Genomic DNA, 144,179 nt, shown 5'->3' with positions numbered 1-144,179 from the left:
AGTGGGAATTAAGCAGTACACTGATACTGTACATGATTAGCAGCATGGCTGTGGGATGAGAACAGTTATGTACTGGATAAATTTAAGATGACAAATTTGCATGTAAAACCAAAGACCCTTGTCAAAAGAAAGAAATCAATGAAGATCTGTCCATCCAATCACAGGCTGCCTAGGCTATCCGTGACAGCTAACACAACTTTAAATAGTCTGTCTCAATGTATTTGAAAATGTTTTGGGAATGTATTAATAAAAATTACTTAAGGTTTTTTTGTATGAATCATCTTGGTGGTTAGCCTTCTGAGAAACAGCTGGGGAACAGAAAACCTTTAGCAGATTTTGTAAATATTCTCAGTTCCGAACTGTATGTTATTTTATTGATATACCCTCACTCCAGAAGGCAGATTTCACTGCAACAAGATTTTTTTACCCCTAAGAAAAAAAGAAAAAACCTGAAACCAGAAGATGGGTGCATAATACATGGCTCCTCTGAGGCAGACATTCCTACAGTTATTCAGAGTTTCTGCAAAACAGTATTTCGTATTCTCTGTACTGGAGAAGAAAAAAGACAAAATTTGAAACATCTCTCTGCTGCTGTGCACCAGTAACATTCCAGCCTTGATGCATGGCACTCCAAAAGTGAAGAAAACATTAATGAGTAACAAAAAAATATTCGAAGCCACTAAAAGTTGTGCTGATCAAATAAATACTCCAATTAATACAGGGCTCAAAAAAAATGCTAATAGAGGGATGACAGTTGAGGACTGGAGGGGGAAGAAAAGATACGTTAAATTGCATTAGGAGTCAGGTGATTTTTGTGATATTTTTTTCCCCTTTAGGTAAATTTTTAATGAAGGGGTTGTAGTCTTGGAAAACTTTCTTTTCAGAGAAATGCTTTGAACGTCTACATTCATTTTAGCCAATTAATTACTTATTAATTCAGTTTACTGAATGTGTTGGATATTTGTGAGTCAATATTTGCAAAGATTATTTAATCCCCCCCAAGTCATCTGGTATTATATTAGTAGCTTTATGGAAGTCTTCAATGGAACAATATGAATTAGAAGTGGTTTCCTAAATATGTCTGTAAGAAAGAAAAATCACCAGTTGGAGTTTCTGCAAGAAAAAAACAGCCACAGATCATGACTCTTAAAAATTTTTGCAAAGACCTTTTGAAATATATTTTCTCTCTTTAGACACATACATATTGTCATCACAGTAGTTAAAAATAGCAGTTCTTACTGAGTTTATGTTTTGAAAAGAGATTTCTAAGTAATAAAACTATAGGATCCAAAGTGAATTATGTTTCTTCCCACTTAAACTGTAAAATAGTATAACTTCTCAAATGCTAATTGGACACTTGATTTTTGGATGCCCCACGTAAGCCCTTTCCATAGACCGGATTTTTAAAAATCATCATACATTAAGAATCATATCCATTGTAAAAGCACCAAGTTAGGTGTCAAAGTGTAAGGACCTAGAAAAATATTATTCTGTTCTGTAAATATTACCATTCAATGTCTTGTTGATTCATTCACAGCAGCCTGTGTTTTCCATTTGTTTATAAAAGTACATAGATATAGGTGTATGCACATGTATGCATGAGTCTGTACATATGTACTTATTTGTGTGTTGGGAGTACAGAAAAAATTAATTTTGTGGACAATCAATTTTGGTTACCAGAAAAAGGTGCTTAAGTAGTCATACTAAAATTTCTCAAAGTGATGAGACTTTTCCACAAGGCTCTGTCAGTACAGAAGCAACATTAAATATAGATTCAATACACAGGACCAGAAAACCTTCTCAGTGATGCCATCCAGGTATTTGCTATCCTTGACCATTGTCTTAAGAGTTCTTTGCAAATATATTGATCATGATCTTAAGACCAGCTGAAATTCTGATTAGTGTCTGGTCAGAATCTCATTTCTCTGATGACTAGCAATGTGAAAATATCTGGCCTACATTTATTTATGCCTGGATTTATATTCATTTGTTCTTGTCTCAGCAGATTTACATATGTATTTTGATCCTCGTAGCAAACACATTTTTGGGGGCAGTGTGGGGGATGTATCTGTTTTCATAAGACCTCAAAGGTTACAAAAGTGCAACTACAAAAAGCTTACAACTCATCTCCTTTGTCTTTCATTCTGTGCTTTCTAACCAACATTAACATGCAGAAAGTTGCAGGGAAACTCTGAGCACCAAAATGCAACAGTGCCCTGTCGCATTTGGGCATTGCAGAAATATCTAAATGAACAAAAGGGTTTCACTAAAGGACCAACCTGGTGATTGGTCCTCTTGAAAGCAAATAACCCCTTTGCTGTTCCCCAACACTCCCTCTGTATGAGGGTGATGCTAGCAGTCAATAACGTCTGCCCATCTCATTTGTTCTGTAAGGCTGTGAGAACCTCCCTTAGCCAAGTAGGAGAAGTGAAACCTCCCTCCCTGCTCCATCACACCCAGTTATCATTTCTGCCTCACATTAATCCTCTGATGGATTCTCCAAAGCTCTCATTTCATCTCCCTATCTTAGCCCCTTGGTCTGTCCTAATGCTTTTAAGAGCATTCCCTTTCTGTGCCCTGGCAAATATTCTTACAGTTTGCCTGCAGCTGGGCAAAATGCTCACCCCGAGACCAGCCAATCCTCTCTCCATTCTCTATTCTGATCCATCCAGGAGTAAAGTTCGCCATTTCATACCAATTACCCTCTTTCCTTCATAGAAGTCTGTTGAGTGCAAAGCCAGTCTTACTTCCCCATCATTCAAATCCATCCAGACCAAGCCAAAATGCTCTCTGGCTCTCTCACTGCATTTTCTTCACGTGTCCACTTTCTACAGAGCCTGGATTACCAGCAGACTTTGCTGTATTAACAACAAATAATGAATAAACCAAGTACCTAAAAATTATATTACAGTCAAATTTTTGGATGTCAGAATCTCGGACTTCTGACATGTCAGAGTTTGAAGATGTATAAGCTGAGGAGGGAAATGGTAAACAAAGAGTAGTTTGGATGCTTAAGCTCTTGGCACTGGATAGCTTTTAGCGTGATGTTTTGGCGAGACCAGCATCATTCAGAGGTTGGTCTTTACCTCAATTCCTGCTGAAGTTGTTTGGCCATAACTAGGGGGGATTGTTTCCTTTCTTTTCCAGATGTGGACAAGTTACCAGAGAAGTGAATATACCACAGGCCATAAAGTATTCCCCTCCCTTCTTTTGTGTCACCTCTGATATGATCAAGCTAACTAATTCACTCTGAACATCCATTATTACACTGATGAGGTCTGACTGGCTGCCCTTACTGATTGACAAGGAAAAATGAGCCTTCTGAATGTGGTTCTAATCTATATTCCAGACAATGAAGGAGGGAGAAAAAAAATGCAAGAGGAAAAATTAATTTTGTCTCTTTAAATTTTGGAAAATACGACAATTATGCCTCCAGGTTTTTAATTTTCAATTTACAGATGTGGTGAAGTACACTGAGTCATTTGACCTCTCCAAGAAGCAGTCTTGTCCTGGCATCCTCATAGGTATCTGTGTCCATCTGGCAGAGATATTGCAATTCAAATCTCAAACTCCAACTGACTGCTGAGCTGTGAGCTGTGCTTCTTTTGTGCATCCTGTCATTTCCCCCTCCCTAGCTTCAAAAGATTTTGAAAAATGTAAAGGGAACAATATCATATGGTGAATGCTGTTTATGTGGCATGGCTTAGTCATCCTTATTTACATCACCCTGCCACCTAAACAGACCTATTCACAATGCATAGCTGTCACTCAGCCTGAACCTTAGATTATTGTTAATGTTTACAAAGGGATGGTTATGCAACACTACACAACTGTACATCAAATACAGAGCCCAAGGACAACAAAGCTTCATCCAAACTGACCTAAACACTCTGGGACTTCTGCTCTGCATACTGATTTATCTGATTACACAAGATAAAAAATACCACTAACATATTTTTAAAAATCTATTTTTTTAATATGTACAACTTTTTTCATCCAAGATGTCTTTCTTCCCTCAAACACACTGTGTACCCAACCTCTATGAAAAGAGATAAGGACAGGTTTGCTTGCAAATAGAAGCATATACTTTAATTTCTGTGTGAAGGGACTATAGGAATTTTGCAGACAGGAAACTCTGGAGCAGTGGAGTGAAGGACAGAAGATTCAATGCCCAGAAAAGCATTGATAAAAGAGCAGCTTACACCATTGGTAGGAAACATAAAGTTTAAAATCAAATTGATTATCATTAATCTGAAGCCCTGGGCTGATTTTCTATCCTGATGCCATTCAGTCTCCCCTCCTCACCTCCCAAAACAAGCATACCCATCAGCATCAGGCAGATACAGTGGATGGCCTGGAGCAAGCTAAGGCAATTCATGGACCGAGAAACCCAAAGCTCACATGGAGGCAGTGAGGCATGCCAAAAGATGCACCTTTCCAAAGTTAAGCTGACTCTTCATGGTTCCCAGATCTGTCCCTAGAGGCTGCTGGCAGCACCAAGCAGCCAGTAGACAGCTCTGCCACATGGTCAGACCTGGCTGGTACACCTCCAATCTAAAACTGTGTGAGAAAGCCCATAGAGTTTGTATGGCTAGCAGTGGGAGAGGATTAGGGACATGGGTTTTCCTTCTGGCTTTACAAATGCCCAGGAAAATTGTCCCAAGTACTGGCCCATCCAGTCCTGTAATAGTCAACACAACAGACTCAGCTGGTCTGTTGAACCCAGAATTCAAAGGGGAGACTTTCCTTCACACCCATCCTCAGTAACAATAAAGGACAAGTAGTGACATCAGGCATGACTCTGCAGCCTGACTAGGGGCTCTGCCCAAATATCATCCTGGGCTTTAGAAATAAAGTCTTGGTGATGATACTTATGAAGAAAGAATCTACAGAGGGTTTTCCATCGGGTGTGCACCAGCCAATATTCTTAATCTCAATTTTGAATAAAACTGTAACTGGCGTTACAAAACTGATGGTTTTGCTAAGGCAAAAAATTCTCTTAGCCAGTCCTTGTTTAGGTTATCAGCTACTTCTGTTTCAAACAGGTCTAGAAGAACAGAAGTTAAAAGCCTCACAGCTGTGTGTTCTGAACATACACAAGAGCTACACCGGTGAGCTAAAAGGAGACTAATAATAAAAATGCTCACAAACCAGTGTAATTTAAAAAAGGAAGTGTATGTGTCTATAATTCAGCTTATATTCTTGCCCAAATTGGTTTGGCATAGGGGATTGGGGGTACATAAAGGCTCAAATCCTCAGCAGGTATCAACCTGGCAGTTCACCTTAAAAATGTGGAGTTGGCCCTATGCAAACCCACCAGCCAACAAAAGAACAGATTGCCAGAAACACAAGCCCAGGGTAGAAGCATAAGTGGAGAAGGAAGAAGTGCCTGGGTGGAAGAAGAAGAAAGAAGAGAACAGGACTGCAGAGCAGAGTGGGCAGCAGGAAATTCTCAGTGGTTTTGCTACGACCACTGCAAAGAGGTTTCTGGGCAGTTATTTACCAGTCACCCAGAACTGCATTGCTGCTAATGAATTATGACTTATATCTCAATAAACTGAGACAACCAGGTAATTACTTAATTACTGTTCCCTCCCCCTTTTACTGCTTTCTTCAAAGAGATTTTAATGTGAAAGCCATCTTCTATGTTTCTGAGCAATAATGTGAACTTGTTCTTTCAAGCCCATGTATCATAGAATATAAAAAAAAGCACCAAAATAATAGAGAGCTGTAATTCTACTGATGGTTTTTGGTGATAAGAAAAGCTGCAGTGGCATGGCTTGAAAGGGTTTGTCACCATAACTCCAGGATCAAATTTCCTTGTATTACAGAAAAATGGCAGAAAGAGTCTGCAAAGGACACTCAAGGAGACATGTAATAAATGCCATGAAAAGAGCAATTCTTTCTGATAGAAAAGCTTTAACACAGTCACAAAGTGCCTAATCATGGAAGTACTGAGTGAGTTCACCCCACCTTGAACTTCAGCAGGATGCAAGGTGCTCAGCACCCCTTTGCAGATGCTCAGCACTTCAGAGAATCAGGTCCCAAACCAGGAGGAAGAATCATTTTCAGAAATACATGTGGCAAGACATAAATTCCTGCCTAATAAGATAAATCAGGTTTTATTTAAGCATTGGCACACAGAAGAAAGAGATCCCAGACAGGGCGATATATTTAAAACAATCCATTGGTTTCCTCCCCCAGAGTAGAATCCAATGTAAGAGCCATTTTGAGAGTTTGAGAGGTATTTGATTGTCTTTAGCTTGTACTAGCTTTCTGCATAGGGGTGAATCACAACCTTCACAAAATACTCCGTACATATGAAGGGCCACAGCTCAGGCAACTAAAAATAAAATAGCATCAGAGCATGTAATAAGTGATTTTGTGCACTAAACACTATTTTTTTTGCCATGATTTCAGATTCTACCCAATTATTTCATGGTAAGATTTTAATGCAACAAAATCAATTGTTGGTTTGTTGTTTTTGTGGGTTTTTCATTTTATGAAGATCAAAAATAGCCTAAGACAAAGATTACATCCAAAAGAGTGGCCTATGAAGGGAAAGTCCTAAGGATGTCAAATTCCTTGATCCAATGTCAAAGTCCTTTTGGAGATCCCAATGGACAGCATAAAAAAATCTATGCAAACTCCTTTACAATGAAGCAGGATGTTCGAGGTAAGTCTAACCAGAGCAAAGTTATCTCTTTCCCTAATCAGTTTTGACTGTTGGCATAAGCCATCTTCATGCTTCCCTCAGATTTGAAATTTGCTTTTCTATCTGGTCTTTAAACCACTGTGTCAAGCACATCTGTGTATGACTTAGCTGCTTTATCATAAAATTATCCATGAGTGAAAGGTCAAGATAGCAAACATGGAGGTAAAAACATATTTGGTCCTTCCCCTCAAACTACCATGGTATAGACGATGTCTATGAACATTTCACACAGTATTTGTGGTGCTGCACTCCTTCAAGAGACCATAATTGCAAGGCATCCTGATAAACAAATTCAAACCCTAGATGATTTGAAAAGGAAAAAAATCCACCCATTCTTTCACATTGCAGTTCTACTTGCACAGTCAGAGTCAGTATGTGACTTTGTAAATTGTTTCTGAAGAGCAGCTTTAGACGCAGCCATAAACATTGAGATACCCCAGTCTCTGAGCCCCTCCTAAGTCTCCCCTCAGGCAGCTATCACAATTAGAGCAAGCTGACATTCATTACAGCTTCCTGAATATGAACCAAATCATCTGATAGGGCTTTCTCATAAACCTAGAAATGGTCCAGACTCACTCAAAACACAGTCCACTGAAGTTATGCCTAAACTGGGGAATATCTGAGAAATTATCAGTCGTGTTGCAATGCCAAATCAGGATCAAGCTAAGTACAAAATATTCCCAAAAATATAAACTGGAAGTAAGTCTGAAAAATGATCCAAACAGTGAGAGGGGTCTAGGTTCTAAGTCTAGGTTCTAAGGTCACAAAACACTATGTACAAGCCCAATAATAGGAAAGCTTCATAAATGAATCTTGATTGGAAAGAACCAATGAATACAGAACCCTGTTGAATCCTGTAGGAAACTACACCACTCTTTCATCTGGCCTCTGCTCTGGGCAGGCTTTGGGAACTGTCTGAAGCTGTGATCATTGTTCTGGTCCAAACACTTCTGGTTTCAGGACCATTCAAACCACATGAGTGTTTCTGGTCTTTATAACGAGAATTAGCATTGTCTCTTTTTTTTTTTTTTTTTTTTTATTCATCTTTCCAAAAGCTCCTTTGTTTCATTTTTCTCCCCATCATACACTGAGTATTTTTCTGACTCATAGCATCTCTGCATCATAGCCTTGTTATTCATCAGTAGAGGGCTGTACCTCAATCTAAGTAAAATAAGCTGTGTGTCCCCTTCTATCTTGAAATGCTGGTGTGACTAACAGATACTGGAAATCCATCTTCAGAAGTCACACCTCATTTTCTGGTAATGAGCTGTAGGGTCTATGCACTGGACTGTCTCTCACTGATTGCTAAGGTGCTAACCATAAAGAATCCAGTTTGCCCCATAAAATCACGCAGTTGTAAATAGAGAACCTTTCCTACAGAGTTATCTTCATAAATGAAGTTGCTGTAGGAAGCTTTTCCAAGAACTCTCAGTCCCACACACTGTAGTTAAACTGGGATAATGATTTACAGCATAGTGAAGTAACCTCCTAAAGCTGAACTTTTGGGATTGCACAAGGGACTGTTCATCCACATTCCAGGTTTGATTGCTCAGAATTTATCTTAATTATAAGGGGTTCAATTAGAGTGAAGCAAGAAGGACTGAGAGAGTGAGAGTGAGCAATATAAGAGCTCTGCACAGAATGACTGACAGCGACATAATGCCATCATATAACTAAGATGTTGCAGCACAGTGATTAAGTAGGCTCCATTCTTCAGGCAGATATGAAAGGTTTGCTGGGTTCTGCTGTCTCTTGCAGGTAGCACAATGGGTAAAGGGGCAGAGGTACACTCTGCAGACACACAGCTTTGTTGTTGCTTGAGTAACTACAGCTATTTAAGCAACATGACTCCACAAGGTAGAGCAACATCACACAATAAAAACCTGTGGTGCACTGTGAGAGAAGATTAGAAAAATAAAAACTTCCTAAACTATACATCTTTAACAAGGATAAAACACATCATTCCATGTTTTCTCAAACAGGTTCAGAAAGAAAGGTCTAATCCCCCAAAAATTATTTAATGGTGACATGGTCCCATCCAGCCTCTCCATTCATTTACTGTCTCAATAGCTGTTTATTTCAGATTATTGATGTAAAAATAAATTAGTCACCTGATGTTACAGACACAAAACCCAGTTACCAAAGAGCCTACTAGCACCCTGGACATGGAGCAAAGAAATTACAGAGCAGTGGGTAGAGAACAGGAAGAAAAGGCACAGATGCAACTGTGAGATTTTTCAGTTACTCACCACAGACACACATTTGTGATGCCAGAGCATGTTTTATGAAACATAACTGAGTGAAGCAGAAAAGAAGCTGTTCCACATTGCCATGATGATCCTTAAACACATTTTAAACCTTTCCTTAGTGGTTTGAGCACACACCATTTATACCTCACCAACAGCATCACCTGAGCAGTGTGCACCATCTGGCCTTCAACAGTGCCCCCAAAGTGTGTGGGACTGACTGGGAACAGCTGGTGCCATCCTCATTATTTCCATGGCAGCTGAGGATTCTCCTGCACTCCAAGAATCCTCAGCTGCTGCTTTTATCCTCCATCCCTATTTTTTTTTTTTTTTTTTTGCAAGAGGGTGTATATTTCCTTTGAAGAAGCAATGGGGGCTCATAAATTAAACTGATTTCGCCCTGCTACTGTTTCTCCTCCATTTTTCTGCACTCATTTACTCTTGCCATATTTTTCAGTAGCAACTCATGAGAGCAGCACTGCTGACTAGAAATGTGTTTGTTCATCTACATAAGAGGAAACCTTCCCTTCTTGCCACAGCTCTGAAGAGAATATCACAGTGGATTCTCCATGGCATAAATGTGGACCAGAGCCACATTCCCAGACAGGGAACCTTGATGGGACTCTATCCTTTTGTCTAAAAACAAATACGTGCAGAAGAACATGACTACAGTGAAGAAGAGGGGAATATGGGTTAGGACAGAGATTATCTCTTCTTCTCACACTGCAAATAAAGCATTCAAAGCACCAAAACATGATAAACTGTCCACAACTTTGTGGGGGAGGCTATACAATTGATTCAAGTCCCTCCAGCTAACAAAACTCAGAGGCTCACAGAGAAATTTTCTAATAAACATCTGAAATTAAAGCTCCACTGCTGACAGCAAAATTACAATTTACAGTTTAAAGACACATTCAATTATAGTTACCCAGAGACAAAGAAGACAAGAAAAATAAAATAAATCTGGAAAGAAAAGGAAGGACTTCAAATTTACATCAAATCTTAATCCAATAATCTGCCTTTAATTACCCATAGCAGACTCTCTCCTAAAGTGATCAGTTTTGCCTCAGATCTCCAAATCTTTTGGCCCAAAGCCAAATGTATAAGTGCTTTATCACTTGAGACTCGTGGAGCATCCATGTCCGCAGGCTCAGTGAGAACATTTATAGCTGGTATGCTTGGCTGCCATTGTGGATTTGGTTTAATCCACTGAGAGTCTTTTTACATCCTTGACTCTGTTTCATGCTTTGAACCACTGGTAAGATTTTACTGGATTACTCCATCTCTCAGGACAGAAGGAGTATTGTTCTTTAGCCAACTTTTGAAAGTTTGCATTTTAGCCTGTCTGCATTTTTCTGCTATTTGTGTACTCTTTGTCTGATACTGAAAAATTTGCCAGTGCAAGAAAGGTAAAGGAGCAACATGGATGCCTACTTTGGGCTTTTTTACTTAAGTTCCTTGAGTTTTTTATGTCCTAGCTGTCTGATATATTATTAGCAGTTAAAGATGTGGCAGAAGAAAAGAGGTAGTGTCTTCTTCTTCTATTTTGTAGTATTAAATCCACCTGATGATATGAAAGAGCTTTGTAGACTTTCCTTTCAGGGAAGAGAGAGAAGGGGGAGAATCTGGAAGCAGTAGCTTTTCCTGGTGCTGGGAATCCTTGCAAGACAAGCTCAAGCAGCAGTCTGTTGTAAAAGCATCACTCACAAAGGTGCCAGAAACCTACGTTTATTGGATCAAGTCACACACATCTGAATGACAATTCCAACAACTACAGTCCTGTCCTGTCTCTCTGTATTGATACCAGCAGTCAACATTGTAGCCTGCTTTCTCCTCTGATGATGATAAATCAAAGAATTATAAAAACTGCTATCGTCAAAAATGCAACCAGTAAACAAAACACAGAGTTAAGATTCTGCCATAGGGCAGAATGGCACAGAGAGACATCATTTAACAATAACTGTATTAGAATTATCAAACCCAGTTTAAACATGGACACATTTCTGTGGCCTCAGAACCACCACTGGCAACAGGCAATTAATTGTGGTTGGGTAAAAAATTGGTTAGACTGGAAGAAAACAGTTTGTGCTCTCTATTGTACCATCAATGTCTTCTGCATTGCCTTTGTTCAAGAGTTTGCTTTGCAAAAAAGGGATTGATAACTGAAGGCATCACTCTTTCCATGCCTTACCCTGGGAGTTGTGGCAAAGTGGAGCCTAGTCTTGGCACTTGGATTTTTCATCTAGGTTGTGTTACACAAAATAATCTTTGTCTTGTTTTAACACAGGTCAATGGAACAAGTCTGATTTGCATGTGTATACTTTTTTTTAATGCATGTTTTTCCTTTCATACCATGAATAAAGCCTTTGGGGCAGACAGAAATCAGAATCAGTATTTGTGAAATATAAAGATCCCAAGTTCAGAAGATGCTATACAGAAGAATCACAGACTGTATTTACACTGCTATGTGGATATTGTTGACACCAATCAACCATTTAATCTTTCACTTTTCAAAATATTTACAAACCAACTGTACAGTTCCTAAAGTTTTCTATCTAAAAATCACAGGAAAAGCACTCACAAAGCTAGTTTGTTTCAAAAGAATCACCTCAGGTAAGCTAAGAGCAAAAATTATCCCCCCCCTCACTAGGTTCCCTAGTGCTGAAAAATGAAGAAAAGATCTTCATTCTTCAGCAAATATGTATTTCCAAAAAGGAGTTACTGATTACGAACTGCTCTTATTGCTAAATTTCTTCTCACTAACGAAGGAGTTTCTAGCAGTGATCTGTGATGAAGCAGCAAACACTCTATTTAAGTAAAAGCAGCCTGAAGGTTTTTGATTGAACTGGCTTTTGCCTCCTGTTTTTTCTCTCATTTGACCATCATTGTGAATCCAATGTTTTCCATATCCAAAACTGAAGCACATCAAGTACTGCACCTCCTGCCTATGTTGTTTCATAAAGTTTTCCAGGTATCTCCCTTCTTTTCACTTCCCTTTTCCAGTGCATCTGTGCACTACCAAATGTATTTGGCATTCAACTCCAGATATTACTGCATTTTCAAGGTTATTAATATATTTTGGGTAAGGCATATGTTCATATCCAGTGTACTGAACATCATACCAGTACTCAAGAAGCAGCATGAGTTGGTCAGACTGCAGATGAGATGCAGGAAACACTCTAAAGAGATTAATCATCACAGAAGATATTTGAGGCTCAATTCTAGTACAAATCAGTAGTAACATCTTTCTTATTTGCCAGATGCACAAAAATAAGATCAACAGATATGAAATCAGGACTGGATCTTGGTAATAAGCATGCAAGTTATAGCACAGTCTCTTAAACCTGGTGTTATTTGTCTACCAGGGTAAAGCAGATGTACTTTCTCAGTATCCTGACTTGAGGGATGTTTCTAAGAAAGGACAGGGTTATATTGTGGGCACTGTAAAAAGAACTATAGTGTAAAGCACTGTAGCATGCAGAGGATAGTACTAGAACATACTGTTATGGTTGGCTGTACCTGTAAAATTCATGAAATTATTGGCTTCTTTCAGCTGCAGTACAGTACTTTTACAGTAATTTGTCACTCTGTTTTCAGCAGGGATAATGGTCCATGCCTTTTTCTAGGAGCACATTATTTGGCCACTGGCAGCTCTTTATATTTGCCATGAGATCCCCAGTAGCTAGATGTTCGCCCTCACCCCCCTCTGCAGGACATTGGAGGCAATAATAGATCTGTGGGGTTAACGTTTCTTTACCAGAAGCTAATGGCCTCTGTGATGAGTGGTGTTAATTGGCCTGGCTATGTCCAGTGTGTCTGCACTGCTCCTTTCAGCATGCCATTCCTCCACTTCTGCCTGCACAGAACAGCCTGACAGCACTGCAGCCAAAATCATCTAGAAAAATACCACAGTCATTGCTCCTCCCTATCTCACCCGACACTGCTTAATATTGCCATTTTTATATGGCCAGTATCTAGAAGCCCAGTAATAACCTTTTCTATGGCTGGAGATAAATGCTATGTAAAAATGAATGAAAAGGAAGATCAGGGAAAAATCCCCTTCTGACCTGAGGGCTGATATTTTTCAGCTTTAAAGTCCTCTTCTACCTACACCATAACATCAGTGATGAAACTACTCTTTTCCATCTTATTTGAAAACCCTAACATGTTACTGGCATTATTTTCTGTGAAAAATGGCAAGTCATTAGAATTAGGAAGGAAATTGTTTTCCTGTCTAGTGACATGTTGTGAGATTTTCAGATTTTTCTCTTTCTGCAGCGCAGAAAATCCAAAACATTTCTCACTCCTCAGGAGAAAAAGTAGAGTGATTTTTGCTCCAAAATGATGTGGAAGCTTGGCATCCTTCTACCATACAGTAACATGGACAACAGGGACCAAACTTTGTCTCACACACGACCCCTGTTAAAGATATATTTTCCACATGACAAAGTCTTTCACTCTCTTCCATCTGGATTTTTACCACATGTGTGGTCATCCTGATTTTAAAAATTAGACAAGTCCCCCTCCCCACCAAAAGGCATTTTTCACAAAGTGTTTTAGATTTGCTAACCATCACCTTTATAACAATTCTTCTGCAAAGCATGATGCAATGCAGTGTTCCAGAGCCAGAAAGCACACAGTTGTTCTGGAAAGGGTATCTGATTTCAAGGTCAAGTTCTTTTCTCCCAAGGTGAGTATCATTCACACACTCTCCAGGACCAGTGGAGCTAAGCATATGTTTCACAAGGAAAAGGACAAGGTTTTTTTTTTAAAGCAATAATATGCTGAAATGGAAATAACACCTTTATTTTAACTGCTTGATGTCTACTACAAAAATCCCCAAATCAAAGTGAAGCAAAAAACCAGTCATCATGTTTAAGCTTAGAAGACAGAAGAACTTTCCCCATGTATTTTTTTCCAAACACTGAAGTATGCCACTGCCTTTAGATACACGTAGTGTCTTTCAACCTGCCTGGAGATACTCAGATGCTTAAGGAGGAATATGCCAAAAGAAAAAAGTGCCAAAGCAGTTTTCTGAAGTAGAATTTTACCAGTTCAGGAAAGGGAGAGGATTCATACCAGTGGATTCCAATAGTAAAGCTGGCAGGCTTGGCGCCATATATGGCCACAGAAGAGACATGGGCTCTCACAGAGCTCCCAAATTCATCTTCTGTACTTGAGGCATCACTCTTTCCATTACTTACCCTGGGAGTCGTGGGAAAGTGGAGCCTAGTCTTGGCACTTGGATTCCTCATCTAGGTTGTGTTACACATAATAATCTTTGTCTTGTTTTACAAATAGCATTTATCTGTTACTCCTGCTAATTCCAGTAAAACAAAATAAACTCATATTTTGTACTTAATTAGGTAACTCTGCTCACATTTCTGAGACTAATACTTGTTAACTGTTTTTGCAAAACATTAAAGAACAGAAACAAATGAATGAAAACTTTGTCTGTCTGCAAACATTGGGATATCCAGCAGTTTGCATGTTCTAAAAATCATCTTTTAAGCTTAATACAAGCCAAAGTCTTCAACCATCCCCTGCTGAACTTGACAAATATATTCCCATTGCTAGCAACAGGCTTTTGCTGTAAAAGTGGCTGCTCAACACAGCCTAATCATCAGATGCACCCTCTCTCACCCCTTAACACTGCACATGGAAAAGAACTCCACTTGAGTTAGCAAAATGCCAAGAGTAGAAGTAGCCATTCAAGATACCATGCTCACAGATATTTCCTGGTTTTAGATCTGCTCATTTATCTATATCCAAGTTAAAATTTTTAAAACTTGCACTTCAAGCTCTAGACACTGGTAAAGGGGTCATAGCCTGGAGATAAAGCTATGCATTTATGTATATCTGGGCTACAAATTGTTTGAGGCCAGTACTGAGGCAATGTAAAATTGTAAAATTCCTGTAAAATTTTCTGGACCAGCTTTGAAGTCACAAAGTCTGAAGGAGGAGAGTTGTAAAGGAGTAGAAGGATAGTCTGCTTTGTGTGAAGCATGTAAGAGTGCCTTGGTAGGATACAGCCATGATGCTGCCAAATACCATCCTTTGAAGGCTGTGCAGACTGCATGAGCTGTAGATTTCCTCCCTTTCTCTCATTATAAATTCCATTCACAAGCAAAGTTACTCTATTCAGGCATGTGAACTGTATTTGCAACAAAAAGGAACTGAGGCAAAGGGCACCAAATCATATTTGCCCTGCAATGTCTGTAGTGAAGCGATACCCCAAATAATCAGGAATGAGTCTTTCAGGTACCAGCTGCTGTGTAGACACAGCAGGGAACCATGCCTGGGCATATTTTCCTGCAATTGGACTGCACCAAAACCATTGCCAGCAAGCTGCCAGTCAGCACTTCATTTTGCTCCACTTACTCTCTGAATTTCTTGGTGTTCTGGTAACAGAACTACGCCATAAAATCTTGCAGGTTTTGTAGGCGGGCAGAGGAAAACCTTTATGTTTGGGCTTTATTTAAAATCCTTGAGTCATTCTATGACTACTTAAGAACAGGGACAAGTTGTCCTTTTAATGATTAAGTGAAAGGACCATGATGTGGTTTTCAGGGTTTATAGCATTTCCACAGCAGTATTCTGCAACACTGAACACTGCAGTTTGTCTACAGGCAACTTACCTTTGCACAGATAGATACAAAAAGCTGCCTCATTCTTAGAGGCTTCCTGTGACCTTCTCCTTCATGTGGCATGTATCACACCCTCCCCCACCTAAGAGCACTACTGGTGGCCCTGCTATAAGCTGTGCAGATGTTTCTACCCCATTATTGCAGCTTTATATTTGCAAGAGCCTTCCTCGAACAGATGTTCTTTCTGTGTGCATATACCACACTTCCCACTGCAAACACTTTTACAACACAAACAGCAGATTGTCTTGCTTCTGTTGTTCGGATAAGGAGAGAGTAAATGCCTCATTCTAATGATGTGAATTCTCTTCCCACAGTGCTTAATGTCTTCCATTCTTACTGGCCCTGCTCCCTTCAGGTGTTTCATTTCTGTTCCTTGAGCAGAAGGAACTTATCTTAACTCTAAAGGCTCTCCCTAAAAATATCCTCTTCCTGAATTTCCTTTACTGCTTTCACCTTCTTTTAATCCCCTCTGCTGCATCCTCCTTGTTTTGTAGAAGCTACTCTGCCTTCTTCAGCTCTGCTCAATGAGGAGCTAATTCAATGAATTTAAAGGACTGTGTGTTTTCTGGAGTAAGAATTGATATAAATTGGTGAATATAATTCCTACAAGTTGTAGAATAGGAGACAATAATTCAAATATTAAAGAAAGTTGATATTGGCTAGGTATTGCAAAACCAAGAGTTGAGCACACCAATCCCTCTGATGTTTAATCAAAAGCCTAACTTGTAAGCGCCCGCTTTCATGGTGATTATGATTGCTTTCAGAGGACATCTTTGTTCGTGACTATTTCTGATTAAAAATTATCTGTTCCTGTGCTTTTAGCTTCTCCTGTTTTTCATCAGATACTTGTCAGTAATATAGCAGCAATAATAATATACATTTTGTAGCAATTACAAAAAGTAGCATTTGTATTGAATAGTAATACACCATGAAGAAGCAACGGTGTGGAGATTCCTTCTGCCACAGACAGCTTTCTTTGGATGCTTGAGCTGGACTGTTTAGAGGCACCTGAAGTATCCTTATGACAACTTGTACAGCAGAGATATGACAGGATGCTGAGAGCATCTTTTTTGAATCTCTCCCAGCCTCAAAGTCATGGAAAACATCACTCTTGTGCTCTGCAACTTCCTGAAACACAAGCTCTGTCACAGTCAAATTTGGTTTTGTTTCCTTATCATAATTTGCCTTTTAAAAAGTCTTTTTAAATCACCTTACATGCATGCAGCTTTTCAATTGACAATATTGTTCCATTTTTGCTCTCATTGTTTTCCTCTGCATCCTCTCTGCCATAGCTCTCTGTCACATAAGCACCATTCCACTGAAAAATACTCTGTCACCTCCTTGTATTGGTTTCAGTTCTCACATTACTACTTCCCTGTTACTCCTTACCCAGATGGACTAAAAGCTATTTGGCGTGCTCACTTCCAGCTTCATGGATACAGTATTAGATGGCTGGCACCTACTACACAGGCAGTCTTTGAGGGTTTCGCAGCTAAGAGCTGTACTTACCAATGGCAATCATACAGCTTAAAAAGTAGATTAGGTTCCACTGACAGTAAAATCAGACTATGTTCATTTTGAATATAAGAAATAAATTACTGCAGGCTGAAGGCACAGCTCAGAGTTTCATGAAAAGCTCAGTGATACCTTCTTTTGCCTTTCTTAAAGCACTGTAAAATTAATAAATTCCTATTTGTTTGAAAATCACTGATTTCCCTGTCTGGTAGTCTGTGAAACTTTCTACATCTGCTTACAATTACTTTGGAGATGACAATCTTGACACAAATAAATTTTTCTCCTTTTCAGTCTTTTTACTTGTTCACAAATGAAATCTAGCCATTCTTTATAAGTAACTACATACCAGTGAATTAGTAATAACATCTAGCTGTAAAATTCTCTCAATTGGAAATGTTTATAAACCACTTCTACTAACTCTTATTAATACATTACAAATACAATCCACATTACAACCATCTACCTTGAGATTATGGCCCCGAGTTAAGCATTAGCCCTAGTTTAAAAAAAAAGAAATTATTTTGAAAATTGCAGTTGGGAAGAGTGTGTATGAAAACTGAAAAAAAAAAAGATTTCTACTGTCATCCTCTCTGCATCATGCCCATCCATCTCACTGGCATCCACCATGGGCCTGTTCAATTTCCTTTCAAGATGCCCTGTGTGGGCTGCTGCACTGAGGAGCAACACACGAGTGTAGCTCTGAAATTACTGCTCAGCTGGGTCATGGCTTGGGATGGTTCCACTTGTCAATACTACCAAATTACTACTGAGCTAGACCCACAACAGAGACGCTTGAAAGTGAAAATTAATTTTTCAAACAAGAAATACTTGCTATATCCAGGTAAATGCAAAGATATTCCATAAGATAATTATCATTTTACTGTTGGAGTTTAGCTATTATTTTTGAATACTCAGACTTTAGTGCTTGTTATCATGTAAGAGCAAAGGTGTTGAACCTTTTTCTACCCATGAAGAAAAATAAATAATCAGATACTATGAGCCAAATAGTTCACAGTATTTGTATTTAAACAGTAGACATATTTCACTGAAAATAAAGGAAGACTCACCTAACTAAAAGAGAACCTGGAGTTACTGAGATGTCAGTGATGTTGCCAACATTACCAACGTTTCTATCTTCTTCAGGAAATTATGCTGTAATGGAAGTATGAGAGGGAAAGTGCACTCGCACATTTTCTCAAAAATCTCACATTTTCTCAGCCAGTGTTTCTTCTCAGCCGTTCTCATCCACAATGTCAGTTCTGTCAGGCCAGAAGAGAATGAGCCTCATCTTTTCTGTGTAGTGTGCTTCTTCTCCTACCCCAGATTTGCCAGCTCCAGTTTCACTATGAGATGAATGTTCTTCAATTTTTCAGGAGGACAGCAGATAAATCTTCATTTACTGTCTGCAACACCCACATAAAACTGAAGAAAATTATTTATATTATGTGGAATGAGACTTTATTTACCCAATTAAGTAAAAAACAAAACAAACTCCTCCAAAATCCAAGAGCAGGACCTAATAAATATCTAATATAAAGACTCTACTAATATCAAGAACTTCAGTTTGCTGAAATACTGTAATGGGATTAATGAATTGGAAATATTTTTTCGTTGTAGATTGCATAGGGCATTAAGAAATGGAAGTCCTGAATTGACACCATGAGTTGTCAGAAATCACATATACTACCTGAACACAATACAGCTGTTGAACTATTTGTGCAGAGAGAGCATTGTATTTCCAGTGCCTGTGTATTTAATTTGCTTACTAATTTAGTAGAATTTAGACTTCAGGGATGGAACAGGTATGGAACTACCCAGTTTAGGGAATTGTTTTGTCTGGATACAGTGGGAGGGTTGAGATTTTTCTTTTCCTTTTCTTTTTTCTTTTAAGAGAGGAGGATGTGGAGTGCAGAAATTCTATAAAAGCAGAAATTCTACAAAATTCATTAGCCATAGTAAAATTAAATTAGTGCTCTCCACGTCACCAAGTTTTTATCCATGAATCTTTGTACAACAGTGCCTTGTGACTCTTCTCCTCTCATGTGTATTATTTCTGCCTTTGGACTGCTGTTTGGTGCCTTTTAGAATGCCCATGGTTGAGCCATTAAATGAGTATGATCCCTGCAACAAAAAATTGGGGTGATTTTTATTCCATGTCTCCTCACAGCTGCATGAAATGCTTCTTCTATAGCCCTCTGCTAAAACAGGAGACCAAATTCTCCGATGTCTCCTATTCCATTTAGTTGTTTAGATCTGAAAAGTCTCCAGTCCTTGCCTACAGTCAGGGAATTCAGAGCACAGCTGAAGAGTGAAACTGCTGGCATAGCCCTGAAGCACATTTTTTGAGCAATGCAGTTGTTGTGGATGTCAATTACAGGGGTCCAAATGTGCCACAGAGCAGAAATCACAACTATGGCTCAACAGAGCATGGGGACATCTGGTTCCTGCCCTGTTTTTCCCAGCATCAGAGACTGGGTGAAATTTAAGGATATTTTAGGAGGCCAGACCAATCTGGCAGTTCCCCTCATGCCTTCCAGTTCTCTGAGATGTCTGGCATCTCCACTGCTCTCTGTGCTGCAGAACTGAAGCTTCAAGGACTTTCCCCAATAAATTGCAGGAGGATCTTTGTATCCTCCTTGATACATGGGAGAACTGTGAGAAGATTTTGGAGGATTTCAATAATTTCATGGTTTAACTTCATTCTTTCAAGCAACATGGGTGGACTACAACACCACATGAAGACAACATCTGAGCCCCAGCTTATAGCCAACATTGAAGCAGCTTGTCCAGTTAGAAGCTCTGCAAGACTTCGAAGCTAGATATTTTGTAGGTGACTGGGAGACAATTGGGAACCATCTTGAGTCAGACCTTGCAATTAACTCTGCAGGGCAGAGGCACTCCCAAGTTATTTCACTCATATTCACCTGCAAAGGCAGCCAATAGATATTTTCTCAATCAAAGTGGTTTTATTTTAATCTGAAAGGCTTTCCATTAAAAAAAGTCCTTTGGATTCCTTTTCTACTGATTGAATAAAAAACTAAGGGAAAATTAAGTTTTCAAGAAGCTGAGTTAGAAAATCTAATCCTGTTCCAGACTAGCAACAGTTGAGTGCCTAAAGGCAGTCTCACAACACGCCATCTGATTAACTTAGAACCAATCTGGACAGCTTTCAGAGAATACACAACAAATTATTCTCAACCATGGGAACAGACAAGCAGAGAGCATGCTTACAAGGAAGATCAGAACGGAAAAAATTAATTGAAGAATCAGTTACTAAAAAATATTTCTCTTTGTAAAATGACTATTAATCAAAGCAAGAAAGAGTTTGTGAAGGGAGAAAACATTAATTTTGACAAATCTCAGCAATTATCACATTAAAATGTTATAAAATTTTATTTATTAATTTATTTTTATTTTAGCTGGGATCAGGTTGGGAAAAACTTCCAAATCTCTTATTTGTCACAGCCAGATCAGGACTGTATGATGCTGAGAAAAATGCAGCAAGGATAACAACAACATTATTTAAATTTCTCTAAAGCAAACTTTTATATCTCTTTCACTAATCTTCTCTGTGTCATTGTGAGGAGTAAAACAGCATCCTGGTATCAAACATCTACATAAACTGACAGGTAGAGAACACGTGCATCCACAAAAATTGTACTATATGATGTAATCACCACACAAGGTTCTTCTTCTAGGGATCTTCTGCTCAACCACTCGCCACTGTTACCAACCATCCCAGAGGTTAGACAAATGCCTCCAAGAAGCAGAGACACCATTACAAACATTTGAGAATAGTTTTCCCTGGAGGCTTTCTTGAGGTAGTTCTTGCAGAGATGACTTTTGAAGTTTTTCTGCAAAAATGAATGGTGTTGGTCCATCCCTACTTCTTGTTGAGAACCACTACTTTCAACACAGTGAGAAACCATCCATGCTAGGTAGCATCCCTGGAATTTATAATCATAATGCTGAAGAACATATTTTAATCCAGACTGCACCAAACCAAGATGGAAGATTGTCCTTCTGTTTCCCAGTGAAATATCCTCTGGTTTTTTTCCCATTTTCAGGCTGCAAAAGCTGTCATAATATCAATAAAATTGGTACATCACTAGAAAGTCACAGTTCACAATCTTTGTTTCATATGTGCAACATGTTGCCCACAAGACTTTCTGATATTGCCTCTTGATACAGTAAATTAAAAACTTAAAACCAAGGCCAACAGAGAGAGCAAACCTGTCCACAAAATGCAAGTTGCTCCTCTGGGGACCACTGTTCTAGAGTACTGTGCAAATATTCTCAACAAATCACAGCTTAAATATCAGTTGTTTGCCAAGTGATTCTCTCAACTCCCTGCTTACGGCCATGAGAAAACATTTTATTTATTAATTATTATTTGTAATTTGGGAAAACAAATGGCTGTATTCCCAGTCAGTCAACTCTCCTATCCACATATGTGCATTCCAGGAGCACAAGCTTTACCTCTGGCTTAGAGAGGTATTTTTTTCCCTGAGATCCTTCATTAAAACATTAGCAGCACATTACAGCTTAGCAGGTGCACAGACCCCATAGCCAAATGTTACTTGTTAACTGTGGTGCAACATTATATGGCCATAAATGTCTAGGTATTAATCACATGTTTTGATTTGTATCCAAAATGTGATTTATGCACTGGATTTCTAAGACTGTATGCGAAACTAACAAGGAAGAGTGAAGGAATTCAGTTCAGTCAGGCAGCTGAATCACTCTCTGCAATGAAGTGGATGTACCTGAGAGCAGGCAGGCCAGTGCTGGGAGAGAAACTGGAATCAACCACAGCAGCAATGGGGAGGAGAAGGGAAACAGAAGCCATCTTTGACAAATTCAACTTCTTTCCCTTGCTAAGGAAAATAATGTAAGAACAGTTCACTGCAGTGTTCCGAGGGTAAGGAAAAGTACAAGTAAACAACCTCCCAAACCCAATTTCCTTCCAAATAAAAGAACAGAACTGTTTCCACAAGAAGGGGAGGTCTTCCGCTATATTCAAAGCAGGGTTAGGCAACAATATAGTAGTCTGTTGTTAGTTATATGCTACTTTATATATGATTCTGAGAGGAATCACTGACTGGCAGAAGGTCTGTAGTCCAGTTGCACTAAGTCTCTCTGCAGTGCCATTTATTCTACTAAAAACACACTGTGCTGCCATGAGGGTCAGCAGTAGAAATGTTGTTGTCACTGCTTATACCACCTGATGAAGTGCTGACCCCTTGACTCTCCTGAGTTTCTTATCTGTGTCAATGAAAACACAGTACAGGTCATGCTTCAAGAACAGCACCCCCCATGGGACATGGATGCATCAAGAAGCGTGCTAAGCAAAGCTGCAGAAAAGACAAAGAGGAAAGCCCATAGAAAGATGGGTTTCTTTCCAAGCAACTGTGGCTTGATGGTTTCCTCTAATTTTAGGAGAAAGTCCCATATTATCTGGCCTGTAGCAAAGCTTAGGAATAGATAAGGACACTCAGATGGATTTTTGCAAAATCTTCCCTTCATCATTCTTTTGAACTTCCTAAATTCATACTTTGGCCTAAGGACAGTATTGAAAAGGTCATTCATGAAACCAAGTCAAAGCACTACTTGCAACCCATCCACACATGCAATATGGTAAAAAACTGAACTCCAAATCAACAGGGAAAAAAAGCATAAGATTCCACCCCAAAAGAAATATCTGAAACACTGTACTTCAAAACATCTGAAACTGGAATAAGTGTATCCAGTTTTTCATGGAGATATCCAAGGACTCACTGAACTGCATTTCACTGCATAAAGACCCTTAAGTTTCCAAGGGATTCACTGTGATGCTCTACTCCTCATCTTTCATTCAGAATCCTATTTACTGGCACTGATTTTACCTTCATCCACCTTTGCAATGATTTGCTGAGCTTTCTGTTATAAGGGAGGAACACTATTGCTGGCCTAAGACATTACCCAGGATAAGGAATAACATATGCAAGATATGGTATATCCTTCATCCTTGACTTCTACCTTCCCCACTCTGACATTCACTCTCTCCCATATTTTCCAAGTCCAGTTAAGCAAATCACAATAATCAATTATGATCAATGAAATTTTTTATCCGTGACCTCCCTTTCATGTGTGTGTTGCATCCTATTAGCTAATGCCACACAATTAATTTCTTCTTGATAATCCTTTTGTGCTCAACAAGTAGTAGTAGTTATGTCCAACCCATCTTTTCAATGTAAACCTTGCTCTAACATGGGAATGAAATCACTACAGATCTATTATTTCTCGGAACAGGATATTTCATTTGCATAAAATATTCTGCACTTGACACAGTGCCAGGAAGAAACACCTAATGTCCATTCTTCACTGCCCTCTTGCTTTGGCCTTAGGAACAGGAGGAATCAGTGTGTTAGTCTCATGCCTATTACTCCTGAGTTCCCCACTTCTTAGTCCCATCTTTGATTTATACTCCCATGACTCTCTGAGAGCCCTGTCAAGTCAGTGACCAAGATAATGGACAAAAAGGAATTTCTTACATGATGTAATTTCACATTAAACAGAATGGTTCACAGGTTGTAATAGAAGGTCAATAGCGGATATTATAACCCCTAAATTGGTTGGAAAAAAAAATGGTTATTTGAATCAAAACCTAAATAAAGTTCCATACAAGTCAAGATAGATGAAGGGAAGTGTCTCCATGCGTGTCAGTGATATGCCTGGTCTAATAACCTCAAAGGAAGGCAGATCCCAACCTTGTTCATTTTCAGAGCAGCAGGACTTACCGGCAGGGAATGGCATTAGCACTGTCTTCAAATGTACAATGTCTCTTTTTACTTTTAAGTTGGATGGCTGTATTCCAAAGTAAAAAAAAATCATCTAAATGTCATTAGTCCAATGGGAATGCAGAAAATGTGCATTTTGGAGACAGATCAACCTGTTAAGCAAGAAAAGGAGACCAAGAAGAAATTAATTAATTGAATGGATTCATGAGTCCCTCATTTGTTATTAATAAAGCACTGAGGAATAAAATGTTGATGAGACACAGTCATTCACCTTGGATCAGTATGCAAAAGGAAAATTCAGTGCACTGTAGATAGTTATCAAGGCCATATGCACAGCTTTTTGTACTGAGTTATGGATGTTATATTAAATGGTAGACTCAACATTGCATGCATATACTTTGCCTAGGGATGAATTTTGCCCTAGGAAAAAAAAGATAAGGCAAATTTTAGAGAAGAAGAGAGCTGATTTAATACAATGTATAGCATGTAGTCACTAATGGACTTTTAGTTATTCCAAAAGATAACTAACCCCATAAAGGGTTTTAAGTAATTCTTAACATTATTTTCATACACTGAAAGACAATCAGTCTCTTAAAACTATTTCTATATTTCTCCATATTACAGAGCTATATGCATCTTAGACGGTTACACAATTACATATACACATTTTCTGCTTTCATGGGTGAAAGTGTCCTGTGGTAATGACAACCACGGTATTGAATTTTCCTATTTAAGAAGTCTAATGCATTTTGCCTCAGCTCTTAGGTCTTCTTTTTTGTTAGGCATGCTTTTCTGTTATTTATATCAGTCTGGCTGTTGATTTTTGTCTCTTATCAAATACTACCAAAATTAATATGATTTTAGCCATTGTAGGTGCAGCCAAGGCCTACTCTTACACAATGGTGTCCATCTGCAAGATCTGCTGCAGTCCACTCTCTGAAGAAAACAGAAGTTATAATTTATTGATTTGCTAAAACTTGCTTAAGTTACTTAAAACTGCCAAGGATTGAAATCCACTCTTGAACATGAGGCCAGGAGCAAGGCTTAAGAAGTGCTTAAACTCATTTTGAGGATATAAAAGTGATTGAAGTGGTTACACAGGATCGGTGCTCGTACTTCATACAGGAGAGGAGCTGACCACGTGTGAGCACTTCAGGAAATCACACCAGGTTCTGATTTCCCCCCAAATTTCAGCAACTACACTAATAATTCTACCAGGCCATCACAGCCATGCTAACGCTCAGTGCTGTTTTGCTTTGTCTAAGTAATTACAGAGGGATAAAACCACTCTAGGTCACGCTAAAAGCTCAAGTCATTAGAAATACCTCCTCACATCTTTAGTGCCGTGAGTATTCAAAAGGAAAAAAAAGCGTCAAGGCAATTTTAGAAAAAGGAAAGAAGGGATAGTTTCATCTAATCCACCTCTAATACAGATTTAAAGAGTGCTCTGCTTTTTGCCTTTACTTGAAACCAGATCTCCCACATATCCCTGAAGATATGCCATGTGCTGTGACTGGTTTAGGACCCAGCCTGCTAGTCTAGAAAAGCACTTTTTTTGTTCACTAAGTGAGCCCAGACTGTATTGAGTTGCAAAAGGTAGAATAAGAAATGGAGCAAGAGGTTTTTTCAGCACAGAAAAAACTCAAAAGCTTCATTGCATCTGTTTACTGCTTTATTTCTGCATTTCTAAATCATTGGCAAATTTAAAGAAGGACCAGCTAGTATTGGAAGAGATCCTGAATAGTCAGCAGTAGTTTAGTAAGATCACTCAGGCCACAAAGCCTTGCCAGAGTTACTCCTCCCTCAGAAATTTCTGAATCTATATTTAAACATCCTTGATCTGGTCACAAAAGATGTGATAGGGCTGACAGCAAGGGAAGAGGGGCAAGGAGGAAATTAGGGTTTCCAACAGAAGGGGGGGTGGAACAGCACTTCTAGAAAATCTGGGCTCTTTGGACATAATTGTCTGGCAATGTGTAGGTATTACTAAAACCCAGGATTATTTCCAACACTACATCATCATATCCACTACTACTGTCTGCCAGAGTGTTAGTAGTAAATCTGAAGAGCCAGGAAAATAAGTGGAGCCTGTCTGCCTGCAATGAGGGTCTGGCCTCTGTGCTGTAGCAGTCAATGCCTTTCTCAGAGAATCAAATTATCTGCTAAATATCTAAAATATTCCTGAGACAATAAATGTGCTTTTCTAAATTTTCTGGGGGTGTAAGGTGGGAGAAGTCTGGGATTTGAAGAGCAGAACATTTACAGGTATAAATGGAAAGTGGAGCACTTCTGGAAGTGAAAGGCTTTGTTGGCATCACTACACTGCCTTCGCCAGCAGCCAGTCCCAACCTGGCAAAAGCACACTTTGTGCTTTCCTTTCTCCTCTGGCATAATAAAACTGCTGTAAGATTTGGGAGAAACTCTTTCCACTTGAGTCTCTCTGAAGCTGAAACACATCAAGTCAAGACTGTAGGAGTGAGAAAACCAATTCACCCCAGTCAACACTAGAAAGAATTGCCTGTAGGAAGGATGCTCAAGAAGAGTATGAAGTGACAGACATATAAAACCTGGTGGGTTTTGGGTAAAGGAGGGAAAGCAAAGCTCAGACTGAAGGCAATCCCACAGGCTTGTGAGCTCAAACAAGAGATACACCAGTTTCCAAAGTGTAGCTGCGAAGCAAACAATTTTTGAATTTTTAACAAGGAGCATTTTGCCATCCAATCAGAAGATCTTTCTTATGTCATAGCACCACCACTGGAAGAGAGACTGGAATAAATTTAACCCAAAGTAAGACTCCTCTAGCCTTTGTTTAGGCTGTTCTATAGGCCAAATGGGGCCTTATTACGTCATCGGTTTTAATCACAATTTTCCATCAATCTCAATGGGAAGTTTTGGTTTAAAACAAATGTAACTCCATTGCCCTTGCATAGTGTAGTTGAAAGTGTAAAGGTACTGAAAAGGACACCAGTTGTCTCGGAAGGAACCACCTGAAACTCTATAACATACCATTAGTAGGTGCTGGTAACTGCAGGGGTCACGTGGGCAGTTCAAGCCACTATCTTCCTAGAACATAGATAATATAAGAGAGGCCTGTCATTGGAATCCATAATGAACTGGTTTTCTCCAGGATAAAGGCAATTTTCTTCATACTAGCTGGCATGGTGTTTGTTTTGCATCTATGATGAAAAAAGAGTTGATAACACAGTAACACTAAAGTGAGCTATAGCTGAGAAGTGCTTACACTGTCAAGGCCTTTTCTGCTGCTCATGCCACCTCACCAGAGAACAGGTGGGAGTGCACAAGAGGTTGAGAGACAGCTCCCCAGCTGATCAAAGGGACACCCCATGCCATATGGCCTTGTGCTCAGCAATAAAAGCTGGGGAAGAAGTTTTCCAGGGCTGCAATTGCTCAGGAACTGCCTGGGTATTGGTCAGCTGGCAGAGAACAACTGTGGGTCAATTTGCATCCTTTGTTTTTCTTGTTTTGCTTTTCTTTGCTTCTTCTGTTTTGTTTTTTTTTGTTTGTTTGTTTGTTTTTTGTTTTTTTTTTTTTTTTAACTTAAACTGTGAACTCACAGTTTAATTAAAAAAAATTTCACACTTGTACTCTTCTGTTCCCAACCTCCATCCCAGGAGGAGGTGATGTGAGGAAGCAGCTGTGTGGGACTGAGTTTCTCACCAGGGTTAACCCACAACATGTGTCTAGGTCTGTCACTGGGCTCACTGGAGCACTCCCAAGGGAGCCTCCTGGGGCAAGGACAAGCCTCTCCCTCTAACAGGCTTGCTCTAAATGCACAGCACTGTTCCCAGCATTCAGAGTAGAACAGTCTTTCACAAGTCCAGGACTTCTCCTTCAGTTTCTAGGCTCAATTTCTTCCCATTCCTTTTTTTCTCTTTGCACACTGATAATCGTACTTAAACAGCTTATCATCCTTATTGATGTTTGTCCTCCTTCACCCAGGAAACTAATTTCTTGAGCTCTATGTGAAGGCCAAGCAAACCAAGCTCTTCTGGCTTCCTCTCATTCCACATGCTTTTCATGCTCCCAACCACCCTAGTAGCCTTCCTCTGAAATCCATATTCACTTTTTTTAAATGAGACACCAGAACTGCATGCAATACTCTGTATGAAGTTATCTGCCTGAATACTCTTATGGAAGCTAGTAAAATTACACATGCAGGAATTTTTACTGCAGTAAAAATCATAGCCATAAAAAGCAGGTCTTTCATATCTTTTCTTAGTATGGCTGATATTTTATATATGAATGATGGCAGACATATGAAAGAAAAAGTAGGTGACTGAAACCTGGAACTACAAGAGAGGTTTTTAATAAGTATTTTTCTTGGTATAATTGCAGTGAATATTAACTAACAGTTATACTTCCTCATAGAAAAAAAATTCAAATAAGACTAAAATAGAACCTTTCCCTGAGAGAATGTTAGTCATAGAACAGAGCAGGATTCTTGGGAATTTTGAATGCCATCAGTGAAGAGATTTGCAGGAAAAGTATGAGATGAATGGCTTGTGGAGAACTACAATTCCATGCCAGTTCCATGCAAGTAAAGCCTAATAAAGCCCTTTTGAGAAGCCTCTATCAACACACCGGAAGCCCCATTTTCAGAGAAAAACACTAACACATCTCATACATGTGTGAACACTTTGTTTAGCCCCTTAACATACCACATTACCACTTACTAGTAAGTAACTGTAAGAATAGGAAAATTTCCTCTCCTTACAAAAATTCTGAAGTTTTTCTTTGAAAATTCAAAAAAACATACGAAGCAAAAAAACAAATCCCACACGAATCACCAAAAAAACCCAACCACAACACAACAAAACAAAAAAAGACCTCTTACCACCTCCACACTCTCCAGTTTCAGTATTCAGCCAAGAAGTGGCTGTGCTGACTCCAGCCCATAGTCTCCCTTGCCATACTGCAGGGTCAATGCAATGCTGCCTACCTTCTCCAAGGAAGTCTCACAGCAACTCCGCAGCAAACATTTCTCTCCAGAGCTGAGCATTGAAGTGTGAGCCTGTCCTCTGAGTCACAGAAGGTGACTATACCCTGATTTCATTCAGTGAGAGCAGGGGCTTAATTAACGTTTCTCACTTCACTGGTGCAGCCTATGAACACCAGATCAGGGGGCTCATGGGGGCGTTGGCATTTCTAAAGTGAAGTTCTGGAGCCAGGAACTTTTCCTAACAAAATCTTCTTGAATTGAAAGAATTCTATACTTTCTGACTCCAAAGTGTGATTTCAGTGAAATGACATATTTCAATGAAAGTATTTTTATTGAAAGGTCTTGCTGCTTATCTTTGATAAGCATGTTGAACCATGGATTGTGCTCCCATATAGAAGAAGCTGAAGGACCCAACATGTTTTTTGCCTACAAGCTGAAAGGAGATCTCCAGCCACATCTTACCCTACTCTCAGTTACTGTCATTCTTTGCCGACATTCTCCAGCAGATTCATGCAAAGCATTGGCTTTAGCAGAAGCCAAGGAAAAGTCTGGAGTCCTGTGTGAGATTTCACTACCTTAACTGAAGATGACTGACCCTTGTTCTAGATTAAGTCCTTTTCTTTTTGCAGGGTTTTCTTCCTCTGCTACCCCTCTTCATGCAGGGCAGCCCTGGATCTCCTCCAGCTGGACAGTTTTCCTGTCTGGTTTGTGCAAGAGGACAGACTATGGCCTTGCCTGCTCCTTTATACATCTGAGACTGCTTTCTTCCCAAGAACAGTTCTGCCTGTCTCTCTCATGAGCTATATAAGCTTGCAGTTTCTCGAAGAAGCCCTGAACACCACAACTGTCTTGATTTTCTGTTTATGGTATTTGTTGCAAATGTTATTCCTAAATCCGCATTTCTTTCTGTAGCCCAGAAATAACTTGATGATAGCACAAGTCCAGTCATTCTTTCCAGTTAAAAACATTTTGGACCTGAACAGTTTCTCTGTAGAAACAGAGACTCTCACAACCTTTTGAGGATGCACTTGATGCCTACTACTAATGCTTAGGGGTTAAGACTTTGTGGCAAACACCTGCCAACTCAGCTCCCAGTGCTACTTGCATAAATATGCTTTTGTTCTTAGAATATGTTATGCCAGGTTTCATAAAAGCACCCGTGTACTGCTATAAAAGATTTAAAAGATATAAATAATAACCTAGGAGCCATTTAAAGTTAGGATCAGCAAATTTCAAGGAAGGGATCAACCAACTTTGGTAATTTAACAACTGTTTAAAATACATTAGCAATATCTGGTTTAATCTTATGGTAATTTATAAGCTATGAGGTTTTGTAAAAAAAGTCACAGTAATACAGGAACACGATAAATTAAGTGCAAGCTTACAAGTGAGTTTTTTAAAGAAAAAGCCTATCCTTCTACAGGGCTGCTAAAGACACATGAGCATGCACATAAACAAACAAATGACCACACAAAAATATGTATATAAGCATTTCAAATAGCTGTATAGGGCTGGTTTGGAAAGGACCAGGTATATTTGATTGGTCCCTTATATTTCTATTCTGTGCAATGCATTTAGGTACTCTGAATTATCTCACAGGCAGTTTTCATGTTTGAAAAAGAATACAGTAAGCTCACAGTATCCCCATTTGAGGAAAACATGTAAGGAACTGATTCATTGTATGCATACCTGGTGTCTTGTTGCATATGTACTTCATTATGTTGTGTCTGGGGGTTCAGCTGGTTTTTTTCAGCTTTTATTACACACTTTACTGCCACTAAGGTAAGGAGGTGAAGTGAGAGCTGTTCACTCTCCTACCTGAACTTGGGCAGAACCAGTTGTCTAGCAAGGTCAAAACCATTTAGCATAGAAAATACAGTATAAGGAATCATTTGAAAACATAGCAAGGTGACCATACACCTGGTGCTCCCCACTGAGGTTGTTTTTCGATACCCCTGTGTCACTTTGAAGCCAAAGCCCTCGTCAGGAAAGCTAATCAAGACATGTCTGTCTGCCCAAGGGGAGAAGAGCTGGCCCTCTGCTCTGGGAAGGAGCGGAGGCTGGGCTGGTAGCTGAGAGGAGTCTCAGGCAGCTCTAACAGTGCCATGCTCTCATGTGCTGCTGGGCAGCTCAGGGCCAGGTGTGCCCCACACGACCCGGGCAAGCCCCTGTGCCCGGGGTCTGCTATCCAGCACAGAGTTTTCTTGGCACCCTCCTGCCAATGGCAGCCAACATGGCACAGATCCACCGGCATGGCTTCTGCTTTGAACGGTGGTTCCATACCTGGGCATTTTCATGGCTGCCCTTCAACAGTTTCCACATAAGAATAAAACTTACTGAGATCTAAATAAACTTACTGAAACTTACATAAAGGTTCATGGAATAAATCATGCTCTTCAGTTTTAAATTCTGTGTTGAAAGTCCTTTCCATTCTTGCAGGGCTTTATTTTACAAATAATGCTGAAGCTAAATCTATTCTTTCAATATAACTGGTGTTTGTGATTTAAGTAGTCAAATAGGATCCTTCGCATCCGGAACCATGAAATCTAGACCTACTTTGACCTACTTCTGCCTAAACCAACAAGGGATAAAACAGGAAAGGTGATGGTCAAAGAATAATTAAAAAATATATATTTATTCTAAGTTCTTTGAAATAGAGAGACTTTCTGCACCCCATTGTCCCAGTCTTGGCTATGGTTGCCAAGTCTTTCCACAACACAAGAGGTTAATTTGCATTCTGTGGATAATAAAAACAGCAAGCAAGGTAATACAAAACTGGCATTATACAAATGGGCTTGGAGAGGAATATCAATATTATTAAAGGACGGACCAGCCTTGCATTATATGCTTTCCATTAAAAAAAATCCTTCACATAATTCTGTTGAGTTCTAGTGCTGTAGCAATATAAAATACCTTTCCCTCACTTTAAAAAAAAAGTCAAAGAGGCAAGACCAAGGCTATGTTATTAACAAAGTCATACAATGTCAATAAGAATAGAAGATAGTAAAGAGAGTAATAAAAGTGCAAAACTCACAGCGCACATTTCACAGCTTTTAAACATACAGATTTTCAAGGGAATATAATATTCCTGAAAAGAAGATAGGCATAGGTTTGTTTTTTGTGGGACTCAAACTGCTGAGAACATCTCAGGATTGAACCCCTGCATTCAGGAAGACATAGAAGAAGTTGTCTGACACAGCTCTGCCAGCCTCCTTCCAACATGACCTAGAAAAAACCATGCAGTTTTTGCTCTGACTCTCTCTGGAGAAGAGTCTGCCAATTGTACCAGACTGCAAGGGGGTTTAATGATGTGGACAAATGGGCCTTTTATTTCTCCTGTGCTCGTCTGGGAAAATTTGGAAACCATACATTGTAGTACCTTTCAGCGTTCCCAAAAACTGAATAGGGAGCTTTCCAAGGTGTACAATAAGTTGCCAGAGGTTCAGCAACAAGACAAAACCTTGCAGCCTGTTATTGATAGTTCACCTGCACATACAAAAGAAATGGTCCTTTATAAATACCTTTGAAAATTCAGGAAAACTGAATATGTTATAGAAGTAAAATTTTTACCAGATGTATTCATAGCCTAAAAAGACTACAAATGTAAGAAAGAGCTTAAATGATTTCATAAAGTACCTCAGGGAGAATAGAGAGATGTTTCCAAAAGAGACTGAACTCCATCCTCCCTTTCCCACATCCACTGTTTTCCGTATTTGCCCGTGTATCATTTGATTGCCCTTCTCACTCCCAAATAATACAAAATATCTTTTCCCAAATTTAGCAGTACAAGTTAGACAAGAAAAAGAGAAAGGCAAAACCCAAAGGAACTCCTGTAACTTCTATAAATAGTCTTTTACAAAAGATAAGAGCTTATGAACTGAAAAGACGATACTGTCTATTCCCAAGCAGTTTTCTGGCCAATACCATTGTACTCGTCATCTTCTCATAGCGGATAGTCCTCCAACCAAATAATTGTTCCAAATACTGTTTTTACAATTTGCAAATTACTTTGTGAATTTTTCTCTCTGTTGTAACAGGAGCTGTGCTTAATCCTCTTTGTAGTTGATAATCACATTTCCCATTAAAGTAATCTTCTCTCATACCCATAGGACAAGCTGGAAAGGAAGATTTCACAAGGGCATGTAGTGATAGGACAAGGGGTAATGGCTTTAAACTGAAAGAGAGAAGGTTTAGATTAGGTATTGGGAAAAAATTCTTTACTATAAGGGTGGTAAGGCACTGGCACATCTTGACCAGAGAGGCTGAAGATACTCCATCCCTGAAAGCGTACAAAGCCAGGCTGGACTGGGCTGTGAACAACCTGATCTCCTGCAGGTATCCCTGCCCAGTGCAGGGGTTTGGGACCAGAGGAACTTTAATGTCCCTTCCAATACAAACCATTCTGTGATTCTATGATTCTAATACAAATAAGCATCAGGTGGTTCAGGTCTATCTTCACAATCTGGAGGAACCTTGTTATTTATAAAAGTCAGAATTGTCTCATCAGAAGGCCTCTCATGTCCAAATACACACTTGCCATTCAACAGCCAGTTAGGCGGGACACAGGAAAGGGAACTCAGCTCATTTGAACTTCAAGTATTCCCTTAAGCCTTATTTCTTAAATTTTAATGTTAAGTAAGTGGATTTTTATGAACGGTAACTATGAATGGCATAGTTTTTCTTGTCCTTTCTTCTCTCTCCTGTCTCTCCCTCCACATGAAATTCTGCTAGGGAATATACTCTCCTGGCAGAAAGATGGATTCAGAGATTCAGTAAATCTTTTTCAAATCACATCTTGTCTGAGTTCATAGCTTCCTGCACATATGCACGCGCATTTTCTTCCTGGGTTCCTGTTTTTGCTCCAGTTTTCCTCCTCTCTATACCATAGTTCCTCATCCATGGAGCATCAAAAAATTTTATTTCTTTGAGAATCTTTGATTGGCCTCTGCATGAAAACACCTGTTTTGCAAATAAAAGGTACAAAACTGATTTTATCATTAGTCCTGTTGCCTTCCTTGAGGCTATCACTACACAGGAAAGGGATTCATATATGATAATGCTGACATTCAAATCTGCAACTGAACTGTCTAAAGACAATCTCCAAACACTACTCCAGTGATTAATCAACTGTGCATTCACACAGAAATATTTGATGTACTGCTCTACTCACCAAAGTCTCTTATTGTAAAGTCAAAGGTTATTTGGAATTTATCCGTTGCCACCAGGCTGGAGCTCGCTATTATTAAGCAAAATTCAACCTGGAGGGCAGTGAAACTGTACAAGAAATATGGAGTGTTTTGATTCATAAAAATACTAAAAAGTAGGTTTGGGACTCAGATTTAGGGAATATTAAATCAATATTTCAAATAAGCTCCCCACAGTCACAAGCACCCAGTTCATGTGTAGTCCAGAGGGGTCACAAGAATATCTGTTCCTACTGTCTCTATACACCACATATCCTAAAGTCTTATAAAACATCTGAAGAACACCAGAAGTTACTGCTATAGATTTCCATGGAAATGTTACCATTTTGACGGATCCCTATAATAGCACAAAATTTTCCTTTCTATCGTCTTTCTTCAGATGAACTATTGTTTGAAAACTTGCTGATGCATCTTGAGCTCATGGAAAGGAAAGAAATGAAAGACAGACAAATACTAGAATTATACTGCAAATAGACTCAAAAAAGCAGTAAAATTCACACTAAAACTGAGAATCTCTTTCTTTTACTGTGGAAGAATCACCATATTTTTCCTAGTATTCTTTACATATACTTGGGAAACAAATGCACTCTTAATACCTCACAGGAAAAAAAATCACTCAATGAAAATTGTGCATTTCCAAAATAAAATAATTATCTGTCCTTATTGATTCTGAAAGGAAGTTATAAATACATCTGGCCTTATGATTATGAACTACACATTTCAAAAGATTTCTCAATTTCCATGAAAGGATATACAAGCATATACAAGGACTGTATATTCACTGAAGATCAGAAGTATTTCAGAGTCCAAGCCCCCTTGGTGCCTATAGATAACACTTGCACCCCAGCTCTTACCATACTCATGTACCTGTGTTTCTTTCCCAAAGTAGCTGGAAGCTGCCTACCTGATACCAGGACTCTGGTCGTGTGAGGAATGTATTGTCCTGCAGACTGCATACAGAGAGGAAGTCTTACCATGGAAATCATTAAAAATGTTGGTTTTTGAAGACCCAGACAGTGACTGAAGCTACATGTTTGTAGATAGCTTCTCACCTTTCAGCCTACAAAACTCTTCCAGCTGCAGCTGCACAAGACAACACATTTGACGGGACAAGACAATACCACTGCCATAAAATGAGAGCCTTTAATATCAGTGGTTTTCATTCTTGCCACAAATGAGACCAGAAATCAGCAGGAAACCAATGTTTCCACTGAGACCAACTTTGGAGTTACACATCAACCTGATGGATCTGCCTATTACTATTAGTATTATTCCTTGTAACTGGAAGAATCAGGAAAATCACTACCTGGGCTCCTGATCCCTCTCCCAATGTTTCCAGGGCCCCAAAGCCTCCTTTGATAGCCCTCAGTCACCTTTTTGTTACTTCTTCCCTGCCAGTTTAAACAACCAATTGTGGATAGCATTCAGAGGGCCTTATTAGGCCAGTAATGTCCAGTATGTCCCATTACCATTCCAGTAATGTCCCTTCTCTGAGCCCCTGGGTGACACCAGACTTCCCTGTGAGTTGGGTCCAGTCTGCATATAAGGAACTCTGCTCCCCTTAGAAGGGAGTCTCCTATAACAATTACTGTTCTTCTCCTGTTAACAGAGGAGGTCTTGATGCAGGGTACAGGTGGTACTGCTTTAGGAGGCCCCATTGTCTCAAAAGGACCTCCCACCTCATCTGTGGTCCTAAGCCTAGTTCCAGAGCCTCAGACCTGTTGCAGAAGGTATCAGCCCCACTTACCAAAATCTGAGGAGGAAGAACCTTCCTCCTGCTATGTGCAGTGACTGCTTCCAGCCCTCATCTTTACAAATCCTTGACTAATAGTGCTTTGACTAAATCCCTGCAGGGTTCTGAGTCCAGCTGCTTCTGCACTACGATGCAGGTTCAGGACTAGAAGGGATGCTAAGCAAGTTTACAGACAATACAAAAGTGTGAGGGGCTATTCACTCTCTCTCAAAGACAAAGGAGTCTCTTCAAGACCTCAACAAATTAGAGGACTGGGCAATTACCAAAAATATGAAGTTCAAAAAGAGCAAGTGAAAGATTCTGAACCCAGGACACAGCAACCCTGGATGTACAGGCAGACTGGGGAGTGAGATGCTGGAATGCAGTGCCATGGTAAGGGACCTGAGGATTCTGGTCAATGGCAAGTTGAACCTGAGTCAGCACTGCCCTGGCAGCCAGGAGGGCCAGGTGTGTCCTGGGGGCATCAGGCACAGCATCACCAGCCAGGCAAGGGAGGGGATTGTCCTGCTCTGCTCTGCACTGGGGCAGCCTCACCTCCAGTGCTGGGGGCAGTTTTGGATGCCACAATATAAAATATTAAACTATTAGAGAATGTCCAAAGGAGGGCAGTGAAGATGGTGAAGGGTCTCAAGGGGAAGTCATATGAGGAGCAGCTGAGGTAATTTTGTGTGTTCAGCCTGGAGGAGACATCACTGCAGTTACAACTTCCTCATGAGGGGAAGAGGAGGGGCAAGCAATGATCTCTTCCCTGCAACAGGACTAGTGACAGAGCCCAAGGGAATGGTCTGAAGTTGTGTCAGGGGAGGCTTGTGTTTGATATTAGAAAAAGATTATTCACCCAGAGGGTGTTTGGGCACTGGAACAGGCTCCCCAGGGAAGTGGTCACAGCACCAGCCTGCCAGAGTTCAAGGATAATTTGGACAGGGCTCTTAAGGCACAAAGTGTGACACTTGGAGCTGTCCTGTGCAGAGCGTGGAGTTGTGCTTGGTGATCCTTCTTGGTCCCTTCCAACTTACCTTTTTCTGTGATTCTGTGTTTCAGTGAGCACATAGATAACTAAATGATTTCCTAAATGGTGAAACTTACCCTGTCTTGAAAAATTCTGCAGTGTCCACTAGTCTTCTTTGGTTTTCACAACCTTGATATTGAAATCAAGTCCAAGGCAGATAATTTGGGAGCCCCAGCAAATTAATCTTCAAGCTGTCACCGCCCAGTCCTTGGGAGCAGCAATGGATCCTTGGCAGCAGGGTGACAAGGACTTGTGACATTGCCTGCCTTCAGGAACGTCAGCTAACATTGGCAATGAAGAAGTGGGAATGACAAAGTAAACCCAGAAAGCAAAACCTTAATAATGTACAAATAAAGGGATAATCCATATGCAATGTACGGCTGCTTCAAAGACCTTGAAATGGGAAAAACTTGACAATATATAGTGCTGGCTGAGGGCAGGGAACCAATGAACAAGAAGAACTACAAACATTACCTTATATGGAGAACATAACTAACCAATCGCTAACCAGAACTCAGAACACCACCTTATTTGGCAGGAACATATTTAAACAACCTTTCCCATGATTCCACACAGCTCTCTGTAACTTAGATAGATGTTATCCTCCTTAGCTTCCTGTTTCCCATGGTCTCAGATTGATGCCTCTGTGTATTCAGTCAAGGCCAAGTCACTGTCCATCCCAGCCAGTCCAACTCCCACATCAAGCCACCAATGATGAAGACAATGATGAGCTGGAAAACACTATATGAAATGAGTTACTGCTCTCTTACTCATTTTCTTATTTATGAAGTGCTTTACGTCAAAGAATCATTAGGAAAATCCATATGAAATTACCATACTTTTATTATACTCTCAGAAAAAATGGTTAAGACCTAAGGAATCTTTACCATCTGGAAAGTACCTCTAGAAAAGTGGTGAGACAGTGGAAAAAAATCACAAAATCACAGAATATGCTGAGTTGGAGGGGATCCACAAGGATCATTCAGTCCAACTCCTTGATATGCACAGGTCCATTTCTGAACTGAGGATATTTTAAGCTGAAGAGCTAGAAAGAGTCACTAGCGAGACATGTTATGCCTATTTGTCCGTTTTTCTACAAAATGTACTTTTCTTGAAATGAAAGAAAAGTTTTGATTTTATGGAATTTGAATTCATGTGGCCTAATGATTTGCCATCACAAACTATATGCTTCTACCCTAACACTTTATGTGATAATTCTAAGACTTATAGAATATTATTTTAGATATAACAATTTTGTAATGTTTTGTTTGAGTTAAAAAAATTCACTCTGCTCAGTTTTGAAATTACAGAGTTGTTTCAATAGGTTGCCTTAAAGTTCTTTCAGTCTCTCTTCCATATAGATTGTAGTTGCTCTACACATTCCCAAGACTTAAAAAATAACTCAGAGTATATATATAGGGCCGTAGAACCAAGACAGCTCAACTCTGTTTGGTTGCCAACTATTTCACTTTCATCACAGGGAGAACTATAGTACTAAAAGCTAATAACACAGAGGTTATTTACATGGACATCTTGCTGGGACCAGGGAAATTGTGTTTACATAAAAAGTTTGTTTTTCCTAAGGTCTAACATTAAAGTTCTGTTAGTCTATATTTTCTTTTCTCTTTTTTTTTTTTTTTTTTTTTTTTTTTTTTTTTTTTCTTTAAACCTCAGCAGAAAACAGGAGCTCACTGTGAAAGTAATCCAACCAGATATCTTCAAAATCTTAATAGGCAAAGTGGATTGACCTCAGTTCATCTTCATGGAGCTTAGGACAAATTGATCAATTTACTTCCTAAATAATTACCATTTGAATGTTGATTTTACCTTCCTAAGATTAGTACATTAAAAAGCCTGTATTCAAGAATGCTAATGCAGTGCAGTTCTGCACACACATACAGACTCACAAAAAACCACAACATATTCTTTATATAGACAAGCCTCAACTGATTCTGGATAATGAGGATTTACTTATTCTTTTGTTGAAGAATGAAAAAAGCCTAACAGAAATAAAACAGAGAAATGGATATAGTTAGAGCTCTGGAGGGAAAGACTTTATTTAGCATTTGGATTTTTGAGGTTAGGCATTAAGATTCTATGGATGCAACAACTGCAATCCAAAGTTTATCTGTTTAAAATAAGCCTATGGAAGAAAGAATGCAAGAAATTATTTATGTTTGAAAGAAGGGATCTAAAATAGGAAAGTGAAAATAACATATAATTATTTAATAAATGTTGTAAGTTGCCTAGTAAGATTCCAATGGAATACATTGATTGAGCAGCAACTTTAGATGTTGACTTGCAACACATGGCACTTTTTTTTGCTCTCCAAAGGAGTCAAACATTGAGGCAGGTTACACACTCCAATGTGTATCTGTTCATTTCAGGGAAGGCTGGGGTAACTTTACTGGTATGGTTAGAGTTTCCCAGGTGTATGAAGACTCAACAGTCCAGGCTCTTAGCCATACCAGGTAGGCACCATTCCCATAGTTAACCTCTGTGACAGTAATTTTCTTTGTTGAGAAAAGCTTTCTCTGCTGCAGCAGATGCTGATAGATCTCCCTCAGCATCTTAAAGGAAGAGGAGCAGAAGAATTTACTCTGGTTTGGCATCAGCTGAGAGCATCTGCCCCCTGAATGTGCAGCAAATGAAGGAAGTTAAAAAATATGTATCTCAGTTTAATGAGGAAATTATTCTTTTCTCTTCTGTATCCCTGTCTCAATTTCTCCCATTACTTTTGGTATTAAAGGTTTTACCTTTTTTTTTCTTGCAACATTTTGCATTCTGATTCCTTTCTATGAATGTTGCTTATATATCTCCATTATCCTCACTTGGAATTTGTCTCTCCTGGAAATTCCCCATGATAACTTTAGTACAAGTTGTTTTTTCTGCACTGTTTCCCATAAGAAAGCTGCAGTCTTTCTGCGCTTCTTTTTAAAAGTTTTTGAGTTCTGATTCCAATATGCCAGGAACCTGGTTTTCCTCTCTCTGGAACAAATATACGTTCTGAGAGGAACCTCAAAATCCATCCAACCTGAAAAATTCTGTTTAGAACCAGTCTCTGTAAGGTGGGGTCTTGTCTTTTATCCTGTCCTTTAGTCGGAATTTTTTAGAGTTCCCCCACAGACTCTTAAAAGCTCCTCACAGTTCCCCAGAACACAAAGACAATGGCTGGGCTTGTTATAAAACCCATTAATTAGCTTAATTAGCTTATAATCCAGGTAAGAGTCAATTAGGTTACTTACCTTCTCTGGTTTATTAAAAAACAGTTTAAGAAATACAGTAAATTATATATATATATATATATATATATATATATATATATATATATATATATATACATAAATACATTTGGTGGAAAATGGATTATGTGCTTAATTAAAGTCTGGAAGAAATATAATTCTTTGTAAGTTGGACTAGTACTATATATGTATTGCAACTGTAACGCCATAAAAAAATCTTTTCTAGCTGTCCATCGTGAAATTTCAAAGTTACTGTCCAAAATAGCTAAGTTAGGCACAAGACTCTGGCCAACTGGCATGCTTCAGTCCAACACCTCAGGGAGTGTGATCCAAGGCTGTTAATGCCCCATCACAGAGTTACTTCCATCACCAGGTGAACCATCTACGATGTGGTTACAACCATAACAATTTTTCAGCACAGGTTTCTCTGAGGGTACTGAGAGAACAGAAACACTGATTCGAGTCATACACAAATTTCCACCAAATTTGGTGTTTGGCAGGGGTGCTGAGAGCACCTCACTTTTCATGGTCACTGGCATGATTGAATTTACTAGCACAACATTGCCATTGCGTAGCAGTGATACTGCCAGACACAAAATGATGCAACAAGAAGCGAACACATCACATTAGATGAGTTCATTTTAATCTTGCTTCCTTTATAGTATACCGGCATCCTATCAGACCTGTTTTCATATAGCCAAACATCCCACATGTATAAATTCTCTGAAATTTGGAGCAGACAGGTTGGTCTTAGTCCTAAGTAACACACTGAGTGAAAAATTCCGAGAGCCATTTATTTAGACAAATAGACTCCAAAGTGGCATTTGTATTTTGCTATCGTTACTATAAATACTTTGTCTTTTTTTAGGAAAGCTTTCCCTGGATGTTATTCTGAGAGGATCAGTCACAGTGCTTTTGACCTTTTACTGTACACTACTCCATTAACATCCTGTGGAGAAATTCTCCTTATATATGTAATTGATGCATTTTATGAGACACAAATCAAAATAGATAGTCAAAAAAAAGATAGTATGTGAGCTGAGGAAAAGCTGCCTGCCTGAGTACTTCGTTGGCATATTGCCTATAGTTGATAGTGTCAACTCAACATATGGCCCTTCAAATGCACTGATGAATCCTCTTATGGGAATAAAGTCAGACTTGTCTGTGAAATGTTTAAAGTTTCAGAGTCAAACAAATAAAACAAGTTGGAGCTCTAGCAAGGAGGAGACCTTACAGGCTTGTATGCAAACAATGTACATTTCCACCACAAATATTTTTTAATAATTTCCACGGGGCATTGTGAACAACCTTGTACATGACCAGATAAATTGTTAAAATAGTTACCACTTGAACACAGCCAAACTACGTTACAAGCTGATTTGGTTGGACAAGTATGGAACTTCAAAAAAAGACAGTTGTTAAGCTTGTTCTGCAGCCATAGATGTATCCTCAAATTAGAAAGAACTTGAAACAGTACAGAAAAGAAAGGATGGCAGAATTATGCAATTAAAATTCTCATCTAACCTTCTGAACAAGATCCAACAACCACAAAGTGTCTGAAATTATATATTCAGTGTTCATATGTGGCAATGATAGAGTAAAAGAATTTGTACTAGTTTGGCTTTTCACATAGACATGCAAAACAAACATGGTCTCTGTGCCAAGAAGTACAAGGGTACATGGCAAAGGACTAGGAACAGAAAGGCAGACCTACTGCCTGCTCATCTGAATGAGGTAAAGTGATGGGCACATGACCCAAAGGGCATATAAATGACTGAAATAATGACCCTTTTTAGTGTTCTATTGTTAAAATGAAACAAATATTGCTGCAAAAGGATTTCCTTTCCAGCATTTTTTGCCACTGCTTCTAGTGGCCCTCTCAGACAATGAATAAAACTTCAAGGAGGGCAGTCTGATGCACAAACGCTCTCGTTATCTTAAAGGGGTCAATGGTCAAAGGTGAAAAAAATTCATAGAGTAGTTATGATTAAAGGTAGGTTTTTATACGCTTTTGATAAAGACTTGTAAAACAGCCAAAAGAGATTCTGCAATTTTAATGTTAAGTGGCTTTTGTATTGGAAAAATGCCCAAGGCCCATGTCTAGCAGGGTCACTTACAAATGACTGATGGGAGATCAATACAGACAGAGTGGGGATGCAGCTTTGTCACTGGGAGATGTAGTTAGTATGTGATTAGCCTTAAGTAGCATTGATGTGGATGTAGATGGGCAGTAAAGTGCTTAGTATCCAGTGAGCATGATAGCTGTTTGTACACAAAAGTTAATGAAAGAGGAAAACCACATTATCATTGAACACTCCAAGGGGCTTCCCACACCCATTCAGGGATTTTAGGAACAGATCAGTCTGACAATGAGCTGTTTAGAGCCGCCAGTCCCAAGAGCATTAACTCTGAATTTGGTTTTCTTTTATGAGGAGCAATCCCACAGGACTTGGTAAACCACCTAATTATGTTTTGTGTGCAACGTGATTATAGGGGAACAAGTAGGCCACTTTGCCTTTCTGAGAGGCAGAAAATCCTCTAAAGCACAAATTGAAACTTAAGAGTGAAGAGAGGAAACAAGACGATACCTTGATAAAGGTAAGGTCCTCTGGCACTGATAATATATTATACTATATCTTCTCTGTTCCTTAGTATGGGGATCATTATGCTCAATCAGATCCAGAGTATCTCACTAGGCTTTCCACTTTTATTCTTTTTTTATTCAGATGTGTAAACAGGGTAACAGGGATATTAAAATGCATTTGATTGCATTTTCAATAAAGCATTTTCACCCAGGGATGTGGTAGAGTTCCTATGACAGGAAGTTTTCAAGATGCAATTGGTGCTAGATGATCTCCTCGATTCTCTTTTCCATGAAAGTTTGAACTGGACAATTTTATGAGTTTCCCTCCAACCTGAGTTGTTCCATATTTCTGTGATGTTGCTAAGAAAAGAAATAGGACCTTCTTAATTCACTCATACACATATATGCACTTTCTTAATTTTCAAAAAACAGATGTAGTGGAGGACTTATAGTTTTTAACTCGTGCATGTTAGATTTGCGTCAATTTGTCTTTCTGGAGGGTTTTGGGTTTCCTTTTTCCTCCAGGAACTTCTGTATTGTACCTTTGTTAAACAGCAAAATAACTTAAATAAGATGCAAATCCCACTCAATATCAAATTATAGATTCTCTCATTTGTTGTGCAATAAAAGAGACAATCACGCTACAGAAGAAAGCGACTATGAAACAACTAAAAAGAATTAAGTAATTTCAAGTGTTCTGATTAATATTTACTCCTTTTTTCTTTTTTTTTTCTACACAGAAAAGAATTAATCACGCTCTGAAAAAGCATCGTCTATGCTATCTTCTCTGACCTCCCACCCTGCTACTCAGGGTATTAAAAGGTTTGCCTCAATTTGAGTCACATGGTGAAAACTGAAATTATTTCATGGCTAACCTGATATTTCCAGGGCCATGGTAAAGCCAGAAATCCGTGGCCTAGGGTCATCACACACCTTTCTAATGGACCCTCAGTACACAGTTAATTACAGGGAGAGTTTGGGTATCCTGCTGTCAAAAGCCACTGCAGCACAGCACCAGTCAGAAAAGCTCCTCGCTCAGCATCTCTGCTGCATTCAAACCTGAACAGCCTTTCAGGATTCCCACTGGAAGTGGAGATGACCCAGAAGAGACCAGAAGGCCTAATGTTGGACAGTGCACACATAAAATTTGGGGGCTTTATAGCAGCATCCATCTGAAATCATTACACCTTTTATTAGCAAACGATAGTGCACACATCATCAGCTAATTAAAATTGGGCCAAACTACTAATGGAGCCACAACCTGGGTCATTGATTCCCAAAGCATTTCTTCTTTTACTAAGCTAAAAGAGGAGCTCTGTAGTTCAAGTAAGGCAAAATCCCTGCTATACTTAGTCCATCTTTTTTAACTGCCTGAACTCAGTGTTTACAAAAACTCTTCTGATGGCACTGAACTGAGTTAGCAGCTCAGGCTTTGCAGTCATGGTTATTTCTTGCCTGTTTGAGTGCTCCTAAGTGAAATGTAAAAAACATTATTTATTAATATTTACAAGAAGGAGACATAGTTTGTTCTGTGAAGAATCTATGTAAGCATACTCAGAAGACTAAACAATCTATTTTTAAAATTACTTTCTACAATTTATCAAAACTGAATAGTTTGCCCAGGCAAGATTTGGCCACTTGTCAGAAGAAGCATGGTTGTCCACTCATTTTCCAATAGGAGCAATAACATATTAGTGTCCTTTGGAGTGTTTTGTTAAATGTGCAGTCAGCTAACACTCAGGAGTAAATATACAGCCCACAGCTGAGGCCTTCAACTCGACATTTCCAGGTTCACAAGTCCCAGACCTGTCACACATTTCCTTTTTGACCCTGGACAAGATATTTAATCTCCCAGTCCTCCATCTGTATAACAGCTAATATATTACTTTCCTTTATTGCTATAGACTGCAGAACAAGAACAGTGTCCAATTACAAATATGTTCCGTGCTGGTTATGATGGAGATGTGTTGATAGTTGAGGCCTCAGAAAGCTGCTCTAACAAAAAGCAATCAGAAATTACAAATTATGAGTTTGTCATGTAGTTTCCCGACTGTGTTTTTGCAGTCTACTTACCCAGATCCTCCTTACATTTGAAATTTGCCAGACCTTGCAAGTCTACAATGGCAGGTGAAGCTTGACTCAAGGTCAGTTTCCTTCTCCAGAGGTCTCTGGATGTATTCAAGAACCATGCTGAAATGACTGCCCAGAAAGTCACAGCCTTTGAAAAAGTCCTGAATCTTTATACCTTTGACACAATGAAGGCAAATTGTTAATTTGGTCCTCAACTTTCCATGGGAAGTATTCAATTTGTTTGCATGGTCATACTTTTACCTGTTGGAGTTAGGTTTTTTTCCTTTTGTTCCCTTCTTACTTATAGTATTTCTTCCTGTAAGTTGCTAGGAGGTACTAACAACTGGATATTTAAGAAACAAAAGAAGTGATCAAGCTGAGGAGAGGAGGGTATCTGGTCACACTTCTGTCATATGGGAGTTTCTCTCTGAGGGGGCAGATACCATGAGAGTTGGGCAGGCAAAGGACGGGGCTGGGGCAGTTGTTGGCGTTCTCTCTCAGTTTTGGAGGAGGATGGCCAGAGCTGCTTCTTTGGGGAGGGAATTCGCTGCTGCTGGCAGAGCCCAGCCAGAGCTGCTGCTTCTGCTGCGGGTTGAGCCTCTGCTTGTGAGAGCAGCCATGAACTGGGACCTCATTAACACCTACCTCACTAAAAGAGGGACCTGTCCCCATCTGCTCCAGTGCCCTGGATCCTGAGCCTGCCTCCCCCTCCCCTGCTGGGAGCTAGGCTGCCGCTGCCCCACCCCTGACGCTTCTTTGGCACTGCTCCGAGTTTCCCTGCACTGTGGGGCCCTGCATCCCCTGCCTTGCCAGGACATCCCACAGCTCCAGCTACTGCCACGGAGCTTCTGATACATCTCATCCACCAGCCTGGGATTTTTGTTCATTCCTGCCGTTTCAGTTTGGTACTCTTCAGAGTCCTGCTGGGGCATGGGGATCAGCTGTCCCAGGGGTTTGTGAAGTGAAGCCTCTGCTCCATCCCTTCCCACTGGGGCCGAGGGGCCATTGCCATGTGCTCCCCCTGCCACAGCGCCCCCTGCAGGCTTGGAGGAACCATCGCACCTGCCCCGCCCACTGGGAGCCAGCAGCGCCCCTGCCGGCCGTGCCCGGAACTGCACCAAAGGGAGCGGTGCCACAGCGCAGAAGGCTGGGAGTGGGTTCCTGCTTGTGTTTGGTGTTAATGCCGTAGTTGTTGTTTTGTTTACTTTATTACACACACGAGTAAAGAACTGTTATTCCTATTCCTATACCTTTGCCTGAGAACCCCTTAATTTCAAAATTATAATAACTCAAAGGGAGGGGGCTAACATTTTCCATTCCATGGGAGGCTCCTGCCTTCCCTAGCAGACACCTGTCTTTCAAACCAAGACATTACCCCACTGACTTTGTCTCCTAGAAATACAATGCTTGCCAGTGAGTTGTTTCTCATGACCTGAAAAGCTAAGCGATGTCTAATATTGATCAGTGGTTCATACATTAATGGAAATAGCTAAATTGAAAAAGATCCTCTTTATACACTGTGGCAAATTGTATCTGTTTGACTGGAGAGGGCAACCTTTTATTGAACTGCATAGTGGTTTGCTTTTAGTTGAGTTTATTCCTTTCTAGAAAGGATTTTCCCCCTTCTAAATTGTTCCTCGGAATAAGTGCATTTTTGTTCTGTTTCTGCATGTCTGTCTTAACAGAGACTCTTCATTTACCTTCAATGATCCCTGTCATGTAGGAAACGCCAGTCTGAGTTTCCTAGTGAAGTAGAGTGCAACAGGGCACTAACTTATTTGCTACCAGCAATGGGCAGGACTTTATATTTTTTTTTTTTTCTAGCCTTTTCCAAGGATGAGGAAACAGCAGGTTTATGTAATGTAATGTAATATTAATGTACTACTCTTTTGATGAGGTGGTACCCACTTCTGAAGACTTCCTCAGGCCTGGGAGATGTTGCCTTCTGCTGTGCCATAGTTATCCTTCCTCTGGAAGAACAGTACAAATCTGAAACTTTTGCACCAGAGCCTCAGCTGTTTTTTCCCAAGTCCACATCTATTATCTGTGTCTCACTATTTTACTTTATCAGCTATGTCTTTGCTCCACCTCCTGCCACTATGCTGTCATGGTTTAACCCCAGCTATCAGCTCAGCACCACACAATCACTCCATCACTCCAGGCAGCATGATGAAGGAGAGAACCAGGAAGGTAAAACTGAGAAAGCTCATGGGTTGAGACAAAGACAGCTTAATAGGTAAAGTAAAAGCCACAGGCACAAGCAAAGCAAACCAAGAAATTCATTTACCGCTTCCCATGGGCAGGCAGATGTTCAACCATCCCCAGGAAAGCTGCACTCCATCACATCACAGTGACTTGGGAAGGCAAATGCCATCCATTCAAATGTCCCTACTTTCTTCTTCTTCCCCCATCTTGATATACTGAATGTGATGTCATATGGTATGATGTATCCCTTGAGTCAGTTTTGTTCAGATGGCCTGGCTGTGTCCCCTCCCAACACCTTGTGCACCCTCAGCCCACTCACAAGTGAGGTGGTGTGAGGAACAGAAAAGGTTTTAACACTGTCAGCTCTGGTCAGTAAGCAGTAAGGAAGGCATCCCTGTAATTATCAATACTGTTTCCAGGAGAAATCCAGAATATGCCTCCATAGTAGCTACTGTGAAGAAAATTAACTCTATCCCAGCCAAAGCTAGCACATACACTAACCAGCATTGGTAAGCTGGTTGACAGGAAGACAAAAAGCACGCCCTATGGGACAGGGCAAAGGATAGCCCTTTATTCAGGCTGCATGAAGGAGCCAGGTGAGCCTGACACTACACAATAGACATAGGAGATTTTTCAGTTTAACAGCTTTTCTTATGAAGAGACAGAACAAATGGAGTTTGTGCAAATCAAGCTTAAGGTGAGCTGATGGAGCAGTTTTGTTTCTCAGGAAATGAGTGCACTCCGCTTGGCATCAGTCATTGCCTCCTGATCCCATCTTTGAAAGATCCCAACATTTTATATTTATTTACCAACACAAATTACATTGGCAGCCAGTCACTTCAAGCAATCTGCCCGGTGTAGTACAGCCAAGCATAGAGGGTTTTAACAAAGAAAAATAAAAGATCTGTTTTTCCTGTTCTGAGAGAGACAAATATAACCTACCCCAGGCTCTTGGTCAGCCAGCTGGCAACAAGTCACATCACACTTTAAAAAAACACTCAGCTCCTTTAATTAATACTTTCAATGTGAAAAACTATTACAGAAGACAATTATTGGCAGTGCAGTGTCTTTACTTCAGCTAGACTGAATCTCTTTCTGTCTTGAACACATTTTTTGACACAGCACTAAAATGTGATGACCTCAAATGAAGACATATCTCAGCTGTGATGAAGCTGTGTTCTCCTCATTTTGTTTTGATTATAAATAAAAGAAACAGCAGAGAAAATATCTTATTGTGGATTTGGGCAAGACTAAAGGAGCACAAGCAAGTAGAAAGATGTTCTTCGTTCTATAGAGCCTCTCATTTCCATAAATTTTTCATTTTCTGTATTTGGTGAATTCCCATCAACACTCACTTTCTCTGTCCCACACAGAATTATTGCCTAATCATCCTACAGAATAAATAAGTAGGAAAGAATCATCACAGTTAATAACAGAGGGATATTTAAGAAAACTGTTAATTGTAGATTTCTAAGGAGATATGATTTGTAAAAAGGAAAAAACGTCCTGGAGCAGCATGGCGCAAGACATGAAACTTAAGGCAAGAACACATTAGTCAAGTTATTTAAAATGCTAATTTTCAATTTCCCTATCAGTAAAAGTGCTGTTGTTATGTACCAAGTGAATGCTGTGAGAGTTAGTCAAGGAGTCAGATTTTTGCCTTTGCACTGACTGGTTGGCCCTGTGGACATCAGGAGAACTTTTTCCCTAGGATAAAAAGATCTGACTCAACACACATACAGTGGCTCAAATCCATGGAGCACTAAGATTCATGCAGATCAAAGTGACAGCCACTTCTCAGCATGAGATGTGAGGTTTGGTGTACCTTGTCAAGCAAGACTCATCTCAGAGTCACATCTCATTACTCCAATAGCCTCTTTCTCAAAGCACTTCATCTTCACCTGCTAGAAGGTACTGGCTCTGTTCAAAAGGTTAAACTGTTGTTTCCAAAGGATCCAGAAGAACAAGTCTTGACGAGAAAGAGAGCTGCAACTTCCTGATAAATCATGCACAGCACTCAGTCATGGGGCTCACAAAGTACAAAATTAAATTGTGTTCACATTGGCCTGTGCTGACTCACAGAAATGCAATATGCATTGTTTTAATCAAGGCACATGTGTAAGGTCTTTTTGTAAAATAAAAATTAGAGTGGGTTATACAGACTAAGAAAAAATACTAAGGTAAAGAGAGTGGTCTGTGGAAATCAATCTCTCCTTTATATACTCCCAAATTATACTCATAAAGAAGAAGCCTCCAGCAGCTCTGTCAGTCACGATAAAGCTATCACTCTCAGATTTATTACAGGTTCTCTCCTTGTGTTTTCAAAGGAAAACATCCTACAGGTGTGTTTGCATTACTACCAAAGCTATATGAAGATTAATTACATGTCCAAGAGATTAAATTCATGGACATATTTTCAAAGATCTAACTTGCAATCAAAGCCATGCCCTAAAAAAAAAAAAGCAGGGGAACTAGCTGAAAAAGCCAGAATGAGAATAAAAGACTTCCAAGGATCAAAGAGTAATCACCATTTAACTCTTAGATGCAGTAATGTAGCCTGAGCTTTCTCTCTGGTACATTAAGGAAACTCTGCTTTGTGTTTGACAAAATCCAAATTCTATTTTTTTGCTATGGCTTCCACTAAAAAGATGTGTATGTATACCAGCACCTTCATTTCCTGTTTCCTAAAGTCCTTGGGTCCTCACCTGGGACAGCTATTTCCATTCTACTCAGTCTACACTGAGTGGCAAAATTAAGCTTTGAGACAAAATAAGTTAATCACAGCTGTCCATCTACAGTGTCGGTTAGATTATTTTACTCTGTGAGGAAATAGTGCATGCTGCTTCATTTCCTGGGATGGGAAACTGTTATTTTGTATGTTTTGCTCTCTCTCTCACTGACCCCTCAAGACCAGGTAGAAACTTGAGTTCATTACTTTGAGGAAAGACTAGCAGAGAAAAATCTCTCTTTCCTGCACATCTAAATTGTTTCCAGGAACACCGAGACTGTCCCTGAATTGTGGAGTAAACTTGCTTGGAAAGGCGAAATGTTTAAGGTCCTCTTTGCCATGGGGTTAGACACATAAAATAGTAATCAGATTTGTTGTAAAAAAGCTGCTATGTGTTTTAAACCCACCATCTTGACAAACATCATCTAAATAAGTTGCAGCAGTCCAAATGTATTGGTCCTGTCATGAGAACTGAAGGTAGACCACGAAAGGATTTTGATTTACTGCTTTTCAAGGTCTTAGATGAACAAATAGAGAGTGGTGCTTTTTATTTATATTCTTGCAACTGATGCTAAAGTAGCACTTAGGCAATGAAGTATATAGGTTGCAATTGAAATTGGAAAAACTTAATCCCTAAACATTGTATATCTTTGTCCAAGTAAGGAAATGAAAAATCTCACCAATATAATCCGAAGTGTCTGGACCTTATTCAGCAGAAAATCAAACTTTCTGAGAGCTGAATCAGGGGTATGATGGGGATGGCAATGCCCTGGTGAGAAAAACAAAACAGGGCCTATTACAAAAATAGATGTATTTGTACTATAAAAATTTGTACTTGTCTCACCACCTCCCTTCCCCTGACTTAATTCTCTTATCAGGGTCTGAGTCTTTTTACTCACTAAGTCCTCTCAAAATGGCACAATTTAACATAGTTTGTCCCTTCACTTCAAATAATCAGTAAATAACCAGTGAGGAAAGAGTAAGTCAAAGAGGCAAGAATGAAAGACTGTGAGATAGGAGGTTCATTATGAAGGGTATTTTAATACTGACCAAAAGATACAAAATACGTGTGAAGCAGGAAATCCTAACAAAGTTTTTCTAGCTGAGAGCTAGCAACTTTTAAACTCCAATACTAATCTATTTTTTAAATCTACTTGTCTTTAGAACAGCAAGATTTCAATATTCATTTCCAAAAGAAAAGATGATTGACTCTTACATTAAATGCCAGTGGTAGATTTTTCCAAGAGACTGAAGACACTTTAAAATAGGATACATAAGACAGAGGTATGAGTGGAATCTACTGCTATTACCTTTACCTCCAGCCCTTACAAGACTGGGAGCTATCTGTGTGCAACTGTAGTGGCAAAAGCTTTATGTGGGAGGCTGATGGTTCTCCTTTAATGAAGAAAGTTAAAAGTCTTTAGTAAAATTGACTAAATGCAGCAGGGAAGCAAAAAGGTGTGTTCTGCCATGGCCAGCCCATCAGTTTTCAAATGTTTCCAAAGCTACATCTATTAGGACAAAAATTCAACATGAAAGTTGCTGCTCAAAACTTATTGTCATTGAACTACTATCAGTATTGACAAAACTCAAAACCCAAACAAGCACACAATAGCTTTGCAAGGGAAGGTGACAGTCATTTGGCAGCTAATCCATGGAGTCAGCCGGTAAATCCAACCAGCTAAACTGTGAACTAAAATGATATAGGGAAAAAAATGTGAGCTCTTAATACAAGGGGTAGATTTTGATCCTTCATACTGGATTATGAAAAATTTAAAATAAATCAGCCCTCTCTGTCATTAAATCATAAAGTCCACAATTTAATGTCAAAAGCTAACCTTTTTTCAAGTGTTAAACTCTCTCAACTCCAATCCAGCAGGTGCAAGCTTTCTCAATGCTATTCGCTGCAGTATTCCTGTTACCAAAGGACTACATTGGTCACTGAACACACAATGGATTCTTCTCTCCAGTATCCAGAGTTGCTTTCCATCCAACTGCATAAAATTTGCAGTGTTCCTGTATAGACCTTTGGCAGGTACAACCAGCTTAACAAAAAAGGATGATACATCCATGTCAAACATGTTTACCTTTTATCCCCACTTAAACAAAACCCTACAACTATATATGCAGCAAAAAATTAAAAGTAAGAAAGGAAAAAATTGTTTTATAGACATTGTTGCACAATTTTTATCAGCATTGCACGCAGCTTCACTATTTTGCCCATGTTGCAAAATGTTTTGTGGGTGTGGTTCTTTCACATAGCAGAATGGAAGAAAAATATTTGTGAAATTGAAAAATTTTATTTTAAAAACTAAACACTATCAGAGCTGCTCCAGGACAGATTGGGGATTCAATGTTGACAAGCATTTATGTTTATAAATCAAGACATTGACTTAAAATCAGATTACTTTTTAAAAATATCCTGTACTTTTCTTCTTGTGTGGAATTCAAACTTTTATGTATCCTTTCATCAAGTATTTTAACATTATGGGGTCAAGCAGCATCATATTTATAATTAAAACCAAGCTTTTCAGGTAATTTGATTAAAACAATTAGGCCTTTATGAAAAAAATAATTTATCATAAAATGGGCAATAATGTCCAAGTATGGAAAAATCTGAAACCACATTATAATAATTCTCTAATAATTTGTACATCATGCTAAAAGTGGAAGTTTCTTTAATACAGTAAAGAGTACCTTGGCTTATAGTAATTTATTAATTTCTGTACTGGCAAGGTGAGGTTACACTATATTCCTACACTTTTAAAAGCTCTTTGATCAGGGCAATAAAGCATAATCTAAAAATATACAATAATGTATTACTGTCTACAGAAGACTGTAACTCAGAAAATTTTTGTGTCTTTTTCTATTTTTTTTTAATTAAAAAAAGCTCAGTAAAGGGAGACGCTGGACATGAAGAACAAATTGTAAATTCTGATTAAGATTAGAGGAGTTCTACCAGAGAGAGACTTGCAAGTATCCAAGAATTCACAGGACAGTGAATTCAGTGAACCTACTTGTATACAAAATGAAATTATATTCACCGAAGAGATGAAAATTACTGAATTTCAAAATAATTTTAAATTTTGCAGGGGAGTCAGGTTTATTGTAGTGTGAAATATGTGAATGACTTACTTTAAATATAATCAAAATTGTCCCTTTCTCTGAAAGTTTAAAAACATGTGACAGAAAGTTCACCTTTGGAGAGTTTTGTAGTGCTCTTAGTAGAGTCATAGATGACACCAACTTGGATGGTGGGAGTGTTGATCTGCTGGAGGGCAGGAAGGCTCTGCAGAGGGATCTGGGCAGGCTGGATCAATGGGTTGGGGCCATTTTGTGAGGTTCAACAAGGCCAAGTGTCAGGTCCTTCTCCTGGGTCATGAAAAACCCCAGGCAGCACTACAGGCTGGGGCAGAGTGGGTGGAAAGCTGCTGGTGGAAAGGACCTGGGAGTGCTGAGTGCCAGTGGCTGAGCAAGAGCCAGAGTGTGCCCAGGTGGCCAAGGAGGCCAATGGCTCCCTGGCCTGTAGCAGGAGCATTGTGGCCAGCAGGAGCAGGGATTGTCCCCCTGTACTTGGCGCTGGTGAGGCCGCACCTGAAATCCTGTGTTCAGTGTTGGGCCCCTCAGGACCAGAAGAACGTTGAGGTGCTAGAATGAATCCAGAGAAGGGCAAGGGAGCTGGTGAAGGGTCTGGAGCAAGACTTAGGGGGTTGTTTGGTCTGGAGAAAAGGATGCTCAAAAGAGACTTTATTGCTCTCTACAAGTACCTGAAAGGACATCGCATCCAAGAGGGGGTTGGTCTCTTCCCCCAATTAATAAGTGATAGGACGAGAGGAAATGGCCTCAAGTTGCACCAGGGGAGGTTTAGGTTGGATATTAGGGAAAATTTCTTTGCTGGATGTGTTGTCAGGCACTAGAATGGGCTGCTGAGAGAAGTGATGGAGTTACCAACCCTAGAGGTATTTAAAAGATGTGTAGATGGGGCACTTAGAGACGTAGTTTAGTGGTGAACATGGCACAGCTGGGTTAATGGTTGGATGAGTAGTCGTAAAGATCTTTTCCAACATGAACAATTCTATGAATCAATGAAAAATCTCATGCTTTATTAATTATAAAGGACATTATATCACAAATATGTCTAATTAACAAACTAAATGAAAAATTAAGCTAAATGCAATTTTGCTGAAAGAAAAACAGTGGCAATATTAGAAAAAATTATGTTCGGACAGCAAGCCAGGACTCCAGTTGCTCTTGACACATTATATCAAAATACATGAAATACGTCTGGTCAAGACTCAATACTAGACATTTTCTGATAACAGAACCTTACTCCCTGGCAGGATAAAGACAGTTGCCTTTGCTTCCTATTGATATTCAAATTAAAAAATCACTTGATCTCCCACAACTTCATCAGACAGTGCTTCCTCTGAATTTTTTATTTCAGTGGAAGTTTTGCTGTATAAGAATTGCAACAGGTAGGAAACACTTGTCTGGTCTATTTCTTGCAGCAAACAGTTGGCATCTTGTCTAATGTGTAGCTTGTAACCCTTAAGGAGAAATTCTGTCACTCAATTACAGGTTTACAAACTGCCTCCCTTAGTAAAATTCAGACCCTATGATGACACCCTGATGGGACATAGTTTTGTTAATATATTTATATTTTCTCTTCTAATCTGGGGAAATGCAAACTACAAATAAAAATCCGTATCAATTTCATATTTGTTTGAATTCAAAGTGGATTTTACATTCTGTTAAGCCCATCACTACTAAATCAAATATTTTTCATAAATGAAACACTGAAGTAAAAAAGGTAAGGGATATGTAAAATAAATCTGAGATAATTTCTTTCCCCTAAAATTCCACTTCTTTATTTGGGAGTCAATATTGCTCGGAAGCAAAGAAACACAAGCAAATTATCATCTTAATAGTTGAATTACAATCTAGAGGTCAGGAAGATATTTGGAGATGTTCATTGAACAAATACGGTCTTTTGTTAATCTTGGTTATTTCTTGACTGTATATATCAAGCACAAAGTACAAAAACCCTTGCAGTATAAATGTTCTAGAGTTATTTTGTACACATAGGGGTCATCTTTCCTTTGTTAAATGATTTTAGCATAATCACAAATGTTACTTTTTGCATTTCATAACATTTGTTGCCTTGTTTCCCTTTCTTAAACGTAAGTATACAGCACCATTCAGAAAAGTCCTTTCAAGAAACCCAAGTATCAATATAATTTATTTATATAATATCCAAATGTTTCTTCCCCTCATGAGTCTGAGATACTAGAAGAAAAATTCTACAATGTTCATGATGTCATTCAACTGAACATGTAGAAACTCTGGCAAGAAGGCAAACGTGAAAACTTATACAGAGCAGGTCATACCATAGCTGGTATGATTTCTGAGTCATTGGAAATTGTTTCTTTCAAGCACTTGGAATCTGTTGCTGCATTCAGCAGTATCACTGGTTTTAACATTACAGGAAGATGCAATATCAGAATAATTTTAAAATTTCTCTCCCTGAAGGTATTGTATTATTAAGGCTGCATTGGTAGCGTCTGAATTAAGAGTGGTTGATGATGGGTGCAGGGAGCAAGGGGTTCATATGCCTGCACTGGTGAACTGTTAGAACAATTCTTGATCTCAGTGTGGCCTCTCCCAGGTATCCAGAATCCCTCCCTTAGCCATTTCCAAACACTGTTTGCTCTCCAAGGACCTTGTACCATAATTCATGGGCAAGTTCACTGATAGACAGTTCAGTAACAGTCACAGGGGATGTGAGACCCTGCCTTCATGCCAAAGAATATTCCTAAATGTGCCAAATTTTCCAGACTAGACATAACTGATTAACTCTAGACCAGAAGGTAAATTTGTTTAAGTAATATTTCTAATGAAGACCTGAATCAAGCAGGTTTGAATGTAATGACTCAAGCCCAGCCCACAACCTTTGCCCACAACCGTGGGCAAATCTGTGTCCATGAGGAATGGTGCAGTAGCCTCTTTGTAGAAATTTGGAAGAAAAATTACCATGACAGTGGTCCCTCTCTCACTCTTTCTTGCTCCAGTTTCTAGCCATTGCAAGCATTTAGGACAGCTTGAAGGTTCAATTACACAGAAGGACCAAAGTAGCTCAAAGACTGAAAGATTTCACAGTGTTTAGCATGTTTTGTACTGGTTGTAGAATTATTGTAGTTCCTGTGGATCAATTCCAACATCAGAGAGACTTGCAGTTTCCAAATCATGAATTCTGCATCGAGGTAAACTATATTAAAAAAAAGTAATAACAATAATTAAAAATGTATTGACATGAGCATGTTAGTACTTCTACGTATCTTCACACAACAGGGCTGGTGCTACTACAGCATGACTAAAACTGCAACATATATACCAATGCTCTTCAAATCAAGGACGCAGGACAAACTCATGTGATCTGAGCATTTTAATATTTTAATTTAGATCTCATATATTTTCATGTCAAGCGCAGACAACCATTTGGCTACAAATCTATACTTGTCCATAAAGATCTGAAGGAAGAAGGTTTCTGAGCCTTGTGTTAGTCAAGATTTCAGTGGGGTGACATCACTTTATATCAGGTGAGGCTCTTGACTAATAGTTTAAAAGGATGGTATAAAACAAGAAAGAGGAGAAAGCAAAATGATGGTCAAGGTTACATGAACCCTTGCTACTATTCTTCTGTTAATGAACATAGAGAATGCTTTTCTTAATGATGAGGTAACTTGTGACTAGCCTGATTCTTGCAGATGAAATCAGTATTACTCCTGGTAAGCAATAAAAATACTTGCTGATAGCAGTAGTAGTATTAAAGGAGAAGCAGCAGGAAAGGAAAAGAAATTGTGTAATTTGTAGGGATTCAAAATATACATCAGGGTTTAATATCTGAAACCGCAGTGCAGATGCAGATGCAGCATTTAAAATTTAAACAAATACTTCAGAGGCTTCCAGATATGTTATAGTCTGTAGTTATTTTGCACACGTACCCACATACCTTCAAAGAGTAAAAAAAGTTATTAAAAAAAATCAAAACTTCACATAAACAGAAGCCAACTGCTTCCTCACTCATCTCTGCAGCAGTGGCATATTTCCCTTGAGTGTTTCAAAGCCATATGAATAAGGTAACTCCACAAGGCAGTGTATTTTATTGGTCAGCAGTGAGGAGCTCATATCTACACATTCTGCCTCACACAGAGGCTGGCAGTGACCAGCCTCTAGCTCTGTCACAGGGAAGGAGAGAAACACCCATTTTACGTCCTCTTCTGATGTAAAATACAAAATGGCCACACTGCTCAATGTGATAGCCATGATTAAATTTTTTAGGTAAAATTATTGCAACTGAGTTGGGGAATTAAAAATTGCTGTTTTGGAAGTATTTAGAAGACTGATAAAGGGACTTTAAAATAAAATTCTGTAGATTGACATTCGTTAATGACAGATGTGCTAATGGTTAGCTGTTACAAATGATCACCAAATAGCTTTACACACACAGATCTACTAGTCCACTATATCCTGAATTAGCTATGAGTATGCAATACCAAGGAGGTGATGCACCAGTGGATGCAGTACTGGTGGTCAACAGTTGAGGAGGTCAATTGGTCACGTTTGGGAGCCCTTTTATGGGTAAAGTTCCTTTGGAAGCCTAATACTTTATGCAGCTTGCCTCACTCCCAAAAAGGGATTCCCTCTGCTACCAGTGCTGCTTATCTTTGTTTTGGCTTTGCCAGTCATCCTGATACTTGCACATTCAGCAGGATATCCTGCCTCTTTGCTGTCCCTTGTGCTTATCTTGTCTTTTTGTTCTTTGTCTTGCAAATTCCTTTTCTTCAGTTGTTGATTATATGTTTTCCCACACTTCCCACCTGCCTGCGACTACACAAGTTTTTGTTTACTCTTGGGAGGACACATTGTTCATATACTTAAATGCAATACTTGCTGCACATTGTTTTGCTGTGCAAACATATGCGTCAAATATATCTATATACATATATATATACTTGTGATGTTTGCTACACTATTTTAGTATGCTTCTAGTTGGGTTCAAGGCAAGCAAATAGGAATTCTATTCTAACTATGCCTATATTATACTGTGCATCCTGATTCTTAAGTATGGCAATAATTCATAGGTGTCACAGCCCCTGTTTTAGCTGTAAGTGCCTAGAGTTGGCACTTGAAGAGATCTCAGGTAAAACCATTCTCTCTGGCAAAAATAAGTGGGATGCAAAGAGCTGTCTATTAGACAGCTAAAAGAACAGAATAATGAGCACACTTCAGTAGTGTGCTTTAAAATAGAATTACTGTACTTGTAACTTTCTTTAGTCAGTATGGTGTCTCTGTAGTAGTGGTCTGCACATTTACTGAAATGAAATCTATTTCAGAGCAGCAAAACAGAGATTATATGAAGATGACATCATACAAGGATTCACTATTCATAAAATTTATCTATTCTGTCTTGTGCTGCAGAAGCTGTTAAATTAAAGAACACAGTAGTTAGTATCTTTGATGTAGAAAACAAGGCAAGAGAGGAGAGAAGGATAAGTGTTATGATCAGCCTGTCGAAGAGAGAAACAGAAATAACAGATACAGGAATATACTGATTTTGACTTAAATAAACCACTTTTTTAGCCTTAATGAAATGATTTTTTAGCCCTAATGTGCAGCAGAGCTAGCAGCAGAGGCTCTCTGCTTTGATACAGATGAACAAGTGAGAAATGACATGCAAGTATGTTTAGGAAACCTGACATGACAGCTGGTTACCTAGTCTCTCTACTCCACAGATGTACTATTGCACTGGGGAAGAAAAGGCATCAGTCATACTCTTCAGCCAGAAGGCAGAGGAGGATCATTTCAGGAAAAGTTTTCACAGCTTCTCTGAAGAAAAAAAATGGAAGCCGTGCCAAGAAAAAGTGTATTCTGGGAAAAGCCCAGAAGAGCCTTTTTCTGCAAAGAGAGTTCGCTGCCAGGGTTTGCAGTGGTGCCTGGGCAGCAGCCGTTCCGGGAGCAGGGCTGGCCCAGCCAAGGGGCCAAGCGAGCCGGGTCACCCCCAGCGCCCTTCAGCGAGCACAGGCAATCAGCAGTGCTCAGAAACCTCATTATCCTTCCCCTCTCCTCCGGTTAAACAAGCTCTCTGCAATCAGCAACACGGGTGTCGGTGTCAGTGTATCCCTAGCAGGAGGCCAGGTGGGGTGAGGCGGTATGCAGAGCTTGGTGGGGCAGCTGGAGCATTTCCACCTGCGGGATGCACAGCAGTGGCACCGCATCTCCAGCACCTCTGCGCCCCAAACCCTGCTGCTGCAGGGCTGGCCCTGCTCACCACCCCACCGAGGTCTGGGATTTTTGTTACCCACAAGAAGTAAAAAGGGAAATATTTCCCCAGTACCGGCACCTGTCAAAGGATGAATGAACGCTGCCTATGTCCTTGGGCTGCCTTAAAAGGCTGCCACTGACAGTGGTAGGAATTACTGACCTACCTGCAATATAAACGTGGAGGGAGGCATGTGTAATGCATGCCTCCTGACTGCTCTGTTGGTGATCTCAGTCCTGACCCAGTGGGTCTAGTCTGAAATTAGTGGGCTTCTAATTGCTTTTTAATTTAAGGCAATTACAAAAGGGGACACTACCAAACGTCATTTGTACTTGTGGGATCACACATGGCATTTAACTGGGAAAATATCATGTTGGGCAATTTTTTTCATTAAAAATCTTATTCTAACCACAGCAAATGCTGTAATACTTGAAATTCAGAATTTATATAGCAAGTTGAACAGGCATTTTTATCAATAGACATTTATTTTGTTTAGAATATTGAAGGGAAAATCAGACTCAACTATTTAGACTGGCCCGAAACTTATGATTTGTACTCTCAGCTTTGTGGCATTGTTCTTTATCGTTTTAGCCACTTAAGAAGAGACCACTGCTAAAGGTTAACTGAGCCAAAGTGGCATCTAGAGGGAAAATAAATTCCTGGTGGTCCTTTATCTTCCTTCAGAATTTACAGCAGTGTGGAACATGACCTTGAGAAGCCACACCAGCTGACACAGTGATGACCACGGGCTTGCTGTCAAAGCAGACAGAGGTAAGTTGTGTCCTGCAACAACTTGTGAGTCAGTTCTCATCAGAGTAAGGTATTTCTGTGATTGAGAAAACACTTTGCTCCTGCCTAGGCGCGCGGTGTAGTCACGGTCATCATTGCATTCGTTAGCATGAGTTCTCAAGGACATGTTTTAACTTGTCATGCTGCTAGAGTGATGTCAAGCCCGCTGAGAGGGACATCAAGAGGGTATTCGTGAAGGATGAGGCCAGCTCCATCAAAAAGGACAGATTCTCCTGCAGCAGTTCATAACAGAGAAGTGACATCTCTGGATTGCCACTTCAAGCCCACAGTGCTATCTAAAGTGACATCTTCATGTTGCAGCATGAAGCCTGTAGCGTTATGTGGAGTGACATCTCCACAGAACTGACTGAAGCCCATGCTAATTGCAGCTCAATCTTGAGAAAAGAGTTTTGCAAAAACATTACTGGAAACCCTCTGAGGAGAGCAGCAGCTAGCAGGGCTGGGCTCCAAGCACCAGAACGTGGTTACTCCTGTAAACAAAAAATAATGTGGCATCTTCCCCCTGAGTTACAAGAACAGATCACCTTTGATAATAAGAACTCATTACACTATTTATCTGAAAGGAGAAAAGTCACTTCATTTTTCCTCTTGCAAATATGTCAGGAAGAAAGTAAATTTCTTCCCTACACTTACAACTGCTCAGCTCTGCCTAAGCAAAAGTAAACCTGTGACTTTCTTTCCTGAAGAAAATGTGGAGTCTTACCTGATTTTTGCCAGTTTGGTGCTGTGCCTCTATGACTGTGCCTTTAAGCAAGTGACCTTAAGCTCTTGTTGGCCCAGGAATTAAGGCTCACAGATTCATGTCTATCCTTTACAGCTGAGCAGTTGTCTTTCTTTGAAGGTCTCACCAGGGCTGCCTCTCTAATTCTGTCTTTGATGTCATTATTCCAACATCCCTAACTCCTTCCCAACAAAAAAGCAGACTGCAAACAGCCAGAATCCAAAAAAGTGCTGGAACAGAGGTTAAGACTTAGGGGTTACGAAAGGCATAAACCAGTGTGTGTATGTGTGTGTTTGGGGGTGGAGTGGGTGTTAGTGTAACAGCAAGCTTCCAACATCCCAGCTTCCACCCTTCGGAGGTGAAAGGACAAAGAGGAGATACTTCTTCTCAGGACTTGAATGCTGGTACTTTATATATTCTTATACCATTATGGAATGATATAAGAATCAGGAATTTTGTTTTGAGCACTAGCCAGTATTCTCAGATGGCTACATTTTAAATGCTTGACTCAAATTTTACTTTGGTTAATGACCCTTACACTGAAGTCACCATTTTTTACTGGTTTAAGGCACTTCAGAAGTAAAGAATGAATTACCTATGTAGACATTGACCAAATCAGATCTCAGTTCTTGATAATTTGTTTTCAGACACATTTTCAACCTTGAAGTGATTCGATTTTTATTGCACATTGGTTCAGCTAAGCCCTTTACTTACAAGTTTTGTTTTCCAGGCGTGTACTTTAAATAATTCTAAATATAGGGAAAGAAAAGATTTTCTCCTTTCTGAAATTCTCTTTTTGAAGATATTTTACAGACCCTTACATGCTTTCTTCTGCTGTACTAGTGGAAACTTTCTCTCCAACTGGGGATATTAAAAGTTGTTATATTTACCAAGAACCCACGTTTTGTTTTTCATATATGGGTCTGGTTTAAATTGGCAGTGACAGAAAAGTTACCTAATATGCAGTACAGGGGAATTCAAACTTGCTGCACCAGTTACTCTCAGCATTGACCTGATGCAATTTAAGGTGCAAGGTGAATACCCATCAGTAGGAAAATGCCATTATTCACCACAAATAAACAGAATTACCTGTTCTTAAACAGTAAGGTCATCTGTTTCACATTCCATCCACCTTGAGCTGATTAGAGCAAATTAGGTCCTGTGTTAATCAGCTCAAGACATGTGCTGAAAATGTAGAAATCTGTTATGTGATTTTCTTCCAGTAATTATCAGAGAGTCTGTATGCCCAATGAAGAATACAGAAGTATGTAACCTTGGCAGGGCCTGATCCTACAAGATTTTGGGACTTTGGCTGAGTGGTCTCAAGAGGGTAAATAGGACCCCTCACACAAGTGAACACTGCATAACGGGCATGGTGGGAAGGTGGTTTTACAGCCTGCCAACAGCATCTTTTCAGCTCCTTCTACCAGTACCTCACTTACTTCTTACCAGTACTTACTGTACCTTATCTTCCCTAATTTTGCAGAATTTAGAAATTAGTAGGTTTAGCTGCATCTTTTCACTCCCATCAGGAATGAAGTGACAGGACCAACACTGGACAATTATCACTTTATATTAGAATGAGCCTTCATTGAGACTTGAAAGGTCAGGGGACAGTTAAGTCACTCCTTTTTTAATTTAAATTTCATTAGTTTTGCACATTACATTTGTCATGACTATACTAAGTCCTAATTCAGGTCATCTATGAAGAATGTAGGAATGAGAGTCTAAGTAGATTGTTTCTATTCTTTGCTTTACTGTTTCTTCCCATATGAGCTTGGGCAAATCAAATAAACTTCTTTTTCAGCTGCTAAATGAAAAAAAGTTTAATGTCTTCTGTGAGTTTTACTTTATTCAGAGAATTAAAATGCATTCAGAGTCTCATATATACTTAATAAATTCATTTATAAACACCAAATAAATGCATTTAGAAATATTATATTTCCTTTGTTATATCATAATTTCAATATATTTTAAAGTCGCCCAACTTTAGGACTTTAATCATTGTCATCCATGAGATGCACATCTCTTCTTCATAGGTGACAGCCTTAAAATCAATCCACATTTTAAAAAAATCATATTCCTACAGTGTATTTTTTTGTAAAGTTTGTGGGTATTGTAGTAAAATTCATTCAGGCCTGAAAGACAAAGTGACAAAGCAGAGATTGAGGAAGTTTACAGTCCAGAAGTAGAAATTCTGCATGGACACAGATATCTTGATTTGTGTCTAGCACCGTAGTGGTGAAATTACTCTTCTCTAAAATTTCAATTTAGCAATGTCACTCTGCATCAGAGGTGTGGGGAGTTCTCCCCTTGCATTTATTTGCACAGTCCCGAATACAACATCTGTTGCCTGGTTTGGGCAATAGTGCCCCTGGAAATAGTGAGAGATGTTTTAGTTCAAGGTAAAGACGCTGTAGGTTTGTGCAACTGGGGATTTCCTCCATTACAGGTGAATTCAGGGCCACAGTGAGGGGCAGCGCCAGGAGACCAGACACTACGTAAATTCCCAAAATAGGAATGAAAAAGAATTAGTGACTCTGTGACTTGTTACTGGATGAATTTCCCTGTAAACGGGAACTGCTTCATTAGCACATACCCTCTCCTTATCGCAGGACTAAAACCAAATAAATCAAACCCTGGCTAGACTTAACCAATATTTTTTGTCATCATAATGTCTCCTTTTCAAAAGAGTTACATGATTCAAGTTCATTTTAATAGCAAGCAATGAAGAAATTACAGTTGTTTCCATTCACACATAGCTCTAATGGGAAAAGCTTGACAGTAACTGCTGTTTCAAGAAATTCTTAACTTTTTCAGGAAAGGCACTAGTGTTCCTACGTAGGTAATTACACCACGATTCTGAGGTTTTCCAGAAAGGAAAAAAAAAAAGAGACAATAACTTTTCTTCCCTAGATTGGAGAGGACTAACTGGGAAAGAAAAAATCTCTTCAGGTTAAAAAGTAAGTGCTTGTGATGGAAGGAGTCAATTACATCATTCATTTCCATAGAAACAAAACTTGTAAAAGAACAATAAAGTTAGCAGAAGTTATTTGAAACAGCTCCTTGTGAGTTGATATAAAACTCCAGTGAAAATCTGAGATAGATAAACAGAAAGATTTGCTCCTTCTGTTGAGAGCTGGTCTGCTATTTGTCCTCCTTCTAGATCTTTTCCCCTTAATATTTTTAACTTCTTTGGAACAAAGAAAAACTCTTTTGTCTCTTTTGCAGCATAAAAGCAATTTTATAGCTTTTATTCATTCTTCCTTGGCCTATCTATTTCTCCCCTTACTCTTCTGCTTTCCTATTTTGTTTGTTGTCAGCTCCCTTTATTATTTTCCCTATCCAAACAATTTTTTTAACAGACTCAACAAAAGAAAATATGTAACATTGCAAAAAAAACCCAAGGAGGTAAATCCCAGAATAAAAATCAAAAAATACGAAAACACTGATGAGTGAGGAAATCTCACTCACAACCTGTTTCAGCAAGGATTCCTTCACTTTCACTTTTCCTCTGAAATATTACCATATTCTTCTCTAATCAAAGCTTGATTTAAATGTTGAGGAAGACAGAGACAGCTTATCTATTGAAATCAGAGACTTCTTGAATCTTCTGCCGTGCCAAAGCCTCTCTTTACTCACAATAAATAGAAATATGTTCTGTAAATAAATCCTGTAGGTTTTGCTGTGACTATTTTCAAAGTAAACTGCTGCACAATTGTAAAAAGGGTACTAGGCTAAAACTAGTTTGGAAGTGCTGCACTGAAACTACTCCTAGAAATGTTATGAACTTTCCTTTACAGCCAATGACTTTTTTTGCATGAAATGTGGAAAACATTAGCTAAAATTGTGTTGGTCTGTACAATTTTATTCTGTTAAAGACAGGTTTTATGATACATTTAGCCTTTTAAATGACAGTAATAGTCTCTGGAGACACATGGTCTTTCCTGCAGTTCAACAATTAAGTCTATTTCAATGTTATTTGGATAAGTTGAAACAATTCAGTTACTGTATGTCTGCTCAGTGGCATGTACTGTAAGGCTAATGGAAACCACCTAGAGTTAACTTAATAATAAGGCTTTAGCCAGCCTTAGACATCCACCTAACTTTTGGAGGGAAGGCTGAAAAGTGAGAGGGTGGAAGGGTCATTTTATTGGCAGAGAAAGGAGTGTATTTTTCATCTCTCATTCCACACATATGCGCCCCTCCTCCCATCCACCACCACACACAGACTTCAAAAAATGCCCTAAAATTTACACAGGTCATAAGTCTGAGTTGATAATGAGCATGATTAATCACAATTGTGTTTCTGTTTCTCCTCTCTCTCCTTTTGAAATGTTTTACTTGCTAAATTGTACTAGCATGGTTTTTAGATGTGTATGTATGTATGCACACATCATGCAGTCCTTACCATATATATTATATATATATATATATATATTTATACACACACACATATATATATATATGTATTATATATATATATATATGGCATGTTATGAATTTCTCACACTTTTGTGTAGTAATTGTATGTTTATATAAATTGTCTCATGTTGCTGTAACTAGACTGCTTCCACTACCAAACTAGCTCTTTTAAACCTAGCTTAAATATCTCTACAGTGAGTTACTAAGCAGATATATATAATCAGCTTTTTACCACATGATAAAAAAAAAAAAAAAGTGAGAGGAAGTAATTAAGAGGGCTCCATATATAAAATCTTGGCTTTGTTTCAAATCTCAAATCTTGAACTAATCAGACAGAAGAAGGATAAAATGTCCAGAGGGAGCTGAATTAATCACTGGTTAAACTGGTTAATGGCTCTCTATCAACCTGTACTGGGAATGGGAAGTGAAAAGGTGCCGATAGAAATCTACTTCCTGCAAACCTCAAGTTTTCCCAAACTTTTGAGTCTTGAGAATCAAACTGAAAATATTCTGTTACAGTTGATTTAATTTCAGGTATTTCCTTGGGCTCAGGTAAATCTGTGTTGAAACTGAGGCTGCTGAAGCACATAATTAACATTGGAGTGACATAGGGTAAACCACAGGCCTGATCTGGACATGAACTACCTGAGGAGACTTGTCTGATCATGACATACCACTGGAAATACAGATGAGAAAATTATAACAATTCCATGTCTGAAAATTACACACAACATGTGGCCATTCAGGTCTAGGGAACCTGAGAAAAGTAAAAAAAAAAAAAAAAAAAGTAGGAAAAAAAAAAGAAACCATAGGAAACAGGTGTGTTTTGCAAAAATTTTTTGTGCTACCACAAGTTTGACTTTACACACAGGCATGCGAAACCAAGACGCTGGTGAAGACTATTCCAATATTACTGAAATTACTCAAAGTGCTCCTAGGAAACCATCTTGTTCATCAGGACCAAAGGCAGAGAATTTGGGGGTACAAATCTTGTCAGACAGCTCCAGAGGATTCTTCATTATTAATTGCCAAGGATGGGCTGACAGTGTAAAACTCACTCACACTCAGGTGTTTGAGTGGCTGTACTTACTGATGTCCCCACATTAGCATCAGGTCCCTAACCACGGTCCAGATCCACCAACAGAAACAATTGCAAATGCACCAGGCTCCAGATGAGATGTGTCACATACTTCCAGAAAGCCAGTGGATCCTGCCCAAAGCAGCCAAGTGGTACATACAGCTAAAAGGGATGATCAAACCCTAAATCCAGTAGGACTGGAAGGTCTGCAGTGCCCTTCTCAAGGGCTTGGATTTTCTGAAGAGATTTTCTGTGGTGATGAGTCTCCTGTGAACAGTTACAGCAGGAAGTTTTCCTCAGAAAACTCCTGACAAAGCACATATCTAGGCACAGCCATTACCTATACTGAATGTTGAATTTTGGGGGTATTCAACACTGAATTTGACCTAGAAATTAGTAGAATACAGCATTGCAAACAATTAGCTCCTTTGTCCAAAAGGTGTCCTCTTGCTAAATCGTGATAGGGTATGAAGACTGTGCTCATCCTTCTGCATTTTTTAAAGAATTTTCAAGGGAAAACAGGAATACAAAATAAGGTCAGTGGCAGAGATTTTCTTTGATCTAATATAAACAGACTACTATTCTGCAAGCTGCAAAAGTACATTTTAATTACCACAGTGAAAGCAGATGTAAAATCAATAAGGTGTTTTATTTCTCTCATTGATGTGTATAAATACTTACTTTACAGCAAGGTTAAGCTGAGTTTTCTGTCATTAAATGTAAGGATTGATGCAGACCATTCAAACCAGGTTAGAGCACCAGAGAACAGAGTATCTCTTTATGTCGCACCATCATCTGAAAATATTCATCCACTGCTTCTAAAATTATTTTCTGAGATATTCAGAAATTTCTGATTTCATGCATTTGGGATTGAAGGCTATAATGGACAAAACTTTATTCCAAATAATTGGGTCAGTGATTCCAGTGTTTATACAACTGCGCTTGCTTGTCTTAATTTATGAAGTAGCTCAATTACTATAGAATTTCTTGGGGATGTCTCATTTTAATCGAATCATTAATTCTATGCTCAGAGGATGTATAGAAATTGACAGTCAGTTCCTGTTCTTCGTTTTTAGCAGAGATGGATCCAATTCACAGCCTCCCACTGAAACTCTCTCAAACTTTGTGGAAAATTCAAACTGTATTCACAAGTATCAAAGGCCTAGCTTTTTTTGTTTGTTTGTTTTGTTTTGCTTGGGGTTTTGGTTTTGTTTTGTGTATTTATTAGGTGAAAGAATCATAGTCTCCTACTACCCTTGACTTCACTTTGAATGGAAATAAACTTTGAAAAACCTCATGAAGGAAACGCTAGCCCAGCCAGGGCAGCACCAAAATGGACTATGCCTCTACCACAAATGCATCTGTGACACTAGCCAAAACAAGAAACTCAAAACTTCAAAAGACTTAAAATATTTAAGCATGAACTACCAAAGCACTGAAGTCAAATACAAAGTTTTGTATTTTAAATCGTCATAGACTTGATATCCCAATTTTCTTTTTTAACAGCCATTTCCCTCCCTGACAGTGGTGCTGGGAATATGCCTTCAATTCTGAGGGGCACAAGTGTGTTGCTAATGGGTGCTGCAGAAGTACTAGTGATTCAAAGCCAATTCCACATTATTCCCATAATTTTATGTCTTCGTTTAGAAGTTGGTTTAAATGAATATACCCCTATTTACAAGGCTTTTCAACCACACCATTAGGCACATAGTGCTCAAATAACAGTCCAATCTGCTGTACAAAAATCTGTAATTTTTCTTCTGCTTTTTAAGAAGTACTTTCTGTATTTTTAAATTTCATTTTAGCTCAGTTTATGACCTGTTTTCACACGTTCCACATGTATTCCATTGTGAGGCTTCTTGGAGAAATCTACAGGAAAGAGGTACTTGTAGTGTCTGTTCAATGATGTGCAGAGGGACCCAAACTACAAAACATCTGGTTATACTGTACAGACAGGGGAACCATGCAGGCAAGTTTGCCAGTAGCAGAATTTCAGTCTTGCATAAATTAGAAGGGAGAGATCATTCACAGGCTCTTTTCTAGCAAAATTATATGAATATCAGATTAACATGGGACAAGAGCCCAGTGAGAATAGAGCCCTTATGATTCAAAATGCAGAAATATCAGAGGAAACGTGTCACAGAAATGAGAAACAGCAAGAATAAGGATGTTATGATTCTGGGTGTTTTTCCCCTTTTTTACTGCATTCACATAAGACAAAATGCCTTATCAAGGCATGTGCTTTAAGGTGCCAATTTTGCATCTAATGAAGTTGATGGAAAAAAATAACATTGAGTTGAATGATACAATGTAATGTCCTTAATGGAAAAAGTAATCTCATGTTAAGATCCACTTTTGAGACCATTTAGCTTAATGGATATCTTTCTTTTGAGTTCAAAAGCATCAGATTTGAATACCATATATTCAAGAAGGAAGGCATCCAGAAGCTCTCTTTACATGGAGCATACCCCATCCATTCAAAGTTTGAATTAAGTCATGGAGAAACCAGTTCATGATCCTACAGGAATGGCTGACTACCCATGTGTTTGAAACGATCTGAGGCTCATACACTGCAGGACAATAGCACCTGAATATCTTTATGTTTAACTCTTTCTGCCAATAAAATCCTCACTGACATTTATGGACCCTGCCATTTTGACTTACTGTGTGCTTATGCTAAAATTCCAAGGAAAAGGTGCAATTTTTTTTCTCTCCCCATATAGTCTAACTTAATAAGGAACAATTCATTTTACTTGGACTTTCCTTTTTTAATATCACTGTAGCCCTGAGACCAGGGAGAGAAAATATCAACTGGAATGTTTAAGGCAGGAGATGCTGGCCATGGGGGGAGGACACAGAGGGAAGAATATAATGAAAGGAAACAGCTGTAGTTGGTCCATTTTTAAGAAAGAGCAACATCCTGGAACATGGAACATGACTTCCCCAATCTGAATTTGGAAGACCCAGATTTAGGGGATAAAGGGATCAGTACTTCTGCCCTTGGGGTAAAACTTACCTCAGAATAAAAAAAAAAATTAAAACACCCCAAAAGTTCTGGTGGATCCAAGGATTAGACGAAGCTTGTTTTGCTCCTGAACTAAACAAGCCTTTAAATTAAAAAAGGCAAAATCCTATTGTCAAGCATTTTCTCCAAAGCAATAGGGATAACACAGCACAGGAGAGAAACCAAATAAACCCAAGTTGGTTTTTTTCATATTGATAAGACCCCCTACTCACTGTGTGATAGGAAGATCATCAATACAGGGCCACCAGGACTGGGCCTCCACACTAATACAGGTGCTACAGGTGCAAATTTCCATAAGAAGTCCCCAACATCCATAGGATCATGATGGCATTGGCACTTATTAGGGCAAATGTGTCACTTAGAGGTGTTTCAGTACTTCCCTGGCACTAACCATAATCTAATCCTCTTTTAATCATCTAAATACTAAAAGGACTCAGATTATTTAATAACACACTCAAAGCTCAGAGGTCAGAAAATGAGGTTACATTCATCACTAGAAAGGAGAGCAGCAGAAATTCTGTTGAGGAAGACAGCAGAAAGAGGAAGAGGACCACTACTCCCACACAACCCCCCAAGCTGCTGACACTGAAATCAGAACAGGGAACCTGAATTTTAATTGCAAGACTAGGCTTCCTAGATCAATAAGGAGCAGAGACATTCTACTGGCAGACAGATCCTTCAGCAGGAAAAGCACAGCATCCATGGATATGACTTACCCTGGCCCTCTTCACTTAAAACCTTGAGCAACCTGAAACACTCGCACAGTTAAGTTATCTGTGTTTTTCTTTTTAGATAGGAAATTTGGGGACAGGGACTCTCTTCTTCCATATATTTGTACAACTAGACAGCACTAAAGAGACCTATTTAACATTAGGGCAGAGTTTTCATCCTTTGATGCATATTTAATGTCAGTTATACATCACTGTTAGATCAGTATATAAACACACATATGCTCTTGGACAAAAGCATCCATGCATCAAAACTCTGCGTCCATACTTTAATGTATTTAATTGAGTAAGCCATTATCACTAATTATGGTTTATATTTTCATAATACTGTTTTATGGTTATTACCTATTCCTTTCTATCTACCCATCTATAAGCCTTACATGCTGTGCTGCTATCTGAGGAGCTCTTGTTTCACACAAGACCAGAAATCACCACCCAGGCTGATCTCAGAGCTCTGACACCACTCATTCTGTGATATTGGGGCTGCACACTGACTTATTCAATTTCACATACAAATTTCACACTTTGTGAAACATTCACACGTGCATGACTACACTCCCCAGGGAGCTTTCCCAGCGCTATGGTGCCCTCCAAAACAGCAAACACTACAGGGAAAGGAAAGGCGGTGCATAGATGGAAACAACGTTTCAAGCATTTTATTAATTCTTTCTAAGGACATGAAAGCAATGCATCAATACAGGCAGAACAGCTCAAAAGAGAGAAATTATACAAACTGGACACCTACAGAGAAAAATATTTTAAAAAAAAACAGTGTTTTGAAATGAAAGCTAAATTTTTAAGAATATTGCTTTGAGAACTTTCTGTATCCTTTGAAAACTTTTCATTAAAATGACTGTCACTGGGTCTTTTTAAATGGAGTGAGAAGGCTTCACCTCCAGTGCTGTCGTCAAGCTAGCGACTGGCACAGTCTTTGTCCTTCTGAGGGGTTGCTGCAAAGACACAGCTCAGCTGGCAACGTGAGGATATCACAGCGCATGTTTACCCACTGCAGAGCAGTAACAAGACACACCATAGGTAAGAGAGCCACCAATGTGCAAGCATGTGACAGGAGAAGTCAGCATCACGCTAGCCAAGCAATTAAGAATTGCTTTTGAAGCATACTTTGTTTCATTTAATTGTAAATATTTGTATTAATTGAAAAGTCTGATTTTTCTGGGCACCACTGGTGGTGCAGAGGCTACAGCCGTGGCTTGGTGCCAGGGCAGCACAGGTTCCTTGGGCATGCTGCAAAAGCAAAGCTGCCTCCACAGAAATCCACCAGGTCTCCTAGATTTTTGACATCTGATATACAACTTTAGCTGGGGTGGCCACTCCACAAAATACACTGGTTTTCCCAGCCCATAGCTCTGCCTTTTGTTTTTCACTAGTTGCATCTGATACTAGGCACAGAAAAAACAGGGTAGTACCTCAGTTGTCAGTACAGTGGTGCAGAAACATCACAGCAAAAAAAACCCAAAAAAGCAGAACTATAAAACTTTTTTCTGGTTTACTAGGATTTGAAGCCCCAAATAAAAAATTCTCAGTAGGAATCACTGAAAGTTTTTTAAGGACTTTAACTGAAAGTTTTTTAAGGACTTTAACCAATTCACACAGACTTCAGGAACAATGGGAAAAATAATCTAGAAATATTAAAGCAGATCAAATAAAGCTCAGTTCTCAGAAATAATAATGGCAATTTTTGAGCCACAAATAAATTAATGCATGTTAGCATATGTATAAAAGTAGGTTGCAAAAGATCCTCATGTAATTCAAGTCATTCTACTTTGTGGCTGTAATGAGAAGAGAGGTAAATTCAACTTGTTACACTGCAGCTCAGTCTAATACATGCTCAGCCTGACCCTCTCATCTTAACACTGATTAAATATTATATGAAAAAAAATTCAAGAGAATAAAAAAAAACAAGAAGGAAAAAAAGAGAAATGGGTAGACAAAGAGACTAAGAAAGAAAAGAAGAACTATTGAAAGCCTGTGCAGACAAGTATGAATCAACTATTCTAAAAAGCAGATGCAAAATGAAGCTGCTTAAACATATAAGGCACTTCTACATTGTATTCAAATAATGCTGAAATTATAGAGCTGTCATTTGCAGACCTGTCGAGGGTGCCTTTCTTACCACATTATGATTTAGCATTTCTCTTAGAAGGTTGTAGCAATTTTGACATTAGAGTCATTGGACAGAAAAGCCATAAAATGTACGCAGAGCATCACCTCTGCTTTTTTGTAGTCTTAAAAAGAGCTCTGAGATGTTTGCTACTAAAAAAAAAATTTAAAACCCCTGAAATTATTTGTAAAAGTGCAGAAATGCTAGTCTCAAGGGAGAGAGCGCACACATCTGTAGAACAAATGTAACTGAAGATTTAAATAATTTGATGGCATGTAACTTAATCTGACATGGCAGGAGGTTATTTTACAAACTGTGAAGGGCTCTGTCCACTGGTGTCATTAGAGCCTCCTTGAGAGGCAACTCAAAGATATGGATTTTTCTGGAGGCAAACACCCAGCTGGTGGAAATGCAGATTGAAGGAGAGGAGTAACTCTAGATGACTCCCTTCCCAGACTGCTCAGCTCCTGGTGGGGCAGCAGGTGTGACACTCAGACACAGAATCCCCATGAAACCAAAGGGCAGACCCAGCCTAACTCTAGCAGTATGGGGCTCTGTATGGACGGCCTCACACCTGCTCCAGAGACAGCACTGGGCATCCACCAGCAGGGTCCCCTCCCACACATGGCGGGTGGGAATGGCTGCAGATATCCCTGGGAACACGCATCCCCTCTGCCCACTGCACTCAGAGGTGCAGCTCTGGGAGCCAGCACACGGATAAAAGCGTTTCTGTCAGGGAACCTGAATGGCTCAGAGGAAATTGCTGACCCTCACAGGTCCAATTAGCAGTTCCACACTCACTGAGACAGCCCCCCAGATGGAGCCTTTTCTATCACACATACACTGAAACTTTCATTGCACACTGTGTTGGGTCCACTAGCTTTGCAGTTGGTTTTCAACAAGTCAAATGCATATCTAGAAGGCTGAACTGGCTTTGGACATGAATAAATACATGGATATATGCATACCTCCAGAAGATACGAACTGCAAATGCTGATGAACTGTGCAATATATTTAAGGTGGTATTTTTAATCACTTTCTCAGATTGTTATAGTTTGATGAGATAATCCTAACCATTTAGCTCTAATAAACTCACAGATCATGCGCAATGGCTGCATTAAATCTATTGTCACTAGCAGTAACACGAGGAACAAAGGCTCAGCGGCTCTTCTCACAGTGTTAGGTTTTATTCACTCAGTCTCTGATTCCACATCAGCTGCCATCTGGACAAAATTCAGAAACCATGACACCTGCTTGAAGAATAAGACGCTGATCAGATGGAATGGCTAGGGCTTTATCTTGAGAGGAGAAATGTGAATTGTTGGTAACACAATCGCTTAAAAGGTTTGTAAATTATGTGCCTTCAGCTCAACATATGGCTCATGTGAAAGATGCACTTGTGAACTTTTCTCAAAACTTGAGCTTGGATGATATAGTGTGGTTGTTTCATAAACACAAGGTATAAATAAGTAAAACTTTACATGTAGACTAACAAGAGAGAGTGTCAATGGCACCCTTTAAAATAATAATACTATTTTACCTTTCCTTAGCATCCTACAAATAATAATTTTACCTAAAATATCCACACAAACCTCACAATAGTGCTGTAAAATCCAGCCAAAGAAACCTACGGCCTTCTGGTTATCCTGTTCTGGTGTGGAAACCAGCCCAGGCTGCCATTCTGCCCAGGCAAGGAGCTGAGATGCAGATCTTCCTTTGGCCAGGTGGAGCACGGCCCCCCAACACTTCAGCCCCAGCAGAACTGTAATTTCTGCGAGAGGTATGGTCAGAACAAGGAATTGTCTATCTGGGAGAGGTGATTGTGTCTCTGGAGGCTCTGGAGTCAGCAGGGAAACCCACATGAACAATCTCACTTTCTGCAGACCACTGACCAGAGAAACTCCTGATATCTATTCACAAATTTGCAGAAGCATAAATACCAGTTTGCACACACGAGCGTGGACAATGCAAATGTTTCAAGCCCTGTTTTGTTGATTTTCTGGGACATATGTCTGTGTGGGTTTTCGCATGTCATGTGGGGATTTCTGGGTACTGATAGTCAAGAAGAAGAATCTGAAGAAACATGGCTTCTTATTACCCTTAGTGACACCAGCCAGTGCTGCTGAGACATTAATGAATTTCTTTCCATTTCTTTCTCAATTCTTCAGAAAAAAAAAAAAAAACCTAAATGTTCAGAACTTTTTCAGGAGGATGATACAGATTTTAAAAAATTAGTCCCCCACTCTAATGCCAAGTTATGGCGCTTTATAGCAGCCAGCTTTGCAGTGCTAAATGATCTTCTGTAGCCTCATCTTTCTGCCTGCCTACAAGAAATAGTGACAAATTACAGTCGGGGGGGGAGGGGGACTGAAGAAAGAAATATTCCATTTTTAATTGCCTTTTCATTTTCTTTTTATAGCCATGCTTAAACTGTGAGTTATCAGAAGCTGTTCGAAGTCTTTCTTTTACCATTTTAAAATATATTCCTCCTAAAGCCAGATGAAAAATACGGTTAATGGGGTTTTGTGACTCCCACAAAGTCCCCTACAAATTAAGGGACTTTGAAAAAATGTCAGCTGCCCAGTTCCCAAGAAAGAAAAATTAAACAATAAAGGCTTATCGACTTGTTCCTGAGAAGATAAAGCACTTATGAATGAGACCCTCTCATACTCTCTGGTTTGTGATCAGAGCAATTTCCAAGATTCACAGAAAATATTCTGATTAGCCAAAAAAATGCTCAGATGAAATGAGGTTTAAGATTTTATAACTGAATCTCATCCTCCCTTCAACCTGTTTTGATACAATGTGCTGTCTCGTTCAGTCATGCTGCTTTCACTACCAATTATAACCAGTGCCATAAAAACATCACATTCATGCAGATCAGCTGATTGTGCCAAGTTCAAGAAAGGACAGCAGGATAGAGATGACAGCAGCTTCTGCTGGCTCTGCTCCAAAGTCCCTGCAGGCCTGTTGTTTTTCTCTTCTGGAGACCCCCAGGATTTCACTCTCTCAGAAAAATTAATGCCTCGCCTCTCTCTAAGAGGAGCAGACTCCCAGTCTACTGACACCATTGAGGGTATTTCCACTGACTTCATCTTGTCATCTGCAGAGCTCTTCATCTTTCATGTCTTCCCCTTTCACACTTTTTTGATCTCCCTGCCACATGTCAGCTTGAGCAAAAGCCTTAAATTGCAAACTCCAGTCCCTTATCTCATATTCAATACATGCACACCATATACAGACAAAAAGTAGGATTATGGATGCCACCTTTGCTCTTCATATGGGTTCTAGGTGGTCTAAAAGACCTTAGAACAGAGTGGGGGAACAATCAATCAGTGGAAGACTTCCAATTTTAAATTTTGTCCCTTGTGAAGTCCTGTCCTATGCCAACAAGTGAAAGGGAGACAACACAAAAGGAAAAGGCATGCTCACACTATATTTTTATTGCCCAAGCACAGTAAATCAAGTATCTTTACAGAATTTTGGTGGACTACTGTTGAAAGCCTGTGTGGATTTCTGAATTAATTTATTTAGAAGTTGAAAACTATTTGACCTGGAAAACTATAACTGTAGCTAGCTAGCTAAATTAGTCAGAATTGAAAATTGCTTTAAAATGTTCTACTAAAGCTAACACCATTACCAAAAGTAGGCTGAAGAAACCACCTCTTCTTACAATGCTCAAAGGAAAATGAGATTTTAAAAACATTTTTCTTATTCTCTTTTTCTCTGTTGCTTAGTTTTCCTCACATTAGAAATGTGAAGGCAGTTTCATCAGCAACAAGACAGTGGTCACTTGCAAAAAGGAGGATCATTCATATCTCCATATAAGCAGCAGCCAAACTTGGCATATAATGGTCACTGCAGATATTTTTTTAAATCCTGCATAATAATTAAAGATAAATAAGGCATTTCTATCTTACTTATTCTAATCTTTAAAAAATAAGAAAATCTAATATCAAGACAGTTGAACACAATGTTCAGCCATGCTTTGGGCTCCTAACTTGCCCAGAGTTGCATATTTTCAGCATTCAGCTGATTTGACCAACTAAGCAGGGACAGCATTAATTGCTGCAGGAGGCTGACGTGGAAGAAGAGTCACATTCTTCCCTTCGTGTGGCACATTCTGCCATGACTCTGCAGAGTGACACAGCGAACCCAGAACAGCAACTGAACCAAGCGAGCCTTCCTAATGCCAGACAGGGATGATAGCAAACGATGGAGTGTCTCTGAATTAAAAACAAGAAGCAGAAACTATGCAAAGTCTGTAAGAGCAGCTCATGCCGAAGGAATACTTGCTTTGATTTAATTGATGATAAAAGAAAACCCAGGAGAAGGGTGAGTTTGGATGACATTCAAGTGTGTGTCCTGTGTTAGGAGGAGGGTAGAGATACCATCTGCTTACATTACCCTTCATTGCTAGAACCACAATGGTACATTGTACATATGTACCACTATGAAAAGAGCCTTTGCTACACAAGAAGAGGCCATGGCCAACAAAGTCAAAGATTTGCTGTTCAATCAACTGCTGGCCTCTGCTCAGGCATCTCCTCTGAAGCGGCTGGTGGAAGACAGAGCTGACAGCTGTGGGGTGCAGCAGGAGCAGCTACCTGCTCCTTTTGGAATGAATTTTCCCTGTACTCATTCTCTTCCATAAGAGAGAAATACTGAAGCAGGGCAGTTATGTTTCACTCAGTCCCACAAATGTGACTCTGGAATCTTTGGTCTGTTAGTTATATGTTGAAATTGATGCATCCAATTTCTAAAAAAATGAAGGCATGTTTTGTCAAAGGTGATAGAAACAAATGAGGAAGCAGAGAAGACATTTCCTAACATCCAGGAACAGAAAATCCTTTGTCTCTTCAAACAAAACCAGATTCAAAAAACAGTCAGGCTTTCTGTATCCCATAAGCCACCTGATGACCAAATCTCTTTCTCACCAGTATGAGATGCAGGAGGTATACAATCACTTTCCTGGTCAAATGCTAAAGAGGCATTGTATATAAAATGCACAGACAAGCAGAATAGGTTTACATAATGTTAATACAGACAAATGACATGTACAACATATCTAGCTGCAATTTAATTAGATTAATTAGATCAATATAATTAGCAGTGGTATATTACGCTATCAAGACTTAGCCTTGCAAAGAACGCCTCTAAAAATGGTTTACAGTCCTAAAGCATTGTAACAGCGCACGCAGTACCCGTGCTATCACGCATCAATATCACCACTAACACACTATTAATACTGGGAGTTTATAGGACACTCAGGAGACACATAAAACACTACCCTTGCAGAGGAAAATTCTGATAATGGAGCCTGGGAAATTATTTCAACAGTTGAAAAGAGCTCATGGAACTTAATTCCAAACAACAGCGTGGCCATGATTATATAGCAAGTTAATTTAACCCACCGAGGCAGAAGCAGACATAATGAAAAAAACAGATTGAGGTAGCATGACTTACCAATGAACACTTTGCTGAAAGTTCTTCCAAATTTTGGTACACATAATAAATCACAGGTGGCTGTTTAACTATTGCATCACCTACTTGGACATAGACTAGATGTCACACTTGATGAAATCTTATACAATTGTTATTATTATCAATACTGATTTTGCATTAAACGGGTCTGTGGGATTGTGCTTGGACATCTAAACCCACATAATGGCAAAAAAATGTTAATTTACATCTGCTAGCACTCTCAGTACACTTGGGCTCAAAACTTACGGAATGAACTATGTATGTGTAGCATCTCAAATCAACTACTGTGACTTTCTATACACTAAAATCATAGGTGTTGCAAGGAGGAAAGAACAAAAACCCCACACTTCCAGCTTGTTCAAAGTAGAAACAGCCAAAAAAATTCAGCAACTCAAAGTTACAAATTCACCAGAAATTATGTGTATTATTTCTCCAACTAAGAAGGAAAATTCATCATAACAAGTAAATCTGCATTTTTAATCTGCAGTTTGCTCCAAAGTCTTGTAAGAAATAAGGCACACAGGTTACTTCGCTAGAAAATGTTGGGGTTTTTTCTCTGCATTTGGACAAATGTAAAAATACATCTGTTAATGGAAGAGATAAAATAAATGCCTTGAAGCTGCAATGCCGAAGATGCACAGACAAAGTAAAAATACCCAAATGCATATTTCCATTTTTTAGCCTTTACCAGTGAGAGATGGCTCAAACTGTACTTCTGTTTGAGCATGGAGTACTGAGGAAATAAAATCAACCCGTTTCATAAAGATCACCTCATTGTTCATCTGCTGCCACATGAAGACTGAAGAATGCAAGACAAAATGACCATATTTCAGTGCATGTATCTTGACTGCCCACAAGAATTAGGTTCCAGCCATCCTCAAGTATATTAAAAGCACAAATGCAGAAAGATTACATGTGGGTCAGATTTTCTTTAGAACAGATACAATTAAAATGTATGTATCTCCCTACAATAGTCAAAGGAACCCATCCCCTTCTCCACAGTTTTTCAGAGTTATACTGTTCATTATTATTGATGCATTAAGGTTTAAACTACTGCTACTCCAAGTCATCTGTCCTTGGTTATACATTTTATGGATTTTACTTTTTATTGCTTTCAAGAGAAAGTTATATGTACAGTGAATAACTCCCCTGTCTGTTTGTTTGGAATATAAATGAATGCTTTACTGAAGAAAATCAGCATTCATTTTGGCCTTATCTGTCCTCACTATAGTGTTGTATATGCACTACCTGGTTTTGACTTTGCTTAATTTTGCATCCTTATTACCTACAATCTACAGTCTGGTCTTCTGTAGATTTACTATACCAGATTCATAGAATAAAACACAGAGGACTGAAATAGAGTGCCTTGTGTCTAGAAATAATCACCTGTATTATGGAAATTGTGAAAGCTGAAAACAAACATTATAGCTTTCCAGGTTTTTTTAATGTGCTGATTATTTTAGTTTCTCTGATAGAAAACTTTGCGTGCTCACTTTCAGTGTGATATATTCAGAAGGCAGTACTATTTTCCTGTGTGAGTGCAATTAGTAAAAAGCAGGTAGGTAGTCCAGCTGATATTAAATTAAAAACTTGGGAGCAGAAGTCATTTGTGTCAATTTTCCATTTTGTCACTCTCCTTTCAAATAGCTAATTTAGGATACTCCGTCACACACTAGTGTTTTATGGTATGTATATTTTATGACAGTTAAATGACAAATTTGTCTGAAACGAAGCTATTCTTTGAAGAATTAATTATAACCTGTGTAATATATTAAAGAAAATCAATATATATTTGGAATGAGTCACTATTGAGTCTTATTCCAAACTGAGCAAACCTATGCTAAAAATTAAAGCTCCATTTTTAACTCAGGTTCTGCTAAAATAATCTAATTTGAGAGTTAAGTAGTAGAAAAGAAATAATTTGACAATATATCTGTGCAACAATCCCTTTCTAATATAACATTGTGTAGTCTGCTTGTATGATGTACAGCTGAAAAATTCACTTTTAATTATGTTTGACAGCAAAACAATGGACAAGACCGGTGTAATTGCTGAGCACCTTAACATATGTGATATTTGGAATTTGGAAAGAGTCACCAAATTTTGGGTATCTGTTCCAATCTTTCAAGCTCTTTTAAATAATTAGACAGAGATCTGAGAATTCACTCTGAGAGTTTCTCAAGGAGTAAATAAAAAAAAAAGAAAAACACATTACATTTTTTCAGTCATCTCCACAACTAGAGTTTTTGTTCTCAGGTAACTACCAGTAATTTCAGCATACAGGTTTTGTCATTATAATTTCTTTCTATGCGTAACACTTACTACAGCAATAGTATCTCAGTTCTGCAGCAACAGCCATCCAAAGCATAATGAACTGAAATTTTAATATGAGATACCTCAAAATGTTTTGAAGTTGACCCACCTTTTACAAGCTAACCAATGATTACAACACTTAAGGAACAGACTTCAAATCTCTCACTTGTTCAAACTAGAAATGCCTAGTAAGAGAGAGAGATCTATAATATTCATTGGTTTTATAGTTCTAAATGAAGTTTGAAGAAAATTAAGGACATACATAGAGCCATTCCCACTCCACTCAGGGAAGAGAGGGTTTTAGTTTTCTGTTGATGGTAGCTTCACATATAATTATCTCAAGGTATCTAGCATTATCCTGTCTCATCAGGTCATACTTTGTTGACTAGGTTCTGCAGCAGCACATTCATTTTAAGAAAACAGGCTTGATCACTGTAGCTACAAAGAAGGCAGGGGTAATGTAAAACCAGTCCACTGTTTGCAGGATTATGGGCAGATTATGACCAGGATTACAGGAGCAAATCAATATGTCATCTGCATACAATGAACTGAAATTTATGGAGTTTCCAATTTTCATTCCTTGAAGCAATTCTTTGTTGCTGAAAAAAATGAGGCTAAATGTTCCATTACAATTGCAAAAAGAAAAGAGGATAATGGACAGCCTCGTCTAGCTCCCTGGTGTCATTTTAAAAAGGGCGAGTTTAAATTGCTAGTATGTACAGACCTGGTCAGGATATTACAGAATATTTTTAATCCAATTTTTATGAAGGTCTTTCCAAAGTGAGGAGTGTGAGGGTTTGGAGGGGTTTTTTGTTTCATTTCCATGTTGGTTTTTGTCAGGAATAGTCACCAAATATTTTCATTTTAATGAGTCCAAAGAGTTACCCAGTCAGTCGAGTGGACAAATCTATATTATCCAAGATTTTGCTTGGTTTGAAAACACAAAACACCTGAATCATCCCCAGTGAACCACAATGGAAATAAACCAGGCTGACCTATGTGGAAATCATTTGCAATGAGCTGGGGAAATGTCTCAGATATTTGAGTGCCTGTATGTGCCCTCTGCATGCAGGCAGTGTATTTCAGCACTCATAACCAAATTTTGTCCAGCATTTAAGACCAATATTCAGTGATGCAGATAGGTAGGAAAACCAGTTCATTGGGATTGTTGATTTGTGCAATAATAGCCTTTTTGATTCAAATGTTCAGTTACAGTAACAGTTCAGTCGTGTATCTATCATTTCTCACTAAGTGTTTACTGGCAGCTCATCTAAGCACGCATCTTTCCCCACTGTTAGACTTTAACAGCATTTATTATTTCTTATTAAGTCTAAGGTTACACTTTGATCTGTTGAAAGTTTCAACAAAGTGCTCTTGTTTACAAATTTTATCTCCTGTTTAAAGCGACTTGGAAGATTAGAGTGTCTGACACTGCTCTTTGAAAGTGCAATTTATGATTTCAAGATCATATGTCAAAGTTTGAGCCTTTAATTTTAATAATTGACACAGTTCGGGATACTTCATCTTATTCTTTACACAAAACATACTGGCAGTTTCTCATTTGTATTCTTGCTGGTTTACTTTATACAAAAGCTTTTCTGTAGCCATGGCGTGATGCCGTTTGTTCACTTTTTGTCAGCTAATTCAGTTGAGGTTTTTTTACTACACATATTAGTATTCATTGATTTTTGTCATTTTAAAACTATTATTCAAAATTACTATTGTTGTATCTCTCCTTTTTGAGGACTGCATCATCGTTAATTGTGGTTTTTAATGATTCACATCTTGGATTTTATAGCATATTATTACCATCACAGAATCAAGTTTCAAATTCATATTTTGGTCTGAAGAAAAGACCTCCTTTTTTCAAGAAGTTCTTGATGCTGTTCATGCCATTTCTTGTTTGTGACAATTGTAAAATTTTTTTCTGCTACTTGTAGAGCGGCAAAACTACTTCAAATATCTTACTTTAGTCTTAAAGTCTGTGAGACAGGGACGAAGCTCCTTTCTGAGGAGTTTCAGTCTTTGGCAATGAAAGTTTTCTGTGGAAAAGAATCCAAGTCCATCCCCAAGATACATCCTCATAAGGCTAGTCATCCACAGAACCCTCGCCACAGTGGGCACAGGACTGTCTTTCAAATGCTGCAAATAGCAGGTTGGTTTGGAATAACGAAGTCCAAAATGAAAAGCCAAAAATGTGAGTGTAACACTTTTGTGACATTTTTACCTGGGCCTCCTTTGTTGAGATAGATCTCAACATATTAATCAATTTCCCATGTGCTGTTCATACATGGCACAAGACAAAATGAGCTGCTGTAAGCTGGAGACAAACAGACAAACAGACAAACAGACCACTGAAATTAGTCATTCACTGGAGGCAATTGAGCACATGCTTCTTGCTAACCCCAAAAGAAGACCTTCCTCAACATTGCCACCTCCGTGGTACTACATGGTTGCCACCATGCCCTCATGACTGACGGCACACCCAGCTGAAACTTGGGTCTGTGCATCACACTGACAACCCATGGGGAAGAGCCCTGAACAAAAGTAGACCTCTTGAAATATTGCCTTTCCCTGCCATCCTCACGTGGTCTTATTGACAAAAAGCTGCACCCTGATTCTTTTCAACCATGTAATTATTTCTCACAGGCACTGGGACATCTGGGCAATAATACTGACTGCCTCTGCAAAAGCAGAGAGATAGCTGTGCATGTGTGCTCCCAATGATGGATCCCACAAAGATGTCGGAAAACATAGAGGTTTGAAAACTGCATAGCCCACAAGGGAGAGTCTTTGTCATCCGTCCCAGAGTAACAGGCAGGGCCAGCTCAGAGCTGTGCGTCCAGCCCAGCCAGGTCCTGAGAGAGAATCAGCCACACCCAGGAGACCAGTGGTGCCAAAGGTTGATCAATCAAGCAACAGCAACACACATGTCTTCCCATATGGAATTCACCCATCAAGACCACTAAAGCTGTACTCCAGACTGATGCCTGGCTGCAAAGAGCACTGGGCTTTGGCAGCTGGGGTTCTAGACATTCTTTTCCCAGTATTTTTGCTTAGATATAAGAGCTAAGAAATCTTAGGTATTCACATTTCATAACCATGTTAGGGTGAAGATAGATGGCAGAGAGAGGTCTAAGAAGCTTTAAGCACTCTAGCTTTCAATCATTTCTCAGCTTAGCTTTAATATAAAAATCTATTATTTCTAACTGTAAATCTTCTGTTATAATTTTAACTTTAAAATTAAAGGCTTCTTTCTCCTAAGAGATAAAATTTCTTTATGGATTTTTGGATTAAAATACAATCTTCTGATTGGACTTCTTATTTTTATGATCCTAACTTAAATACAAGGTTCTTGTTCCTGTACAAGAAACAGAGGGATAAAAAAGAAAAAACTATACTTGTCTGATAGTCTCACATAGACAATATTTTCCAGAAATACCGAGAAGAAAGGAAAAAAAGACAGCAGCTATGTTATGCAAATTATTTACTGGTAATTGAGAAAAATGATGATTAATTTTTTGCTAGAGTGGTGACACATACAGCACAGTACCATGGGAATTACCCAAAACTCTTGCACTAAATTTCAACATATCTCATGTATTAACTGCCCACAAAACTTATATTACAAGTACACACCAAGAATGGGCAAGGAAATTTACAAGCTTGAGATAACTCAGTCTACCTATAAAGTAAGAGAGAAATCGGTAAGATCATGAACAGCCTTAAGCTGGTCATCATATACCAATGCCCTAAATTCACATTTTTAAATCAACAGGAACTCCCAAAAAATCTCTAATTAAATGCAAAGAAATGCTGGAAGACTGCAATTTATTTCATCCGCGCTAAGACAGCACATACAGCTGATACAGCTGCAGATGCAGTGCTAAGCAAAGTACTGATGTGTTGCTTACAAGTATTAGCAGGCAGCCACAAGAGCACTAGGAGGAAGGTAGATATTCAATTTGCATAGGACAGGGTCTATACCCTACTTTTATTCAAGTTAATATAACAAATTAAACCAGAGAGATATTGCTAACAAATAGCTCCTGTTTGGGCAGGATATTAATGGAAGGAAAAATTATATGAAGGCTTAGGGTTAGGTTTTGATTGAAGATTTTAGGCTACTGAATCTATTTAGTAATTAGATGAGGACTAAAGGGAACATTTTATCTCAGAATGAATACAAGTTATTTGTTGGGTCAAAGAGCCAAAGTCCCAGGTGCCATGTTTTCATCTACTTACGGCAAATGGAGGAAACTTGGCTTCTCAGCAGTGGTCAGTAATCAAATGTGAAAATTCAGTCAACTTAGTATTTTCTCAATTACAAAGCTTTTTAATGTATTGTTTTAAAATAATTGAAAATAAGCATCCGTGGGAATAAAATTCTCATTTAAAAAATGTTTCTGAGGCAGGAATGTCTAAAGAAAATACAGTAAATAGGTCCATACTTAACAGTTTCACTCTGCCTATTGTAAGTGCTAATGTAAATTATACCAGGGTTCAGAACTACATCATTTTCTCTACTGCATTTTTCTGTTTTCATTCCAAGGGCAATTTCACATAGTAAGGGTGAAAATAACCACCAGGAGAGGCCAGGATTGCACAGGATGAGGGGCTTTTTTCACATTAATTTTTGTCTCAGAGGACATATCCTTAGAAATTGTTATAAAATTTTCTATGTAAAGAGATGATTTCTCAAGGTGTAATTCTGCTAGATAAATTATAAATGTATACTTAAAAAAATTTTCACATGGAAACTTTGCAGTAAACTCTTGTTTGGTCAGTATTATTCTGTTCGCTTTTGCAATGTAACAACAACAACAAAAAAAAAAAAAGAATGGCAGGAAGTGATACCACAAACTGCATCCAAAAATAACACAGAAGCAAAAGAAAATGCAGCTTTACATCTTCAGAATATGTGCATGATGGCAAAATCTACAGAAAGGGAGATGCTCTGTTCAACTGAGGGATCGTTATGCTTTCTTAAATAACCATAGTCTCCATTAAATTTGCTTCCCAGGGTTCATGTGCTTTGATAATTTTTTTCCTTTGAATTTCACTCTAAGAGAATACAGAATCTAGCAAAATTTAATTATGAATTTGACTTCAGAATTCAAGATGCATTGATTTGCATTTTTTTATAGTAGAGCCAAATTCTGAAGGATCAAAAGAATTGGATTTTGGGACTGTTTATAAACAAACAATGTAATTCATTTATCTTCTGTCTCTAGTTTCTTGGAATCAGTCTCTCTAGTGAAATATTGAAGAATCTGATCCTTTTCATTCCTTCATCTTCTATGGATAAAAGAGGACATATAAAGTGACATGATTTGCATATTTGCCACCAAAGCATCTGCTCTTCTCTTGAGGTGTGCAAGCACCTGTGCCATGGTAAAGCACAGCTTTGCCTAGGAACTTTTGGAGAAGGAAAGCATTGAAGATCCTTCACAGAAAAGCCTCGTGGGGAATAGATTAGAGATACTAAGAAGAGATAGTTCTTAACATTTCCATCTGAAATCTGGGAAGCATCAAATGGTGATATGCAAACTAAGCCAAAATTCCTGAGACAATCATGAAAGTAATTTCAATTCTGTCATCTGATTTTTTTATCTCAAAAACCCATAATATGAACTGAAAGTTTTCAGAACCTAGCTATGCTGAAAAATTGGGAACAAGTGGACTGAATTTGGGCGTTTTTAATGGATGCACTGAAGAAGATGATGAGTTTTTATACTCTTAGGGAAAAAAAAAAATCCAGCCATGACATTTGTGTATGAAGGCAACCTTATGCCAAAAAAAAGAAACAAGAAAATCAAAGACAACATTACTTCAGTCTGCATAGAAAAGGACCTTTCAGAAGGGCATGCAGAGTTTTCAGATTTTATTTTAAGTATTTCAGAAATCTGTTTATTAAGAAAGTGAGATATATCTCCATGATGCATGCACACACCAAAAGAGACTTACAAAGTTATTTTCTACTCCCCTCTGTTTTGGATATTGAGGGATGTTACCATTAGAAACCTTCAACAAACATACAGCTAAATCAATCAGTTAAAATTGTGATTAGAGAAAAACAAGCTGCAAGTGAAGTAGACAGAACAGCTAATATCAGGCAACTGAGACAGAGAGTAGCATAATAGATTGATCAATTTAATGACTGACTAAAACTCAGTTCTAAAATAAGCTGCAGGACAAATAGGGGTAAAAATCCTTCCTGATTACACAATCGTTTCTTTATGATCAATTCCTTCATCTGCATTGCATAGTGTTGCACAAACTGGTTGAGATTAAAATCTTGAGGCTCTGTTTTTTGGATTTGTCTCAACTGGCAGCTTATTCAAGGTTGTTAGTCAGATCTGATTTATAATTCTCCAAATGTCATGAAGAGGGCTCACATTAAAAAAAAAAAAATATATATATATATATATCATGCAAAGATCATTCTGGAGATGACTCAGTCACTGTAGGTTGTGCCACGGCTCTGTTCCAATGTGTAGTGCTGTTTGAGTCATTGATTCTTACCAGGCTTCCTTAAACCTGATTTTTCCTGGAAAATCCTACAGACTCTTTTTTTTTTCCATTCTTCCCCCACTCAAAAGACCAAGAAGACACAAATTAATCAATTTCCCATACATTACTATGAGACTGCCATACCTTCAACACAGCCCAAAAAGGGAAAAAGTAATTAAATCTGCATGTGGTTGTTTTCTAACTATACATTGGTTATAAGTAAGAACATTTTTCTTGTCATTAAGGGTGCATCAGTCACCAAAGGTTTGCAAAGTTCTTCAGGAAAAAAAGATCTTTTCTCATGATATTTCAGCTTCTTGATAAGATGCTCTCTGAAGTGGATACAACAAATGTGGTGGGGGGAAGTCAGTGTGGAGATGCCATCTATGGTGAAGGTTTTCTGTAATCCTGTGGGTATGTTTCCATATATTAAACCCAGTTCTCAGACTAAATAGGGAAGGTATGCATGTTATATTGAATCAGTTCAGTTGGAACCTCAGGACATTAAGAAACTCAGTTGTAAACTCTAGAGCTTGACCTTGATAGCTGAAATAGTCTACAAAGTTGGATGCTGTCTAAAGGCCTCTTCAGGAGTTAACAACAAAAGGCTTAAGTCCTGAATATAACTCATTAAAAAGTGTTGGTCCAATTAGAATTTTTCAGGAAAATTAGTTACCCTTTAGTAGCAATTGAAACAATAAAAATTTTCTTCCAAAACTCAAAACATTCCAAAATTCAAAACATTCCACATGCTGATGTGGAAATAAAATTATGCTGCAAAAAAATAAAATTTAAAAAAAGTATATATATAAGTCAGACATTGTATACTCTCATTCTCTTCTGTTGGCCCATTTTGCAGGCAGCTTTCACTCCTTGAAAGTCATTTCAACCTTTCCTCTAGGACAATGCAAAGGCAGTGTGCTGAAAGCATAGCTTGCACGGTTTCAGCACCCAGGTGATAAACACTGAGTATCTGGAAAGCCTGTTCCTGAAAGAGAATGGAGACAAGAAACAATGTCCCCACAACTGTCACAAAGTCTGATTTGCAAATCAAAATACATAGTTTTTTGCCAAAATTGTATATAAATTCCTTTAGGCTTTAAAGAGAATGTTTGGTTTTTTAATCTCCCTTGATAAAATCTGAAATCTAAAAGACAATAATCTTTCAATAAACTAAGAATTTCTAATTAAAATAATTCAACCATATATTCACCCATGTGCTTTATATTTCTACTTTATAATAACAACAATTTTGGCTACAATAAAAATGGTTATTACAAGCATAGGTATTTGTAGAAAAATTGCTAGAGGTTCAACTAAGACTGAAACATAAAGGTTCATATGCTTCCTAAGAAAAAAAAATCCAGAAATAAGAAAATGATATTTCAGAGCTTCTTATATGACAAAGTTGAGACATAATTTTATATTGTTTCATATTTCAGAAGAAATTAAGCTCCATAAAATATAAAATCCATCTTTTAACTGTCTATTATATAGTGTCATGAAAGGAAGGAAATAAATGTTTTATCACTGTCAACTTGAATATGCAGCTTAGACCTTTCTTGCTCTATTTTAAGAATACTCAGAAAGGAAAAACAATATCAAAAGTTGATTAACATGTTCCAGACTGAAAAGGTTAAAGGTGTATTTCAGTATCTTCTGCATGAACACACCTTGGAGTTTTACTAGCTAATTCTAAAGTATATTTTGTTTTTCATACTTAAGCTTGTAAGTAAATCAAATTCTGCTTATTTCAAAATGCCAACACAATCCTCTTTTAAGTATTTTCTCAATAGATGCAAAATGTAAAGACTTTTAATTCTAATTAAGGTACTTCTCATTTTTGCTCAGTTTCACAATTCTACTGCATAAAAAGTAACCTTGTGTCTCTCCAATTTTGGTAAGTCTAACATAGAGTCTGCAAATTATATTTTTTTTTTTTAACTGGGACATTAAATCACCTTAATGAGATACACTGCATCTACCCAAGGTCTAGTGTGTCACCCAAGATCCCACCAAGACTCAAAACTATTTTTCTCCACCTTGCCCATAACTCCATGCTGTTGTTATCAGTGACAACCAGAATTATTTTCTATCATGGGAACACAGACATAGCAGAGAACACACCACAAGAATGTGGAACAAGGCTCTCCCACCCTGCAGTGGGCTCTTAGGAGAGTCACGTGAGATTTCTACTCTGCTTTTTTCATTTCTGAACAATAGAAATAATACATGTATATTATTATTACTACAGCATTACCACAGCAAATTCTGTACATCCCCCCTTAATATATTAGGTGAAATTATGCAACTATTACTTCAATATTATTAATACTAACAATTTTTTTTTTTTTATTAGTGTAGCTATTTTCCTGGACATGCATATGGAGACCAAGCAGTCAAAAGAAAATGAAGAGCATTGCCAGTACAACTGGCTGGAAAAACTTTTGATGGAATAATTTTTCAAAGGAAAATTTAAAATGTCTAAAGTAAGATGCTTTGAAAACTTACATGGGGTTTTGCCAAAATTTTGTTTCAGAGAAGAATGAAGACAAAGGTTCCATGAATGAAGAAAAATGTACTGTTTGGATCTCTTCCAAATGAATCAGTTCAGGGTATTTTTTTTAATGCATTACAAACATGGTTTTCAATGCAAAAGCAGCAAGAGGCAAAAGGATGGGATTTTTCCAAAGTGACATACCTTTACTGTTTTGATATGAGTAGAAGATGGGAACTGAACTTGTTCACTCCATAGAGATTTAAACCTTGCCTCTCTTACATTTTCTTTCCTTCACCTATATTGCTTGAATTAGGCAGAGAAGTTTAAAATTCAGGCTAAGTATGTGCCACAGGAAGCCTTTTTAATAAGGTGTTTTTTCTTTGTCTGCAAGCTTCAGCACCAAAACCTTTTCTAAAACAAGCTGAAGCAGCCCCTATAATGTTCAATAAATGGCCAAACAGGCACAAGGGAAGTTTAGCCTACAAAATTCTCAGAAGATGCTGTTTCCCAGGGATCCAATTGCAGACCATGACACATTCTGGGGAAGGTCCTGCACAGGCGAAATATCTCCCCAAGGTGCATAACACCTTTCACCCAGTAGCATTGCCAATGGCACAGAGATTTTCTCAAATGATTTTGGTATAGCTGCAAATCGGAAAAACATTTATATACTTCAGCAAAGGACCATTCTGGGTACAAATTCAAAAGCTTTATTTCCTCCAGTGTATAAGAAGAAACTTGCAAGTCTACACACAAATCACTAGGAAAAAGAAATAACATTAAGAATAACTTCTGCCCAGATTTTTGGCTGGCATCAGTAGTTTTGTCTAAGGATATTTTCTGTCTAATGCTGGCTGCTTGCTGCTTCATAACACTTGACAAATCCCTGGTTCCTAAAATCAACCATAAATGTTTTGAGAATTGCTTCATTTAGCAGGGAGTTTTCAGAACTTCACCGTAGCATTCAGTATATTTCTGTCTTCCCTCTTTAGTTTATCTCTCTTTCTATACATTTTCAAGTCTGAAAACTTTCTTTGTCTCCTCCCTCTCCTGGACCACAGGCAAGATTTACAGTCTGTAAACCAAAAGTTCCCCAGGCATGAGGCATGAGAATTTCTCCTGGAGGGGGCTCTATTTTGGGAAGTCTAGGGCAAACAGAGGCAAGATTTCTAAATCTAGTGTTTAGGGGGAAAAAAAAGAAGACAGTAAAGCAACTAGGGATTTTTTGCAAGGGTACAACAGTTGTGAATTCCATATACAAAGTAGTATAAAGGGATTACCAAAATAGCTATTATATCGACTCTCTCCAGAACCACAATAACATATGTTTTGAATAACAGCCACTCAAGAGAAAATAATTTTTCTTTTTAATAATATGCATTATTAAAAAAAAAAAAAAAGGAGAAGGATACTGAAAAGAGTTGTTTAGGTAGGTAACTGAGCAAAAATCACATACTGAGAACCCACTTGAAGCAGAAAGGTAAGCTGACAGACCTCTTCCAAAAACCAGCCTTCAGAAGGCAAGATATCAGCACCTTTTTTGGAATGTTTTGCTGGATAAATTATATTCAAAATGAGATACCATGCCATAAATATAAGATCATCTGTTCAAGGGTTGTGTCAGCACTCAGGGCTTTTGTTCATTCCCCAAAGTACAGTATACCAAGATATTATACCAAGGCTCTATAGTACAGGTTTCCATCACTCAAAGTGCTACATTTTAAACCAGAGCTTCTAAATGAAATATTTTATTCTGCAAAACCAGCCTTAGGACTCATATGACATAATCTTGATTCACTGCTGTCTGCAGTACTACTGAAAGCAGAAATCTTAACTTGCAGTAATGAAAGAAATTATACCTGATTTTACTAAGAACCTAGACAGCCACTTTAATAATAAGTCCATGTTTCTAAGAAGATTAGTGAAACAACACCCAATTCAGAATGAAAAAAATAAAACCAAAGAGCTCAAGCTTTTAATATTTGCCTATGAGTTGCTCTGAATTTGCTTTGATTGTATGCTTGAAGTCCACTTTCTGAGAATTCTGTAATAATTGCCTGTATATTTGTTTTGCTTGCAACTACAGATTAGGCAAACAAGGTATTTTCTCCATTACCTTTAGTTGGTAGTCATGGTAATACCCAAAACATATTATTTTTGTAGGCTTCCTGAATTTTTTGAGTTCAAAAACTGTATCAGAGGACAGCAATTCCTCAGCAGCACAAGCAGAGCAGCACAATTCAGCCACATAGGCAACATATTTGCCAGGAAATACCATGTGAATCCTTGGAGATGCTCCTAGGATCTCTTACTCATGCCTGAGACAGCCCTGGCTAGTGTTTTCTTCCTATGAAAACACAGAGAGAGATTAAGGAGAAAAGAGAAACCTCTTAGACTTTCCCTTTTAATGTGATATAATCTATCCTCTCATAAAGCAAGAAACTAGCCTGGAAGGATAATTGCTTTATTTACATCAAGAGAACAAACAGTTTTTTGAAATTTGGGATTGTCAGGACATTGAAAGACAAAAACATTGACTAGGAAAAGGAACTGAATATAATGCAATTTGTGGAATTCAAGCTACTTTAAAACAGCAGGATTTTGGAAGATTGGTTGGAGGTGGTGTTGGTCCTTTTTTATTATTTTACTGCACTTCACTTACCAATCATGCAGCCAATATATGCTTATCTGCTCCCAAGTCACTATTGTGCATGAAAAGCCGTGTTGGACTGGACAATATTAAAAAAGTAGCAAAAAGAAAACATTTCCCAGGCAGCAAAATTGTGTCTGTTTTTTCATCTGTGTCTGTCATATTCACTTTTCCCAAATTTTGTGAATAGGTTTGGTAGATCCAAGCCTGCCTTTTTTGGCAAATAAACTGTTACCTCTCCAAATTTTATTTTCTTCCAATCATAACAAAAGAGTGCCAGCACTGAACAACCTCCAAAAGCTCTCTGAGTTTGAGTGCAATGCTTACAGAGAAAGAAAACCTCCCTGACAACTGCTGTTTTTTCTGCAGATAAAAGAAGAGTTCACACCATTTGAACTTTGATCACCCATGGACCTGTACCATTTTGACCCCTATGTTTTATTGAAATAGATTAAAATATATTCCACCTTGTAGCTAGCTATATAAAAAGAAGTTAATATCTTATACATCCCTCTGTAAAAGTAGTTTCTTCATTCACTGGTGCATTTTGGAAAACCTGCTATTTTGCATTTAATTTTTTATTGATTCCTAAGTTTATTAGGAGTCTGTACAGGAAAGAAAAAAAAAATCAATAGAAAAAAGTTGCAAGTACTCCTGCAGATGACCTCCCCTGTAGACTGCTCAGGATTTGACTGCTCAAGGACAACTGCTTTACCAGTCAGTGAAAACACTCTGTTACCTACAAATAAGTTAAAATGGCAAAGGAGCTTTGAGAATCAAAAACACAGCACCTCAAGCATTGTCTAATGCTGGAATGCGAAGCACAGCCCTTGGAAACAGATGGTTTAATACATCACAATAAATCTTTTACCAGCCTTTGAAATGTAGTACTTCAGATAAAAATACATTTAAGTTACAATCTGTGGACAAAATGTTGTCCTTAGAGGCAGAAAGGAAATGCTTTTGACTTTACTGAGAGTTGCAGCTCAGAAAAAAATTAATAAATGTTTCTGAAGAAAATGATCAAAAGTTCCTTCTCAACTTATTTCATAATTATGAAATTCAACCTAAAATAGTAACTTTACACTCAAACACCCTTCAGCTAAAAAATTATCATTCAGCATCTATCCTCCTCAGCCAGGACACCGGAAAGAGCAGCTCATGGTGTCACAGACCGGTGTAGCAGCGGCAGGACAATCATCAGAGCAAAATAAGATTGTGGTTTTAGCTAAGTGTTCACGTTACATACAGCTGACACATCAGAATACCTGACTGGATTTGCATAAATGAAAGAGCTATGGACCATGACTGTCACAAAGATGTCACATCAATTGGTCCATGCTTCCTTCCTCGTTAGGTTTTTATGGGGGTCAGTCCGGGGAAGGAGGAAGAACTAAAGCAAGGAAGAAGGGTGAGGTATCTTGGATGACTCAGTACAACTGCAGTCTGAGTTTTTGACAAGCTAAAAATTGCATTTTTAGAATTAAGAACTTAAAGGAGATTGGATGCAAGCTGGTAATTTCTTGATCTAAGGAATATTAACATTCATTTCTAATTCATACAAGTTGGCATGTATCTTCAACTGCATCTGCAATGTTTATTCCATCATTTGCTTCATTTCACATGAGTTCTTTAATTTAAACAATATTCTTGTACAGTAGGGGTGATGGGTCCTTCACTCTCTCCAGAGGCATCAGCAGCTTCTTATGTCTCCTTTGGTGAAGTTAACAGTGGGCAGAGTTTGTACCACATTATTTACTCTACTCATGAATGCAGTTTGTGAATAAACTGCAGTTTGTGAATAAACTGCAGTTTTTGCAGGTTCATTTTCTATTTGAAGCTGTCCAATAAAAGTTTTGGGCAAACCAATTTCAGTCTGCAAATTACTCATAAACTTCTCACAGTGTGTAGTACTCACAGTACTTGCTACTTGTAATTCAGCAGTCAGCCTTTCAGATTGGTCAAGCTGATCATAAGGCTTGCTTTTCTTCCCTGAGCATTGACCTAATCTACCAAACCCCAAGCAGACCAGAAAATGGGAGGTTGGCTATGTAATAAACCAAGATACATGCCCAAGGAGATTGGCAAAGAAATGAAGGTCAGTAAGGACAGACTACTAAATGTTAAAAACAGTGTCAGCTTGGATGTTAGAAGTACGAGAAAGTGGACAGCAGTTTCCAGTGAGGACGGGCAAGTAAGTTTGTTCTCTTATTTATTTTGGAGGATAACATGCACCAAGAAGAAGTTCAGGTCTGATATAACCAAAATTTCCAAGTTTCCTGTGATGAATAAAACCATTTCATTTCATTTCATCAATATCACAAAAAGTTGCATCTTTCACTACTTGACATGTAGTCAAGTGCCCTTCCAAAAATTTTTTATTTCAACCATCAGTTCACAATAACCAGATAGGAAAGTAAAAGAGTTTGTGAAAGAACATGAACGCTGAGTTTTCAAGAGCTCTCAAGAAAAACAAAAAGAGGTAATCTAAAAATATTCTTTGATGATACTTCAGGCTCCGTGTTCTAGAAAATACAAAAATACCGAGCGTGCAATATCCCCTCCCACTCCTCAAATAGTTGCCTTAGAATTGAGAGGAAAAATAAAAACGTTATTACTCTATACTATACGTAAGTTTAATCACAGTGCATTTTTCATTCCATTTGTCTCAAGGCAAAACAGAAATTTTAGAGAGGATTGAACAGTTACCAATAGATCATGGAGATAGGTGGGAAGGCAAGGAAAGAACATAAAGGTATTATTGGCAAAGCAGAATAAGCACAAGTGGACTCAGTAGGAGAAATATGGGTCAGAGCTGAGGTCTTCATGTCCCTGGAGGCTTGCAAAGAAAGTCTGAAGCTACAGCAAAGGCACACAGAATAATTTTTTTTCCAAAGTGCGATTGTGCACTTGACTATTGGTGCTGAAGAAGCTTCAAACAAATTACTATAATAATAACAGTAATTTCTGTAGCAGGTATTGCAGGAGTTAAATTCTAAAACACTCTGACGTCTGGTTCCTCACAGAAAATGGTACTAAACAAGGTCCAGAAGTGTTTTTCTTCCAGCCCTGTAATCAATACTGGAAGAAAAAATAAACTTGAGGCGAATGAAAGGAAGTCCAAAAGATCAGGCATTTGCTTCGTTTCAGATGTGTGGGGCTTTATGAGAGTGTGTGTGCTCACATCTTGCCAAGGCCTCAGCAGCTGGCCTCGCTGTTTTCTGCTTCAAACACGACAGTGGCCCAGAGCTTCCCAGGGTGGGAAGTGCCCTCCTGCACAATGCAGATCCCAACCCAGACTCTGCCCCAGACTCAGACCTTTTCACATGTGGTATCCTGCCAATCAGGGTCACTTAGTTATCTGCAAATGTTAGGGAGAGGAAATAATGTGCTGAGGAGTACAAGTAACCCATGGAAGTATTTTTAGCTGATGGGATGAGATTTGGAGGTATTTGTCATAGCTTTTCAATCACCAATGAGAAAAAGAAAAATTCTGCTCCAGCAGAAAACCATCACTAAAAACTTGATAGTGTCAAAAGCCAAAGTTCAGAAGTGAAGCAAGTATGAAGTAGAGATAGCACCAATCACTGTTCTTCCATCAGTTAGTGACAATAGCACTGAGAAGCGAAATACTCATCACATCCCATAATACAGGTGAACTGAAATTTTACAGACTGGAAAAATGGCATTCTTCAGTTATATTTTGTTTTTGAATAAGTAGCAAAATATTGCCATCATGTGTAGACACATACCATACTCTTGGTTCTTATTTTTCATGTGAAATTTTGATCTCTAGCATCTAGATAAATGAAATCATATGTAAAATACTGTTACATGAAAACCAGCAACACCTAGATTACATCAGCACAAGTAAAGAAAGCATCATACTAACAACAATAACAGAACCATTTGTCCAATCTTGCTGGCTACACACATTTTCAGCCACTGTGGATAGTGGTTATTGTTCAGAGACTTCTAGAATAATAATGCATTGTGCATGTAACTCTGTTAGGAGACATAAAATAGGGACGAGATAGATGATCTTTCCAACTTTCACTCACTGGATTCTTCTCAGCACTTGGTTTCCCTAGTCCATCCATTTCATCTGGTCACTTGGGATGTCAGCAAGCAGTGATGATACAAGCACACGGTCAGGTGCAGCTATTTACCAAGCACCGTGCTACACCTATTGCTTGAATAAATCTGAACAGCATCTTAAAGCAAAGGAGACACTGCTGCAGTAACATTGACAGAAGACCTAGCTATTAAGCTGTCTACAGAGTCTAGTATCAGTGAAATGTTTGACAGCCGCAGGGACAAATATGTATTAGCAACATTGCTTAATCCATGTTTCAAGGGCAGAATTGAAACCATGCCTTCACCCTATGCAGGAACAGATTGCTGGAAGGATACTGTCATAAATAACAGTGCTGGAGGCCATACCATTATGCATCTCCTCTTCTCCCTCATCCTTCCACTTAGCTCCCCTAGGCCAAGTATATCTCATAAAGCAGAAGATGCACAAGCTCCTGGAACACCACAGAGTGCAAAAGAAGCAATCACAGCATACCTATAGTTCCTGGGTCTTCCTTTATCAGCTCAGAGTGGGGCAGTACCTCCCAGGAAAAACTCAATTTGTCCGTATCATGGGAAGAATCTGTCCATTATGAAAGGTCTATAGGTGTCATGGGAGACCTTTTCATATGCTGGGAAGTGAGAAGTTGACTTTCGAAAAGATATGCTCTAGTTCAGACAGGAATTAATTCAGCAAAGCCTATGGCCTGTGTTAAACAGGAGGTCAGATTTGATGATTGTAGTGGTCCCTTCTGGCTTTATAATCTATAAAGACTAACTACTTTACAGGGTGGGGGAGGGAAAAGACAAAGAAAGAAACCAATACCGGTTCTTTTAAACCTCCAAATTCCCCACTATCCAATATGTGCTCAAATTTCTTTTTCAGGTATGTGTCTGGCTCTGAGACAGATTGAAAAAGTGGGTTTAATAAACTACAGCACAGAACACCTCTTTCTTAAGGGAGTAATTTGAAAAGCTTAGCAAGTTAAACTTGCAACATGCAGGTGACTATTTAAATTAGTCTAATGGAGGAGACTGCAGAGCAATCTATCAATCAAAATTCTTACAGAAGGTGAGGAGGCATATTACCAAGTGAAGTTCTTACACTCCTATTCCCTTTTTCCTCACTTCCCATATATTATACAAAAGATTTTCTCTCCTATTTGCTTGAATAATTTGGCAGAAGATAAGAATTGTGCAAATCTCTGTTCTGTGAGAGCTTTTCTTGAAGCTTTGATTCACCTGGGTTCATAAATCTCTGGGTTTTGCTTGGAGGTTTAAGGACATGTGAGCTGCAAAACTGCAAACTGATCTCATGTTAATAGCGTGCAAAATTGCAAAATTACAAAGCCATAAATGGATTTACATTTGCAACTTAGGAACAATGGGCTGACTTTTCCGTTTGTAACAAAAATCTATAGCCAGGCACATTTTACCATGTATCCACAGCACGTGTGCCCACAGATACACATGCAGACAATTTACTTGCTGGAAATTTGTGAGTGAATCCAAAGAGTGAAAGCTTATAGCAAGTAAACAATTTGTAGAGCATTCTTTCTCAAAGTATCCCTTATTATAGGCTTCTGGATTATTTCACTTTTATTTTTTCCTGTAGTACTGAATCCTAAATCAAATAAAACCCATACTATGTAAAACAAGAAATCAGTCAAACTACTGAGACTGTAAGGTTTGTGTTTGCACTGGAATATTTAAAGAGAAAATACAAATCCCAGATTTAAATGCACACCTTCGAGTAAATTCAGCAGGTATGGTAAAATGGAATAACCTCTATTTTCACTGGACTAATTTCATAATACAGGAAGCTCCTTTCCAGAATAAACCAGGAAAGGACAATTGTACCAATACCAAAGTAGTATATTTACATATTTTTACTGAAAGCAAACTAAGCAAACTGTAATACAAAAATGGTAAATTTCTCTTCATTTGAAAAGGAATATTTTTGTGAGGATAGTTACCATGGCCAAAAGGTTGTATTTTGCTTCAGTAAAATCAGTTTTTCAGGGGACAGAGAGAATAAGGTATTTGCTTCCCATTTTCCATTCAAATTTCACCTGTGAAAAAAAAAGGGAGGGGTCTATCTCACTTTTGACAAATTTTTGGCATTTGAGAAGTCACCCAACCCAATTTCTATCATTATTCCACCTTGCAGAGATGAAGTTTCTTCAGCTATTATCATTATTGTTACTGGTTTTATCTGCATGATCAAGAGGAAAGCTAGGCTTAAGGTTCATTTTCTTAAGCTTTCTCCTGATGCTGGGTCCCTACAAGTGTTATCAATATGCCTCAAAAGTGTAACATTCAGGTGAGATGCAACTCTAAGAAACAACTAAATGGCAACAGTTAGTGATGTAAAGTTGAGGAAAGATGCATAACCAGAGACAAACTAATTTCAAAGAGATTTAGAAGCATAAGAATACTGACAGTTTTCAAAATCCCATCATCAGGGACATCTATTCTTATGAGGTACATGCAAGTTAGGCAGATATAGCAAGATACATGATAATGTTATAGATTTTTCAGGTTCCTGAGCCATGCAAAAAGTTCAGCTGAACTGTCCAGGGGCTCCCTCACCTCCTAGCATCCCATAAAGAAAGCTCTGACTATACAGATCGGTAAATCCTCCTCTCCTGAGCAGGAATGCCAAAACAGCTAATTTTTCCCTTTAGATACTGCAGTTTGGAGGTGTGTAGTCTGCTATATTAAATCCATTACTTCCCTGTGTCACACACTTCACAAGGACCACATTACATCTGTCATGTAGGATTGCAAGGGTTTATGCTTCCTGGTGCTATGAGTAGGAGAAAAAGACAGTGTGGGTGGAGATGGGGCTGCCTGACCAGAAAGCAACAAATCCCCTTGACCCAGTTCTCTGCAGAGGGGACAAAGAGGAGTAAACACTTCTTGCCTGCGAGTACAGCCCGATTTCCCATCTCCCAGCTGTGTGCATGCTCTCAGCACTTGTCATGGTTTGAGCCTGGTCAAACCACCACAGCACTTTAATCTCAAAGATACATGCACACAAACTCACAACTACTAGGTCTCCTAGAGCAGGTCAGGGTTACATTTTCTCTGCCACTCTCAAGAGAAGTTAATAAAGAAAGAAACTTCTCTGAGACCTGCTGCAGCCACACAGCTTTATGAAATGCACCAGGTAGCTTTATGAATGCCTATCAGGAAAAACTTAAGTACTTCAGGGCAAGGAGCGTGTGTGTCCAAAACACATGTGACTTGGAAACTTTTCTGCCTCCACCTTCTGGCAACAAAGCTGCTGCAGCTCTGGGGAGGTAGTGAGGTTTTATCAGATAGCCATGGGCTCTGGAAGGTTTCTAAGGGCCAAGGTCTAGAGCCTTGGCTTCACTAGCAACACTGAGAATCCTAATGCAAAGGTAATGATCTTTCCTGTTGTCATTGTATAAACTACATTATTTATTCCCACTTGGAACAGACAAAGTAAACACAGTATTTAAAAAATACTTTGCCTTCCTATATGAGACCTCTAAGTAGTTCTGGACCTGTGAAGCAATAGAGAGAAATACCTGCCAAAAAGTCCTCCCAAAGCAGGAAGCATTAGGAAAAAGTCTCAGGAAAGCCTAATCCCTCAGTATTTTTAATTCAGAAAAGTTTGGCTGAGTCTCCAAGCCCCTGGATGCTTATGTGGATTGGAATCACTGATCTTTTTAAAAATTCAGTTTTCCCTCAGAAGGTTTGAAACTCTCTTCTAGCTGCTCATTTGAGCTTAGGTGAAGTCAAACAAGCTTTATTTTCCCACTGCCACTGAAGGCATGCCTACAGCACAAATAGGATCAGGCTACCATGGGTGATGGCAGAACTCTTGGCAAGAACTTTAGATCAGGCTGTGGGATCCCACCAGGACTTTCAGATATGTGCTCAGACCACCAGCCCCTGCTGAAGCCGGTACCAGTGTGCCTTCATACCTCTTACTAAAACTCAGCAAACTCCACAGTTTCCTGTCCAAGCAACTCAGAAAATGTGGATCACCAGCAGTAAACCAATTTTTTTTTTTTTTTTATGAGAGGCAAGGGGAACCGGATCTTGGCAATCCATGCTCTATTATCACTTGCCAACTTTGCTTTCCAAGGGTGGCAAAGTTCTGGCAAAAATAAATATATAAATAAGTATCTGCAGCAATCAGCACAAGGGAAACAAACAGAGCAGGAAGCTTTGCCCAGCAGCAGGCTGAGAGGGGCTGATAATGAATGACTGATGATGATTACGTTCAATTTTTTACTTCCTGCAAAATGATAGATACTGGCCAAGTCAGCCCCACAGCACCACTGTCATAGAGCCAGGCTGCAAAGCCAGCTCAACAGCAGACCTCTGCTTCCACAATATGTGGAGCATCCAGCTTCAGGAGATGAGCTGCCCTGGGCACCACAGGGCACCTTGCACACAGCAGCTCCGAGGCCACTACCCTGGGCAGCACGGCCCCTTGGCAGGAGCAGTCAAGGGAAAAGAATGGCAGGGGGATGCATTCAGAAGGGAAAGGAGAGGAGAAGAAACCCACATTACAAAAGTGCTTATGATTAATGAATTGGAGATGAGAGTGGAGTTTACATATGCACTTGGAGGGGAGGAAAGGATGTTCGCAAGCTTCTTCCATGACAAATGCGGGCAAGAAACGGGGAGGAAAGAGCTATTAATCAGTGGTACAAAGAGATTTCTTTTCCCCCAGGACAAGCCAGTCCAGGTAAACTGCTTGAAACTGCTGCTTCCAGCTTGCCCTTTACAGAGGTCTGCTCAGCAGGCCCCACCACTCTCTGCAATGAGCCAGTGCCCTTTAAAACCAGCGCCTCCTTTATCTCCTCACACAAAGTGGAAAAGAGTCCTAAAGACAGCATATGAGTAAAATCCTTCATCTTCATGTTTGAGCCACTCTTGTAATTTGCAGCGCACCTTACAAGCATGGCTACCTGCCAGTCAAACAAATACCACTCTGCCAAGCCCCCTAAACAGCCATCTGATCCTTTCCTAACTGTTGTTTAGAGTTGTTTAGGGGTGCCCACGGAGCGATGATTAACAGCCCCAGGCGCTGTGCAAGCACTTGGAATATGCATTTCTTTCTAGTAGGGACATTTTTTTCTTTCATATTTTTATTGGTTGTGTTTTATTAGTCACATTGCTCTTCAGCCTCCCTGCAGCATTGGCAGCAGTGCCATTAGCTGGAGATGGAGGTGCGTGTCCTCCCTTCATGGCTGAGGTGAGGTACCACAATAAAGGCAATATCAATAAACAGTACATTGCAGGAAATTAATAAGCAGCGTAGAGTTGTCAGCCAATAGTGACTGCAGAATTGGTAACACGTTTAATATCAACTCGTTTCTTGTTTTGGTTGCTAAGAAAGTATTTAGGAGTCTCAATAGAATGTAGTAAAACTGACTGGAGAAGGCACACAGATATGAAGGGGAGGCCATGAACATTAATTACTTAATAAGAGCTTGCAATTATCTGACAACTGGAGCACCTTGATCTGACATATGTAGTGGTACTCCCTTGCACCAGCCGCAGGAAACACTGTGGAAATGTTGTGTGATAAAATATCCTGGTGTCTTACCCCAGTATCTCAGAGATTCCCACAGCAGGGTAAAGCCTCTCAGCATCCCAGCAGTTAGATAAGCCTTTCCATACCATTTTACAAATGGGCAAGGACACGTAGGGACTCTTGGAAGGTCTTAAACAATACACTGAAGTAAAAAAGAAAAGCAGCATCATTCACCAAGGCTCTCATAGAGAAATAAGTTTTTTAATTCTTGGCTTTGTCTGCAGCACTATTTTTCCCTACATAAAATAAGGATGGCACTACATCTCATCACATGCACAGAGATTCCCCATGATGACAATTGACACATCATTCACCTAAAAGGCACTTCCATGTCACAGCTATCACAGTTTAATACTAAGCCATGAGCATCACTGCCTACAGGATAGAAGTCTCAGGTGCAAATTCCTCAGCAGTGAGGACACACTTTCCCTGCACACAAAGGTGCAGAACAGAGCACAGGAGGAGGCTGATTCTGCCTGATATTTTTAGGTGCGGCAGCAATCCAGCCAACAAAGAGCCTGAGCACACACAGAGAATTCTCCAGGTACAATGGCTGAGGCACACGGATGGAGAAGACTTTATACACTGCCTGCAGATTTGCAAGGACAAATATGAGTCTCCTACAGCTAACTCCTTTTTCTTTAGTTGTTTTTTTTTTTTTTTTCAATTTCCGGAACTTTCTGGAATGCTTTATGGCTTGCTCTTTTATTAACTTGTTTAAAGGCTTGAAGGAAGAAATTACGTGAAGAACAGAAGATTAACATATTTCCAAACATGCTATAAAAAAAAAAAACTAAATCACCTGATCCTTACTAGAACTTCACTGACTAAATTGTTAAAGGGGAGGGGGGGAACCCTGTACAACATCCCATCCAGATGGTAGTTCCAGTGCTCCATGGTCAGCCTGTTTATTAATGAACATCTGTTTTCCTTACAAAATGGGATGGACTTTCTACTATAAATTCTCCTTTCATATATTTCTTGGAAAATGACATTAGGAGTTACTCACTGTCACAGAGATAAGCCAAATTTATTTTTAATTCTGGAAACTGCATATTAATTATAACATTTCTGTCACTCACTAGATTATTGATGAATGTATCACTAAAACATACAGCTAGTTCAATATTGAAAAAACAAAAATATTACTTTCCCTTTGAAGATATTTGGCTCCAGTCCCTTTAGTTGTCCTTTCCTTTTAGCTTTCTGCATAACTGGATGAATGTTGCTGGTAAAAATGGTAATGGACATCAGGCTTCAAAATACTATGCACATAGTGTTAGAAGTCCTTAAAACAGTCACTGTATTTCAGCCCATCACTGTTTAGCCATGGATGGTTTTTGAATAGAAAAATGGCTTTATTGTAATTCAAGGTAAGTTTCTCCTTAGCTGTAACCATATCTTATAATTTACTGAATGTTATACGTTAAATTACATAAATTATTGAGATTTGGTAACCTAAAAGGCAATTAAAATTTGAAGACAAACTAATTATAACTACAGAATCATATGTAGGGCAACATTTTTCTTACAAATGAGAATGCAATGGAAAATTTCAGTCCTGTCTCACCATTTTGAAACACAACATCAAAAGGAGTTGAAAGGGAATGTTTGGATGCAACCACTTGAAAACTAAGGTTTTGATTTAAATCCAAAAAGATTTAATTGTCTGTTAATGATATTCACTTTGTAAGGATCTGGAAACTCATCTAGAATTTTTTTTTTTCTTCAGGACGATGTCTCTTTTAAATGTGTGGTGCTGAACAACAGCAATCTTCCGATGTCTTTCTTTTGTGCTCTCATATTACCTTAGGAAAGAAGTAAGCTGGAAGCTGGTACATCTGCTTATGAAATAAGTTTCAAAGACAAAGACAAATGATCTTTGGTTGGTTGGTTGGTTTGTTGGTTGGTTGGTTGGCTGGCTTTCTTAAACAGGAAAATTTCATGTCTTTGAAGTTATAAGGAATGCATGTATGTGCATGTGGAGCTGTGTGTACAAGCATGTCTTTGTTTCTATGTTCAGCCTGGTATTCAAAGATTACTTATCTGCAGTTCAATGGCTATTACTATGACACATAACAGATCAAAACACTGTGAGTAAATAGCATGTTACTTGTTTCCTGAAAGCCACAATACTGAGGGCACTGGAACTGTGCTACTTAGAAACCCTGACTCCTTGCTACTTTCAAATTATTTAGCACAGCCACCATCAAACTTGGCTTTTCAGCTGCATGTTGGTGATAGGTGTTTCAGTTAAAAAATATATTTTAAATGGGCAAAAATACCCCAAGAAATCAAATGCATCAGACAAAACCCAGACAAGACAGGTGATTAACTTGTTATGTTGTCTTTGTTTTCCATCCTGCAATCTGCTCTTTCAAAAATAGTGTGGACATTACCACAGGGCACAGAGCAAAGGAGAACAGTAGTGACCTCCAGAGAGGAGCTCTTGGGAAGGTGTTTGAATTGAGAAGCTCCCTTTTTTCTGCCTGCTTTCTGTCCCAGGTAATCAGGATTGCCACACCAGGACCCAACCTCAAGCAGACAGAGAGGGACGGGCTCAGGTGTGTCTGTAGCTAGAGGGCCCAGGCAGCTCAGATGCTGAGCAAACCCCAGATATCCTACAGCAGCAACCAGGCAGCTTCCAGCTTTCCCTTGTGTTTGCCCATTCCCTCCTGCCCGTTCCTCTCTCTTGGGAGGATTGCACCATCCAACAGCAAGATGCTCAGCAGGGGTAAAAGCTCTGCCTCTGGCGCAAAGTTGTTACGAGAACGGTTTTGGCATTCAACCTGAAGTTTAAATGAGCACCTAGATACCTAAATGCCCCAATCTACACCCATGTGGACTTCAGAGAGCAGAGTTAAGCCTGGGATTTTTTCCTATCTATAGACAATGAGCAGAAAAGAAGTTTTAAATACCGGGCCTTATATGCTATTGAAACTGCAAGTGTAAAACCACACAGAAATATCTTCCTTGAGGAAAGCTTGCAGCTGAATCAAGGGGCAGAAACTGCTCTCGAGTCTCTTCCAAGTCCATTACAGATGACACAAGTCATATCATTTTTCTGTGCCTCACTGCCACCTTTGGACTACTCTATCCAGGCAGTAAACAGTTTCCAGAAGGAATCATCTCTGGCTGTGTCTGTGTTGCTCTGAGTTCAGTGGAGCTCAGCTGAAGCAGTATTGTAGCTATCTTTTTCTCTGCTGCAGCAGCAAATCTCTAATTATAAGCTTAATTGAATGGCCTCAAAAACAGGGCAGAGCATCATCTCCTATGCATATACATTTAATAAAAATGGGACTGCGAGACAGAGCTGTTACAGCTTGCGTCTTTCAGAGATAAAATTAAATGCAATGGGATATTTCAGTATTTTCAGGGTCAGCTCATGACACCCCTGCACTGCTGTGTGTGGGAGACATGCATTTTAAGCCCCAAGGTTCTTTCAAAAATCCTGGCCTCAGTAGTTAACACTGTTTTATCACCAATCAAGAGATCCTTTCTAACCCTAGGGGAAGTCAGTGTGATCTGCTGGATAACAGAATGGCCTGGAACTATAGGGATTTGCTTTCTAATGCCAGCTATGCTATTAGTTAACTGAGATGACCTTGAGTACATCATCTCACTCTGCAAAGCTTTAATTCCCCATATGAAAATGGAGACCCTGACAGTTGCTTCATTTTTAAAGAACTTGAAGATCTACTGGTAAAGATGTCTTAGGTAACAGGCTAATATTATCATTAATAACTCACAGTCCTTATGCAATATTCTCTGTGCCAAAGACTGAAGTCATTCAATTTGCAGAACTGCCATTAATTGCTTTCTTGCTTTTAAAAAAGCAGAATAAGGCTTGAAAAACTCTTGCAATAGAGGTAGTGTGGGCAAAATCAAGACCAGATTTCATGCGAGACTGGTGGAAGTTTTTTTGGTGCAACTGATTACAACAGAAAGAAGACAGGTCCACTGACCTGAGGAACTTCCTCCCCATACTCTTTCCAGAGTGTCCTAAATGATCTTAAAAAATGCTCTTTACAGGTCCTCAATCACCAAGTCTCTAATTAAGCTAAAAAAATATTTCGACCCTTTGCTCAGTTTCAGTATTTTATTCAAAATAGTGAAATGCATTTTAATTAAATGTGGACTTTAAGGTGTGAAGGTTTTTTCTTTCCTCACTGGCAGCTTCAAGGTACCAGGAAGCTGCAAAAGAAAGTAGCCTGTTTGCAGGGGTTTTTAAATAAAAAAGGTTTTAAAAACGGAAACTCTCATGTGTGCAAAGCAAATGTTTGGTAGGTATGTTGCAAGCTCTTCTTTTTATTCCATAATTAGAAGTGAAATGTTCTTTAATGTTCAGTAATAACATTCAAGCTATGCTATTTTGCAACTAATAATCATATACAACAGCATGGGGCATGACAGCTAGCAAAGTTATTCCAGCAAAATGTATTGGCCACATCTATCTGCCTTATTTTCCAGTTCCTTGGCTTTTCAATCCAGCTTTTATGCTAGAAATTTGAGATGGAGTGGAGAAGGAGTTACCTACCTTTTTAAGGACAGAGTTTTAAAGAAAGGCTGCTGAGCAGCTCAAATCATTCCCATACAGAGCAGCGTATAATAGATTTCTCTTTCTTGTTTGTTTGTGTCAAACAGAAAAGCTGGAGATGTGACTGCATGATTCCTTTAGTCCTGAAAAACCCTACTTTCTTTCCAAACTCACTCAGTGTCAGGCAAATGGGGGAAACTGATGCAGAAAAAAGAAAAAAAAAAAACAACAAAGACCACAGGTCATCAAGACCTAGCAATGTGCATGAATTTTGCTTGCAAATGAAGGAACAAATTTATCATTGCAAAGGCAGCATTAGTTACCATAGGCTTGCACCATTTCCAAGATTTCTCCGGGGGTGAGAATACAGCTTTCCAGAGCCAGCTTCTCCATTAGGCTTTAACCACAATGCTTCCTTGTTTTCCCAATGAGGAGTTAGATTTAGAAGCACAGGGAGGAGAAATAAACACACAGGAAAAACATCAACCCTCTCTAGTTAAATTAAACTAAAACCTAGGTGAAGCCTCAGTGGGAAGCCTGCTACACAAATTGGATCTCCAAATGCAGAAAAAATTAATTATGTGATGCACAGCAATGAAGTAAGCAACACCTTGAAGTTAACCTGGACAGAGTTATTGATTCAGCAAAAAAATAGGCACTTTGTTTCACCCTCTCTGTTGTTCTAATGTTAGCTTGGACTGTTGCCTGACCATTTCCAGCTAGCATGTAGTTCATTTGCAGCTGTTCTAAATGTGCACTCCTCCCCAACAGGTCTCACAAAAAAACCTGATCCCATCTGAGGTGATGTGTTGGTTTGGGAGAAAATACCACGTGTGCAAGAAAGAGTTCATTGTAAACACAGCAGAACAGACCTTGCCACCAGCCTGGAGCTCAGAAGTGCTCCAGGATCTCAAAACCCCTAGGAAAGCAGATAGAAGTGCTCAAGCAGTTTTGCCTACTACCGCTCCAACAACACTAGTAAATCACTAGAAAATGATGAATCCTCTCCCACCTTGAGAAGTCACATTTTGCCCTGTCCTACACAGATTTCTGCCATCTCCACTTTTACATGCTGTGTAAATAGGAATCTTGTCTAAGAGAGATGATTTGGGCTGCATGTGTGCGATCCAGGGAGCACACAGCTGACCCAACACACTTTATGCGTCTTTCATTAGTCTGTTCTGCATTCTGAGAGCCCTCCTGACCAGCAGTGCCTGTCTCACTGCCCAGAAACCCTTGGGGACCACAGCTTTGCTGACCAAAGCACTGTGTTCCCAATCCCCCGTGCTGATCACAGCCAGCACTAACTCCTGGGGCAGCTCCGCACCGAGGTGCTGCCACTGCTCTCTCTGACCCTGTCCCTGTGGCCATTCTGCCTCCCTGCTCAGCCACACTCAGGCCTCCTGCCTGCCTGTCAGTGCCACCTCCCACCTAGCAGAACTGGTCTGAGTACTGGCTTTGAACCCCTAAATAATTTGGATCCGTCTCCTCCTAGAGATCCATCCATTGGATTGTCCTGACTGACAGAGCCCTGAATTACCTGAGAGTAGGCTCAGCTATAAGACAGTTTATATGAGGGGCTTTTGGTTCCAGGCTTTTTTATTTCCCTCCTTGGTTTAGCAGAGCCAAGATTTATTGACCTTCAAGCCATGCCACAAAACCTTGCTGTTTTTCTTGGCTTTTCTCAAGGAGGCTATGGAGGCAGACCAAGGCACTATGGAATTTTGTGTTGGAGTGCTTTTTCAGACACTGGGCTATTAAAGTCTCTGTACTTTATAATGATGTGCTGTTGTGTCTGAAGTTTCAGATCCACCCCCACTACTTCTATTGCTAGAGTTTTTATACAAACCAAAAATAATCAATCAATATATTGTTCTTTATGAACAATGGTAAAATTCCATTATTTGTTGGTGGCTCATCTTTTTTCCTTCAGCTTCCACTGTTTTGCAGAAACATTAAAGAAATTAAGACACATTTAAAAGAAAAAAATTACCATTTGCTTCTTACTTGGCAGACTAGTCAGGACCAAAACATTGCACATAGGAGGTTCTAATCAAGTTTCTCTTTTCCTGTCCTCTACTTTGCAACAATGAAGACAAAGTAAAATTTTCCGCTGTCATAATTAGGAAGAAAACAACTTTGCTGCAGAATGAAAATAAGGCCCTCCCCACCAGCCCTGCAGAGTCCTTTCAGCTGACTCACAAACAGGCCTGAAAGAGCATGATCTCACTTTGTATAAAATCCTAACAGCTGACATCTTGTGGATTGAAGTGTGTCAACACTAAAGCATTATTCTTTGCCATAGGAAAAACATTACAGTCATGAGGCTGGAATGAGGATACAGGAGTCTAAGTATGGTGATGCATTTTTTCACTTTAAGAAGAAGCCAAAATGTAGATTGATTCCCTGAAAACTTTTCCTGGGAGTAAAGTCTGTTACGCTGTGAAATTTTTTAGAATTGAGAGAGTCCATAGTAGAAGGTGGGGGGAAGTAATAAAAACATCTATGAAACCCATTGAAGACTTCTGTTGTATTCATTAATTCTAGGCAAAACCCCAAATGAACTAGATTCACAAAATTATTTAGATTTAGCACGTAAATTTTGTCTTTGCTATTTTTGTCATTAACCTTGGCACCTAATGGAAATGCCAGCCATGGGTCAGGTGCCAGCAATCAGCTACAGGTGGAATTCAAAGAAAATGGCATGGTCCCCAAAAAAAAGCCTTAGACAGCTCAGGTGAATTGTGCTTACAAACAAAAGAACTGGCATAAGATCTGCTCCTCAGACAGATTTAGAGACTTGTCTGTATAACTAAAGCTTAGCATTTCTCTGTCCTGGAGTTTCAGATCCATGTAGCATTCCCTGGATTTCAAAGAAGCAAATAAGAAATCAAGCCTCAAGTAACTTCTTCACCAGAGTTTGAGTCTACCACACTCTAGTTTGCCACTCTAAATAGCTTACATTAATTAAGCTAAAAGAATAATAACCTCCATATTATAATTTCTGAGCAGAATAATCTAGTAAAAGAATCCCTAGCATATTAAATCCTAGTTACAGAATACAGCATGTGAGTCCTAGTAGGTCTTAGGCTAAAGCTAAGCTCAAAGTGCTTTCACATTATCAAAAGAGCTGATTTTGCATACAATACAAAAATAGCCAAGAATCAATACAATTAATGAAGATCTCTGTAGCATCAAAGAAGAGCTATGAGGTTTAACAACTCATATATAAGTATCTACAAGGACAGTTAGTCACACAGATTCTTCCCTGCCCCACGTTATGATGGTAGAAAAATGAAAGTATAAAACCCTGAAACAGAATTACTTTCTGGCTTGTACTTTCAACTTCCAACATTTGACCTTGGATTATCACTACTAGGAAATTTTCCTTTTCTAAAAAGCTCTCTACACCCACGAGTCACCCATGACTCTGTCCCTCTGAACACCAGACTATATGACTATGTCAAATATCATGACCCCTGAGCATGGTTTGAACTTCAATTTCTCCAGTTCAGCACTTTCATTTCCAAAGGGGAAGGAAACAACCTTTTTTAATAAATAGAAAAGAAACCAGTTTTCCTATCCCTGAGCCACTGACCAACACAGGAAACAATGGATTCTCAGAATTTTGAGACCTGAAGTAGCAGAACACCACAGGGTATTAGATATGATGTGGGATAAGAGAGCAAGAAGCACATGACCAATGAAAACCTTGACAGTCTAAATATATGATACTGCATCATTATGATTTCAGGTAGCCAGTTCAGTTAAATACAGTTAAGTGCTTAAGTGACAAAAAACCAGAAAAGTTAGTCAAAGTTGTCATTGACTTTGATGTCTATTTTTAACACACTCAGTCCCCTGGTGCCTCTAAGTTGTTGCAGGTTAATTAATGACTGCATAAATGTAAAGAGCTTTTCATTCCTTTTCATTTAAGGAACACAGACTATGTTTCAGGGAAAACAGAAAGCTCACCAACCTCAGTTATCCAAAATTATTCAAGGCAAAATATACACACAAAGCCCATCAGTAATACAGTAGGGCAAGGACATTGAGTGTGACTTTGTTCAGAAAAAGGGGCATACTATTCCCAGTGAATAAAGTTAATCAATTCTCTAGGCCTCTCTTTTTTTTCTCCATGAGTTACCTGTAAAGTCCCAGTTACTTCAAGTTTGCTTAATGTAGCTCTTGGATTCTTCATAAACATATGGCACAAATATTAATGAGTCACTGTTGCCCCAGTGTAATTGGTCATCTAACCAAATAGCTCTGTTTGCATTCCTTGATTGGATTACCTCATTTTCTTTACAGAAGTGTCTAAAAATTGATTGTAGCTTGTTTTTTTCAGGAGGTTTTTCATTACCAACCCCATCTTCACCCAAACTACCTATCCTAACTTCCATACTTAAAATTATTTCTTAACCCTTTTTTTCCTATGCAACAAGATCATTCTTTTTCTCCAGTTTTAATTATCTACCTATGATAATGAGCATCACTGTGGTAGCTTTAGCTAAAATTACTTCCATGGATGCTATTTGCACACTTTTGATTAACACTTTTTCACTTTTTCCTTCCTTGACTTTCAGTTACTCAGCTAAACATTCACAAATAAGAGCCTACAAGAGGGTGTGTATTCCTGGAAAACAACTATATGTATTTTATATGTATTTTCTTTTTTTTTTTTTTTTTATATTCATCTTGCTGGAGGCAAAAGAAACCTCTAACATCTATAAAGATCTGAACCACACATGACAACAACCATTCCTCCTAGAGTTAAATGCTAATACTTTTAGATAAACAGAACTTATTTATAATAACACCATCTGCGGGACTCTGATAATGTTGGGGGAGGAGATTAATTTATCTTGCATTTTAAATAGAGATGGCCCCTGGCATAAAAATCCAGATCTAGCTTTTAGCCACCCAGTTATCAGTGAATTTCACATTCAGGGTACTGCATCCCTCACCAGAATGTCCCCATAGTACCACTGGACAAGTGCTAGGAGGTGACATCATTGTAGCCCAGATCAGTTCATCCTTCTCCCCAAAGCATGCAGCCTGTCCAGATGGAGCACAATGCAGAACTCCCCCAGCAATGAAAAGACTAAGAGTTAGTATTGAAACTTACTTCTAGGTTTTTAAATAGAATATTATATGACATAGGGGTCCCACAATTTTTTGCAAACTTTTGAGATTACTATTGTACTTAATTGTCTCTGGAAAGCAGTATATGGAGCTTCGCCTCTGGACAGAGGTTTTCAGACCCAGAAAATCTTTACTAAAAGATTTCATGATAATATTCTATTCCAAACCTGCTGCCATGCCTTTGATTCCTCATTTCATTCAGGGTCACTTGTGCAGCACAAATGAAGGAAGTGCACCTAGGACAGGAAACCACATCAGCCACTGTACTGTGTCAACCCTTGCTCAGTATTTCACTTGGCAAGTTGCTAACTTTTATTATCCAAAGTACTGGCTCTTATAAACTCAATAGCTACCAGAGCCATAGCCACTGAAACAGAAGTGAATGGTATGGGTGACTAGTAAAGGGAGTCCTCTCTCTTCCAACCAGGCAAGGTGACCTGCGAATTAAGTGTCCCATTCAACACCATGGAGACACTGGCTCTGTGACACCCCACAGTCTTCACAGCCACAGCCTATGGGAAAGGAAAAAGATGCTGTGACTTTAGATCCTACATCCTGCTTTCTTTGGAGTACATACTCCTTTGCCCACCTGAATAGTGACAGTAGATGGAGTATTTAATTAAAGAAATCTGAAATGCCACAAAAAATACACAAAGCAGATAAAATCAACATTAAATTCTATCTACAACAAATTTTAACTCAAAATTACAGAATATTCTGAATTGGAAGGGACCCACAAGGATCATCAAGTCTCTTAGAACTCTTAGTTCTGCTCAGGACCATCCCCAAGAATTTTACCATGTTCCTGAGAGGATTGTCCAAGTCCTTCTTGAGCCCTGTCAGGCTTGGTGCTGTTACCAGTTGTCTGGGGAGCCTGTTCTAGTGCCCAACCACCCTCTGGCGGAAGAACCTTTTTCTACTATCCAGCCTAACCCTCCCCTGACACAACTTCAGGCCATTCCCTTGGCTCCTGTTCTGGTCACAAGAGAGAAGAGAACTCTACCTGCCCTTCCACTCCTCCTAATGAGGAAGTTCTTTAATACCTGTCAGATTATTCTTCCCCATAACTTTACCAGGAGGAGAGGAGAGGAGAGGAGAGGAGAGGAGAGGAGAGGAGAGGAGAGGAGAGGAGAGGAGAGGAGAGGAGAGGAGAGGAGAGGAGAGGAGAGGAGAGGAGAGGAGAGGAGAGGAGAGGAGAGGAGAGGAGAGGAGAGGAGAGGAGAGGAGAGGAGAGGAGAGGAGAGGAGAGGAGAGGAGAGGAGAGGAGAGGAGAGGAGAGGAGAGGACCAGGTGATTCTCAAAAATCAAAATTAGTCTCATTAAAATAAGTCAAAACAAAAGTCAGTTATCATATACCAGCATTTCCTTCCTATGACCTTTTAACTTATTGACTGCACCCCACCCACAGCCCTTTTGATTAGAGAACTTGGATTCAGTCTGTAAAGGCAAGGAAAAAAGGCACATTTCAGTAATGAGTGGCTGTATATGCACAAAGACATCATATGAACAAAGAGGTATTGACAACCAAGATCCTTGAATTTTGCTAATATTTGAGCATTTAAATAAAGTTAAAACCCAATATTCTTTTTATGTTTTCTTACTTAGTGCCTAGGGTTTGCATGTGTGGGGGAAAAAATGGATCTATAAATAAACTGCCTAAAATTCTTTACATTCATCCCTGAGCTGAACAAGAGGGTTGCAGAGGAAAAATGGCTGCTGTTTGTGCCAGACAGGATGCTGTACACTTGCATACACAATGGAAACATAGCCAAGCTAATTTATGTACTGGGAGCAGCCTAACAGCATTAGTGCCACCAGCACTATCAAGGTGAATTTTCTCCCAGGTGTCTGCACCTCACTCAGGTACGTCCCCACAGCCCTCCAGAGGGATGCACTGCACAGACACACACACACACCTTCTGTGACACGCTGCGAGGTGTCTGAGAAGCAGAGTTGGTAACTAGATGCAATGCTGCAAGAGGAGAGATTGAAAGGCAGTCGAGAAAGGCTCTGATATTTTGAGGCAAGATCACGTACGTGTGGGCACTATGTGTGAACCTGAAACATGCCAGGCGGCATCATGTAAGTAGCAGTGGGTAAGTGTGCCTAAGGATTTTTCAATAAATAGCCAAATATATCCACATCTCCTGGTCACCCCACGCCAGGCTCCCACTCCAGATCTCAGGAACAACAGCAGTTCAGGAGGGCAGGACCTCCAATGCTGCTGCACAGCAAAAAGGAATGGGTCTGAGAGAGCAGCAACCACGAGGGAAACGAGCATTGGAAGTGAGAGAAGGCACTTGTGTTCGAGCCTGGTTTCCTAAGAGCTGTGTGTGTTTATGGCTTTATGTCCCTTGAAAGCGTGCAGTGGGAAGGAGTGGCAGCAGTTGGCTGATCCCCACAGGAGAGGGGGTGCTGCTCACCGGGGCTCTGCACTCCCTTAGCCCAGGCAGAAATCCATGGGAGGCTACAGGGAAGTGAGAAATCACTCTGACAACAGATTTCACCTGGCAGTCCGACATTGTTTATCAGCATAATAAAAAGTGCCAATACTTACCACCTGTCTAAAATACGCAGTAATAATAAACAGAGTTACAGGGCATATTATGGTCAATGATGAGATATTAATTTATGGCCCTGGAAGGAGAGAAGGAAGGCAGAGGCTACAATGCCTTATGGGGGCAAAGCTTGCTGGGGATGAGGCCAAGGCCTTTTCTTCTCTGATGACAATGAATGGAAGATTGCATTAAGTTTTTTTTTTTTTTTTCTGAGACCTTTTTTCTAGTCTTAAAATAATATCCCTGCCAATATGATCAAGTTACAGAAAGAAACGGCCAGGATATTACCTTTCCATTCCTATGTCAGCTGGTAATATCTGCACTAGAGCATATGTTGATTTTGTACAGAATTAAGGACAAATTAATCCAGGCATGTGTATGGGGGAGATCAGGGCTCCCTGTGGCCAGGACAGTGGGGGATTCTCATGGGGGTCTTTAAGGGTGGGTTCTGGGAGCCAGGACCCATCCTACCCCCCCATATAGGAACTGGGAAGCCAGCGACACCAAGGCAGTCCCATTCCTGGGCACCAGGATACTGGGAAAATGCAGGTCTAGACCAAGCTTAAGGTCCATGGCCAGGCAGGGTCAGGCTGTGGGGACCTGAAGACTGGCCCTGGTGCAGCACCACTGGAACAGGGGATGACAGCTCTGAAGGTTGGGATGGCGTCCTGGGCCATGGCAGGTGAGGAGCTGTGGATGCCCTTGGGACCCTGGCACCCAAAACATGCAGTGCTCTCTCACCAACCTCTGCCCCATTGGTATAGCTTTTTTCTGCTACCTGCTATTCCAGCCCTGAACTAGAGCTTTTTTGGGGTGTTTTTCCTTCTCAACTTTGGGCTGTTTCCCTCATGGAAAGTGAGAAGCCCTCCATGAGCTGCCATTGCCACCAGCACCACACCCCCAGCAAAGGAAGGTCAGTCTCAGGATGCACGGGGCTCTCCAGTGCTGCCTAAAAACTGAGTAAAACCTCACTACTTCTGGTGCAAATTTGGATGTGTGGACGCTCTGCCAAGCAAAAATATACAAATTCTCTGTGCAAGGAAGCATTTTTACCTAAAAAGTCAAGAGTCACCTTCTGCCCATGAATAAGAGCTTTGTGAGTATCCCAGCATGACAGAAATTGCAGGTGGCTGCTATAAGTGATGTATTTAAAGAGATTTATTCTATTTCTTAATTTGGAAAAGCAACAACTATCTTCCAGGGGAGGGTTTCACTTTTTTATCCCTGGAGTTTATACAGGAACTTGCTGTGGTCAATCAGGCCACCCATGTAGGACATAACCTCACAAACATCACTGGTTATCTGCGTAATACAAAAAACTTACGTTCTGTTTTGCCTTTAGGTTATCACCTGTAAAAACATTATCATTTCTGGAAAAGACCAGACTATGTATAGAATGGTAAGAGCTGACCCTGGCTCAGTCAACAGCTGCATGCTTTTCTATGTTTTGGTAGATAGCTGGGAAATTTTGGGGAAAAAAAGGCTATTTTTTGCCCTGAAATTTCAATTAGATAAAGTTTAATGTAAGGTCATGGCTATCAAAGGGGTTCACTATTTTCCAGAAAATTTTGTGACTCGAGTTCATCATAGGAAATAACTGTAAGTTTAAATCAAAAGAGGACAATTTTTACTACCATATCAACAGCTTCCTACAGGTAGCTCTCAACCCATAACTTCAGACCTGCAGTGAAAATGGGAGGCAGCCTGATTCATAAAAACAAGGTTACGTACAGCAGCAACTGAGTGCTCCCTCGTTTATGTGTAGGGCTATCTAGGATCAGGCCTGGGTTTCATTTCACTGGGGTTTCCCTTGGTTGTCCTGCAGCACAGCTGGAAGAGGAAGGCAGATGGAGGAGCACACCTTCCTCTTACTTGTGCCCTCCTGTTGGAAGGTGAAGATGGACTCCAAGTGCTCATGTACAGGAAGGAAAAAGAAAAAGCAGACATCCTTAGGGCGTGTGCAGGGTGAGCAGAGAGGACAGTTATAGCATTTAAAGAAGTGTGGGGTGCCTCAAAGCCTGGTTCAAGCTCTTTGCCACATGTTCCCAGGGTTAAGCACATAAATGGTCAGGTGTCTAGCCATGTTTTGACTAACTCCAACTCATTCATGCTTAGATTTCAGTAGAACAAACAACTCCTAGCAGTCATGTTAGGGACAACTTATATTCAAATACCTGTGGCCTGATAAAAATCCTCCTGCAGTGAACAATAATTAGGACATTATAATACAATTGCAAGTCCCAGAAGAGACAAACACTGGGATGGTGCTATTTAAGTGTAAATACAAATTTTGTTAATGGTCTTGCAGGAAGATTGGGAGCTTCATTCAGTTTTTGGGTCAGAAGTTACTACAAAGAACACTAGAGAGCAAAGATGCATGAAAACAATTTTCCTGTCTGATTATTTGGGGCAGGGATTAGACCCATTCATTGCTTCCCTGTACATTTGTTCCATCTTTCTGTAGCATAATATGTGGTGTCACTCCTGGAAATGAAATAAAGTCTCACATATTTGAGAACAAACGAGTTCTGGAAATCCCACTTGGAAAATTTTTGGCATGCCATGTGAAGTCAAATACAAGATTTCCACATCTCTCCCCCCTGCCCTTTAGTTCTCTCACAATTATTTAGAACCAGCCTCGCAGCCTAGCAAACATCTTTGCTCTCTCTCTCTCACACACACACACCCCCACGCTGCCACACTGGTGTGTGCATACATCTCTCCAGCTGTGTCCTGGAGGTTCCTGGGAGCCTGAAGGGAATGCTCATGAAACATGACTTTCACAGATTCTCCGTCCATCTGGAACACCGGGGCAGCATATGGCAGACAGCGCAGTAACTGTTTGTGGACATGTCAGACTTTTTGCCTTGTGTATTACCTGATTAAGGTAGGACAAGACGTGCTGATATAAACCTCTTTCTCCCACATTAACCCTTTCCAGTTTTATTTTTCAATTTAAAAAGGAAATATTTTTTTAGCCCTGCAGGGGTAGTATCCCCTGAAAGATACAAGAATGTTCACATAAACACATTGCTGATACAATTATACCAGCTTTGCATAGACAGAGATAAAAAAAGAAAGGTGTGCAAGGGAAGAATGTTTTTTAATATAAATTGTAGGGTTATCCCTGAGGCTGGAGAAAAAAGTACAGTTAAAAAAAAAAAAAGATTAGGAAATAATAACTAAAGCTGCATGCTTTATTACTTCAGGTAAAAATATCTTATGAATAATATAATCATTGTCTCTGGTTATTGGGTATGAAAAAGATAAGTGTAATCAGTGTACTGTGATACAGGAACATTAACACTTTCACATTGACTGGATACAGACTTAGAAATGAGTTAAGAATCACTGGGTCATCTAAGTGGAGGATTATTCTACACACAGGCCCCTAGGTCAATTTAAATTATTTAATTCATCTTGGTGACTGCAGGGGCCTAACCATCCCTGTGCCTGCATTTTTATCTTGCAGTCTCTTAGCATAAGTTTAATTCTGGGGGACCAGAAAGGCTAGACTAACAAGACAGTGCACCAATATGCAGACACTGGCTCTTGTAGGGTTAATGATAGAACCACAAAGAGAAATGACTCAAATTATACCAAGGACATTTTATTACCTAGCAGCCTTAATCAGTATATATATTTTTTTACACATTATTTAACCAAGGGTCCTTTCAGTGCTCATTGGCTTGTTACAAGCATTAAAAGAGGGGACGATGCTTTGCAATTAAATCCATATCTTACTCTGAGACTCGCTATTTTCTTTGAGAAGAGCTGGGAGGAAGCAGACAGATGCAGCTAAAAGCTGTCCAAATAATACTGGAAAAGAAGGTGAATAAGTCCACTGGCATGCCACACTTTCACTTATTTCTTTCACAGAGAATCAAGATCAGCTGTCACTCACCCTCAGACCGTATTTAGTGCCAGGGCAGGCAGGGTTTTTGTAACCCAGCCCAACCCCACCATTTGTGAGCACCAGACTTCTTTCTCCAGGCTGGGTCAGCATGTGTAATACTCACACTGGTGTGTTTTGGAGCTTGAAAATTTAGCACTTTGGCTCTTTTTCATTGGGTGAAGGCTATTTTAAGATAATTAGTGGAATTTCTGTAGAAGTTTCAGCTCTGGTGGCTTTGTAGGAAGAAGAAAGAAAGAGTACAGTAGGGCCACAGGAAAGACACCAAAGCACTGGTGACACAAATTGGGGAAGTGTTAGTGGCTACATTTGTATTGAATTATTGATAAGTATAGTCATGCTTCGATTTGAAATCTTCTGCTACACAATCAACTGTAAGATCGTCTTGATTCCAGAGAAAAAAGATGAAAAGCCTGCTCTCAAGTCAGATGCAACTCTGTTGAAGAAAACAAATCAATGAACTTATGGTCTGGTACAATATGCATCCAGGCTCTGAAATTTCCAAAGGCCTTGTCCTTATTTTCTGGGAAGCTAGGAAATTCATGTTATCCATTTAGTTATACTTTACAATGGATCAATAGGTTTAAGGTTTACATTGGTTTAATTTGTGATGTGAAAGCTGATCTTTTCATGGATATTAAGGTATTTACCTTTGTCTGGTGCTCTTTGAGCAAGCAGATGGTAGGAAGCTGCCAGGTCTCTGCTTTGAAAAGCATCAGCTGAAGAAATCAGTTTAGTGACCAAAACACAACTTTCAAAAAAGGGGAAATTACCTGGGCTGAATATCTTCCTAGTATGCTATTTAAGGATGAAAAAGTAATGGAGAATTGAGATACCTGACCTCCTTATGTGAAGCCTTATACTCCAACTTTTCAGCTAAGCAAGCACCATCCAGGGCAGTGTCACACATGCTGCTGAATGCTGCCTGTCAGGTAGGATTCAAGCCTTGATACACATTGCTTTGCAGCTCCAAAAAGGAAACTAAGCCCAGGAAAGGAAACTGTGTGAAGAAACTTGGCTCTCTTAATATTGCACTTTTCCTTTATCCAACTTGCGTTATTCAGTTAACTTTAAATTCTAAGCATAATAACATCCCAAACCAATGGATAATTTACCAGAAACAATCAACTTTTTTCTTTTTGTTGCCTGCAGTTCTGTACTAGCTCAAGAATGTGTATTGAGTGACTCAGACTTTGCTAGAAGCAAATTCAAAGAAGGTTCCTCTCGGGAACTTTGGTTTGACTTAATGCCAAAACCTGATTCATAGAAAGAGTTAAATCTGGTCATTTGTTTGGTTTGGGGATTTTTTCCCCAAAATTAGAACAGAAGTCTCAGGCACTTCTGCAGTGTCAAAAAAATTCAGATGTGAATAAAGCTTCTGTAATTTAAATCACAGTAATATTTCAGAATTTGTTAGAAATATCCGATTAAAAAAAAAAAAGCAACAAAACCACTTAGTTCTGGAGTAAGAAAATAAAGAGTTATTTTGTTTTGCTGGGATTTTGGTTTTTTTCAAATAATTAACTGCTGAGAAATCAGCCTTGACACTTTCCAGAGATAGTGTTCCTCCCTCTCACAGATTAGCCTGTGTTAGTCCGGGTGCTTTCACACAGCTTGTTCTTTTTAGCAAGCCAACATCATTTTCCACCAATGTCAGAAAAAGGACCATTCTAGTCTCCCTGTAAAAACCTGTTCATATGCAGATTTATGCAGTCTACAGGTAATGTTTCAGGGGAAACTCAAGGTGGAAATTGTTGACCCTATATATGCACTATTCAATGTGCACCTGAAATGATGGTTGATAAGTGTTATTCAATGCAACTTGATAAGAGCTAATTTTTTAGTACTTATTCTTTCTTTTTAGTTGGAGATTCACAACAGTAATGATATTTTAAAACAAAAGCAGTTTCATTTCAAAAAATTACTTTTCCAGAATTTATTCAAATTTACATGCTATAAAAGGGTCCTACAAGATACTACACTTAAGTCAATCTGCTAGAAGAAAACAAACATTTCCTGAAATTAAATCAGAGCTCCTAGACACCATGAAAAACAAAGAAACAAACAAAGAACCCAGAGGAATCTGAACATGACAGTAGCTTAAGTGGAAAATTGTGGAAGTCCTGAAACAAAGTGCTATAGGCCAGTTGCAGAGCATGTTAGCTGGAAAACTTTAGAGCACCTATTGGAAAGTATTTTGAAAGGATCCATGGGTCAAATATTCATCTACTGCCTATCCAAGATGCTCAAGAGAATAAATTTTTTTATTTGTTAACTTTTTTGAATTGGCCAATGGGCCTAGATGCCCACAAGTGTAAAACTGCCTCTTCCAAAACATTACAGAGGAAGGGTTTGTTATTACCCAAGTGCAGCAAAGCTCCTTGTTGCAATCGGTATTTTCCTTTTATTGAAAAAATTCCTTGTTTTCCATTGCTGGATAAGTTACTTCTCCAACTTTAGTCCTCTTATCCCTCAAATTAATGAAGGAAAGTGAAGTTTATTAATACTCTGGAGCTTGTAACATTAGAGACACTTGCCTGTGCTTGCAGCTCCCCAAATGCACAGCCTCATTTGCTGCCCAATCAAACTCAGTAGTTGTAGCAGTTACCTATGCAGTTCTTACTCTAGAGTTTAAAATTCCCCAACTACAATATATATAGTTAGTCTTAATAAATAAATGACTTGGAGTATGCATTATATATCATTCAAATCCATGAGGACACAAATTATGTATAATACATTGGCTGTGTAATTTATTTATTAAGCAAAACGTGAATTTTCCATGGCTGTGTTTTGAGGCACAGTTTGTCACATACAGCTAAATGATGTATTCTTATTAGTCCCACTCAATTACCAAGTCATCCCTCTGTGCACTGTATATTTGTTAATGATAGTGCCACAACGCTGCATCTACAATACCTGTGATTTTAGTGATTCATAACCACTCACTAAAACTGTGAAAATGATAAATTGACTGCTGTTGATTAAATGCCGCCAACAGTGTGTTTCGTATGTGTTTGTTGCAGTTAGGAGTTAAAGAAACAGCATTGCTCCAATCATTTAAATATCTAATTAAGCAGAACCCTGTCTAGATAGAAAGAGCTTGTTGGAATGAAATATCATTAAAAGAAAAAAGAAAAAATAGTATAGCAGTGATTTTTTTCATGTATGTACATAAAGACTTTTCATCTCAATCCCACTGGTCATAAATATGCCATGAACAAAACAAGACCAAAAGATAAAAATTAAAAAGGCTGAAGAACTTGGAGTGGAGTCCTCTAGACTCACTGCACAGCTGCAGATGGCTGATTTGATGGCTTTAGCTGATCCCTGAGATTAGCTTGAAACAACAGTGGACTCCGGTAACATTAAGGCAGCCCTTAATGACAGCCCTTAAGACTTAAGGGCCAAACAGAGAGTGGAGAGGAGAGGGTGGGGAGAAGCTATATTCCAGTAAAGCAAATAGCACCTCTCAGCCTCCCGCTGTAGGGAAAAATGTTTGCACATTTGTAGCAATGGAATGGCAGAAGGAGGGGAAAATATCTCTATCAAACTTAGGTTAATTATTTTTATTGCTTTGCTTAGTGCTTTTTTTCTGCCTTTAGATTAATCCTATATAGAGTCCTCAAGCTGGAAGAAGAGTGGAACAAGACCAAGAAAAGTGGGTGTTTCTGTGCCAACAATTTGACTTCTAGCTGAGGATGCTGGAGTAGACAGGGTAATAAAAGTAAAGACTTGCCAACTTATGTCATCTTATTAAGATGAATTGGAAGAGGCTTTCCTCCCCTCCCTCATTTTGAATTTGGAGGTAACTAGACAGAGATCACAGTAGGTCAGAAATTTCTCTTTTTTCCTAGCCACTCTCCACACAAGTAATGCTTTCACATTTCTGTACCTAAATAGTGACTTTCAGTTTGAATCACTTTGCACATTCTGTGGTCAGAAAACTACCTGGTTAAAAGGAAATCAGGGGTGGGGAGAATATCTGGTGCAAAGCCTTTATCTTATATGGTCCATTGTATATTTTCTCTTAAGCAGAAGAACCATGCCAAGTCCAAAAATGCTACACATTTGAAATCTGCAAAGAACACATATGTGAATTTTATTACAATTCAGGATGAAGGTCTAAGCTGATTCTGTCTAAACTTTAACTTGGGTCCTCAAGGATAGTAAATATTTTAGACATGATGCTTATGCCACAAAATCATGACCTGTAGCAGTGTCTTACTGTTATGGCAAGTTGTTAGTTTTTTTCTTTTTCCATTTTTTGTTCATAAGGTATTCTCTTTCTACAGAAAATGTGTCCATCCACATGATTTCATGCTCCTATACCACTGGACTCCCAGTCAGAGTTGAGTTGAAGTCAGTAGATTAGCAGCAAAGCAAAGATGTTTGTCTTTCCTAGCAAATGGTTGTCACAAGGTGAACAAATATCGTGAGAAAGAAAGCAGCTCCAGGCAATGCAGCCCTGACAGGGAGAAAATAGTTATTGAGGTGGTTAACACTATGGTTAAAGTGACATGCCTAAATTAACTAAGAAAATAGGAGTAAAAATTGTAATGTGCATTGAGTACCTCTGAAATTCAGACTAACACCCTATATTCAGAGCAACAAACCATCCAATCTTCTTGTTAGTCAAAGGAACTGTTAAAAATACTTTTTTCTTAAAACATTTTTTATCTGTAGATTTGAAAGTGTATATTCCTCTTCACCCTGTACACTTATATGCCACAAAGACTAGAATATTAAATATTGTTCTCTTACAGAAATCTCAAGCTTTTCCCTCCAGTCCACTAAACAGTGATATTGGATAAATCACTTACCTGAACTGTAGAAGTCAGAAATGAGACTTATCTATGCAGGCTTCACTCTTACACCTCCATGGGTAGCAGTGGTTTTATCCCAACATAGCAGAGTAGAATTTGTTGCTCCATGCTAAGCTTCACATAGCAGCAAAGCAGTTAAACAGTATAAACTAGATGCAAGGTGCAGCAAAGCAGCAAGGCCCTCATTCCTTAGGATCCATTAAACTCACTTTCCTAAAACAAGCAGTCCTATAGCTGACTGTGGTTTAGAAGGACCAAAGGACCAGTCTGATTTTTAAGTTTATTGTTTGGCTACATGCAGCAATGCAGGCAGAGAAGCACTGACCTTAGCACAGATTAATTCTCTCTCTCAAGGAAAAAGAAGCCTCTGACAGAAGCCCTTGGGTTTTTTTAACAAGAGACTCTGTTTGTGAGTAAAACATAAAAAATTAAAAATAAAACAAAAACCTAGAATAAAAAATAACTAAAAGACTTGAATATTGTTGAAGGAAATAGGGAAAACCCATTTTAGTCCATGCTAAGTGTGGTCAGAGGCTTTTCTCAGCCCAACATTTCCACTACAACCTGCACCTGAAGCTCTGATCAGTTTGCAAAATCTTTATGAATAATTTCTTGGGCAGCACTGAATTCCTCCAATACTCCAGAGGATAAGCCATCCCCAAGGACACGTATGCAAAGCACCAATGAGGAGCTGGCTACTCACTACTCCAAGGCTTTCAGAAGCCCTTGGAAAAGGCCACATCATGTAAAAAAAAAACAACCAACAAAACCCAGAACTCGAGGACATAACTCACAATTGCCAAAGAACCCCACTGCTGACTTATTCAGTAACCTGCCACTAGCAGTGAGGAACTTGATAGAAAGCACAGAAGTAGAGGGAAAAAAAAGAGGCAAATAAGCATCCAACAAAACCTCAGATATTTCTGGGCTAGGACAAGCTAGGGAGAATGCACATGTGGGGATGGCTGGGTGACAGTTCATGTGAACTGCCATGTACATGCACATCAGCCAATTCCCCATGGAGAGGGCAGGGAGAAGAGAAAGCTCTAGGTGCTGGAAAACCTCCTTCTAGGATTAATTTGTTCTTCCAAGAGGTTTCGCACAAGGAAGTATCCAAAGCATGCCCCCCAGCTTTACTACAAGCAGATATAGGAAGAAAAGGCAAAATTTTTGCCCAGGCCAGAGACTGGAGAGATTGGGAATTAATGTCTTTTCACTGGTTTTTTTTTCCCATTTTTACCCTAACCATACCCTAAATGCAAACCCCGAGTCTTGCCACAATAAAAATAATAAATCTATTACGCACCAATGGAAAGGAGAGCTGGAAGTATTGTTGAATGTCTAAACTGGCAAAAAAGCAGTGCATAATATAAGTCTTCTGATTTTTCATGACAGATTCACCATCCCAGCAATTAAATACTTTTAAAAGGCCAAATCTCATGTTATTTTGCATCTGAAAGCCTGTAGGAAAAGAATAAATAAAAAGCATTGCATAGAAGTGCCACACATTAATACTTCAAACACAAAATTCTACACTATAACAGGATCCTATTGAAACTTACCTTTCAGACAAAGTGCCTAAACAGATCTTAACTATAAATAATTGGGGGAGAAGGGAGTAAAACAACAATTTTGACAAAATAAAACCCCAAAGTATTAGGTGTCATAGAAAATGCACATGTCATTCTTCCATAAATAAAGTTGCTAAGCAGATTTACTGTGAAACAATTTACGCTGTGTTATGTAAATGGCAAAATTCTTAAGCCCGTTTGGTTGTAAAGAACAAACCTGTGAAAAGAACCCATTTTTACCATCAGTCACACCATACATTTAGCAGGTGTCTATTTTACCCACAAGCCTTGCAAATATGCAAATAAATACATAAATTGCCAAATGTTTCAGTTATTGTAATATAGGTTTTCTGCTCATTATTTTCTAAAAGAAATGAACAATTGCTGTATTAGACCTGGATGGATGTCCCTTTCCAATTTCTTTGTAATCAAACAGAAAGTTGGCAGTGAGCCAAAGCATTTACTCTTTAGAGAGCACAATGTTTTAGCTACTACTTAGCTACTCCTTCTGTAAAACACTCTTGTCAAGGACTCTATCATATCATGAAGTGTACTCATTATAGAGAATAAACTTCTCAGCTGGCCTTTTGCTTACCCACTGCACAAGCAACACTGAAAGGCAGGTCAGAGAAGCACAGATATTAATGGTTAAAACCCTGCTTTTGTTTGTGGGTATGAAAGCAGATAAGAAGTGTTAAATGAGCAGAGTGCTGCAAGTTACTCCTTGCATGGCATGTCTGTGAGTCACATTATAGCTTTCAATATCTATGATTAGCCATTACTGCTGAATATGTGCTTCCCTACGTTTTCCAATATTAGCTCTTCTTCCTTCATCAAAAGGAAAAATCTGAAAGTTTTCCATCCCCCCAAGTTTCAAATGGTTATAGCAGGAAGATCAATCCACCTTTCAGTTCATTTCTGCTTCGGGCCCTGTATTTATTTTCTGTGCACATCCACAGAACAGAAACATCAAATGTTCAAATGCCTCTGAAAAGGGTGACTGCAGTCATAACTCGACTGGTTTGAAGCCAAGGCAAGCATAAGAAATTATTCTTCCATACTTGCTTGGTCTATATGGTGGTGTCCAAAAAAAAGAAAAGACCGGTTGGAGGTAGGCAGAAGATGCACTACTGACACAATGAGAAATAAAATGCCAACAGTTAAATTGGTCGTGCTGTCATCACACAACTTTGATATTAACATTTGAATTCAAACCCAGGACACATTCTTCTACCTACCCAGACCATGCAAATGAAGAAACCAGGCAGCACAGAGGCATGAGGTGATTCCCCATCAACCTCTGACTGGGACACACCCACAGAGGCACTGGGTTTGCACCTGCAAATCAATGCACCTGCTAAGCACAGACAAATAGCATCCAAATAGTAAGAGAAATCTACTCTAGATTTGCTTTGAAGTTTTAAGACCAAAAAAGCCAGAGAAGATTTTTTTCCACTGGGTGTGTCTGTCTTCCATTCTCATGGCTGTCCTCTATCATTCTCTATAGTTGCTCAGCCTCTGTGATTGACCTTTGAATGAAGTTTCCCCATGCAAAACTGCAGAAAATGATTATGCAAGGTACTGCTATAAATTCAGTCTTTCAATCAAGAAAGTTGCTAATGCTAGATCATTTATTTAAGAGTGTTAGTTTTTTAAGTTAAGCAGTTCTGAAAACTTTTATGAATGTTACTTTTCTAATATTTTTCATTCTTTTTTACTGATCACTAAGGATGATTGGCTGGCAGACTGTCTCAATCAGCCTGAGCAAGGATTTGCACAGTTCTGTATTTCCAAAAAAAGTGCAGTGAATATTCAGGCTCTATCCTCACTGGATGCCCTAATTAGTCTGTCTGATTGGATCTTGTCTTCCATTTTTAAGCTGTTCAATAGCAGCAAAGGTGTCATTCAGTTCTAGACCGGTGTCAAGTAAAAAAGAAACTTCAACTTGTATGGGAAAAAACATTACCAACAGAGAATGGGACATACGAATTAATGAAGATGTCAATTCTTAATAAATAAATTTAATATTCCTGTTTTATTTCTGACTTATGTTTGCACACATTTACTGTCTACATGAAAATAAAGTAACTGTCTCAATTTTTCCAACAATAATCCATTCGTGGTTTTGGAGGTGTTGTGGCAACTCAGCCCCACTCAGCTGATCACTCACTTCACCCTGGTAGGATGGGAGAGAAAACTGAAAGCGGAAAAGGGAGAAAACTTGGTAAAGCAAATGCCATGCGTGCAAGCAAACTAACTCAAGAAATTCATTCCCCCACTTCCCATGGGCAGGCAGGTGTCCAGCATGCCCAGGAAAGCTGAACTCCATCACCCATAATTGTCACCTGGGAAGACAAACACGAGCACTCTCAACATCAACATCGCTCCCTTCCTCCTTCTTGACCCAGATCTGTGTGCTGAGCACCAGCCCATTGGTATGGAATGTCCCTTGTGTCACCTGGGTCAGCTGTGCCAGCTGTGTCCCCTCCCAACTCCTTGTGCACTCTCAGTCTCTCCTCTGGTGGGGTGAAGAGCAGAAAAGGCCATGACTCTGTAAATTCTGCTCAATAATAATGAAAACATCCCTTGGTCATCAACACCATTGTCAGCTCAAATCCAAACCACAGCCCTATAGCAACCACTGGTAGCTACCAGCTACCCCAGCCCAAACCAGCACAGGTGCTCCATTATCAAATTCTAAACCACAACACAAACAAAAACTTACTGTGAGGGAAAGTATTTTCCTCTTATTGCAGAAGAGGCATGCACAAATGTTATAAAGGAAGAGCTCTGTGAAGCAGAAACCATTTCAGAAGAATCAATACAGATTAGAAACTGATTTACCCTCAAAATTTTGTCAAGCTGTTTGGGTGGCATTACTTAGCTGCTGAATGGGTGGTATTACTTACATCTTTACATTTAAAATTTATCTAAGGATATTTTCAGTTAATATGGCATGCCTACTTAAACAGCGTGTTCACTTATTGTATTGCAAAGCATTTTTTGTTATTTCTCTGTATTTAAATAAAATGCTGTTTTCATTCAGTGCTTGAGCCTACATAAATTTATAATGGAAACAAAGAAGAACTTTTTATTGATGTTAACACCTTAAAGTAATTGCTAATAACAGAGACACTAACTTTCCTGTCTACCTTCAGGTTTCATCAGAATTTTTTTTAGAAAAAAAGGTTGAAATCATGATATAGGTATTTAGCCTTCCAATTTCCTCAGTCATAAGTACAGGTGATACCTCATCAAAAACAAAAACATAAACCTAAACAAACAAAATCACATACATTTCTAGTGTGACTGCTTCCAATACATGCAAAGTTGTAAAAGGAGTCTGTCATTTATAAAAGGGAGTAGGCTTCACTTCTAATGCAAGAAGTAAACTTCGATTTCAGGGGAAATTTACCCTGAGACAACTGTATTAGTCAATACATAAAATAATGACAGTTCCTAGGGAGTAAGGGAATTAGAGATTAGTGATGTATCACAGGCTGCCAGAATTAGAAACACAGGGGCTAGGAGAAATTTTATTCTAAGCAATAAGTTCAACTAACCTGGAAATTCTCTTTCTCTCCCTCTAAAAAAATGTTGACTGCAGCCATTTGGAGCAGACTTAGCCAAATAAGGACACAAAAGAACTAGAGAAACCTCAGGACTATTCATTGCAGGTCTCCATTAAAAAAAAAAAAAAAGAAAAAGAAAAAAACAACTAATACTTTATTTTCTTTTCAAAGTAGTTTTAGAGAGATTATGGTTTTTTTCCTGGTTTCCAAGCCTTCAGAATTCACTTTTCAATCATTCTTTTTCAGTGCAAGAGCTGAAATGTTTTTCTTCAAAATTTGAAAGGTGAGAGGGTCACCCATAATCTTATTCCAGAAGCTGTAGATTTAAGGGTCACAGGAAGGGTGCTACCTTTTCCCTCAGAAGACCACAAAACCCCAGATATTGAGGGGTCCCTAAGTCCCATGACATGGTTGCTCCAAACCCAGAGAGATGCAGGTGTCAAACAGTATAGCAGCTGTTATACATTCAAATAACTTTCTGATATCCCAAGTGAATAAAAGGTACTGGGACACAAAAACTCCAACTATCAACCTCCAATATATGCTGAACCTGAGTAATAAGAAGTCTCTCTGACAGTCTCAAATCACAGTTACATTTCAGTGCTTTTGTTCTTATTTTTCCACAGTTCTAAAGATGTAAGCTCTTACCATTCTGCCAGAATAGACCTATGACTTAACATACTGTAAAGTTATGCTTTGAATATATTTTTGGCACTCTTCCATGCACTTCTTGCTCTGTTTCTTTAAATAAGTAGCAGATTAATTACCAGGATGCATTTCAAGCAAACACACTATTTTGAGTACTGCTGCATTCTTGATAGAAGATTTCAGTCCACATTTCAGTTGCAATCTACAGAATTCCACCATAAATATGAAATTTCAAAAAATCCCAAGTCTACCAAATCAAATTTCAAGTACATGGGACATGAAAACAAAGTATTTCCACTGTGTAAGCTATTATAAATTTCTGTCCTTTGTAGGTGAAATCAGGATCTGGACCACTGAATTTATTTTCCCCATTTGTCTCCTGTGAAAACCAGTTCTGTGTAGGGGTCCATAGCAGAGACTAATCTGTTCAGATTCAGTTGTTTGAGCCACTTTGCATCAGTTTAGGTAAATAGCAGCGTGCCTTCCATTTTTATTTTCTCAGACATTTTCTTTCTTCGTAGAGAAAGCTTTAGGAAAAAAAAAAAAGTGCTTTCTTCGTGAATCTTCGGCCTTACGTAGTGGCCTGTCCTCCCAGTGTCCTTCCCCAGGCCCCAAGTCATGCATCACTCATCTTGTCACATTGAACTCCAGATGCTCCTACCCTAGAGAATGCTCTGACTCTGGCAATTTTTCTTCATTCTCACTAACAATTTGGTAATGAAATATTGATTTTTAGTTAGATTCATATTGATGCTATTAGGTTTGCATTGATAAATCATGCTGGCCTCCTGTCTGAGAGGCTAGAAAGTGCTACACTGAACCCTGGAGATTACAATCAACTCATTGATGTGTTAATTTGATGGATTTTTTCGTTCTCTTAGAAGAAGTAGGAGGGGTAGAGGAAGATTTTTCAGTACTGCTGTTGTAAAGTTTTCACAGCAAAATCAGGGACAGTAATTGTGGGTTTTTCTATGTGCATTTTCCTTAAAAGTATCTTTCTCCCTGTTTGTCCAGAACATAAAAAGAAAGGAGGGGGAGAAGGACTCTGGGGTTGAGAGGATATGACACACCTTGTAAACAGAGCTCCAGACTCCCACATGGAGTGAAAAAATAGCAACAGTTAAATCCCAATTAAACCCTTCAGAGGTCATAGTCAAAAAACCATTTCCTTCTGCTAAACAGGTCTTCATGTAGAGCTAAATCCCAGGTGAAGTGAAATCACTGTGGACATGGGAAGCCCCTCTGCTGGCCCTGTTCTACCACGGGCTGCAGCAGTGGGATGTCTCCCCCTCCCCTCTCCAGTGAAGTGCCACTTAGCAAACGTCCACATGCATCTGCAGCCTATTTAAAACAGCCCCTAGCTTTGATTTATGGTACTGTGCAAATGTAATGCCTGTCATTAAGGGACAATACGTGCCAAACCAAAGGATTACATTGTGATTTCCTTCAAAGGCACAGGGTTTCAAAGGGGTGCAGCAACCACTACAGCACAGGAGGAAAGGCTTTTAGAGAACACTTAAGTCAAATTTAGCTGTATCATTATTTTGTAAAACAAAACTATTTCACATTTAGTGATTCTTTACTTATTTTCCCCAAAATGTTATTGTCTCCCTTTCACCTGTGTCTCCCACCATGACCCACAGTACCAAGGGACAGCAGAAAAGCCTGTTCAACAAGGAGTCCTGTAAGCTTCATTAATGAAACCATCTCCCACAAAGAAATGACTTCTCAAGTCCTTAAGCCAGATGCATATTACTTTATTATATTTTGTTTTTTAGCATTTCTGCCCTGTGTTTTCCTAAGACCAGCCTTCAGCATGTCAGGTCAATGACATCTTAACCAAGTTTGAACCTTGTACAACCTATGGTTGACCAAGAGAGTTACCAAAAGAGCCTCAATGAAAGACACTGCAGCTACCTTTGATTAATAATTATTGTATGGGGCTGGAAGGAGCAGAGGGTGTGTGAAAGAAACTCCATTATCAACTCTTCCTGCCCTTCCAAGAGGCTTCTCTCCTCAAGGTTGAACTACTAAAAATAATAATGTCACTTCACATAGGACAGTTTATTATTACCTTAGCAGCTCTGTTTTGGTGCCAGTTGAAAGAAAGAAGGGTAATTTTAACTAAAAGAAGAAATAAAGCATCTTATGCCATACGGAAATAGGAATCTTTTTGCTGGAACTTGCTTAAACAATCCACTTATGTGCAAGGATATTTTCTAATTAGCTTAATTTCAAGGCTCTCTCCCCACCTCCCGCTCCTTCTTTGCCCTCCCAGATGAAAGCATACAAGGAGTCCTGTCCTAAAGAAATATGCCCTAGTACATAAGGAGGCAATCATCTGTACCTTCAAAAGATGATGTCAATGATGAAACTGTTTGTTAAATTCTGTTGTACTATTGACATCTTAATGCCACAAACCCAGCTGGTACGAGATCAGTAACGTAAACACTCGAGTTCAAATTAATCTCTTTGAACCTCACTGCTGAGCTGAAACCTCTGTTTGACAGTCTAAACTGCCAACTTCATCTTCTTCTCCCAGTTATACAGTAGGCTAAACATGAAAAAAAGAGCCCTGTTAATGATAAAAGGTTTTGCATGTAGCAAGGAATTTTAAGCTCTGGCAACCATTTCGAGCACAGCTCTTACTCTTTGCACACATGTAGTATTTTGCATTACCACATATGCTGTTAAACAATTTACTCATTTATTTAGATTTTTACAGCACTTATCCCATGCTCCAAGTGCTTTTAGAATTATTTAAACATTCAGTGCAACACTTAACATTTAAATTTACAATTCAGTTAAGAATACTTAGGTTATGGTAGAACAACCAAATTTAAAACTAATTTACTCTACCAAAGAACCCTCACAGAAAACCCACAGGGAGTTAAAGCTATCATCCCAGCTCCATCCCACATGTTTGCCTGAAAAAAACCTGAGGAAGAAAGGCAAAGCTCTGTGCTGCTGTAGCTCAAACCTATACAGACTCTGAAAGGGGAAAGGAACTATATTCCAGAATCAGAAACCCATTAAGAAAGTGCCCTACCAGCTACTCTATTCCTTTAAAAGTCAATTCCAGCCATTCTGTCAATGGCTTGCCACACATCCCAAGCTTCTTCATCGTGAGTCATAAATCTGTGTCTGCTGAAGTTCATGTCAGCTCTCTCCCACGAGCACAAGGCCGTTTAGGGTTTATACCCACAGTCCAGCTACCATGGCTAAGCAAGTTACCAGAGATCAGTTGAACCCAGATAACTCTCTCTGAGTGCCCTTATAGCCCATCATAAATATGAGGTAATTCAATTCAGCCTGCAATGAAAATAGATTAAGCTAAGTCAAATCACCTTACATTTGTCAGGGGCGAGGAGGACACACGCGAGTGTTTCTGCAGCTCAGCTGATGCACGATAACCCGTTAAACTGCAGTAACTCAATTGCAGGCCTGAGCCCTCACCTGCAGCCATTCACAGGGGCTGAGCCGCTTGATGTCACTTTCCAGTAGCTTTTTTTCCACCAACCTTAACAATTTCAAGTGCCCATAGCACGAGCACAAGTCCTGCCCCATGGTTTCAGTGAAGTCTGACTGAATTTCCAGGTGTGGAAAGGCCTGCAGCAGATTGCACATTCCAATTAAACTTGAAGTTTTTATGTCTTGTCCCCTTGTGATTGAAATGCTCCCATTGCCAATTTAAGAAACTTTCATAGGCTACAGGACTCCAAGAAATAAATGTAAAGTTTTTGAGACAGTGCAGAATGTATTTAAAGTTGAACTGCATTTGCACTATTATAAGAACAAGAACTACAGGAATGGTGGGAAGTAAAGGGGAAATAGGATTAAGTGCTAAGATCTAGAAATTGAATCTTTTCTCACTGATTATGTAGTACTTGTTGATATTTTCATGGACTGAATGACTAGGAAGAGCATAGGTGTCTTGAGATCTGTATGTTCTACATGATAAAGAGAACCAGGTATATATATATACCTACATCCTTAAAAGCAATAAATTATTTTCTGATCATTTCTTTTCCTAATTACTTCCATATCCGATTTCCTCAAAATTTCTTAAATACTCTTAATGCAGTTTACAGTTTTTTATGTCAGCCCTAATGCTCTCATTTGGGATTTCTTCAACACAGTTTGGAGATAAAATCCATCATAAAAAAGCCCCTAGAAATCTTGTAACACATCATACTTGATCTTCACAATTTCCACACTTTGGAGCTTCTGCACATCTCTTTTTCTTTGGTCATCTGCTATTTTCACCTTGCAAACCTTGCTTTCCATTTTGCTTTTAGCTTAAGCCATTACATCAGACACACAAGACCCCAACCCCCAGAAGAGATCCAGACTTGCACGGATGTCAGCCATGTCCATGGTGGCTTTCCAGTGCATGCAGAAGTTCACTTTGCTTAGAAATCTCACAAACTCTGTCAAATCTTAACAGTACTTTAGGACACAATGCAGGAAGGGCTTTAAACTGAAAAAAGCTTAGATGTAGATTAGATACTTTACTGTGAGGGTGGTGAGGCACTGGAACAGGTTGCCCAGAGAAGTTGTGGATGCCCCATCCCTTCCAGTGTTCAAGGCTAAATTGGATGGGCCTCTGAGGAACCTGGTCCAGTGGCTGGTACCCCTGTCTATGGCAGGGGTGTTGGAACCATCCTTAAAGGATTGTCTTTAAGGTTCTTGCAGCCCAAACCATTCTATTCTTCTGTGCATGTTTAGTTAACAAACCTGAGGGACTCTTTGGGGAGATGAAGGAAATGAAACCATCTGTACCAGTAAGCTTTTAGGGAATTCAGCCTGAACAGAGGACGAGATTCAAGGCCCCTCTCCAGACACTGCAGCAGGGAACAACGTTTTTCCACCACTCAGCTCCCACCTCCTTCCACAAGGTCATCCTGTGTCCGAGGGGAGAGCAGGGACCAAGGGTGCCCAATGGAGCCACTAGGATCAGCTCTTTCCAGGAGATGTCTTGCTGCAGAGGCTCATGTGGCTGGCCTTCCCCTGACCCTTCCCCTCCCCGACCATGCACCACAATTAGATTTCATTAAAAGACAAAACCTCTCTTCCTCCTTCTCACCATAGGGGTCCTGAGGAGGGGGGGAAGGGATAGAAACATCATCTACATGGAAAATAATTTCCTGCTTGCCAGCATATCTGAAATTGATGCAGCCAACAGCATTCCTTGTGAATGTTAAATTAATTTGGAAAGTCTTCATGTATTGTTCCTTACCATGAAAAGCACTCATCACTTCTCACTGGCTCTCTGCCCTGCCTAGGAACAGGGAGGGAAGTTTAACAGGCCGCAGCAAAAAATGTTCATGAGGCTGCAGCATGTGGCTGAGCATGAGAGCTGGGAAATTCCTATCCCCCAAAATACAGGGCAGCAATGACAGCTTGTCTCAAATGCAGAGAATTCAAAATTTATTAATGCTGCCTCACCAATTGTGAAAGGGAGATTGAATTGTCCTTAAAGGAAAATAAAGGTAAATAATTATGTTCTTTTGGTTTCACACTTACTTAAAGCCTGCTTAGAGGTTTTGTACCTAAAAGCCCTCTGGACTAAAAAGTGTATGGGTATGGAAAACAATATTATCAGAATGTCGAAAGAATCTAGAAATATTTTAAATACCTAATAAAACTTCTCCTGATGAGTTTGAACTGTGCTTGGGAAATTGTACTGGGTCTGCTTAAATGCTATAAGGAAGCAAGAAGGATTCAAATTAAATTCTGGAGAGCAGGTTTGTTTCTTTGTTCCTTAAAAAACCACTATATTGTCAAAATTTGATTCTATATTATATTTAATTTTCCATTGCTGTTTTACCTCACTCTAGATGCCTCCAAGTGTAGCCAGTTTCTCTTCCAGTGCCTTTCAACTATTAGGTCTATTTATATTTTTTGTTATTGAACTTGCTCACGCTTTCCACCTGCCTTATATTTCAGAGGATGAGGTTACATATTAAACCATTCTGTCTTTTACCTGTCTAGTAATTTTGACTTTTTTTCTTTCCTTCTCAGAATGGATTTTCTTGTTATTAAATCCACGTTCCGCATCAGCCTGCTAAGTTGAAGATTGACCTTTAATTTCATTTTGCTTTTAGGCTTTCATTTCCTTCCCTAAAAACTATTTATGGTATTTCATTTCTAATTAGAAGTAAGTCTGAGTAGCAAAAAATCTCTAACCTTTCTAACCTCCTGAGCATTTGGATCCAGACGTTTGGGCAGCCACAGCCAGGCTGACCAGCTGTGGAAGCGGGATCTGGACACAGATTTCGGTAGCCTGAAGGTCACAACTTTAGGAACCAGCGTTCCCATGAAATTCATTATTTAGAGAGGGTTCAGCTATTTTATTTTAAAGAATTTCTAGTACACTAACAACACGAGCACAAGTCTGGTTTTCCCAGCAATTACTCAATTCCCATGCAAGAGAGAAAGGTCTCCTAGTTCACCCACTTAGGAACTAGAGTATTGCCTCATAAAACAGACCAGAACTCCTCTGCTATTGCTCAACTCATTTGCTGAAGTTTAATTATGAGATATCATGAAAAGAAGCATTTTAAAGGCTCATTTTTTAAAACTGCCCTCAATAGCACTCATAAGAGACCAGATTAGAGACAAAACAAAATGGCTGAAACATCATTATCTCCTTTATTCCTCAGAATGTGGAAGTCTCCTTGTAGGTGAGGGGCTGTGTTAGAAAGCCAGAGGATTGGCTGAGCTGCTCTATCCTTCACCTTATCCCTCCAGACAATGTGTGCTGCCTAATCAATTCTAAAACACTAGTTAGAGCAGGAGGTGGCTTTTCCTTCCTGACCTCAAAATTTTCTCCACATCTGTTGAAATGCTACAGCACATATTGAAAGGTACATGTTTAATACGTTCAACGTCCTAAATAATCTTTCTTCCTCACTCTTCCCTCCCCCACTTTGTGCCCCCATATGCATCTGCCTGCTCCAGAGGCACTAGTGCACTTGATGACTTTTCCAACCTGTGTTTCAGATCATAACGTGGGTAGCTGTTTTTCCAAACAAGGGGGTTTCAATTCCTGCTTTGCAAACAGAGCTTGTGCCCATCGCAGACCAAGGAACAAAGCTGGAATGATTGCTTTTCATTCTTTCAGTTTAAGACTTTTTAAGACTAATTTTCCCTCACAGCTCTACCTGAAAATCAACTCTTCTTTTGCCAGAGACAGTGAAAAGTAAGTCATACTCCAAATGGCTCCCTGGCAGGCAGGGTAGAGTAAAGCCAGGAGTAAAGTAGTATCTCCATTAGACAGTGAGAAGAAAAAGACACGGAACGATTAAATGGCTTGCCTAGGGGACGACCAAGAAATAAACCACTTCCTCAAAGGTCCAGCTTTTAAGGTGAAGCTTTATTATCCATATTTGCCAACAAAAGCACAATGGAACTGGCATTTAGGTGGAGAGGTAGGAGGAGGGGAAGGCCTAATCTGAATAATCCAGTCCTAAAGGCAAATTAGTAATGGTAGATAAAAAGGAAGCATACTCCTCTGCTTTCCTTTTCTAGCTCCAGAAAGGATTTCTAAATTGGCTTTACTCATTCCAGGTGACCAGGAAAGCTGGAAAACATGGATTTTAATAGCACACACTACCAGGTATATAGATCAATCACAGGGACATAGAGAGACATATTGATGGCTCTGTAGATTAATAAACTGAAGGTTACTTGCCATTAGAGATGAGGGAAAGGCTACTTAGGCAGCCTTCCTAAGCAAAGGCACTTTAGCAGCCATATTGATTTCCTGCAAACACCTCAGCAGCAGCAACAATTTTGCTTCACCAGGGAGGGCCTGACCTTCAGCCCGAGGTTTGCCTTCCCAGAGCATCCTGCATAACCCCAAATGATGATACATGAGAATAGAAAGAAACAAGAAAGATCTTAACAGGCCCCAAGTGCCCCGAGGGCTTCAGAAAAGGGCTTCTCACACATACAATGCCAGCCTCTCTTAAAACTAAAAATTCAATATATTGCATTGGCCTCAGCATGCAAACACCCAGGTGAATCTCAGAGAAGCTAACTATTCTCAGGGCTCTGGAATGTCACTCAAATCTCTGGAAAAATAAGAACAGGAAGCAATAAATATCTCTATCCTTCCTTTCGTAATTAAATTGCAAGAAAAATATGGCAAGGATTTCTACAAAATCATTAGTTAAAGGGGAAGATATTTTCCATTTTCTGTATCAATAGAGAACTAATCCTGGTGGTGGTGGTTGCTGTTGTTGTTATTATTAATGCACCATCTTCTTTCAGTTTGCTCTTTGTAGTTTGGCTATCCCAGAAACTTTACTCCTTACCAACTTCTGGAATAAACTTTAGCTAATGAGCTTTTTTTGGGTGCATCATATGTCAGATGAAAGACTAGAGAGATGAATGCATCAGGTATGTCTGATCAAGTTAAAGAGTACAGCAAGGGGCAATGGAGAAGACATATACCTGTGACTATCCCACACAAATCCACACCCAATCACTCCTTCCAATTGGTCATGGAGAAAACCATGCTCACAGATAAACAGAGGATATTTGACATCATGGCTAACAGCTGAATGAAAATAAATGCAAACAAACCAGAAATCCTGATGATTCTTTCTAGTGGGTCTATTCCATAAAGATGAGGTGGATATTTTTTAAGGATTGTATTTTAAGCATTTTGAAAGGAAAAAATTGACCACTGCCATGTATATTTTCCTTCCATGTTGGCCTTGTATTGGTTCATCTGTCCCAGGCAGATTTTTTAAGCAGTTTGATGAAGAGGTAAGGTAGAGATTAAGAGATTAATATTTCTTTGTACCCAAGTCACAGCACTTTAAACAAGATTTCAGCATGGCCCCCTGGACATGTAATGCCTGTGTGATTCCTTTGCATGTGAATCAGGTAGAAGCCCATAAGCCATATCAATTGGATTGCAATTTTCTAGTAATTACCAATAGCCAGCCCGTCCCTTTGTGCATACTTGCTGGGAAAACCAGTATTTATCTGTATAACCTCTATCCCACATTTTAAAATCTTGCTACTTATTCAGATTAAATCTTACTGTCATTGTTTCTAGAAGATATCAGGCTTTGTTGGGGTAGTAGTTATCTTGCTTTTCCAGTCTATTCTCTGTGAGAGCTAGGATTTTTTGGAGCTGCAAATGTGAATTTTAAAAAAAAATAAAATTAATCAGTTCATCAGGATATTACAAAACCAGCTAATAGGTGACACAAATAAGATGCATTGCTTTAGCAAATGAATAGAAAATAAACAAAGGAAATGCTTATCTTCCTGTTTTAATATGTTAGTTCACTTTTTTCTAATATCTAAAATCTGACCACCTGCAAAAGATTATGAAGAGCCTCTGTGGATTTGCAGGAATGCTTGCAGTACTTGGAACAAATGAGATACTCTCACTAGCACACACTACTCCCTGTCATTCAGCATGCTAACAGTGAGAGACTGGGCCGTCAGCAATGCAATTGTTATTATTTGGTAAGGGCTGGTGGTGACTTACGAGTTTCAGAATGCAGCTTCCTCATTTGTTTAATGTCGGGAGATTACAGTCTCCATTTAGTATGGTTTTATAACATGCAGGTGGGAAAAATCTCTTTTCTGAAAGCCTACCCAGAGCTAGTGCCAATGTTGAAATATTCCTGCTTGATTCTTGCAAATGAACGTGTGCCGTGTTAGGGTAGAGCAGAAGGTCCAGATCCCGTAACCAATGGCTGCTGCCAGCTGCTGCCATGGGCTCAGACACAGTGGCCATGGGAGCACTGGGACACAGAGTGGGACAGGAGCCAGGCTGAGGTGAGCCTCTGGGAGCTGCTGGGGTGCAGCCAGAGCCGGGTGGAGATGCTGGGTGAGCAGGAGGATTGCTGCTCCCTCACAGCCCTCCAGCACGACTCCTGGCCCTGGTGTCTTCCTGTCTTGGCTTCCCCACCACTGAGAGGGATAAATTAAGTATTTCCTGATATTAGAGGGGTCTTGCACTGAGGAACTCCCATGTCCTGGAGAAGAGATCCATCTGAATACTTTTAAAAGGCTGGGGAGGATTTTATGGACCTAGAAAGAGTGGGTCTGAAGTGCAAGCTATTTGAGGCAGGGGCCCTTACTGCATCTTTCCTCTGGATAACCCAAGCCTGATGACAGCATGCATGGCTTCACGAGTGCCTCTCTTCCACTCATTCATGTGGTGCCAGCCTCATCCTCCAGGCTGCCAAAACCCAGCTTTTTTCTGGGGGTTCAGGCTGGGCTGTGTCTTCATGCTGCAGATCAAACCCAGTCTGTTGAGCAGGTTGGCAATGCCAATCAGTTTGGCAGAGGGCAAGGGTGGCAGGCAGAGCTCTGCCATGGAGAATGTCATCTCATGCTCCTTGCCTACCTCCACTCCATTTACTGTCTCAAGAAGTAGAGTTGGCAGCACAATAGTGTCTGTGCTGTGCTGGAAGTGGGAAACAGGATGGGGTACTAACATGATTCTATTAGTGGACATTAAACATGGAAAGTTACTAAGGTAGGACAAATTTCAGGCACAAAAAAGCCTAAGAAAGTATCTTTCCTTCTTCCTGTGAAGAGAAAAATAGAACGCTCCCACCAGCAGTAAAAGCTCAGCATGGGCATGGTTCATTCCCATGTCGAATGTGTCCCCACAAACATTTGCTGAGTGTGGGTAGACACAGGTTAAAATACTTAACAGAGGTGCTGGGAAGTTGTGTGACGAGGATGATTAGGGGACTTGCAGTCTAAACCTGCCCTGCAGACTGATGTGTGAAAATGGATTTAGTGCTGAACAGGCCCCACCCGAGGGATCACTGGTTGCATCTGAATTGTCACTGTGAACCAGCAATAGGATATAGAAAGGGTGAGTTTGGGGTTAAATTCAAAAGTTTTCAAAATAATGTTTCTAGTTCCATTCAGGCTCAAAAAAAGGAAAACTAAGTTTCCTAAGTGAGTTGATAGAAGGGTTGCATTCTTAGTGCCCCTATCTTTTTCCTTATTCATATTTGCTGTTAATAATAATGGTACAAATGTAAAATATATGGTCTTAGCTCCGCTTTGAGACAGTGACTGCTGTGAGTTCCCTATTTACGATGAATGTAAGTATGTAGGCATAAGCACGTCTTGTTTAGGGAACTTTCTTCTTTTGAGATGTGCTTGTGTTGTCCAGCTTTGCATCACCACAACATCTGCCACAGCATGAAATCAGAGTGACAGAGGGTCCAGCCTGAAAGACTCTGGGTCAGCTTAGTGAAAAACCTTCCATGCTGGAGTAGGGGGCCCAAGCCAAAGCAGTCTTATTCCCCTAAGCCTTGAACTCCAGTGAAACTGTGATCCAGGTGTTGCAGCTGTAGCTGATCCTAATTTAAAACCTCAGTCGAGGTTAATCTTAGTCACATTAGCATTCTAAATATAGGCTTTCATTTGTCCCTCCTCATCAGAGTCTAAAGGTGTGGTGTATTTAGTGTAGTTTTCCTCAGCTCTACAGACAAGGGAAATGTTATTTCATTCATTTTTTCCAGCAGGGAGTTGGTGCATGCTTCCATAGAGAATTTATCCAGTGTAACACAGGTAGTTTGTAATGGGAAAAGGAGCTCTCCTGGGTTTTATGTTTATTTACTAGACCATTTCTCCCCTGCAGTTATGAGAAGGGTCAAAAACCATATTCAGATTTCACACCCTTGGTTCAGTCATAAACAAGCTGGCAGAACACAGTAGTTTCACCCAATGGTAACTTCCATTTTTGCCTTTACTTTTAACACTGAATCTCCTTTCCCACTGCTGTTTGTAAAGGCAGCAGTGCTGATCTAACTGCCAGGTAGAAGATGAAAACAAACTTAAGAAGTTGGTGAGGGATTTAGTGCTCTACGTCCCTGACTTTGTTAGAAGGTGTCAGTCTGGACTTCTGAACACAGGTGATGAGCTTCATTTAGTCATGAATTACATGCTTGGGCAAACTGGAGTCTATCATAGTTGGCCCTGAAAAAGGAAGGATAACAAAACAGTTTTATTTGCTTGCCAGATCAGGAGATTTCCCTACTAATTTTAAGATCTGCTAAGGCAGGGATAGTTGTCCCTTAGAAAAGTAGAGTTTGTTTGAAAAAAACACAAAGGAAGAAAGCATGGCTTAATATTCTTCCTTTATTAGTTAGATTGATACAGACAGGTTATCTATCCCTTCCCCCACATACAGAATTCTGCAGTGTGTGTTTAATTATATCTTACATTTATTTTAGACTTTGTGTCCAAAGATATCCTAAGTTAAAGCAGAAAAATTACTTCACCCATCACTGAAACTCCGTCACCTCTGGGATGAAGAATGACAGTCAAGGGGACAGCTAGTAGACAGTGACCTTGGCCAAAAACTCTCGTGCAGAAATCTGCTACCACCAAAAGTGCCATGGGACCTAGCTTTGAAAGATTTTCCCATAGTAAATTAAATGAAAGTGTATTTATCTGCTTCAGCAAAATGAAATGTTGAGTTGACTCAGCCAAGCCTCAATCTCTCATTTTAGAGGCTCTGGGCATTTAAAGCATAATGCAGAAAAGACCAAGCTATTGCACTACCAGCTTATAGCAATAATATTAAAAATTTGTAACAATATAGTGACCAAGCGGGACTTTGAATTTCTCAAGAACTTGAACTCTCCAAAACCACAAGGTGATGGCAAATTCAGAGCTTAGATTGTGCCTATTGCTTTTGCTCATCCACACCCTATCAACAGTTTAAAAATACAAAATTATCACTTTCATCAACACTGGGACAGAGACTCACATTTATTTGGGATGAGATATCCATCCACACAGCAAACGTGCCAATTCAGTGCTATTCCAATGCAGTGTTATTCTCCACACCAAATGATCAATTTGTGATGTTACTTCAGCATTTATACGCATATAAGATTCTTCTCAGCTAAAGGTTCTCTTGTTTCAATAAGTTTGTGATGAAGAAGAAACAGTACACTTCTTTTGAGCATATTTAGCAGAAGTACAGATAATGGGCACTGTGACATTACTGGGTTTTGTTACAAACACCAGCTTTTTTTTTCCCCTTCCATCTTTTAGGCCATGGAAAGACAAAGTTTCATTGGAAAAGCAGATTTAATAAGTGATTAGAGGGTAATTATTATTCTCTCATAATATGCAAAGGGCAATTTTGGGTTGTGAGGTAGTCTGTGGGTCATGTGAATTTAATTGTCATATCCAGAGACTTATGTCACATTAAGTGTATCCCTAGTGAAACAGCAGAGTCGTAAATCTGCAAGATATATATATACAGATATATATATTTATATACACATATATATACAGACACTATTTTTTAACAGAGCTATGGGAATAGTCCATTACCTATAAAATAAAGAAACAACGTTAAATATGCCAAATCAATTTCCTCATGAAAGCAGAAACAAATACTTAGCTAGTTACTACTAGCTGAGAGACTCCAATGTTGAGGTCAGGTTCCACACACTATCCCACTTTACACCATTTCAGCCTGTTCTTGCAATGCCTATATAGAAAGTGTCAGGTTAAACAAACCATCTTGGAAGACCTGAGAATAAAATCATCTGTTAAGTTTTTTCCCCATGTTTCTTTGGATAAAAATCGTTTCAGTAAGAGAAGCTGAAACAGGCTGAAAGGGACTGCAAGACTGCCTGTACGTAAAATCCACATTGACCATCTTGTTTGGGAACTTCTCAATCTAAAACTGAAATTTTACCCACCTGAAGTCAATAGGGATTCTGCCCTGGATGTAAACAGGACCCAAAGTTAGACTGAATCCTCCACAGCCAACATTTTGCTACTTCTGCTTTTCACCCAGTGCTGACTTTGCTCTCCCACTACTAAAATCAAGCAAGCCTCCTATTTACAAGCCACCCACAACTCAGCTATCTCCCTGAAAACTGCTTTTTTTTCTCTGCTTCTTTCTGGAATTTCTAAATTATCTCTTTCCTCTCTGAATTATGGTTTAAGTAGAAGGAGCAAAACTAGATAACATGAAAAAAGCATTTTACAGATACAACAGCACACCAGTTTGTCACTTCAGATACCATGGTATACCAGTTTGTCAACACACATCCCAAGATACTTAAAGGTCTTCAAGTGGGCATTGCTGAAAAGATATTTGCCATTTCACAGTGATTACTTTGATATCACCACTTCCACCTACCTAGAAAGGTATTGGTTACCACAGATATTTGGAGCAGTGTTTGAGAAAAGTTTGCTGTAATGAAAAGGAGTGAAAAATGTGACTGAAGAGAAGGGTGAAGTAAAGAAAAAAGGTACTAGTGGAATCTGAAATCTAGCATGCCACTGCAGCCTTAATGCAGATTTTTTTGCATTATTGTTATTATTTTGGTATAAGGCCTTGGGCCAAAAGCCGAGCTACAGCCAGGATTTTCAGCCTTTACACTGAGTTTCCTGGATTTTATGGGTCTAAAGTCAACTTTTAATGTTACTTAAATAAAGCCCTAATGCAGCTGAATAGATTTAACGGTGTGCTAAACTGAAACTGAGAATCTCCATAGCAGTTACTTCAGAGGCTCAGAAACTCACCTCCCCTCACAGAACTCCAAGGCACCCCTTCAAATTTGCCTCCTAATAATGTGCTTATTCCTGGACTTCATGGAAGCCCTATGCTAAGTATTCTTCTTAAAATAGCAAAATAACTGCCCTGGTTGTTGTTTTACACAAACTGAGTTGTTTGGGAGCCACTGTTTTGCACAAGAGGACAGCAATGCCTGCCTCAAATTCTGCATCCATTTGGTTTGTAATGAGCAGATCCAATGTTTCCAAGTTGAAGCTAGTTCAAAAGTAGTGCCAGATTACCAAAACTGCATGTCAGACATGGGGTGGTCTCAAAGCACTGAATGAAGAACAAGGTTGCATGGATTGCACAGGATGTGGTGAATACTTTACACACATGCAGCTTTAGGTAAAGGGGAAATGATTTAGTATTTCTATCTGGAATCTTCCATGCACAAAACCCCTTAATTTTTGTAGAGGTATGACCTACATTAAGGTTTTCCTTCTTGTTTTAAGGAACATTCTGCAGGCAGAGGTAACTGTTCAAAAATGGCTCCACACTACAGAAGTGGCTTGAACTATGGCACTACATACATTAAGTACTAAAAATGAACAGCTGGGTACATTTTGTTTTTGACAAATCTCTTGTTTCTTTTTCTACTAGGTTTTGTTTTGTTCTAGCCTCTAGTTATGTATTTTGTGAGCATAAAGCAATCTTGCATGCTGTAAGGCCAAATGTGTTTCAAACACAAATCATGATTCAGTGTGGAGATTTGAAGTTGTTTTTGAAGCTGATAATTATTGGCTTTGGCTCCTCACCGCTTATACCTGAAAACATAAGCCTCACTTAAAAGGGGAAGGTTGTCCTCTGTAGAAGCAAAACAAAAACTAATTCAGAAGTGGCCTAATGTTTTAACTGAGCTGAAGGTACTCTACATGGCATGTGCAAATGAGCAGTGCACACGTGATCAAATGGGAGCACTTCTAGGTCTGTTCACCTGGTCAGCCACATTCCATAGGAGCATTCTGCTCTGCTGTGGAGTCCCAGAATAGAAAGGCTTGGTTGGTTTTGTAAGTAATGAGAAAGGAGGAGGGAGGGGACTCTCCAGGAAGAATGGAAGGAATAACAGGTATTCTTGAAAAATGTTACAAATGTTGCATTTAAATAGAAAAGTCTCAAATTGCGGAGCTGGTCCATGTAATAGAAGGGTTGGTAATTTTAAAAGAGTGCCAGAAATGAGCCAATTTCACAAGCTATTTGAAGGATATTTTCATGTAACTTTTAGCCAAAGCAATGTTCCAAAAAGTCTGAAAATTGAATCCTAATTAGTTGCAAGAATCCCTCTGGCTCAAGTTGACTATTATGTTGTGCTCCATGCTCCCGAAGCAGATGAGAGCCATCACACCTTGCCAACATATGACAAGGAGAAAGGTAAACTCGCCATGCCATTGCTTTCAGAAGAGTTTAAATCAAGAAAAGAGAGAAAATTACACAAATCTTGAAGGAGAATTGCCATTCTTTCCACATAATAACAGTCATCTGGGATAATACGCCTGTATTTCACTTGTCAAAGCATGCTGTTTACTATTTGGTCTTTTAATAGTGAATTTAGTGAGTATTAAAAGACATTAAGGCAAAGCAGGAATTTTGATGTTATATCACCTCACTCCCCTGCCCCTCGGTACACAGGTCTTTACATTTTTTTGCATGTTCTGAAGAGACCTTTATACATCTTTTCATTTAGGTTTAGCTGACACTGCAGAAAAGAACCTGACTAATTTAAATCTTTATTAAAAATATAAATGTATCAAATACTAAAACTGCCTATTCATAAATGATGAATAAGTTTGGGGGTTGCCCTGGGGATAAGAACATTCTTAGAGCT

General features: G+C 39.2%; 1 long non-coding RNA gene across 1 annotated transcript; it reads right to left on the bottom strand.

The window, feature by feature from the left end:
• Positions 1-119,923: 119,923 nt before the first annotated feature.
• LOC135443251 (uncharacterized) lies at positions 119,924-123,431 on the bottom strand. Its single transcript, XR_010438914.1, has 3 exons — positions 123,286-123,431; positions 121,977-122,093; positions 119,924-121,621 (listed from the first exon to the last, which is right to left on the bottom strand). It is a non-coding gene; the product is annotated as an uncharacterized LOC135443251 (long non-coding RNA).
• Between the last annotated feature and the right edge of the window lie 20,748 nt (positions 123,432-144,179).

The sequence above is a fragment of the Zonotrichia leucophrys genome, chromosome 2 (genome assembly GCF_028769735.1).
Source record: "Zonotrichia leucophrys gambelii isolate GWCS_2022_RI chromosome 2, RI_Zleu_2.0, whole genome shotgun sequence".
NCBI lineage: Eukaryota > Metazoa > Chordata > Aves > Passeriformes > Passerellidae > Zonotrichia > Zonotrichia leucophrys.
Note: the sequence above shows the minus strand (reverse complement) of the source record. Positions and strands in the feature narration are given on the sequence as shown.